This window comes from Hyperolius riggenbachi, chromosome 5 (assembly GCF_040937935.1).
Source record: "Hyperolius riggenbachi isolate aHypRig1 chromosome 5, aHypRig1.pri, whole genome shotgun sequence".
NCBI classification, from domain to species: domain Eukaryota; kingdom Metazoa; phylum Chordata; class Amphibia; order Anura; family Hyperoliidae; genus Hyperolius; species Hyperolius riggenbachi.
In genome coordinates, this window is record NC_090650.1 from 172,493,038 (window position 1) to 172,637,216 (window position 144,179).

Below are 144,179 nucleotides of genomic sequence, written 5' to 3' on the forward strand. Positions count from 1 at the left end.
TAATGGCCCCTAAACTATGTTCTGGGATGAAAAATACAGCTTCAGTGAAATCCGTTTGCAAATCGGAGTGATAGATTAGAATCTAGAGCCAACGGTAAGTTTTTTATGTTAAACCATTACACCATTGAAAAACTGGTTACGTTTGCAATCGAAAGAAAAATGACTATAGTTGAAGAGGTAATGGCCCCTAAACTATGTTCTGGGATGAAAGTTACAGCTTCAGTGAAATCCGTTTGCAAATCGGAGTGATAGATTAGAATCTAGAGCCAACGGTACGTTTTCTATGTTAAACCATTACACCATTGAAAAACTGGTTACGTTTGCAATCGAAAGAAAAATGACTATAGTTGAAGAGGTAATGGCCCCTAAACTATGTTCTGGGATGAAAAATACAGCTTCAGTTAAATCCGTTTGCAAATCGGAGTGATAGATTAGAATCTAGAGCCAACGGTACGTTTTCTATGTTAAACCATTACACCATTGAAAAACTGGTTACGTTTGCAATCGAAAGAAAAATTACTATAGTTGAAGAGGTAATGGCCCCTAAACTATGTTCTGGGATGAAAGTTACAGCTTCAGTGAAATACGTTTGCAAATCGGAGTGATAGATTAGAATCTAGAGCCAACGGTAAGTTTTCTATGGTAAACCAATTCCAATTGTTTTTTATTGAAGATTTTTCAAACATATACAAAAATGAAATACTTATAATAAAACAGTATATTGTATTACAGAGAATTGCATTGTATAAGTAAGATTATACAGAATCTCAAATCAATCCAGCGTATTATATTAATAACAACAACAATAACAGATTCCGCAACTATTGCAACGTCTCAATACACTATTGTTAATTACAAGAGCAAGAGGACCAAGACTAATTCTTGGTGTGTTTGCTTCGAGAGTCTAAGGTTATATATCTAAAGGGGGATATATCTTATGTCTATCTATTAGTTCCACCCTAATATATCTCTAGAAGCTCAGTCCCATTAGTGACTTACATATATTTCTAGAGGAATAGTTATATATTGTTTTAGATTTGGTATACATATACGTACAAATATATACATATATAGAAAGCTTTGTTAAGACCTCTCAACTTGGAGAATGGGGGAATAAAACCACCCTACAGAGACTCCAAGGAGTGGTCTCTATATATATATAGTGCATTTTTCCATTCTATACATATATATATATGTCATCTATTACTGTGTGGGGGTGATTATCTATATCTTAATATCTGGTGGTTGAGTTGATTAATTTGTATATTACTTTCAGAAATTTTCCATATCTGTTGTATCTATGGGTTTTGAGTGTATGGTCTAATCTTAGTTATAGAATCGAAAAAAAAAAAAACTGGAAAGGAGGAAAGAAAACTATTCCAGGCGTGAGCCTAGAAAAAACTAAAACTAAACTATACTATTCTACACTAAACTAAACAGTATGCATCGTTGTCCCAAAAAGGTCAGTGTGCAGATCTTAGTTATAACATGAGCGGTAATCACATTATTCACAACATATGCAGTATTTATAGTATCCAGGAACTGTCTCAGTGAGGGCAGACGGAGTGTATCTTCTGTGAGAGGGCTAGATATCTCAAAATTTTAATAATTTGGAATTTTTGTATACTGTAGGCCAGAGACATGCCTTACCCAGGAAAGACTTCAGACTGTTATTTCTGATTGCCCATGCCTTCTCTGCGAGAAGATTTGACTCCACAATCCTCAATATTTCTCCAAGTGTTGGGATAGTAGTGGATTTCCAATTTAAAGCTATTTGATTTCGAGTGACAATAAAAATATGATTGTATATGAGTCTTTCCTGAGGTGGCAGGTCCCTAACTCCCAGGTGCAAAAGTGCCATACCCGAAGGTATAGACTGTAAGGACATAGGCAATTTTTTCAAAAACCTTAAAATGTTATCTCTGAGTATTTTCAGTTTTGGACAGTCCCAAAGTAAGTGACCAATAGATCCCGTTAGGCTGCACCCTCTCCAACACAATGGGGATGTGTTCATGTCAAATCTAGCTATCTTCTCCGGAGACATGTACCATTGCCAGATGGTTTTAAGTAGGCCTTCTTGGTGGTTTACACAGTGTGATGATTGTTTAACCGATTTCATTGTTAGTTCCCATTCTTCCATGCTTGTATCAACTCCCAAATATTCCTGCCATTGGTTAAGTTGCCATTTTGGAAATTTTTCTTTCAAAGATAAGAGTGTTCTATAGAATATCGATGTTCCTTTTGTATTAATACTTTCTGAAGTAGTTTTTTGATTTGGGGAATTAATGTAATAGGGCTGTATTGGAATTTCCTTACAAATTTACTAACCTTAGAGTATGTAGATTTATCTGTGGGTGGTATGTTATAATTAAGCATTAGGTGTTCAAATGGTTTGATTTCATTATTATCTAGTAAGTCTTGAACATGTTTTATACCCAAATCTACCCAGGCGTCTAAATTTATGTTTCTAATGACAGAATGAAGGGCAGTCAGGGGGGTATCTATCTCTATGGCATATGTTTCTTCCTTACAAAGTTTCAGTATTTCTTTCCATATTTTTGCAGTGTTGGCCGATATAGGGTTAGTGATACTTTGTCTAGTCTTCCAGACCAATCTGGATTCAAGAAATAATTTATAAGAGTTTGTAAAAAGTTGGCTTTCCTCTATAGAGAACCATTGCTTGGTGCGGTCTTCCTGCCATATTGTTCTGGACTGATCTAATATAGTTGATTTATAGTATAATTCTATGTTCGGGACCCCAAGGCCTAAATTTGACACATGGGATGTTAAGATTTTGTTAGAAAATCTAGCTTTCTTGTTTAGTAAGATGAAGTTATTGAGAAGCTTTTGAAGGGTATTGAAGAAGGTCTGGGGTACTCTTATTGGTAAATTCCTGAAGAGGTATAGCAGTTGGGGTAATATTATCATCTTGAAAGCCGCCGCTCTACCCATCCATGAATACTCCACTTTGGCCAGGGCTTCTAGTTTAGTCTTAAATTTTTTCAGCCATGGGTTATAATTCTCTTTGTATAGTTGCTTTATTAATGGGGTTAATTGTATGCCTAAATATTTCACTGATGTATCGTTCCAAGAGTAACTGCAGGATTCTTTAAGAGTATTTATAATTTTTTGGGGAATAAAGCATGGAAGAATTACTGTTTTCTTTTGGTTGAGCTTATAAAAGGAGATATTAGAGAAATCCTTAATTTCTGTGTTGACAGCTGGCAATGATAACAATGGTTTTTGGAGAAATAGTATGATATCATCTGCGTATAAGCTTAATTTGGTGACTGAATGTCCTAATTTAATACCATATATTTGAGAATTATCTCTTATACTTTGTGCTAGGGGCTCCAAAGAAAGATTAAATATTAATGGGGAGAGGGGGCAGCCTTGTCGTGTTCCATTTCTGATATTAAATGCATTCGACAGAGAACCAGAGGTAAGAACTTTAGCCGATGGTTGGGTGTATAAGGCCATTATCGCCTTATGCAGAAAACCAGGAATTCCAAATTTAGTGAGAACCTTTGCTAAATATAACCAGTTGACTCTGTCGAACGCCTTCTCCGCATCAAGAGACACTAGGAGAGTAGGCGTCCGACAGAGCCCAACTTTGTGGATTAAAGCAAGGGCTTTTCGGGTGCCATCACAAGTAGATCTGTTTTTTGTGAATCCCACTTGATCGGGGTGTAAGAGTTGGGGCATCAAGGGAGATAATCTATTTGCAATTACTTTAGAATAAATTTTTAAGTCAGAATTAAGTAATGAAATGGGCCTATAGTTGCTTGGGTCAGAGGGGTCTTTGTCTTCCTTAGGGATGGTTGAGATTAGGGCTGATAAGGATTCCTTAGGGAAGATACCTTTAATCGCTACTTCGTTAATCATATCTGTGAGGGGGCCTACCAGAATGGTTATAAATTTTTTGAAATAGTCATTGATGTACCCATCCGGTCCCGGGGCTTTATCGTTCTTAAGTGAGTTTATGGCCGCAATTACTTCCTGTTGGGTAAAGGGGGTCCCTAAATACTTTTTCTCAAAGTCAGACAAAGAAGGAAGATTGACCTTATCAAGGTATTTATCTATCTCCTGGGTAGTTGGGTTATGAGAATTTGGATCTGATTCCAAATTGTAGAGATTCTCATAGTATTTGGCAAGTGCGTTTACTATCTCTTGTGGATGATGTACTACTTTTTTGGTCTGTGGGTGTATTATTTTTACTATTCTGTGATGCACTCTCTTTCCCTTAATTTTTCTGGCCATTACTCTACCAGCTCTATTATTGTCATAGTACCAGTTTTCTCGGAGGATAGTCTGCCATTTATCGTATTCATAATACATGGTGTCTGCTAGTTCTTGTCTGGTTTCTTCCAGTGTTTTAATCAGCTCAGTTTTCTTGTTAACAAAAATTTCCTTCTCAAGAGACTTAATCTTTTGTAATAAGAGATTGGTATTCTCCTTTCTCTTTTTCTTTTGAATAGCACTCAACTTCATAATAATACCTCTAATGTAGGCCTTGTGTGCATTCCATAACGTTGTTTTTGTGACATCTTTAGTGTCATTTAATTCAAAATACTCAGCAAGTTCCTTTTTGATAATGGGTGAGGTGTGTTCCGAATTTAGAATAAATTTGTTCAATTTCCATATTTGGGGGCGTAGGGTAGAATTTTGTAGAGAAAATTTTATAAGTAAGGGGGAGTGATCCGACCAGATTCTGGGTCCTATCTCAACATCTGTGATCAATGGTAAAGTAAATTTGTCTACCAAACAATAGTCAATGCGTGTGAAGGATTTGTGGATTGGTGAGTGGTAGGTAAATTCTTGGGATGTGGGGTGAAAACATCTCCAGGAATCGTATAGTTCATGATTCAATAAAGCAGGTTGTAGAATGGAGTGTGTTCTCCTACTATTAGATGTACAATCAATTTGGACATCTGCTATGGCATTAAAATCTCCTGACACAAATAGGTGTCCTTTATGGAGTGTAGTAATTTTTTTGAGTGTTTTGTTAATAAATTTTAATTGATGGGTATTTAGAGAATATACGCTTGCGAATGTGTATTCTTGAGAATTAATTGATCCTCTGATCACCACTAGTCTACCATCTTCACTTGTGAAAGTTTCTTCTATCACTAGTCCCAGTGTATCTTTAACAGCAATAAATACCCCCGCTTTCTTTTTGTTACTTTTTAAAGTAGAGTGAAATATATTAGAGAATTGGTATAATTTAAAACGACTTGCTGAGATTTTGGTCAAATGTGTCTCTTGTACGCACACAATGTCTGCATTCTGTTCCTTAATTAATTTTTGTAGGAGATATCGTTTTCTATGTGAATTCAACCCTCTCACATTTATTGACAGAATATTACAGTCTTGCAACATAGTATTGATTACAATTGCATTTATACAGACCATACCATAGCGTCAGCCCATCACGAGACAGTCCTGGAGAATCCAGATATTTTCTGCACATCAATAATCTGAGTATAGGGAAATAAGTTAGAGAGGACAACAGTATGCATACTTTATGAAAACAAAATAACAACAGAAAACCAAGCAAAGGACTGGTAGGCATCCGGTTCTACCCTCCAGAAATTTGCTTATCCTGGAGAATGGGGGTTTAATACCTCCCTACTGAGACTCCAGAAAGTAGCCGTTAAGAAGGCAGAAAACAAAAGAAACAACCAACAGAAGCACTAGGTTAGAACTAGTCTAGTTCCAAAAGTTTCAAGTGTGAACTTGATCGGTGGAAGCAAAGGAACCACAATGTGGATCAGGATCAAGCCGTTTTCCTCTGAGACAGAAATGTTATTCTTCTCTAGGGAAAACGTTTTTAAGGGGAAAAAATAAAGTCTGTGACGAATACCATATGCTAAGGTATCTGAAGAAGCCCCTGCAGTGTTTCCTTTTTCTACTTGGTCAGGCGGGGGTGTAGTGTCCATCTGTGGTGGTGGAGCATTCTTGGGCATCTGTCTTGGTGAGGCTAGTTGCTTTGATAAGGAGACTTGATAAACTGGTTTATCTTTATATATTGGTCTGTCCTTCCTGGGATCTCTTGGTATGAAAATCGGGATATTCCACTTAGCCAGCAAATCAGATGCTTCTCTTGGGGTTCTGGCAACATGGGTTACTCCATTATCAGAGATCAATAGTTTTGGGGGGAAACCCCAGGAATAATCGATTTTCCTGTGACGTAAGGTAGTAGTTACTTCAGAGAATTGTCTCCTTGCATGCAGTGTAGCCTGAGAAAGATCTTGATAGAGGATGAGGTCTTGATATGGGCTAGGTAATTTCTTACCTCCTCTGGTGGCTGACAGCAGTCTTTCCTTGGCATGGAAAAAGTGTACTCTCGTGATAACATCCCGTGGCAGATGTTTGGCTACATGTGCCGGTTTTGGTAGTCGGTGGGCCCTGTCGATAACCAATTCTTGGTCTGGGAGGTCAGGAGCTGTGCTTTTCAGGATGTCTTTGACGTAGTCCTTGAGGTCATTGGAGTTCACTGATTCCGGGACACCTCTAATTTTAACATTATTTCGACGGTTCCTGTCCTCGTTGTCAGCTATTTTCCCCTTCATCCACGTATTCTGTTGAAGAAGCTCCTTATGTGCCCCAACGAGGTGATTGTGGGCAATGGCCATTTTCTCTATTCTTCTTTCCAGTTCAGATATTCTGGAGTCAGTTTCCCCTGCGATTTGCGAGACATGTCCTGCTAATGTCTGAAGGTCTGCTCTGACTTCTCCAATGTCATCTTGAATGACTGCTCTGAAGGAGAGCATGAAGTCCTTTAAGAACTGCTGTGATGTGGGTTGATCTGTTACTGGGAAAGATTCCAGAGGATCCAAAGCTTTGGGCTGTCTTTGTGATCTGTTTTCCCTTTGGAGGCGTTGGGGAAGTGAAAGCACACTTTGCTGTACTGATGCGACCGTTTGGACGCTTGAGGGAGAGTATTGCGGATTTCTTGTGTGGTTTGACGCGTCCGTATGTACGCCTGTAGTAGTGGGATGCGTACTTTGCGGGCCGCCGGACGCGTCAAAATGTACGCTTGGATCAGGGGGATGTACGCGTACCTGCTCCCCGGCGCTGTGGAAGTCCGCATCGGCCAGCGGCGCTACTGTGTGTCCCTGCTTCAGGGGGCTCCGTTCGCGGACTTTTTGGGCCTGCCGCTGCTGCTGGAAGTCCTCCTCATCGCTGTCCTCCTCATACAGCGCTTCATGGCCTCTTGGGTAGGGGGTCTGGAGGGGTGCATACCTGTTTTGTAGTGGGATGGAAGGTGGAGTGCTGAGCATGGATCTATCCAGGGCCTCCCTGCTGTGATAGCGGTGGCCATCTTGGTCTTCTTCACCATAGTAAGGAGACAGCTTTCTCAGGGCTGGGGAGCTGTAATTTCTTCCTGATTTCGATCTCCTGTACTCCCAGTCGTCCCCAGAACGTCCTGCCATCTTTCTGTGTGGTTTTTGGGGCTTTTCAGAGTGCTTTCAGTCGCTTTCTCTGGTATTCAGGCAGAGAGCTCTGGTCTCACACAACCATGCAGCTCAGCAGCCAGCCACGCCCCCCTTTTCTATGGTAAACCATTACACCATTGAAAAACTGGTTACGTTTGCAATCGAAAGAAAAATGACTATAGTTGAAGAGGTAATGGCCCCTAAACTATGTTCTGGGATGAAAAATACAGCTTCAGTGAAATCCGTTTGCAATTCGGAGTGATAGATTAGAATCTAGAGCCAACGGTACGTTTTCTATGTTAAACCATTACACCATTGAAAAACTGGTTACGTTTGCAATCGAAAGAAAAATGACTATAGTTGAAGAGGTAATGGCCCCTAAACTATGTTCTGGGATGAAAGTTACAGCTTCAGTGAAATTCGTTTGCAAATCGGAGTGATAGATTAGAATCTAGAGCCAACGGAACGTTTTCTATGTTAAACCATTACACCATTGAAAAACTGGTTACGTTTGCAATCGAAAGAAAAATGACTATAGTTGAAGAGGTAATGGCCCCTAAACTATGTTCTGGGATGAAAGTTACAGCTTCAGTGAAATCCGTTTGCAAATCGGAGTGATAGATTAGAATCTAGAGCCAACGGTACGTTTTCTATGTTAAACCATTACACCATTGAAAAACTGGTTACGTTTGCAATCGAAAGAAAAATGACTATAGTTGAAGAGGTAATGGCCCCTAAACTATGTTCTGGGATGAAAAATACAGCTTCAGTGAAATCCGTTTGCAAATCGGAGTGATAGATTAGAATCTAGAGCCAACGGTACGTTTTCTATGTTAAACCATTACACCATTGAAAAACTGGTTACGTTTGCAATCGAAAGAAAAATGACTATAGTTGAAGAGGTAATGGCCCCTAAACTATGTTCTGGGATGAAAGTTACAGCTTCAGTGAAATCCGTTTGCAAATCGGAGTGATAGATTAGAATCTAGAGCCAACGGTATGTTTTCTATGTTAAACCATTACACCATTGAAAAACTGGTTACGTTTGCAATCGAAAGAAAAATGACTATAGTTGAAGAGGTAATGGCCCCTAAACTATGTTCTGGGATGAAAGTTACAGCTTCAGTGAAATTCGTTTGCAAATCGGAGTGATAGATTAGAATCTAGAGCCAACGGAACGTTTTCTATGTTAAACCATTACACCATTGAAAAACTGGTTACGTTTGCAATCGAAAGAAAAATGACTATAGTTGAAGAGGTAATGGCCCCTAAACTATGTTCTGGGATGAAAGTTACAGCTTCAGTGAAATCCGTTTGCAAATCGGAGTGATAGATTAGAATCTAGAGCCAACGGTACGTTTTCTATGTTAAACCATTACACCATTGAAAAACTGGTTACGTTTGCAATCGAAAGAAAAATGACTATAGTTGAAGAGGTAATGGCCCCTAAACTATGTTCTGGGATGAAAAATACAGCTTCAGTGAAATCCGTTTGCAAATCGGAGTGATAGATTAGAATCTAGAGCCAACGGTACGTTTTCTATGTTAAACCATTACACCATTGAAAAACTGGTTACGTTTGCAATCGAAAGAAAAATGACTATAGTTGAAGAGGTAATGGCCCCTAAACTATGTTCTGGGATGAAAGTTACAGCTTCAGTGAAATCCGTTTGCAAATCGGAGTGATAGATTAGAATCTAGAGCCAACGGTATGTTTTCTATGTTAAACCATTACACCATTGAAAAACTGGTTACGTTTGCAATCGAAAGAAAAATGACTATAGTTGAAGAGGTAATGGCCCCTAAACTATGTTCTGGGATGAAAGTTACAGCTTCAGTGAAATCCGTTTGCAAATCGGAGTGATAGATTAGAATCTAGAGCCAACGGTACATGTTCTATGTTAAACCATTACACCATTGAAAAACTGGTTACGTTTGCAATCGAAAGAAAAATGACTATAGTTGAAGAGGTAATGGCCCCTAAACTATGTTCTGGGATGAAAGTTACAGCTTCAGTGAAATCCGTTTGCAAATCGGAGTGATAGATTAGAATCTAGAGCCAACGGTAAGTTTTCTATGTTAAACCATTACACCATTGAAAAACTGGTTACGTTTGCAATCGAAAGAAAAATGACTATAGTTGAAGAGGTAATGGTCCCTAAACTATGTTCTGGGATGAAAAATACAGCTTCAGTGAAATCCGTTTGCAAATCGGAGTGATGGATTAGAATCTAGAGCCAACGGTACGTTTTCTATGTTAAACCATTACACCATTGAAAAACTGGTTACGTTTGCAATCGAAAGAAAAATGACTATAGTTGAAGAGGTAATGGCCCCTAAACTATGTTCAGGGATGAAAGTTACAGCTTCAGTGAAATCCGTTTGCAAATCGGAGTGATAGATTAGAATCTAGAGCCAACGGTACGTTTTCTATGTTAAACCATTACACCATTGAAAAACTGGTTACGTTTGCAATCGAAAGAAAAATGACTATAGTTGAAGAGGTAATGGCCCCTAAACTATGTTCTGGGATGAAAGTTACAGCTTCAGTGAAATCCGTTTGCAAATCGGAGTGATAGATTAGAATCTAGAGCCAACGGTACGTTTTCTATGTTAAACCATTACACCATTGAAAAACTGGTTACGTTTGCAATCGAAAGAAAAATGACTATAGTTGAAGAGGTAATGGCCCCTAAACTTTGTTCTGGGATGAAAAATACAGCTTCAGTGAAATCCGTTTGCAAATCGGAGTGATAGATTAGAATCTACAGCCAACGGTACGTTTTCTATGTTAAACCATTACACCATTGAAAAACTGGTTACGTTTGCAATCGAAAGAAAAATGACTATAGTTGAAGAGGTAATGGCCCCTAAACTATGTTCTGGGATGAAAAATACAGCTTCAGTGAAATCTGTTTGCAAATCGGAGTGATAGATTAGAATCTAGAGCCAACGGTACGTTTTCTATGTTAAACCATTACACAATTGAAAAAATGGTTACGTTTGTAATCGAAAGAAAAATGACTATAGTTGAAGAGGTAATGGCCCCTAAACTATGTTCTGGGATGAAAGTTACAGCTTCAGTGAAATCCGTTTGCAAATCGGAGTGATAGATTAGAATCTAGAGCCAACGGTAAGTTTTCTATGTTAAACCATTACACCATTGAAAAACTGGTTACGTTTGCAATCGAAAGAAAAATGACTATAGTTGAAGAGGTAATGGCCCCTAAACTATGTTCTGGGATGAAAAATACAGCTTCAGTGAAATCCGTTTGCAAATCGGAGTGATAGATTAGAATCTAGAGCCAACGGTACATTTTCTATGTTAAACCATTACACCATTGAAAAACTGGTTACGTTTGCAATCGAAAGAAAAATGACTATAGTTGAAGAGGTAATGGCCCCTAAACTATGTTCTGGGATGAAAAATACAGCTTCAGTGAAATCCGTTTGCAAATCGGAGTGATAGATTAGAATCTAGAGCCAACGGTAAGTTTTTTATGTTAAACCATTACACCATTGAAAAACTGGTTACGTTTGCAATCGAAAGAAAAATGACTATAGTTGAAGAGGTAATGGCCCCTAAACTATGTTCTGGGATGAAAGTTACAGCTTCAGTGAAATCCGTTTGCAAATCGGAGTGATAGATTAGAATCTAGAGCCAACGGTACGTTTTCTATGTTAAACCATTACACCATTGAAAAACTGGTTACGTTTGCAATCGAAAGAAAAATGACTATAGTTGAAGAGGTAATGGCCCCTAAACTATGTTCTGGGATGAAAAATACAGCTTCAGTGAAATCCGTTTGCAAATCGGAGTGATAGATTAGAATCTAGAGCCAACGGTACGTTTTCTATGTTAAACCATTACACCATTGAAAAACTGGTTACGTTTGCAATCGAAAGAAAAATTACTATAGTTGACGAGGTAATGGCCCCTAAACTATGTTCTGGGATGAAAGTTACAGCTTCAGTGAAATCCGTTTGCAAATCGGAGTGATAGATTAGAATCTAGAGCCAACGGTACGTTTTCTATGTTAAACCATTACACCATTGAAAAACTGGTTACGTTTGCAATCGAAAGAAAAATGACTATAGTTGAAGAGGTAATGGCCCCTAAACTATGTTCTGGGATGAAAGTTACAGCTTCAGTGAAATCCGTTTGCAAATCGGAGTGATAGATTAGAATCTAGAGCCAACGGTACGTTTTCTATGTTAAACCATTACACCATTGAAAAACTGGTTACGTTTGCAATCGAAAGAAAAATGACTATAGTTGAAGAGGTAATGGCCCCTAAACTATGTTCTGGGATGAAAAATACAGCTTCAGTGAAATCCGTTTGCAAATCGGAGTGATAGATTAGAATCTAGAGCCAACGGTACGTTTTCTATGTTAAACCATTGAAAATCTGGTTACGTTTGCAATCGAAAGAAAAATTACTATAGTTGAAGAGGTAATGGCCCCTAAACTATGTTCTGGGATGAAAAATACAGCTTCAGTGAAATCCGTTTGCAAATCGGAGTGATAGATTAGAATCTAGAGCCAACGGTACGTTTTCTATGTTAAACCATTGAAAAACTGGTTACGTTTGCAATCGAAAGAAAAATGACTATAGTTGAAGAGGTAATGGCCCCTAAACTATGTTCTGGGATGAAAAATACAGCTTCAGTGAAATCCGTTTGCAAATCGGAGTGATAGATTAGAATCTAGAGCCAACGGTACGTTTTCTATGTTAAACCATTACACCATTGAAAAACTGGTTACGTTTGCAATCGAAAGAAAAATGACTATAGTTGAAGAGGTAATGGCCCCTAAACTATGTTCTGGGATGAAAGTTACAGCTTCAGTGAAATCCGTTTGCAAATCGGAGTGATAGATTAGAATCTAGAGCCAACGGTACATTTTCTATGTTAAACCATTACACCATTGAAAAACTGGTTACATTTGCAATCGAAAGAAAAATGACTATAGTTGAAGAGGTAATGGCCCCTAAACTATGTTCTGGGATGAAAGTTACAGCTTCAGTGAAATCCGTTTGCAAATCGGACTGATAGATTAGAATCTAGAGCCAACGGTACGTTTTCTATGTTAAACCATTACACCATTGAAAAACTGGTTACGTTTGCAATCGAAAGAAAAATGACTATAGTTGAAGAGGTAATGGCCCCTAAACTATGTTCTGGGATGAAAAATACAGCTTCAGTGAAATCCGTTTGCAAATCGGAGTGATAGATTAGAATCTAGAGCCAACGGTACGTTTTCTATGTTAAACCATTGAAAAACTGGTTACGTTTGCAATCGAAAGAAAAATGACTATAGTTGAAGAGGTAATGGCCCCTAAACTATGTTCTGGGATGAAAAATACAGCTTCAGTGAAATCCGTTTGCAAATCGGAGTGATAGATTAGAATCTAGAGCCAACGGTACGTTTTCTATGTTAAACCATTGAAAAACTGGTTACGTTTGCAATCGAAAGAAAAATGACTATAGTTGAAGAGGTAATGGCCCCTAAACTATGTTCTGGGATGAAAAATACAGCTTCAGTGAAATCCGTTTGCAAATCGGAGTGATAGATTAGAATCTAGAGCCAACGGTACGTTTTCTATGTTAAACCATTGAAAAACTGGTTACGTTTGCAATCGAAAGAAAAATGACTATAGTTGAAGAGGTAATGGCCCCTAAACTATGTTCTGGGATAAAAAATAAAGCTTCAGTGAAATCCGTTTGCAAATCGGAGTGATAGATTAGAATCTAGAGCCAACGGTACGTTTTCTATGTTAAACCATTACACCATTGAAAAACTGGTTACGTTTGCAATCGAAAGAAAAATGACTATAGTTGAAGAGGTAATGGCCCCTAAACTATGTTCTGGGATGAAAGTTACAGCTTCAGTGAAATCCGTTTGCAAATCGGAGTGATAGATTAGAATCTAGAGCCAACAGTACATTTTCTATGTTAAACCATTACACCATTGAAAAACTGGTTACGTTTGCAATCGAAAGAAAAATGACTATAGTTGAAGAGGTAATGGCCCCTAAACTATGTTCTGGGATGAAAAATACATCTTCAGTGAAATCCGTTTGCAAATCGGAGTGATAGATTAGAATCTAGAGCCAACGGTACGTTTTCTATGTTAAACCATTGAAAAACTGGTTACGTTTGCAATCGAAAGAAAAATGACTATAGTTGAAGAGGTAATGGCCCCTAAACTATGTTCTGGGATGAAAAATACAGCTTCAGTGAAATCCGTTTGCAAATCGGAGTGATAGATTAGAATCTAGAGCCAACGGTACGTTTTCTATGTTAAACCATTACACCATTGAAAAACTGGTTACGTTTGCAATCGAAAGAAAAATGACTATAGTTGAAGAGGTAATGGCCCCTAAACTATGTTCTGGGATGAAAGTTACAGCTTCAGTGAAATCCGTTTGCAAATCGGAGTGATAGATTAGAATCTAGAGCCAACGGTACATTTTCTATGTTAAACCATTACACCATTGAAAAACTGGTTACATTTGCAATCGAAAGAAAAATGACTATAGTTGAATAGGTAATGGCCCCTAAACTATGTTCTGGGATGAAAGTTACAGCTTCAGTGAAATCCGTTTGCAAATCGGACTGATAGATTAGAATCTAGAGCCAACGGTACGTTTTCTATGTTAAACCATTACACCATTGAAAAACTGGTTACGTTTGCAATCGAAAGAAAAATGACTATAGTTGAAGAGGTAATGGCCCCTAAACTATGTTCTGGGATGAAAAATACAGCTTCAGTGAAATCCGTTTGCAAATCGGAGTGATAGATTAGAATCTAGAGCCAACGGTACGTTTTCTATGTTAAACCATTGAAAAACTGGTTACGTTTGCAATCGAAAGAAAAATGACTATAGTTGAAGAGGTAATGGCCCCTAAACTATGTTCTGGGATGAAAAATACAGCTTCAGTGAAATCCGTTTGCAAATCGGAGTGATAGATTAGAATCTAGAGCCAACGGTACGTTTTCTATGTTAAACCATTGAAAAACTGGTTACGTTTCGAATCGAAAGAAAAATGACTATAGTTGAAGAGGTAATGGCCCCTAAACTATGTTCTGGGATGAAAAATACAGCTTCAGTGAAATCCGTTTGCAAATCGGAGTGATAGATTAGAATCTAGAGCCAACGGTACGTTTTCTATGTTAAACCATTGAAAAACTGGTTACGTTTGCAATCGAAAGAAAAATGACTATAGTTGAAGAGGTAATGGCCCCTAAACTATGTTCTGGGATGAAAAATACAGCTTCAGTGAAATCCGTTTGCAAATCGGAGTGATAGATTAGAATCTAGAGCCAACGGTAAGTTTTTTATGTTAAACCATTACACCATTGAAAAACTGGTTACGTTTGCAATCGAAAGAAAAATGACTATAGTTGAAGAGGTAATGGCCCCTAAACTATGTTCTGGGATGAAAGTTACAGCTTCAGTGAAATCCGTTTGCAAATCGGAGTGATAGATTAGAATCTAGAGCAACGGTAAGTTTTCTATGTTAAACCATTACACCATTGAAAAACTGGTTATGTTTGCAATCGAAACAAATATGACTATAGTTGAAGAGGTAATGGCCCCTAAACTATGTTCTGGGATGAAAAATACAGCTTCAGTGAAATCCGTTTGCAAATCGGAGTAATAGATTAGAATCTAGAGCCAACGGTACGTTTTCTATGTTAAACCATTGAAAAACTGGTTACGTTTGCAATCGAAAGAAAAATGACTATAGTTGAAGAGGTAATGGCCCCTAAACTATGTTCTGGGATGAAAAATACAGCTTCAGTGAAATCCGTTTGCAAATCGGAGTGATAGATTAGAATCTAGAGCCAACGGTACGTTTTCTATGTTAAACCATTACACCATTGAAAAACTGGTTACGTTTGCAATCGAAAGAAAAATGACTATAGTTGAAGAGGTAATGGCCCCTAAACTATGTTCTGGGATGAAAGTTACAGCTTCAGTGAAATCCGTTTGCAAATCGGAGTGATAGATTAGAATCTAGAGCCAACGGTACATTTTCTATGTTAAACCATTACACCATTGAAAAACTGGTTACATTTGCAATCGAAAGAAAAATGACTATAGTTGAAGAGGTAATGGCCCCTAAACTATGTTCTGGGATGAAAGTTACAGCTTCAGTGAAATCCGTTTGCAAATCGGACTGATAGATTAGAATCTAGAGCCAACGGTACGTTTTCTATGTTAAACCATTACACCATTGAAAAACTGGTTACGTTTGCAATCGAAAGAAAAATGACTATAGTTGAAGAGGTAATGGCCCCTAAACTATGTTCTGGGATGAAAAATACAGCTTCAGTGAAATCCGTTTGCAAATCGGAGTGATAGATTAGAATCTAGAGCCAACGGTACGTTTTCTATGTTAAACCATTGAAAAACTGGTTATGTTTGCAATCGAAAGAAAAATGACTATAGTTGAAGAGGTAATGGCCCCTAAACTATGTTCTGGGATGAAAAATACAGCTTCAGTGAAATCCGTTTGCAAATCGGAGTGATAGATTAGAATCTAGAGTCAACGGTACGTTTTCTATGTTAAACCATTGAAAAACTGGTTACGTTTGCAATCGAAAGAAAAATGACTATAGTTGAAGAGGTAATGGCCCCTAAACTATGTTCTGGGATGAAAGTTACAGCTTCAGTGAAATCCGTTTGCAAATCGGAGTGATAGATTAGAATCTAGAGCCAACGGTACATTTTCTATGTTAAACCATTACACCATTGAAAAACTGGTTACGTTTGCAATCGAAAGAAAAATGACTATAGTTGAAGAGGTAATGGCCCCTAAACTATGTTCTGGGATGAAAAATACAGCTTCAGTGAAATCCGTTTGCAAATCGGAGTGATAGATTAGAATCTAGAGCCAACGGTACGTTTTCTATGTAAAACCATTGAAAAACTGGTTACGTTTGCAATCGAAAGAAAAATGACTATAGTTGAAGAGGTAATGGCCCCTAAACTATGTTCTGGGATGAAAGTTACAGCTTCAGTGAAATCCGTTTGCAAATCGGAGTGATAGATTAGAATCTAGAGCCAACGGTACGTTTTCGATGTTAAACCATTACACCATTGAAAAACTGGTTACGTTTGCAATCGAAAGAAAAATGACTATAGTTGAAGAGGTAATGGCCCCTAAACTATGTTCTGGGATGAAAGTTACAGCTTCAGTGAAATCCGTTTGCAAATCGGAGTGATAGATTAGAATCTAGAGCCAACGGTACATTTTCTATGTTAAACCATTACACCATTGAAAAACTGGTTACATTTGCAATCGAAAGAAAAATGACTATAGTTGAAGAGGTAATGGCCCCTAAACTATGTTCTGGGATGAAAGTTACAGCTTCAGTGAAATCCGTTTGCAAATCGGACTGATAGATTAGAATCTAGAGCCAACGGTACGTTTTCTATGTTAAACCATTACACCATTGAAAAACTGGTTACGTTTGCAATCGAAAGAAAAATGACTATAGTTGAAGAGGTAATGGCCCCTAAACTATGTTCTGGGATGAAAAATACAGCTTCAGTGAAATCCGTTTGCAAATCGGAGTGATAGATTAGAATCTAGAGCCAACGGTACGTTTTCTATGTTAAACCATTGAAAAACTGGTTACGTTTGCAATCGAAAGAAAAATGACTATAGTTGAAGAGGTAATGGCCCCTAAACTATGTTCTGGGATGAAAAATACAGCTTCAGTGAAATCCGTTTGCAAATCGGAGTGATAGATTAGAATCTAGAGCCAACGGTACGTTTTCTATGTTAAACCATTGAAAAACTGGTTACGTTTGCAATCGAAAGAAAAATGACTATAGTTGAAGAGGTAATGGCCCCTAAACTATGTTCTGGGATGAAAGTTACAGCTTCAGTGAAATCCGTTTGCAAATCGGAGTGATAGATTAGAATCTAGAGCCAACGGTACATTTTCTATGTTAAACCATTACACCATTGAAAAACTGGTTACGTTTGCAATCGAAAGAAAAATGACTATAGTTGAAGAGGTAATGGCCCCTAAACTATGTTCTGGGATGAAAAATACAGCTTCAGTGAAATCCGTTTGCAAATCGGAGTGATAGATTAGAATCTAGAGCCAACGGTACGTTTTCTATGTAAAACCATTGAAAAACTGGTTACGTTTGCAATCGAAAGAAAAATGACTATAGTTGAAGAGGTAATGGCCCCTAAACTATGTTCTGGGATGAAAGTTACAGCTTCAGTGAAATCCATTTGCAAATCGGAGTGATAGATTAGAATCTAGAGCCAACGGTACGTTTTCGATGTTAAACCATTACACCATTGAAAAACTGGTTACGTTTGCAATCGAAAGAAAAATGACTATAGTTGAAGAGGTAATGGCCCCTAAACTATGTTCTGGGATGAAAGTTACAGCTTCAGTGAAATCCGTTTGCAAATCGGAGTGATAGATTAGAATCTAGAGCCAACGGTACATTTTCTATGTTAAACCATTACACCATTGAAAAACTGGTTACGTTTGCAATCGAAAGAAAAATGACTATAGTTGAAGAGGTAATGGCCCCTAAACTATGTTCTGGGATGAAAGTTACAGCTTCAGTGAAATCCGTTTGCAAATCGGACTGATAGATTAGAATCTAGAGCCAACGGTACGTTTTCTATGTTAAACCATTACTCCATTGAAAAACTGGTTACGTTTGCAATCGAAAGAAAAATGACTATAGTTGAAGAGGTAATGGCCCCTAAACTATGTTCTGGGATGAAAAATACAGCTTCAGTGAAATCCGTTTGCAAATCGGAGTGATAGATTAGAATCTAGAGCCAACGGTACGTTTTCTATGTTAAACCATTGAAAAACTGGTTACGTTTGCAATCGAAAGAAAAATGACTATAGTTGAAGAGGTAATGGCCCCTAAACTATGTTCTGGGATGAAAGTTACAGCTTCAGTGAAATCCGTTTGCAAATCGGAGTGATAGATTAGAATCTAGAGCCAACGGTACGTTTTCTATGTTAAACCATTGAAAAACTGGTTACGTTTGCAATCGAAAGAAAAATGACTATAGTTGAAGAGGTAATGGCCCCTAAACTATGTTCTGGGATGAAAAATACAGCTTCAGTGAAATCCGTTTGCAATTCGGAGTGATAGATTAGAATCTAGAGCCAACGGTACGTTTTCTATGTTAAGCCATTGAAAAACTGGTTACGTTTGCAATCGAAAGAAAAATGACTATAGTTGAAGAGGTAATGGCCCCTAAACTATGTTCTGGGATGAAAGTTACAGCTTCAGTGAAATCCGTTTGCAAATCGGAGTGATAGATTAGAATCTAGAGCCAACGGTACATTTTCTATGTTAAACCATTACACCATTGAAAAACTGGTTACGTTTGCAATCGAAAGAAAAATGACTATAGTTGAAGAGGTAATGGCCCCTAAACTATGTTCTGGGATGAAAAATACAGCTTCAGTGAAATCCGTTTGCAAATCGGAGTGATAGATTAGAATCTAGAGCCAACGGTACGTTTTCTATGTTAAACCATTGAAAAACTGGTTACGTTTGCAATCGAAAGAAAAATGACTATAGTTGAAGAGGTAATGGCCCCTAAACTATGTTCTGGGATGAAAAATACAGCTTCAGTGAAATCCGTTTGCAAATCGGAGTGATAGATTAGAATCTAGAGCCAACGGTACGTTTTCTATGTTAAACCATTGAAAAACTGGTTACGTTTGCAATCGAAAGAAAAATGACTATAGTTGAAGAGGTAATGGCCCCTAAACTATGTTCTGGGATGAAAAATACAGCTTCAGTGAAATCCGTTTGCAAATCGGAGTGATAGATTAGAATCTAGAGCCAACGGTACGTTTTCTATGTTAAACCATGACACCATTGAAAAACTGGTTACGTTTGCAATCGAAAGAAAAATGACTATAGTTGAAGAGGTAATGGCCCCTAAACTATGTTCTGGGATGAAAGTTACAGCTTCAGTGAAATCCGTTTGCAAATCGGAGTGATAGATTAGAATCTAGAGCCAACGGTACATTTTCTATGTTAAACCATTACACCATTGAAAAACTGGTTACGTTTGCAATCGAAAGAAAAATGACTATAGTTGAAGAGGTAATGGCCCCTAAACTATGTTCTGGGATGAAAGTTACAGCTTCAGTGAAATCCGTTTGCAAATCGGAGTGATAGATTAGAATCTAGAGCCAACGGTACGTTTTCGATGTTAAACCATTACACCATTGAAAAACTGGTTACGTTTGCAATCGAAAGAAAAATGACTATAGTTGAAGAGGTAATGGCCCCTAAACTATGTTCTGGGATGAAAGTTACAGCTTCAGTGAAATCCGTTTGCAAATCGGAGTGATAGATTAGAATCTAGAGCCAACGGTACATTTTCTATGTTAAACCATTACACCATTGAAAAACTGGTTACGTTTGCAATCGAAAGAAAAATGACTATAGTTGAAGAGGTAATGGCCCCTAAACTATGTTCTGGGATGAAAGTTACAGCTTCAGTGAAATCCGTTTGCAAATCGGACTGATAGATTAGAATCTAGAGCCAACGGTACGTTTTCTATGTTAAACCATTACTCCATTGAAAAACTGGTTACGTTTGCAATCGAAAGAAAAATGACTATAGTTGAAGAGGTAATGGCCCCTAAACTATGTTCTGGGATGAAAAATACAGCTTCAGTGAAATCCGTTTGCAAATCGGAGTGATAGATTAGAATCTAGAGCCAACGGTACGTTTTCTATGTTAACCACCCTGGCGTTCTGATTAAATCGCCAGGGTGGCTGCGGGAGGGTTTTTTTTAAATAAAAAAAAAAACTATTTCATGCAGCCAACTGAAAGTTGGCTGCATGAAAGCCCACTAGAGGGCGCTCCGGAGGCGATCTTCCGATCGCCTCCGGCGCCCAGAATAAACAAGGAAGGCCGCAATGAGCGGCCTTCCTTGTTTTGCTTATATCGTCGCCATAGCGACGAGCGGGGTGACGTCATCGACGTCAGCCGACGTCCTGACGTCAGCCGCCTCCGATCCAGCCCTTAGCGCTGGCCGGAACTTTTTGTTCCGGCTACGCTGGGCTCAGGCGGCTGGGGGGACCCTCTTTCGCCGCTGTTCGCGGCGAATCGCCGCAGAGCGGCGGCGATCAGGCAGCACACGCGGCTGGCAAAGTGCCGGCTGCGTGTGCTGCTTTTTATTTCATTAAAATCGGCCCAGCAGGGCCTGAGCGGCAGCCGCTGGCGGTGTTGGACGAGCTGAGCTCGTCCAGACCGCTCAGCTGGTTAAACCATTGAAAAACTGGTTACGTTTGCAATCGAAAGAAAAATGACTATAGTTGAAGAGGTAATGGCCCCTAAACTATGTTCTGGGATGAAAAATACAGCTTCAGTGAAATCCGTTTGCAAATCGGAGTGATAGATTAGAATCTAGAGCCAACGGTACGTTTTCTATGTTAAACCATTGAAAAACTGGTTACGTTTGCAATCGAAAGAAAAATGACTATAGTTGAAGAGGTAATGGCCCCTAAACTATGTTCTGGGATGAAAAATACAGCTTCAGTGAAATCCGTTTGCAAATCGGAGTGATAGATTAGAATCTAGAGCCAACGGTACGTTTTCTATGTTAAACCATTACACCATTGAAAAACTGGTTACGTTTGCAATCGAAAGAAAAATGACTATAGTTGAAGAGGTAATGGCCCCTAAACTATGTTCTGGGATGAAAGTTACAGCTTCAGTGAAATCCGTTTGCAAATCGGAGTGATAGATTAGAATCTAGAGCCAACGGTACATTTTCTATGTTAAACCATTACACCATTGAAAAACTGGTTACGTTTGCAATCGAAAGAAAAATGACTATAGTTGAAGAGGTAATGGCCCCTAAACTATGTTCTGGGATGAAAGTTACAGCTTCAGTGAAATCCGTTTGCAAATCGGAGTGATAGATTAGAATCTAGAGCCAACGGTACGTTTTCTATGTTAAACCATTACACCATTGAAAAACTGGTTACGTTTGCAATCGAAAGAAAAATGACTATAGTTGAAGAGGTAATGGCCCCTAAACTATGTTCTGGGATGAAAAATACAGCTTCAGTGAAATCCGTTTGCAAATCGGAGTGATAGATTAGAATCTAGAGCCAACGGTACGTTTTCTATGTTAAACCATTGAAAAACTGGTTACGTTTGCAATCGAAAGAAAAATGACTATAGTTGAAGAGGTAATGGCCCCTAAACTATGTTCTGGGATGAAAAATACAGCTTCAGTGAAATCCGTTTGCAAATCGGAGTGATAGATTAGAATCTAGAGCCAACGGTACGTTTTCTATGTTAAACCATTACACCATTGAAAAACTGGTTACGTTTGCAATCGAAAGAAAAATGACTATAGTTGAAGAGGTAATGGCCCCTAAACTATGTTCTGGGATGAAAGTTACAGCTTCAGTGAAATCCGTTTGCAAATCGGAGTGATAGATTAGAATCTAGAGCCAACGGTACATTTTCTATGTTAAACCATTACACCATTGAAAAACTGGTTACGTTTGCAATCGAAAGAAAAATGACTATAGTTGAAGAGGTAATGGCCCCTAAACTATGTTCTGGGATGAAAGTTACAGCTTCAGTGAAATCTGTTTGCAAATCGGAGTGATAGATTAGAATCTAGAGCCAACGGTATGTTTTCTATGTTAAACCATTACACCATTGAAAAACTGGTTACGTTTGCAATCGAAAGAAAAATGACTATAGTTGAAGAGGTAATGGCCCCTAAACTATGTTCTGGGATGAAAAATACAGCTTCAGTGAAATCCGTTTGCAAATCGGAGTGATAGATTAGAATCTAGAGCCAACGGTACGTTTTCTATGTTAAACCATTACACCATTGAAAAACTGGTTACGTTTGCAATCGAAAGAAAAATGACTATAGTTGAAGAGGTAATGGCCCCTAAACTATGTTCTGGGATGAAAGTTACAGCTTCAGTCAAATCCGTTTGCAAATCGGAGTGATAGATTAGAATCTAAAAGCCAACGGTACGTTTTCTATGTTAAACCATAACACCATTGAAAAACTGGTTACGTTTGCAATCGAACGAAAAATGACTATAGTTGAAGAGGTAATGGCCCCTAAACTATGTTCTGGGATGAAAGTTACAGCTTCAGTGAAATCCGTTTGCAAATCGGAGTGATAGATTAGAATCTAGAGCCATCGGTACGTTTTCTATGTTAAACCATTACACCATTGAAAAACTGGTTACGTTTGCAATCGAAAGAAAAATGACTATAGTTGAAGAGGTAATGGCCCCTAAACTATGTTCTGGGATGAAAGTTACAGCTTCAGTGAAATCCGTTTGCAAATCGGACTGATAGATTAGAATCTAGAGCCAACGGTACGTTTTCTATGTTAAACCATTACACCATTGAAAAACTGGTTACGTTTGCAATCGAAAGAAAAATGACTATAGTTGAAGAGGTAATGGCCCCTAAACTATGTTCTGGGATGAAAAATACAGCTTCAGTGAAATCCGTTTGCAAATCGGAGTGATAGATTAGAATCTAGAGCCAACGGTACGTTTTCTATGTTAAACCATTGAAAAACTGGTTACGTTTGCAATCGAAAGAAAAATGACTATAGTTGAAGAGGTAATGGCCCCTAAACTATGTTCTGGGATGAAAAATACAGCTTCAGTGAAATCCGTTTGCAAATCGGAGTGATAGATTAGAATCTAGAGCCAACGGTACGTTTTCTATGTTAAACCATTGAAAAACTGGTTACGTTTGCAATCGAAAGAAAAATGACTATAGTTGAAGAGGTAATGGCCCCTAAACTATGTTCTGGGATGAAAGTTACAGCTTCAGTGAAATCCGTTTGCAAATCGGAGTGATAGATTAGAATCTAGAGCCAACGGTACATTTTCTATGTTAAACCATTACACCATTGAAAAACTGGTTACGTTTGCAATCGAAAGAAAAATGACTATAGTTGAAGAGGTAATGGCCCCTAAACTATGTTCTGGGATGAAAAATACAGCTTCAGTGAAATCCGTTTGCAAATCGGAGTGATAGATTAGAATCTAGAGCCAACGGTACGTTTTCTATGTTAAACCATTGAAAAACTGGTTACGTTTGCAATCGAAAGAAAAATGACTATAGTTGAAGAGGTAATGGCCCCTAAACTATGTTCTGGGATGAAAGTTACAGCTTCAGTGAAATCCGTTTGCAAATCGGAGTGATAGATTAGAATCTAGAGCCAACGGTACGTTTTCGATGTTAAACCATTACACCATTGAAAAACTGGTTACGTTTGCAATCGAAAGAAAAATGACTATAGTTGAAGAGGTAATGGCCCCTAAACTATGTTCTGGGATGAAAGTTACAGCTTCAGTGAAATCCGTTTGCAAATCGGAGTGATAGATTAGAATCTAGAGCCAACGGTACATTTTCTATGTTAAACCATTACACCATTGAAAAACTGGTTACGTTTGCAATCGAAAGAAAAATGACTATAGTTGAAGAGGTAATGGCCCCTAAACTATGTTCTGGGATGAAAGTTACAGCTTCAGTGAAATCCGTTTGCAAATCGGACTGATAGATTAGAATCTAGAGCCAACGGTACGTTTTCTATGTTAAACCATTACTCCATTGAAAAACTGGTTACGTTTGCAATCGAAAGAAAAATGACTATAGTTGAAGAGGTAATGGCCCCTAAACTATGTTCTGGGATGAAAAATACAGCTTCAGTGAAATCCGTTTGCAAATCGGAGTGATAGATTAGAATCTAGAGCCAACGGTACGTTTTCTATGTTAAACCATTGAAAAACTGGTTACGTTTGCAATCGAAAGAAAAATGACTATAGTTGAAGAGGTAATGGCCCCTAAACTATGTTCTGGGATGAAAAATACAGCTTCAGTGAAATCCGTTTGCAAATCGGAGTGATAGATTAGAATCTAGAGCCAACGGTACGTTTTCTATGTTAAACCATTGAAAAACTGGTTACGTTTGCAATCGAAAGAAAAATGACTATAGTTGAAGAGGTAATGGCCCCTAAACTATGTTCTGGGATGAAAAATACAGCTTCAGTGAAATCCGTTTGCAAATCGGAGTGATAGATTAGAATCTAGAGCCAACGGTACGTTTTCTATGTTAAACCATTACACCATTGAAAAACTGGTTACGTTTGCAATCGAAAGAAAAATGACTATAGTTGAAGAGGTAATGGCCCCTAAACTATGTTCTGGGATGAAAGTTACAGCTTCAGTGAAATCCGTTTGCAAATCGGAGTGATAGATTAGAATCTAGAGCCAACGGTACATTTTCTATGTTAAACCATTACACCATTGAAAAACTGGTTACGTTTGCAATCGAAAGAAAAATGACTATAGTTGAAGAGGTAATGGCCCCTAAACTATGTTCTGGGATGAAAGTTACAGCTTCAGTGAAATCCGTTTGCAAATCAGAGTGATAGATTAGAATCTAGAGCCAACGGTACGTTTTCTATGTTAAACCATTACACCATTGAAAAACTGGTTACGTTTGCAATCGAAAGAAAAATGACTATAGTTGAAGAGGTAATGGCCCCTAAACTATGTTCTGGGATGAAAAATACAGCTTCAGTGAAATCCGTTTGCAAATCGGAGTGATAGATTAGAATCTAGAGCCAACGGTACGTTTTCTATGTTAAACCATTGAAAAACTGGTTACGTTTGCAATCGAAAGAAAAATGACTATAGTTGAAGAGGTAATGGCCCCTAAACTATGTTCTGGGATGAAAAATACAGCTTCAGTGAAATCCGTTTGCAAATCGGAGTGATAGATTAGAATCTAGAGCCAACGGTACGTTTTCTATGTTAAACCATTACACCATTGAAAAACTGGTTACGTTTGCAATCGAAAGAAAAATGACTATAGTTGAAGAGGTAATGGCCCCTAAACTATGTTCTGGGATGAAAGTTACAGCTTCAGTGAAATCCGTTTGCAAATCGGAGTGATAGATTAGAATCTAGAGCCAACGGTACATTTTCTATGTTAAACCATTACACCATTGAAAAACTGGTTACGTTTGCAATCAAAAGAAAAATGACTATAGTTGAAGAGGTAATGGCCCCTAAACTATGTTCTGGGATGAAAGTTACAGCTTCAGTGAAATCTGTTTGCAAATCGGAGTGATAGATTAGAATCTAGAGCCAACGGTATGTTTTCTATGTTAAACCATTACACCATTGAAAAACTGGTTACGTTTGCAATCGAAAGAAAAATGACTGTAGTTGAAGAGGTAATGGCCCCTAAACTATGTTCTGGGATGAAAAATACAGCTTCAGTGAAATCCGTTTGCAAATCGGAGTGATAGATTAGAATCTAGAGCCAACGGTACGTTTTCTATGTTAAACCATTACACCATTGAAAAACTGGTTACGTTTGCAATCGAAAGAAAAATGACTATAGTTGAAGAGGTAATGGCCCCTAAACTATGTTCTGGGATGAAAGTTACAGCTTCAGTCAAATCCGTTTGCAAATCGGAGTGATAGATTAGAATCTAGAGCCAACGGTACGTTTTCTATGTTAAACCATAACACCATTGAAAAACTGGTTACGTTTGCAATCGAACGAAAAATGACTATAGTTGAAGAGGTAATGGCCCCTAAACTATGTTCTGGGATGAAAGTTACAGCTTCAGTGAAATCCGTTTGCAAATCGGAGTGATAGATTAGAATCTAGAGCCATCGGTACGTTTTCTATGTTAAACCATTACACCATTGAAAAACTGGTTACGTTTGCAATCGAAAGAAAAATGACTATAGTTGAAGAGGTAATGGCCCCTAAACTATGTTCTGGGATGAAAAATACAGCTTCAGTGAAATCCGTTTGCAAATCGGAGTGATAGATTAGAATCTAGAGCCAACGGTACGTTTTCTATGTTAAACCATTACACCATTGAAAAACTGGTTACGTTTGCAATCGAAAGAAAAATGACTATAGTTGAAGAGGTAATGGCCCCTAAACTATGTTCTGGGATGAAAGTTACAGCTTCAGTGAAATCCGTTTGCAAATCGGACTGATAGATTAGAATCTAGAGCCAACGGTGCGTTTTCTATGTTAAACCATTACACCATTGAAAAACTGGTTACGTTTGCAATCGAAAGAAAAATGACTATAGTTGAAGAGGTAATGGCCCCTAAACTATGTTCTGGGATGAAAAATACAGCTTCAGTGAAATCCGTTTGCAAATCGGAGTGATAGATTAGAATCTAGAGCCAACGGTACGTTTTCTATGTTAAACCATTACACCATTGAAAAACTGGTTACGTTTGCAATCGAAAGAAAAATGACTATAGTTGAAGAGGTAATGGCCTCTAAACTATGTTCTGGGATGAAAGTTACAGCTTCAGTGAAATCCGTTTGCAAATCGGAGTGATAGATTACAATCTAGAGCCAACGGTACGTTTTCTATGTTAAACCATTACACCATTGAAAAACTGGTTACGTTTGCAATCGAAAGAAAAATGACTATAGTTGAAGAGGTAATGGCCCCTAAACTATGTTCTGGGATGAAAAATACAGCTTCAGTGAAATCCGTTTGCAAATCGGAGTGATAGATTAGAATCTAGAGCCAACGGTACGTTTTCTATGTTAAACCATTACACCATTGAAAAACTGGTTACGTTTGCAATCGAAAGAAAAATGACTATAGTTGAAGAGGTAATGGCCCCTAAACTATGTTCTGGGATGAAAAATACAGCTTCAGTGAAATCCGTTTGCAAATCGGAGTGATAGATTAGAATCTAGAGCCAACGGTACGTTTTCTATGTTAAACCATTACACCATTGAAAAACTGGTTACGTTTGCAATCGAAAGAAAAATGACTATAGTTGAAGAGGTAATGGCCCCTAAACTATGTTCTGGGATGAAAGTTACAGCTTCAGTTAAATCCGTTTGCAAATCGGACTGATAGATTAGAATCTAGAGCCAACGGTGCGTTTTCTATGTTAAACATTACACCATTGAAAAACTGGTTACGTTTGCAATCGAAAGAAAAATGACTATAGTTGAAGAGGTAATGGCCCCTAAACTATGTTCTGGGATGAAAAATACAGCTTCAGTGAAATCCGTTTGCAAATCGGAGTGATAGATTAGAATCTAGAGCCAACGGTACGTTTTCTATGTTAAACCATTACACCATTGAAAAACTGGTTACCTTTGCAATCAAAAGAAAAATGACTATAGTTGAAGAGGTAATGGCCTCTAAACTATGTTCTGGGATGAAAGTTACAGCTTCAGTGAAATCCGTTTGCAAATCGGAGTGATAGATTACAATCTAGAGCCAACGGTACGTTTTCTATGTTAAACCATTACACCATTGAAAAACTGGTTACTTTTGCAATCGAAAGAAAAATGACTATAGTTGAAGAGGTAATGGCCCCTAAACTATGTTCTGGGATGAAAAATACAGCTTCAGTGAAATCCGTTTGCAAATCGGAGTGATAGATTAGAATCTAGAGCCAACGGTACGTTTTCTATGTTAAACCATTACACCATTGAAAAACTGGTTACGTTTGCAATCGAAAGAAAAATGACTATAGTTGAAGAGATAATGGCCCCTAAACTATGTTCTGGGATGAAAGTTACAGCTTCAGTGAAATCCGTTTGCAAATCGGAGTGATAGATTAGAATCTAGAGCCATCGGTACGTTTTCTATGTTAAACCATTACACCATTGAAAAACTGGTTACGTTTGCAATCGAAAGAAAAATGACTATAGTTGAAGAGGTAATGGCCCCTAAACTATGTTCTGGGATGAAAAATACAGCTTCATTGAAATCCGTTTGCAAATCGGAGTGATAGATTCGAATCTAGAGCCAACGGTACGTTTTCTATGTTAAACCATTACACCATTGAAAAACTGGTTACGTTTGCAATCGAAAGAAAAATGACTATAGTTGAAGAGGTAATGGCCCCTAAACTATGTTCTGGGATGAAAAATACAGCTTCAGTGAAATCCGTTTGCAAATCGGAGTGATAGATTAGAATCTAGAGCCAACGGTACGTTTTCTATGTTAAACCATTACACCATTGAAAAACTGGTTACGTTTGCAATCGAAAGAAAAATGACTATAGTTGAAGAGGTAATGGCCCCTAAACTATGTTCTGGGATGAAAGTTACAGCTTCAGTGAAATCCGTTTGCAAATCGGACTGATAGATTAGAATCTAGAGCCAACGGTGCGTTTTCTATGTTAAACCATTACACCATTGAAAAACTGGTTACGTTTGCAATCGAAAGAAAAATGACTATAGTTGAAGAGGTAATGGCCCCTAAACTATGTTCTGGGATGAAAAATACAGCTTCAGTGAAATCCGTTTGCAAATCGGAGTGATAGATTAGAATCTAGAGCCAACGGTACGTTTTCTATGTTAAACCATTACACCATTGAAAAACTGGTTACGTTTGCAATCGAAAGAAAAATGACTATAGTTGAAGAGGTAATGGCCTCTAAACTATGTTCTGGGATGAAAGTTACAGCTTCAGTGAAATCCGTTTGCAAATCGGAGTGATAGATTACAATCTAGAGCCAACGGTACGTTTTCTATGTTAAACCATTACACCATTGAAAAACTGGTTACGTTTGCAATCGAAAGAAAAATGACTATAGTTGAAGAGGTAATGGCCCCTAAACTATGTTCTGGGATGAAAAATACAGCTTCAGTGAAATCCGTTTGCAAATCGGAGTGATAGATTAGAATCTAGAGCCAACGGTACGTTTTCTATGTTAAACCATTACACCATTGAAAAACTGGTTACGTTTGCAATCGAAAGAAAAATGACTATAGTTGAAGAGGTAATGGCCCCTAAACTATGTTCTGGGATGAAAAATACAGCTTCAGTGAAATCCGTTTGCAAATCGGAGTGATAGATTAGAATCTAGAGCCAACGGTACGTTTTCTATGTTAAACCATTACACCATTGAAAAACTGGTTACGTTTGCAATCGAAAGAAAAATGACTATAGTTGAAGAGGTAATGGCCCCTAAACTATGTTCTGGGATGAAAGTTACAGCTTCAGTGAAATCCGTTTGCAAATCGGAGTGATAGATTAGAATCTAGAGCCAACGGTACATTTTCTATGTTAAACCATTACACCATTGAAAAACTGGTTACGTTTGCAATCGAAAGAAAAATGACTATAGTTGAAGAGGTAATGGCCCCTAAACTATGTTCTGGGATGAAAAATACAGCTTCAGTGAAATCCGTTTGCAAATCGGAGTGATAGATTAGAATCTAGAGCCAACGGTACATTTTCTATGTTAAACCATTACACCATTGAAAAACTGGTTACGTTTGCAATCGAAAGAAAAATGACTATAGTTGAAGAGGTAATGGCCCCTAAACTATGTTCTGGGATGAAAAATACAGCTTCAGTGAGATCCGTTTGCAAATCGGAGTGATAGATTAGAATCTAGAGCCAACGGTAAGTTTTTTATGTTAAACCATTACACCATTGAAAAACTGGTTACGTTTGCAATCGAAAGAAAAATGACTATAGTTGAAGAGGTAATGGCCCCTAAACTATGTTCTGGGATGAAAGTTACAGCTTCAGTGAAATCCGTTTGCAAATCGGAGTGATAGATTAGAATATAGAGCCAACGGTACGTTTTCTATGTTAAACCATTACACCATTGAAAAACTGGTTACGTTTGCAATCGAAAGAAAAATGACTATAGTTGAAGAGGTAATGGCCCCTAAACTATGTTCTGGGATGAAAAATACAGCTTCAGTGAAATCCGTTTGCAAATCGGAGTGATAGATTAGAATCTAGAGCCAACGGTACGTTTTCTATGTTAAACCATTACACCATTGAAAAACTGGTTACGTTTGCAATCGAAAGAAAAATGACTATAGTTGAAGGGGTAATGGTCCCTAAACTATGTTCTGGGATGAAAAATACAGCTTCAGTGAAATCCGTTTGCAAATCGGAGTGATAGATTAGAATCTAGAGCCAACGGTACGTTTTCTATGTTAAACCATTACACCATTGAAAAACTGGTTACGTTTGCAATCGAAAGAAAAATGACTATAGTTGAAGAGGTAATGGCCCCTAAACTATGTTCTGGGATGAAAAATACAGCTTCAGTGAAATCCGTTTGCAAATCGGAGTGATAGATTAGAATCTAGAGCCAACGGTACGTTTTCTATGTTAAACCATTACACCATTGAAAAACTGGTTACGTTTGCAATCGAAAGAAAAATGACTATAGTTGAAGAGGTAATGGCCCCTAAACTATGTTCTGGTATGAAAAATACAGCTTCAGTGAAATCCGTTTGCAAATCGGAGTGATAGATTAGAATCTAGAGCCAACGGTACGTTTTCTATGTTAAACCATTACACCATTGAAAAACTGGTTACGTTTGCAATCGAAAGAAAAATGACTATAGTTGAAGAGGTAATGGCCCCTAAACTATGTTCTGGGATGAAAGTTACAGCTTCAGTGAAATCCGTTTGCAAATCGGAGTGATAGATTAGAATCTAGAGCCAACGGTACATTTTCTATGTTAAACCATTACACCATTGAAAAACTGGTTACGTTTGCAATCGAAAGAAAAATGACTATAGTTGAAGAGGTAATGGCCCCTAAACTATGTTCTGGGATGAAAAATACAGCTTCAGTGAAATCCGTTTGCAAATCGGAGTGATAGATTAGAATCTAGAGCCAACGGTACGTTTTCTATGTTAAACCATTACACCATTGAAAAACTGGTTACGTTTGCAATCGAAAGAAAAATGACTATAGTTGAAGAGGTAATGGCCCCTAAACTATGTTCTGGGATGAAAAATACAGCTTCAGTGAAATCCGTTTGCAAATCGGAGTGATAGATTAGAATCTAGAGCCAACGGTACATTTTCTATGTTAAACCATTACACCATTGAAAAACTGGTTACGTTTGCAATCGAAAGAAAAATGACTATAGTTGAAGAGGTAATGGCCCCTAAACTATGTTCTGGGATGAAAAATACAGCTTCAGTGAAATCCGTTTGCAAATCGGAGTGATAGATTAGAATCTAGAGCCAACGGTAAGTTTTTTATGTTAAACCATTACACCATTGAAAAACTGGTTACGTTTGCAATCGAAAGAAAAATGACTATAGTTGAAGAGGTAATGGCCCCTAAACTATGTTCTGGGATGAAAGTTACAGCTTCAGTGAAATCCGTTTGCAAATCGGAGTGATAGATTAGAATCTAGAGCCAACGGTACGTTTTCTATGTTAAACCATTACACCATTGAAAAACTGGTTACGTTTGCAATCGAAAGAAAAATGACTATAGTTGAAGAGGTAATGGCCCCTAAACTATGTTCTGGGATGAAAAATACAGCTTCAGTTAAATCCGTTTGCAAATCGGAGTGATAGATTAGAATTTAGAGCCAACGGTACGTTTTCTATGTTAAACCATTACACCATTGAAAAACTGGTTACGTTTGCAATCGAAAGAAAAATGACTATAGTTGAAGAGGTAATGGCCCCTAAACTATGTTCTGGGATGAAAGTTACAGCTTCAGTGAAATCCGTTTGCAAATCGGAGTGATAGATTAGAATCTAGAGCCAACGGTACGTTTTCTATGTTAAACCATTACACCATTGAAAAACTGGTTACGTTTGCAATCGAAAGAAAAATGACTATAGTTGAAGAGGTAATGGCCCCTAAACTATGTTCTGGGATGAAAAATACAGCTTCAGTGAAATCCGTTTGCAAATCGGAGTGATAGATTAGAATCTAGAGCCAACGGTATGTTTTCTATGTTAAACCATTACACCATTGAAAAACTGGTTACGTTTGCAATCGAAAGAAAAATGACTATAGTTGAAGAGGTAATGGCCCCTAAACTATGTTCTGGGATGAAAGTTACAGCTTCAGTGAAATCCGTTTGCAAATCGGAGTGATAGATTATAATCTAGAGCCAACGGTACGTTTTCTATGTTAAACCATTACACCATTGAAAAACTGGTTACGTTTGCAATCGAAAGAAAAATGACTATAGTTGAAGAGGTACAGCTTCAGTGAAATCCGTTTGCAAATCGGAGTGATAGATTAGAATCTAGAGCAACGGTAAGTTTTCTATGTTAAACCATTACACCATTGAAAAACTGGTTATGTTTGCAATCGAAACAAATATGACTATAGTTGAAGAGGTAATGGCCCCTAAACTATGTTTTGAGATGAAAAATACAGCTTCAGTGAAATCCGTTTGCAAATCGGAGTGATAGATTAGAATCTAGAGCCAACGGTACATTTTCTATGTTAAACCATTACACCATTGAAAAACTGGTTACGTTTGCAATCGAAAGAAAAATGACTATAGTTGAAGAGGTAATGGCCCCTAAACTATGTTCTGGGATGAAAAATACAGCTTCAGTGAAATCCGTTTGCAAATCAGAGTGATAGATTAGAATCTAGAGCCAACGGTACGTTTTCTATGTTAAACCATTGAAAAACTGGTTACGTTTGCAATCGAAAGAAAAATGACTATAGTTGAAGAGGTAATGGCCCCTAAACTATGTTCTGGGATGAAAAATACAGCTTCAGTGAAATCCATTTGCAAATCAGAGTGATAGATTAGAATCTAGAGCCAACGGTACGTTTTCTATGTTAAACCATTGAAAAACTGGTTACGTTTGCAATCAAAAGAAAAATGACTATAGTTGAAGAGGTAATGGCCCCTAAACTATGTTCTGGGATGAAAAATACAGCTTCAGTGAAATCCGTTTGCAAATCGGAGTGATAGATTAGAATCTAGAGCCAACGGTACGTTTTCTATGTTAAACCATTACACCATTGAAAAACTGGTTACGTTTGCAATCGAAAGAAAAATGACTATAGTTGAAGAGGTAATGGCCCCTAAACTATGTTCTGGGATGAAAGTTACAGCTTCAGTGAAATCCGTTTGCAAATCGGAGTGATAGATTAGAATCTAGAGCCAACGGTACATTTTCTATGTTAAACCATTACACCATTGAAAAACTGGTTACGTTTGCAATCGAAAGAAAAATGACTATAGTTGAAGAGGTAATGGCCCCTAAACTATGTTCTGGGATGAAAGTTACAGCTTCAGTGAAATCCGTTTGCAAATCGGAGTGATAGATTAGAATCTAGAGCCAACGGTACGTTTTCTATGTTAAACCATTACACCATTGAAAAACTGGTTACGTTTGCAATCGAAAGAAAAATGACTATAGTTGAAGAGGTAATGGCCCCTAAACTATGTTCTGGGATGAAAGTTACAGCTTCAGTGAAATCCGTTTGCAAATCGGAGTGATAGATTACAATCTAGAGCTAACGGTACGTTTTCTATGTTAAACCATTACACCATTGAAAAACTGGTTACGTTTGCAATCAAAAGAAAAATGACTATAGTTGAAGAGGTAATGGCCCCTAAACTATGTTCTGGGATGAAAAATACAGCTTCAGTGAAATCCGTTTGCAAATCGGAGTGATAGATTAGAATCTAGAGCCAACGGTACGTTTTCTATGTTAAACCATTACACCATTGAAAAACTGGTTACGTTTGCAATCGAAAGAAAAATGACTATAGTTGAAGAGGTAATGGCCCCTAAACTATGTTCTGGGATGAAAAATACAGCTTCAGTGAAATCCGTTTGCAAATCGGAGTGATAGATTAGAATCTAGAGCCAACGGTACGTTTTCTATGTTAAACCATTACACCATTGAAAAACTGGTTACGTTTGCAATCGAAAGAAAAATGACTATAGTTGAAGAGATAATGGCCCCTAAACTATGTTCTGGGATGAAAGTTACAGCTTCAGTGAAATCCGTTTGCAAATCGGAGTGATAGATTAGAATCTAGAGCCATCGGTACGTTTTCTATGTTAAACCATTACACCATTGAAAAACTGGTTACGTTTGCAATCGAAAGAAAAATGACTATAGTTGAAGAGGTAATGGCCCCTAAACTATGTTCTGGGATGAAAAATACAGCTTCAGTGAAATCCGTTTGCAAATCGGAGTGATAGATTCGAATCTAGAGCCAACGGTACGTTTTCTATGTTAAACCATTACACCATTGAAAAACTGGTTACGTTTGCAATCGAAAGAAAAATGACTATAGTTGAAGAGGTAATGGCCCCTAAACTATGTTCTGGGATGAAAAATACAGCTTCAGTGAAATCCGTTTGCAAATCGGAGTGATAGATTAGAATCTAGAGCCAACGGTACGTTTTCTATGTTAAACCATTACACCATTGAAAAACTGGTTACGTTTGCAATCGAAAGAAAAATGACTATAGTTGAAGAGGTAATGGCCCCTAAACTATGTTCTGGGATGAAAGTTACAGCTTCAGTGAAATCCGTTTGCAAATCGGACTGATAGATTAGAATCTAGAGCCAACGGTGCGTTTTCTATGTTAAACCATTACACCATTGAAAAACTGGTTACGTTTGCAATCGAAAGAAAAATGACTATAGTTGAAGAGGTAATGGCCCCTAAACTATGTTCTGGGATGAAAAATACAGCTTCAGTGAAATCCGTTTGCAAATCGGAGTGATAGATTAGAATCTAGAGCCAACGGTACGTTTTCTATGTTAAACCATTACACCATTGAAAAACTGGTTACGTTTGCAATCGAAAGAAAAATGACTATAGTTGAAGAGGTAATGGCCCCTAAACTATGTTCTGGGATGAAAGTTACAGCTTCAGTGAAATCCGTTTGCAAATCGGAGTGATAGATTAGAATCTAGAGCCAACGGTACGTTTTCTATGTTAAACCATTACACCATTGAAAAACTGGTTACGTTTGCAATCGAAAGAAAAATGACTATAGTTGAAGAGGTAATGGCCCCTAAACTATGTTCTGGGATGAAAGTTACAGCTTCAGTGAAATCCGTTTGCAAATCGGAGTGATAGATTAGAATCTAGAGCCAACGGTACGTTTTCTATGTTAAACCATTACACCATTGAAAAACTGGTTACGTTTGCAATCGAAAGAAAAATGACTATAGTTGAAGAGGTAATGGCCCCTAAACTATGTTCTGGGATGAAAGTTACAGCTTCAGTGAAATCCGTTTGCAAATCGGAGTGATAGATTACAATCTAGAGCTAACGGTACGTTTTCTATGTTAAACCATTACACCATTGAAAAACTGGTTACGTTTGCAATCAAAAGAAAAATGACTATAGTTGAAGAGGTAATGGCCCCTAAACTATGTTCTGGGATGAAAAATACAGCTTCAGTGAAATCCGTTTGCAAATCGGAGTGATAGATTAGAATCTAGAGCCAACGGTACGTTTTCTATGTTAAACCATTACACCATTGAAAAACTGGTTACGTTTGCAATCGAAAGAAAAATGACTATAGTTGAAGAGGTAATGGCCCCTAAACTATGTTCTGGGATGAAAAATACAGCTTCAGTGAAATCCGTTTGCAAATCGGAGTGATAGATTAGAATCTAGAGCCAACGGTACGTTTTCTATGTTAAACCATTACACCATTGAAAAACTGGTTACGTTTGCAATCGAAAGAAAAATGACTATAGTTGAAGAGATAATGGCCCCTAAACTATGTTCTGGGATGAAAGTTACAGCTTCAGTGAAATCCGTTTGCAAATCGGAGTGATAGATTAGAATCTAGAGCCATCGGTACGTTTTCTATGTTAAACCATTACACCATTGAAAAACTGGTTACGTTTGCAATCGAAAGAAAAATGACTATAGTTGAAGAGGTAATGGCCCCTAAACTATGTTCTGGGATGAAAAATACAGCTTCAGTGAAATCCGTTTGCAAATCGGAGTGATAGATTCGAATCTAGAGCCAACGGTACGTTTTCTATGTTAAACCATTACACCATTGAAAAACTGGTTACGTTTGCAATCGAAAGAAAAATGACTATAGTTGAAGAGGTAATGGCCCCTAAACTATGTTCTGGGATGAAAAATACAGCTTCAGTGAAATCTGTTTGCAAATCGGAGTAATAGATTAGAATCTAGAGCCAACGGTACGTTTTCTATGTTAAACCATTACACCATTGAAAAACTGGTTACGTTTGCAATCGAAAGAAAAATGACTATAGTTGAAGAGGTAATGGCCCCTAAACTATGTTCTGGGATGAAAGTTACAGCTTCAGTGAAATCCGTTTGCAAATCGGACTGATAGATTAGAATCTAGAGCCAACGGTGCGTTTTCTATGTTAAACCATTACACCATTGAAAAACTGGTTACGTTTGCAATCGAAAGAAAAATGACTATAGTTGAAGAGGTAATGGCCCCTAAACTATGTTCTGGGATGAAAAATACAGCTTCAGTGAAATCCGTTTGCAAATCGGAGTGATAGATTAGAATCTAGAGCCAACGGTACGTTTTCTATGTTAAACCATTACACCATTGAAAAACTGGTTACGTTTGCAATCGAAAGAAAAATGACTATAGTTGAAGAGGTAATGGCCTCTAAACTATGTTCTGGGATGAAAGTTACAGCTTCAGTGAAATCCGTTTGCAAATCGGAGTGATAGATTACAATCTAGAGCTAACGGTAAGTTTTCTATGTTAAACCATTACACCATTGAAAAACTGGTTACGTTTGCAATCGAAAGAAAAATGACTATAGTTGAAGAGGTAATGGCCCCTAAACTATGTTCTGGGATGAAAAATACAGCTTCAGTGAAATCCGTTTGCAAATCGGAGTGATAGATTAGAATCTAGAGCCAACGGTACGTTTTCTATGTTAAACCATTACACCATTGAAAAACTGGTTACGTTTGCAATCGAAAGAAAAATGACTATAGTTGAAGAGATAATGGCCCCTAAACTATGTTCTGGGATGAAAGTTACAGCTTCAGTGAAATCCGTTTGCAAATCGGAGTGATAGATTAGAATCTAGAGCCAACGGTACGTTTCTATGTTAAACCATTACACCATTGAAAAACTGGTTACGTTTGCAATCGAAAGAAAAATGACTATAGTTGAAGAGGTAATGGCCCCTAAACTATGTTCTGGGATGAAAGTTACAGCTTCAGTGAAATCCGTTTTCAAATCGGAGTGATAGATTAGAATCTAGAGCCAACGGTACGTTTTCTATGTTAAACCATTACACCATTGAAAAACTGGTTACGTTTGCAATCGAAAGAAAAATGACTATAGTTGAAGAGGTAATGGCCCCTAAACTATGTTCTGGGATGAAAAATACAGCTTCAGTGAAATCCGTTTGCAAATCGGAGTGATAGATTAGAATCTAGAGCCAACGGTATGTTTTCTATGTTAAACCATTACACCATTGAAAAACTGGTTACGTTTGCAATCGAAAGAAAAATGACTATAGTTGAAGAGGTAATGGCCCCTAAACTATGTTCTGGGATGAAAGTTACAGCTTCAGTGAAATCCGTTTGCAAATCGGAGTGATAGATTATAATCTAGAGCCAACGGTACGTTTTCTATGTTAAACCATTACACCATTGAAAAACTGGTTACGTTTGCAATCGAAAGAAAAATGACTATAGTTGAAGAGGTACAGCTTCAGTGAAATCCGTTTGCAAATCGGAGTGATAGATTAGAATCTAGAGCAACGGTAAGTTTTCTATGTTAAACCATTACACCATTGAAAAACTGGTTACGTTTGCAATCGAAAGAAAAATGACTATAGTTGAAGAGGTAATGGCCCCTAAACTATGTTCTGGGATGAAAAATACAGCTTCAGTGAAATCCGTTTGCAAATCGGAGTGATAGATTAGAATCTAGAGCCAACGGTACGTTTTCTATGTTAAACCATTACACCATTGAAAAACTGGTTACGTTTGCAATCGAAAGAAAAATGACTATAGTTGAAGAGGTAATGGCCCCTAAACTATGTTCTGGGATGAAAGTTACAGCTTCAGTGAAATCCGTTTGCAAATCGGACTGATAGATTAGAATCTAGAGCCAACGGTGCGTTTTCTATGTTAAACATTACACCATTGAAAAACTGGTTACGTTTGCAATCGAAAGAAAAATGACTATAGTTGAAGAGGTAATGGCCCCTAAACTATGTTCTGGGATGAAAAATACAGCTTCAGTGAAATCCGTTTGCAAATCGGAGTGATAGATTAGAATCTAGAGCCAACGGTACGTTTTCTATGTTAAACCATTACACCATTGAAAAACTGGTTACGTTTGCAATCGAAAGAAAAATGACTATAGTTGAAGAGGTAATGGCCTCTAAACTATGTTCTGGGATGAAAGTTACAGCTTCAGTGAAATCCGTTTGCAAATCGGAGTGATAGATTACAATCTAGAGCCAACGGTACGTTTTCTATGTTAAACCATTACACCATTGAAAAACTGGTTACGTTTGCAATCGAAAGAAAAATGACTATAGTTGAAGAGGTAATGGCCCCTAAACTATGTTCTGGGATGAAAAATACAGCTTCAGTGAAATCCGTTTGCAAATCGGAGTGATAGATTAGAATCTAGAGCCAACGGTACGTTTTCTATGTTAAACCATTACACCATTGAAAAACTGGTTACGTTTGCAATCGAAAGAAAAATGACTATAGTTGAAGAGATAATGGCCCCTAAACTATGTTCTGGGATGAAAGTTACAGCTTCAGTGAAATCCGTTTGCAAATCGGAGTGATAGATTAGAATCTAGAGCCATCGGTACGTTTTCTATGTTAAACCATTACACCATTGAAAAACTGGTTACGTTTGCAATCGAAAGAAAAATGACTATAGTTGAAGAGGTAATGGCCCCTAAACTATGTTCTGGGATGAAAAATACAGCTTCAGTGAAATCCGTTTGCAAATCGGAGTGATAGATTCGAATCTAGAGCCAATGGTACGTTTTCTATGTTAAACCATTACACCATTGAAAAACTGGTTACGTTTGCAATCGAAAGAAAAATGACTATAGTTGAAGAGGTAATGGCCCCTAAACTATGTTCTGGGATGAAAAATACAGCTTCAGTGAAATCCGTTTGCAAATCGGAGTGATAGATTAGAATCTAGAGCCAACGGTACGTTTTCTATGTTAAACCATTACACCATTGAAAAACTGGTTACGTTTGCAATCGAAAGAAAAATGACTATAGTTGAAGAGGTAATGGCCCCTAAACTATGTTCTGGGATGAAAGTTACAGCTTCAGTGAAATCCGTTTGCAAATCGGACTGATAGATTAGAATCTAGAGCCAACGGTGCGTTTTCTATGTTAAACCATTACACCATTGAAAAACTGGTTACGTTTGCAATCGAAAGAAAAATGACTATAGTTGAAGAGGTAATGGCCCCTAAACTATGTTCTGGGATGAAAAATACAGCTTCAGTGAAATCCGTTTGCAAATCGGAGTGATAGATTAGAATCTAGAGCCAACGGTACGTTTTCTATGTTAAACCATTACACCATTGAAAAACTGGTTACGTTTGCAATCGAAAGAAAAATGACTATAGTTGAAGAGGTAATGGCCCCTAAACTATGTTCTGGGATGAAAAATACAGCTTCAGTGAAATCCGTTTGCAAATCGGAGTGATAGATTAGAATCTAGAGCCAACGGTATGTTTTCTATGTTAAACCATTACACCATTGAAAAACTGGTTACGTTTGCAATCGAAAGAAAAATGACTATAGTTGAAGAGGTAATGGCCCCTAAACTATGTTCTGGGATGAAAGTTACAGCTTCAGTGAAATCCGTTTGCAAATCGGAGTGATAGATTATAATCTAGAGCCAACGGTACGTTTTCTATGTTAAACCATTACACCATTGAAAAACTGGTTACGTTTGCAATCGAAAGAAAAATGACTATAGTTGAAGAGGTACAGCTTCAGTGAAATCCGTTTGCAAATCGGAGTGATAGATTAGAATCTAGAGCAACGGTAAGTTTTCTATGTTAAACCATTACACCATTGAAAAACTGGTTATGTTTGCAATCGAAACAAATATGACTATAGTTGAAGAGGTAATGGCCCCTAAACTATGTTTTGAGATGAAAAATACAGCTTCAGTAAAATCCGTTTGCAAATCGGAGTGATAGATTAGAATCTAGAGCCAACGGTACATTTTCTATGTTAAACCATTACACCATTGAAAAACTGGTTACGTTTGCAATCGAAAGAAAAATGACTATAGTTGAAGAGGTAATGGCCCCTAAACTATGTTCTGGGATGAAAAATACAGCTTCAGTGAAATCCGTTTGCAAATCAGAGTGATAGATTAGAATCTAGAGCCAACGGTACGTTTTCTATGTTAAACCATTGAAAAACTGGTTACGTTTGCAATCGAAAGAAAAATGACTATAGTTGAAGAGGTAATGGCCCCTAAACTATGTTCTGGGATGAAAAATACAGCTTCAGTGAAATCCGTTTGCAAATCAGAGTGATAGATTAGAATCTAGAGCCAACGGTACGTTTTCTATGTTAAACCATTGAAAAACTGGTTACATTTGCAATCGAAAGAAAAATGACTATAGTTGAAGAGGTAATGGCCCCTAAACTATGTTCTGGGATGAAAAATACAGCTTCAGTGAAATCCGTTTGCAAATCGGAGTGATAGATTAGAATCTAGAGCCAACGGTACATTTTCTATGTTAAACCATTACACCATTGAAAAACTGGTTACGTTTGCAATCGAAAGAAAAATGACTATAGTTGAAGAGGTAATGGCCCCTAAACTATGTTCTGGGATGAAAGTTACAGCTTCAGTGAAATCCGTTTGCAAATCGGAGTGATAGATTAGAATCTAGAGCCAACGGTACGTTTTCTATGTTAAACCATTACACCATTGAAAAACTGGTTACGTTTGCAATCGAAAGAAAAATGACTATAGTTGAAGAGGTAATGGCCCCTAAACTATGTTCTGGGATGAAAGTTACAGCTTCAGTGAAATCCGTTTGCAAATCGGAGTGATAGATTACAATCTAGAGCTAACGGTAAGTTTTCTATGTTAAACCATTACACCATTGAAAAACTGGTTACGTTTGCAATCGAAAGAAAAATGACTATAGTTGAAGAGGTAATGGCCCCTAAACTATGTTCTGGGATGAAAAATACAGCTTCAGTGAAATCCGTTTGCAAATCAGAGTGATAGATTAGAATCTAGAGCCAACGGTACGTTTTCTATGTTAAACCATTACACCATTGAAAAACTGGTTACGTTTGCAATCGAAAGAAAAATGACTATAGTTGAAGAGATAATGGCCCCTAAACTATGTTCTGGGATGAAAGTTACAGCTTCAGTGAAATCCGTTTGCAAATCGGAGTGATAGATTAGAATCTAGAGCCAACGGTACGTTTCTATGTTAAACCATTACACCATTGAAAAACTGGTTACGTTTGCAATCGAAAGAAAAATGACTATAGTTGAAGAGGTAATGGCCCCTAAACTATGTTCTGGGATGAAAGTTACAGCTTCAGTGAAATCCGTTTGCAAATCGGAGTGATAGATTAGAATCTAGAGCCAACGGTAAGTTTTCTATGTTAAACCATGACACCATTGAAAAACTGGTTACGTTTGTAATCGAAAGAAAAATGACTATAGTTGAAGAGGTAATGGCCCCTAAACTATGTTCTGAGATAAAAAGTTACAGCTTCAGTGAAATCCGTTTGCAAATCGGAGTGATAGATTAGAATCTAGAGCCAACGGTACGTTTTCTATGTTAAACCATTACACCATTGAAAAACTGGTTACGTTTGCAATCGAAAGAAAAATGACTATAGTTGAAGAGGTAATGGCCCCTAAACTATGTTCTGGGATGAAAAATACAGCTTCAGTGAAATCCGTTTGCAAATCGGAGTGATAGATTAGAATCTAGAGCCAACGGTATGTTTTCTATGTTAAACCATTACACCATTGAAAAACTGGTTACGTTTGCAATCGAAAGAAAAATGACTATAGTTGAAGAGATAATGGCCCCTAAACTATGTTCTGGGATGAAAGTTACAGCTTCAGTGAAATCCGTTTGCAAATCGGAGTGATAGATTATAATCTAGAGCCAACGGTACGTTTTCTATGTTAAACCATTACACCATTGAAAAACTGGTTACGTTTGCAATCGAAAGAAAAATGACTATAGTTGAAGAGGTACAGCTTCAGTGAAATCCGTTTGCAAATCGGAGTGATAGATTAGAATCTAGAGCAACGGTAAGTTTTCTATGTTAAACCATTACACCATTGAAAAACTGGTTATGTTTGCAATCGAAACTAATATGACTATAGTTGAAGAGGTAATGGCCCCTAAACTATGTTCTGAGATGAAAAATACAGCTTCAGTGAAATCCGTTTGCAAATCGGAGTGATAGATTAGAATCTAGAGCCAACGGTACATTTTCTATGTTAAACCATTACACCATTGAAAAACTGGTTACGTTTGCAATCGAAAGAAAAATGACTATAGTTGAAGAGGTAATGGCCCCTAAACTATGTTCTGGGATGAAAAATACAGCTTCAGTGAAATCCGTTTGCAAATCAGAGTGATAGATTAGAATCTAGAGCCAACGGTAAGTTTTCTATGTTAAACCATTGAAAAACTGGTTACGTTTGCAATCGAAAGAAAAATGACTATAGTTGAAGAGGTAATGGCCCCTAAACTATGTTCTGGGATGAAAAATACAGCTTCAGTGAAATCCGTTTGCAAATCAGAGTGATAGATTAGAATCTAGAGCCAACGGTACATTTTCTATGTTAAACCATTGAAAAACTGGTTACGTTTGCAATCGAAAGAAAAATGACTATAGTTGAAGAGGTAATGGCCCCTAAACTATGTTCTGGGATGAAAAATACAGCTTCAGTGAAATCCGTTTGCAAATCGGAAGGGATAGATTAGAATCTAGAGCCAACGGTACGTTTTCTATGTTAAACCATTGAAAAACTGGTTACGTTTGCAAGCGAAAGAAAAATGACTATAGTTGAAGAGGTAATGGCCCCTAAACTATGTTCTGGGATGAAAAATAAAGCTTCAGTGAAATCCGTTTGCAAATCGGAGTGATAGATTAGAATGTAGAGCCAACGGTACGTTTTCTATGTTAAACCATTACACCATTGAAAAACTGGTTACGTTTGCAATCGAAAGAAAAATGACTATAGTTGAAGAGGTAATGGCCCCTAAACTATGTTCTGGGATGAAAGTTACAGCTTCAGTGAAATCCGTTTGCAAATCGGAGTGATAGATTAGAATCTAGAGCCAACGGTACATTTTCTATGTTAAACCATTACACCATTGAAAAACTGGTTACGTTTGCAATCGAAAGAAAAATGACTATAGTTGAAGAGGTAATGGCCCCTAAACTATGTTCTGGGATGAAAGTTACAGCTTCAGTGAAATCCGTTTCCAAATCGGAGTGATAGATTAGAATCTAGAGCCAACGGTACGTTTTCTATGTTAAACCATTACACCATTGAAAAACTGGTTACGTTTGCAATCGAAAGAAAAATGACTATAGTTGAAGAGGTAATGGCCCCTAAACTATGTTCTGGGATGAAAGTTACAGCTTCAGTGAAATCCGTTTGCAAATCGGAGTGATAGATTAGAATCTAGAGCCAACGGTACATTTTCTATGTTAAACCATTACACCATTGAAAAACTGGTTACGTTTGCAATCGAAAGAAAAATGACTATAGTTGAAGAGGTAATGGCCCCTAAACTATGTTCTGGGATGAAAGTTACAGCTTCAGTGAAATCCGTTTGCAAATCGGAGTGATAGATTAGAATCTAGAGCCAACGGTACGTTTTCTATGTTAAACCATTACACCATTGAAAAACTGGTTACGTTTGCAATCGAAAGAAAAATGACTATAGTTGAAGAGGTAATGGCCCCTACACTATGTTCTGGGATGAAAAATACAGCTTCAGTGAAATCCGTTTGCAAATCGGAGTGATAGATTAGAATCTAGAGCCAACGGTACGTTTTCTATGTTAAACCATTGAAAAACTGGTTACGTTTGCAATCGAAAGAAAAATGACTATAGTTGAAGAGGTAATGGCCCCTAAACTATGTTCTGGGATGAAAAATACAGCTTCAGTGAAATCCGTTTGCAAATCGGAGTGATAGATTAGAATCTAGAGCCAACGGTACGTTTTCTATGTTAAACCATTACACCATTGAAAAACTGGTTACGTTTGCAATCGAAAGAAAAATGACTATAGTTGAAGAGGTAATGGCCCCTAAACTATGTTCTGGGATGAAAGTTACAGCTTCAGTGAAATCCGTTTGCAAATCGGAGTGATAGATTAGAATCTAGAGCCAACGGTACATTTTCTATGTTAAACCATTACACCATTGAAAAACTGGTTACGTTTGCAATCGAAAGAAAAATGACTATAGTTGAAGAGGTAATGGCCCCTAAACTATGTTCTGGGATGAAAGTTACAGCTTCAGTGAAATCCGTTTGCAAATCGGAGTGATAGATTAGAATCTAGAGCCAACGGTAAGTTTTCTATGTTAAACTATTACACCATTGAAAAACTGGTTACGTTTGCAATCGAAAGAAAAATGACTATAGTTGAAGAGGTAATGGCCCCTAAACTATGTTCTGGGATGAAAAATACAGCTTCAGTGAAATCCGTTTGCAAATCGGAGTGATAGATTAGAATCTAGAGCCAACGGTACGTTTTCTATGTTAAACCATTGAAAAACTGGTTACGTTTGCAATCGAAAGAAAAATGACTATAGTTGAAGAGGTAATGGCCCCTAAACTATGTTCTGGGATGAAAAATACAGCTTCAGTGAAATCCGTTTGCAAATCGGAGTGATAGATTAAAATCTAGAGCCAACGGTACGTTTTCTATGTTAAACCATTACACCATTGAACAACTGGTTACGTTTGCAATCGAAAGAAAAATGACTATAGTTGAAGAGGTAATGGCCCCTAAACTATGTTCTGGGATGAAAGTTACAGCTTCAGTGAAATCCATTTGCAAATCGGAGTGATAGATTAGAATCTAGAGCCAACGGTACATTTTCTATGTTAAACCATTACTCCATTGAAAAACTGGTTAAGTTTGCAATCGAAAGAAAAATGACGGGGCGCTAGTGAGGCGCTTGCTGAGAAGGATGCATCTCTGCTGAGCTCCTTCTTCTACACCTGATTGCTGCCTATCAAGAGCGAGTACAGAGGCCAAACTGGTATCATCTGAAAGGTGAATACTCCAGGTATGCAAGGATCCCCTAAGCAATACGCTATACGTAGCCATATTGCCTCCAGACCCCTTCTTTCTCCCCTCAGATTTAAGAGGAGGTTTTCAAAGATGGCCACCAAGGCCCAGTCTGAGCAAGAAGCATGCTCCCCATTAAGCAAGGCCCCCGGCCAATCCTCCAGCCCAACCGCCCCAGGACCATCCCGGGAGGGTGCCCAAGCTCCGCCAGCCACTCAGACCCCGAAACGAGCGTTGTGGACCCCAGGAGACCCCAAATCCCGCCATGACGCCACCGCGGACAACGCGTACAAAAATACGCATAGCGAGCATGAATGTACGCATAGGGCCGAAGACTCAGATGCCGGCGATAGTACGCATAGCCGCGATGATCTTACGCATAGCAATGGGAACAATGCGGCCAAAAATACGCATGACCAGCATGATCATACGCATGGGGCACACTCTGAAAATACGCGTTCACAGCATAACAGTCCGCAATACCCCCATGAAAGTACGCATGCGGCAGGCGGCCAAGCGCTCATGCTACCACAGACATTAACATCGGCTGATTTAATGGCTATGATGCGCAATGTTTTTAAAGAAGAACTACGTGAAGCCGTTCACGAGCTGTCGCAACAGATAACGGAGATTGGCCAGAGAGTGGATGTCTTGGAGCAACAGTCTGACAAGATTGTAGAGGCGATCAACGAGGACAGAGCACAGCTAGATGAACATGATGACAGGCTGGAGCAGGCTGAGGCTAAATTGGAGGACCTGGAGAATCGGAGCAGGAGGGCCAACGTGCGTATCCGGGGTCTCCCTGAACCTTTCCTCGACTTGGAGTCTGTTGCCAACAACCTTTTTGGCTCATTGCTGCCGCAGGTGGACCCCTCTATACTGAGGGTGGTGCGTATTCACCGCTCTCTGGCTAAGCCACGCAACCCAGAGCTACCGAGAGACATCATAGCTAAATTGGCATCAGAGGACGCAAGAGACAAGCTTCTTCTTGCAGCACGAGATTTGACCACCCTTCCGGGGGTCCCCACGTCCGTCCAGATCTTTGCCGACTTGGCACCCATCACCATCCTTAAGAGGAGGCAAATGAGACCTTATACACTGGCATTGCAGCAAAAGGCAATCCGCTACAAGTGGGGATTCCCCTTCATGTTGTCTTTTAAAATTAATTCTAAAACATACATTTGTAAACGCCCAGAAGAGGCGGCAAAGGCACTCAGGGAGGTGGCCATCCCTTTTACCATCCCGACTGTTCCTCAACAACAGCCTCCTCAATCTCAACGCACCGGTCAAATGGCAAGAAATTGGTCGACGGTGAGGGGATCCTCCTCTAGGCCACGTGTGTCTGACACGGGCGCTCCTTGATTCTCTTGTACACTATCTATCTGCCAGAGGATTTCCCTCTACATTCATATGGTTTGTTGATGTATGGTCGGCTCCCTCCTTTATGATGTGGGGGATCCGTCCATGAACTTTCCCTTCAGAGCCAAGATGGAGATTACCTCAATTGACACCCAGTTGGACTTTAAAATTTGGTTGTCCCCTTTATGATGTTGGGTCAATGAAGAGAAGTCTCTGTCTATGGAAAAGATTTCCTGGAAACTTTGAAACCCTCTATACTAAGAGTGTAATGTCTGTAGAGATATGGGCCAGCGTTTTTGGCGGGCCAACTTCTGGCCTAGGACTACAACCTGACATGGACAATCCTTACTCTTGGGTAATATGCTATAAATGTTATCTTATGTTCAATTTTGATGTTTTTGCTTTGACTTTCATGTCCAGGTTGGCGTGAAGAGGTTTATTAAGGGTTATACATGTACTATACTGATTATAGGTTTTCCGAGACTTCTAGTCTCAAGACATAGACCTTGGCCTCATGGCTAATAGGTTGATTGGCGGCTCAGGTGTAGTTCACTATTGCTGTCCCCCTACCCAAGATGGCGCTTGGGGCTAGGTCGGCACTGTTAGTGGTGGCCCTGCTTCAATCGTTATCAACGCACGATTGTGCTTTCCCTCCCCCCGTAGCTTTAGCTTACACTGCGTGTTTAATTATTTCCCCCCATAGCCGAGCTGAGAAATATTCTATAGTTGAGATTCTTGAGAGTGGAATGCTCACGCTTTGTTTGCTGGGACTGGTAAGCCCCGTGGCACCCGCTTCAGGTAAAGAATTAGAGCATGTTCTCTTTGTCACTCACCATGACTGGTAAACCCTTTGGTATCGTCTCTCATAATGTGAGAGGATTGAATTCTCCACAGAAGAGGAAGAAAGCAATCACGGAGTTGGCTAGGTCTGGCCCGGACGTGATATGTTTACAAGAAACTCATTTCACAGAAGTATCTCACCCAAAATTTCTACACCAGCGATACAAGAGGGTTTACTACTCTCATTATAAAAAGAAAAAAAGAGGGGTAGCTATTCTCCTATCTGACTCCTTCCCATTTGAGTTAAATAACTCTATACATGACGATGAAGGGACTTATTGTATTATAGTAGGTAGCTACCTTGGTAAGATATTATGCATAGTAAATATGTATGCTCCCCCCGAAACGAACTCTTATACCATTAACAAAGTGTCAGAAGCCATCTTGGCTTTAAAATTTGATATGATCATTTGGGCGGGAGATTTTAATCTCACTCCTAATGATAACTTGGACAGGACGCATCCCCAAAGGCCCTCGTTAGCTAAAAAATCCAAACAAATATTTGATGACCTCTTCAAAACTCACTCACTCATTGATACCTGGAGAGTATATAATGGAAGCAAACGTGGATACACCTACATGTCTGCCCCCCACAACTCCTATTCCAGGATAGACCTTATATTGATCTCAATGTCGTGTGCCTCCTCCTTGGTTTACGCCAGAAATCTGCTCTGCCCCTGGTCGGATCATGACCCTGTGCTTGTCTCCCTGAACTCCTTGGCCCCCAGGACACAAAGAGCGCCGTGGCGCTTGAATGAGTCCCTGTTGCTTAATCCGGAAATATATGAGGCAATAGAATCCCAGATGACTGAGTATTTCCATATTAACGATAATAATGACACTTCCCCGGCAACAATATGGCTGGCGCATAAATCAGTAATTAGAGGAACGATTATACAACTGGCTTCAAAGTTTAAGAGAGAGAGAAATAAAATCATTTCTGATCTAGAATATAAAATACAAAAATTACATTTGGCCAACCAGTTAAAGCCGTCAAGGTTTCTCTTGAAACAAATTCAAGACTTACAACTGCAGATAGATACCTTACTAGACTCTGAAACAGAAAAAGCTCTGCGTTGGTCCACAGCTGTGGCTTATGACCAGATTAATAAACCAAAAAGATGGCTAGCAGCGAAACTTAGAGCACAACAAACAATTAACAGGGTGCTCAGGATCAGGGAGAGAGATGGGAAGGTTACCTCGGATCCTGATAGGATCTATGATATTTTTTCTGAGTATTACAAGACACTATATAGCGATTCTGATCCCAATTCACATTCTGCTCAGAGAAGGGACTTTTTGGAGGGAACGGTAAGGAAGACCCTGACGGCGGACACAGTGGATTCCCTTAATGCTGGGGTGACACAGGAGGAGGTACACGAAGCTATAAAAAAACTTAAGAGATCCAAGGCACCCGGACCTGATGGCTTCACGGCCCTATATTATAAGAAATATGAGGCCATCCTTACTCCTTACCTAATTAAATTCTATAATTACTTACTAAAGGGCAATATTCCCCCGAAGGAGTTCTTATCCTCACTGGTAGTGATCATCCCCAAACCCCAGAGAGACCTATTGCTCCCCAAAAATTACCGACCAATCTCTCTGTTGGGGGTCGATTATAAGCTTTTTACCTCCATATTAGCTGCCAGACTAAATAGGATTTTACCAGCTTTAATACATCGAGACCAGGTGGGATTTGTTCCCAAGAGACAGGCCCCAGACAATATCCGAAAAGTGCTGAACCTGCAGCACCACTGTCGGCGGACCGCCACATGTATGGCCATTCTCTCTTTGGATATGGAAAAGGCTTTTGACCTAATCAAGTGGCCATACATGGAGGCGGTCCTTGTAAAATATGGATTTAAGGGTGAGTTCCTTAAAGCTATATCAGCACTCTATTCGTACCCATCCGCTTCTCTAAAGATGCCTGCATCCACCAGGAAATCGTTTATAATACAAAGGGGTACAAGGCAGGGTTGCCCATTGTCACCGGCAATATTTGCACTGATCATGGAGCCCTTGGCTGAAAGGATCCGCAACATCCCCGAGATCTCTGGAGTTACAATTGCCTCTAGAGAATATAAAATGTCTTTGTTCGCGGATGATATCCTTTTGACTTTGACATCCCCCGATATTTCTATACCCAAATTACTTGCGGAAATTAAACAATTTTCCCCTTTCTCTGGATTCAGGCTTAACTTGGAGAAGTCGGAGGTAATGATATCACACATGGCTAAAGCACAGGCCCAGCGCCTGGCGGAATCTTGTGGCCTCCAACACTCCCCTAAATTTATCCAATACCTAGGAGTAAAACTTACAAACGACCCACTAAATTTGTATGACTATAATTTTCCACCACTTTATAGGAGATTTATCCGAGATCTAGATATCTGGAATAGTTATCCTCTGTCTATGTTAGGCAGAGTCTCGGCGGTTCGGATGACGCTACTCCCTAGACTTCTATATTTGTTCAGGTCACTACCCATAGCTGTCAAGAAAGGCCCAATACAACATTTACAAACCCTCATCCAGAGATTTATTTGGAGGAAGAGGAAGGCCCGGATTAAGTATGTAACGTTAGCTAGACCCAGAGACTTAGGAGGTTTAAATGCTCCCCTCTTGTTTAAGTATTACCAGGCTGCCCAATTATCCCAATTGGCAATTTCAAATGCTGGCCCTGATGTTGTCCCGTTATGGGTTGAGATAGAATCCAAGCTTATGGCTCCCCTGTCACTAGATGGTGCTATGTGGGCTAGGTATCCCCATAGCTAAAATAAGGAAACTATCTCCGGTGTCTGCCCATTCTTTGAGTGTATGGTCCAGATTGCGATTTGTCTACTCTCTACAATCTACTGTTTCCTGTATGACAAGAATACTACGGAACCCAGATTTTCCAGGTGGTCAAAAGGCCCCTCACTTTAAATGGTGGATTCAAAAGGGTTTGCTCACTGTAGGTAAATTTCTTTCTGCCTTCAAAATACAAACCCCGACACATTTTATTAAATCATTTGGTGTCCCTAGAGAGGAATGGGATAGATTAGATATGATTTTTAAATTTCTATCTGCTTTGGACCCTAACAAAGAGGTGCTTACATACTCTCCTTTCGAGGTGAGGTGTAGAAATGGACCAATGGAAAGAGGATTTATTTCGGAAATATACTCAATCCTATCCTACCCTGTGATAGATGGTAAGATCAAGGCCCAGTTAGACTGGGAACGGGATACTGGTCTTGAGCTTTCTGATAGCAAGTGGACACACTGTTGCACTTCCCTGACCAGGGGCTCTCTCTTCTTCTCCTCCATTGAGACTTCATTAAAATTGTTACACAGAGTTTATCAGACCCCGGCCAAATTACATTTATACGATCGTACAAATTCTCCTAATTGTTTTAGGGGTTGCACAACCCGGGGAGACATGTGGCACATTTGGTGGGAGTGTCCGAAGGCCCAGACCTTTTGGATAAATATATGGAATAATACTAAATTAATCCTAAACTTACAGAACGATATTGACCCTTCAGTTATGTTGCTGGGTAATAGGCCATCCCCACTAAAGCATGCCACTCATAAACTCATTCAGTATATTATGGCGCACGCCAGACGACATTTGGCTGCTCAGTGGAGGAAGGAAACTCTTGTATCGGAAGAAGTGTTTCGAAGTCTTAATTCTACCATGTCCTCTGAACACATTAGGGCCAAACTCTTTGATAATTTGGACAATTTCTTTAAGGTATGGGAGCCTTGGATAACGTGGCAGGAAAATGTGGGACTCTCTCACGTATTACATGCTTTCTGAGGGAGTATCCTCTTCAGGATGTTATTGGATGTATGGAAAATCTCCTAAGGTGCCATGGGGCGTCCCTTTTGTACTGTTTAATCTCAAATGTGTGGACATAATTGTTCTCTCAGGACATGAATCAATGTTATTCTATATTGAACTCAGCTCTATGTTTTTCTGGCTATGTGTACACTACCCACTCTTCCCCTACCTTCCCCTCTGCCTTTCCCTGTTCTTCCCACTGGACCTCAACATAGGCATGCTGTGGTATAACCACTCATGGTGACTCCTTTCACCCAATCTACCCCTGTTACCTACCTTGTGCCTACCTTTCCCCCTTATGTCCTTTTCTTAAGGGTCAGACTAGGCCCTGTAAAACAAAAAAGTATGAAGCTTGAGCTATATATGGTCACCTTCTGAGGTTGTTATATGTTTACAATTTGTAACTTCAGACCATATTATTTCTTTTTCAATGTTTAAAGTTTATATGTGATAATCCCCACATGTGGGGAACTTGTGATTTTACCCCAAGTGTTAATGGAAGTTTTATACTCAATAAACACCCTTGAAACGAAAGAAAAATGACTATAGTTGAAGAGGTAATGGCCCCTAAACTATGTTCTGGGATGAAAGTTACAGCTTCAGTGAAATCCGTTTGCAAATCGGAGTGATAGATTAGAATCTAGCGCCAACGGTAAGTTTTCTATGTTAAACTATTACACCATTGAAAAACTGGTTACGTTTGCAATCAAAAGAAAAATGACTATAGTTGAAGAGGTAATGGCCCCTAAACTATGTTCTGGGATGAAAAATACAGCTTCAGTGAAATCCGTTTGCAAATCGGAGTGATAGATTAGAATCTAGAGCCAACGGTACGTTTTCTATGTTAAACCATTGAAAAAATGGTTACGTTTGCAATCGAAAGAAAAATGACTATAGTTGAAGAGGTAATGGCCCCTAAACTATGTTCTGGGATGAAAAATACAGCTTCAGTGAAATCCGTTTGCAAATCGGAGTGATAGATTAAAATCTATAGCCAACGGTACGTTTTCTATGTTAAACCATTACACCATTGAAAAACTGGTTACGTTTGCAATCGAAAGAAAAATGACTATAGTTGAAGAGGTAATGGCCCCTAAACTATGTTCTGGGATGAAAGTTACAGCTTCAGTGAAATCCGTTTGCAAATCGGAGTGATAGATTAGAATCTAGAGCCAACGGTACATTTTCTATGTTAAACCATTACACCATTGAAAAACTGGTTACGTTTGCAATCGAAAGAAAAATGACTATAGTTGAAGAGGTAATGGCCCCTAAACTATGTTCTGGGATGAAAGTTACAGCTTCAGTGAAATCCGTTTGCAAATCGGAGTGATAGATTAGAATCTAGAGCCAACGGTACGTTTTCTATGTTAAACCATTACACCATTGAAAAACTGGTTACGTTTGCAATCGAAAGAAAAATGACTATAGTTGAAGAGGTAATGGCCCCTAAACTATGTTCTGGGATGAAAGTTACAGCTTCAGTGAAATCCGTTTGCAAATCGGAGTGATAGATTAGAATCTAGAGCCAACGGTACGTTTTCTATGTTAAACCATTACACCATTGAAAAACTGGTTACGTTTGCAATCGAAAGAAAAATGACTATAGTTGAAGAGGTAATGGCCCCTAAACTATGTTCTGGGATGAAAGTTACAGCTTCAGTGAAATCCGTTTGCAAATCGGAGTGATAGATTACAATCTAGAGCCAACGGTAAGTTTTCTATGTTAAACCATTACACCATTGAAAAACTGGTTACGTTTGCAATCGAAAGAAAAATGACTATAGTTGAAGAGGTAATGGCCCCTAAACTATGTTCTGGGATGAAAAATACAGCTTTAGTGAAATCCGTTTGCAAATCGGAGTGATAGATTAGAATCTAGAGCCAACGGTACGTTTTCTATGTTAAACCATTACACCATTGAAAAACTGGTTACGTTTGCAATCGAAAGAAAAATGACTATAGTTGAAGAGGTAATGGCCCCTAAACTATGTTCAGGGATGAAAGTTACAGCTTCAGTGAAATCCGTTTGCAAATCGGAGTGATAGATTAGAATCTAGAGTCAACGGTACGTTTTCTATGTTAAACCATTACACCATTGAAAAACTGGTTACGTTTGCAATCGAAAGAAAAATGACTATAGTTGAAGAGGTAATGGCCCCTAAACTATGTTCTGGGATGAAAAATACAGCTTCAGTGAAATCCGTTTGCAAATCGGAGTGATAGATTAGAATCTAGAGTCAACGGTACGTTTTCTATGTTAAACCATTACACCATTGAAAAACTGGTTACGTTTGCAATCGAAAGAAAAATGACTATAGTTGAAGAGGTAATGGCCCCTAAACTATGTTCTGGGATGAAAAATACAGCTTCAGTGAAATCCGTTTGCAAATCGGAGTGATAGATTAGAATCAAGAGCCAACGGTACGTTTTCTATGTTAAACCATTACACCATTGAAAAACTGGTTACGTTTGCAATCGAAAGAAAAATGACTATAGTTGAAGAGGTAATGGCCCCTAAACTATGTTCTGGGATGAAAGTTACAGCTTCAGTGAAATCCGTTTGCAAATCGGAGTGATAGATTAGAATCTAGAGCCAACGGTACGTTTTCTATGTTAAACCATTACACCATTGAAAAACTGGTTACGTTTGCAATCGAAAGAAAAATGACTATAGTTGAAGAGGTAATGGCCCCTAAACTATGTTCTGGGATGAAAGTTACAGCTTCAGTGAAATCCGTTTGCAAATCGGAGTGATAGATTAGAATCTAGAGCCAACGGTACGTTTTCTATGTTAAACCATTACACCATTGAAAAACTGGTTACGTTTGCAATCGAAAGAAAAATGACTATAGTTGAAGAGGTAATGGCCCCTAAACTATGTTCTGGGATGAAAGTTACAGCTTCAGTGAAATCCGTTTGCAAATCGGAGTGATAGATTAGAATCTAGAGCCAACGGTCCGTTTTCTATGTTAAACCATTACACCATTGAAAAACTGGTTACGTTTGCAATCGAAAGAAAAATGACGGGGCGCATGCGCGGCGCTGCACTGTGTGGATGTGCATGGTGTGAGCTCCGTCTTCAAGAGCGGAATTTAGCCCCTTAACCAGCGCGGATCGGGACAGAAGTGACACCGACGGAGAGCATAGGACCCCCGCTATGCTAAGGTCGCCTGACAGCTATCCATTAAGAAGCCGTTCCTCCGCCAGACCTCTACTTTCACCGCTGCGCTTTACCCGGAGGTTCTCCAAGATGGCCGACCAGGCCTCGGATGGAGCCTCCGCCTCGCAGTGCCACTCTACCCCGGAGGCCTCTGACGCTGTGCGGACCTCTCCAGCTGAAACCTCACCACCTCAGGTACCCGCAACCCTCCCGCAAGGAGACCTGTCTAACCAGGAGCTGTTAGCCACCATGACGAGAATCTTCAGATCGGAAATCCGTGACGCCGTCACGGAACTCTCCAGGCAGATCTCCGACATAGGTGAGAGAGTAGATGTATTAGAGAAACAGTCAGATGCAATTATTGTGGCTATTAATGAGGATCGTAAGCAGCTAGACACACAGGACACCCGCTTAGATACAATGGAGGACAAACTAGAGGATCTAGAGAACAGGAGTCGGAGGGGCAATGTCCGCATAAGAGGGCTTCCGGAATCCGTGTCTGATGTGGAAGCTGCTGCAGTTAATCTTTTTGGGGCTCTGTTGTCACAGGTAGATCCCACACTAATACGCATTGTGAGAATACATAGAGCACTGGCCAAACCTAGGAACCCTGACCTCCCCCGCGATGTTATTGCAAAATTGTCATCGGAGGACATAAGGGACAAGATATTGCTGGCCGCCCGGGATCTAACAGCATTACCAGGGGTCCCCAGTTCGGTACAAATATATGCGGATTTGGCCCCTCTAACTATACAGAGAAGACGGAATATGAGGCCCTATACATTGGCCTTACAGAAAGCTGCCATTCGATACCGATGGAACTTTCCCTTTGCGCTAGTGTTCACAATCAATGCCAATCACTACACCTGTAAGACTCCTCAGCAAGCTGCAGCTGCATTGGATGAGGCCGGCGTCCCATACGACCTCCCGAAACCTCCGGGACCCCCACAAGCCCAACTCCCGCAACGAGATCAGAGGTCTCCAAATCTCAGGAGAACCTGGAATACGGCCAGGAACACCCAATTCCGACCCAGAAGACTGAATATGGATGCCCAAGATTAATCAACAGAAGGTATAGTACCAAGTGCCCTTTATGATGTGGCATTAGTGGTTCTTGAACACCAAATGATAACCTGCCCTTTATGATCTGGAACTGACAGATAACTATTCCCATAACGGGTACATGTTGACTCTGCGACATGGGAATTATCTCACCTCTGGTCACTTTGAACAGGCTGCCCTTTATGATGTGGCAATTACTACCTCCCTGGCAATTCTGAACAGGTTGCTCTTTATGATGTGGCAACCACCCCCTCCTTGGCCACTTTGAACAAGCTGCCCTTTATGATGTGGCAACTATCTCCCCCTTGGTAACTTTGAAAAGGCTGTTCTGTATAATGAGGCAACTACCTTCCCCTGGGTCATTTTGATCAGGTAGCCCTTTATGATGTGGCAATTGCTTCCCTTTTGGACACTCTGAACAAGCTGCCCTTCATGATGTGGCAATTGCTTCCCCCTTGGACACTCTGAACAAGCTGCCCTTTATGATGTGGCAATTTCCCCTCCGTGGTCCCTTTCGAACAGGCTACCCCTTATGAGGTGACAATAAGAATCCTGTCTATGTTTCCATCTATATCTCCTTCATCAAGATTTGGCCTAGACGAGACGTACATCAATGGACAGTGACCCTCTCTCTATGTTTTGGTATCACATGTTTTTCTCTGCTACTCTAGATTTTGTAACAACTACTGCTTTTCAACCTATGAGGGCGATCTCGGACAGGTATAAAAGATTAGATTGTCTAGATTGTGTACATTCTAGGACAGATAGCCCCATGATGACGGAGACTAGTCTCTCCTATGCAAGGAATAAGACCACATATATAGGGGAGGTAACTCATCACGGCCTTGAAATTTCCAACATCTAGTCCAGGGTACTTTGGGGGGGGTTTTTTCCCTTCAAGTTACCCTTAGACAAAGCAGTAATCTGCTCCTAATTATCTAAAAGAGAACCATCCCCTTATAACCCGCTCCTCTCCCTCTCAAAAGAGGTAATTAGACTTATTTAGTCCCATTGGGTTCCCCATTATAGAGTCTGAAGTAGTGGCTTAGAATGACGCTCTTGAAAAGTCTTGCTGCCCCCCCACATAGATGCAAGGCGGTGGACCAGTACTAATATGGGTCCCCCCTCTCGCATCTCCACTGCACCATTGTGCAGACAATTTAGGTACTGTTAAGTTTTATTGTTGGTATATTCTTCTGTTGGGTGTGTTCGGTGCTATGCTTTATTGTTTGCCACTGATAGTGGCGCTGTGCGTCCCTGCTGGGTGCTTGCGCACCGCGAGATATTCTTTGAATCTTGTATCACTTACCCATCAATGGCTAATAGGCCATATAACATAATATCACATAATGTAAGGGGGTTCAACTCTCCTCAGAAACGTAACAAAGCTATGAGGGACTATATTAAACACCTGCCTGACATCCTCTGTCTCCAGGAGACCCATTTCTCAAAGAGGTCCTTCCCCAAATTCTTCCACACGAAATACAGCAGGTCATTTCTCTCCAACTTTACGACAAAAAAGAGAGGAGTGGCGATTTTATTACATAATGATTTTCCTTTTGAGCTTACGTCTAAGATAATTGACACCGAAGGAACCTATGCTATCATTTTAGGCACATTTCAAGATAAAACAATGTGTATTGTCAATGTTTACGCACCCCCAGATAAAGCTAAGGAAACAATCACTAAGGTATCAGATCACTTAATTACTCTTTCATTTGACTCACTCATCTGGGCCGGTGACTTCAATTTGGCTCCTAATAACAACATTGATAGGACCCACCCTATTCGCCTATCTGATGCCACTACGATTCAGAAATTTTTTGATAGCCTTTTTAGGGACCACTCCTTGATTGATTCATGGAGAGAGTATAATGGGGCGAAGAGAGGTTATACCTACTTTTCGGCCCCGCATAACTCCTATTCTAGGTTGGATCTTATCTTGATCTCTTCACAGTGTGCCTCTTCCCTGGGGTACTCAAGACACTTACTCTGCCCGTGGTCAGATCATGATCCAGTCCTAACCTCGCTCTTCTCTCTAATTCCTAAATACGCTAGATCCACCTGGCGCCTGAATGAATCTCTACTCTATAATTCAGAGATCTTTGAGAAAATGGAGACATGTCTGAATAACTATTTCAGGGAGAATGATGGAGAAGTGACCTCACCTGGTATCAGATGGATGGCTCACAAAGCGGTTATACGAGGAGAGTTGATCAAACAGGCCTCAAAACACAAAAGGGATAGGTCTACCCTAATTTCTAACCTAGAGCATAAAATCACATCACTTACAATCTTGAATCAATCTCGGCCTTCCCGCTTCCTCCATAAACAAATTCAGGACCTGCATCTCCAACTTGATGCTATATTGAATGCAGATGCGGAAAAGGCTCTTAGGTGGTCAGGTGCTGCAGCCTATGAACAAATGAACAAGCCTCTCAGGTGGCTAGCAAAAAAACTAAGAGCCCAACAAAATATAAATAAAATAATTAGGATACGGGATCCCAAGGGCAATGTTACTACTAGCCCAGAGAATATTCATGATATATTTTCTAATTTCTATAGATCCCTGTATCAAGACAAGGACCCAGAGGCTAATTCCTCTGGTAGGAAATTGTTCTTAGATCAAACCATCAAGAAATCCTTGACTCCTAACACCGCACAAATCCTTAGTCAGGATATATCTTATGAAGAGTTACATTGGGCTATTAAAAAGACCAAAAGATCAAAAGCACCTGGCCCCGACGGCCTGACCGCACTGTATTATAAGAAATTCGAAAGTATTTTGTCCCCGCATATTCTCAAATTTTTTAATACTATCCTTAAGGGTCAAGTCCCCCCACCAGAGTTCCTTGCTTCCTCAATAGTGGTCATCCCTAAACCTCAAAGAGACCATATGCTCCCAAAGAACTACCGCCCAATTTCACTTCTAGGGGTGGATTATAAAATACTGACTTCCATTCTAGCAAAGAGACTAAATTCGGTCCTCCCTGCCCTGGTCCATAAGGATCAGGTCGGGTTCATTCCAACTAGACAAGCCCCGGATAACATCCGAAAAATAGTCAGCATCCAACACCATTGCTTAAACACCTCTACACCATTGGCCTTATTGGCTCTAGACATGGAAAAGGCCTTCGATTTGATCAAGTGGCCCTACATGCTAGAGGTCCTCCAGAAATACGACTTTAGTGGCAACTATATGAATGCAATTAGGGCCCTTTATTCGGTTCCCACAGCTACCCTTAAACTCCCATCAATTAAGCGGACCCCTTTTCCCATCCAGAGGGGTACCAGGCAGGGCTGCCCATTATCTCCGGGCATTTTTGCCCTGGTAATGGAGCCTCTGGCAGTAAAAATTCGAAATTCACTAGAAGTCCCTGGAGTTCAAATTGGAAGCACTAATTATAAATTGTCACTTTTCGCAGATGACATATTTGCTACCTTAACCTCCCCTCATACTTCAATCCCAAATCTCCTCCGCATTATTCACGATTTCTCTGGGTTTTCTGGCTTTAAGATAAACCTTGATAAGTCGGAACTGATGCTCACTCAAATGACCACAGTTGAGGGACAAAATTTAGCATCCTCTTTAGGACTGCAGTACCGACCTAGATATATCAAGTATCTGGGGATAAATCTGACTAAAGACCCTAAAAAGCTTTATGACACTAACTACCCTGCCATGTACAATAGACTGTCACGGGACTTAGATATATGGAATACTTACCCAATATCATTACTGGGAAGAATATTTGCGGTTAAAATGACCCTGTTACCGAGACTTCTATATCTCTTTAGAGTCTTGCCGATTGATATTAAAAAGGGGCCTGTGAAGCATATGCAGAAACTGATTCAGGAGTTTATATGGAGGAAGAGGAAGCCGAGGATCAAGTATTTAACATTGGCCAGATCCAAGGATTCAGGGGGCCTAAATGCCCCTATATTGTGGAATTACTATTTGGCTGCCCAACTAGCACCAATGACTGCCGTGAATGCTAAAAATAGTGCACCATTATGGGTGAGATTAGAATCACATTTGCTGTCACCCCTCTCTTTGCCTGGTACAATGTGGGCCAGGAATATCCCTATTGCTTTAATTAGGAAATCATCTCCTGTAACAGCCCATTTTATGAAGATATGGTCTAAATCAAGATTTTTATATAACTTTCAGTCCCCTATTTCTCGCCTTACAGAGATCTTTGGAAACCCAGACTTTCCTCTAGGCGCAAGAACGCGCTCGTTTCATTGGTGGGAGAACAGGGGACTTACTACCCTCACGCGATTTATGGCAGGATTTAAATTGGCCTCACCTAGAGCATTTAGAGATGAACACAATGTCCCTCCAGAGGAGGAAGTAACAATGCAAGCGATATTTAAATTCTTACAATCATTAGACACGAAACAAGAAATTCTTATGTACACCAATTTCGAAGCAAGATGCAAATCGGCACCTTTAGACAGGGGACTTATCTCTGATATATATAATACACTTTCCCGGGCTAATTCGGAGTCAAAAATAAAATGTATGGAGGACTGGGAAAGGGATTGTAATGTCTCTCTGACCGACGAGAGATGGGCACACTGTTGCACCATACTCACGAAAAATTCCCTCTTCTATTCTTCCATAGAGACCTCCATCAAATTATTACATAGGTCCTATTATACTCCTGCAAAACTTAATATTTTTTGTCCATCCAACTCGGAACTATGTTTTAGAGGGTGCAATGCTAAAGGGAACCTATGGCATATATGGTGGTCTTGCCCGAAAACTCAAGCATTCTGGAAGGCCATTTGGAATAGAATTAAATTGATACTTAATATAGATAAGCCCCTGCACCCATCAGTTATGCTACTAGGCGATAGGCCAACGGGAGTCTCCCGCCCACAACACAGATTTATACAATTTGTAGTAGCACAAGCAAAACGTCATATTGGTGTTCAATGGCAAAATAGTTCCCTACAGGTGGAAACGGTATTTCAAAGCCTTAATGCAACTATGCTATCGGAACACATTAGGGCAAAAATTCTGGATCATATGGAGGCATTTGATAACATCTGGTCACCCTGGATCGACTGGCAGAACAATTTAGGCCTATCCTATGTATTACATGCTTTCTAACCCCCTTTACAAGAATATTGATATTGTATTTTAGCCCTCGCGAGTAGCAGTGAGTGCCTGCGGGAGGCGCTCGGCCTTTTGTCCTTTATTAGTGCACTACACACCCATTTATATGTTGTTCGTCTTCTTTTCCTAACCCTTCTACTATCCTTTCATCCCTTTATCTAATTTCTCCCCTGGACTGGGTCATTGGCATGATGTGGACTTAGTTCCACCCATGGCCCAGCCTAGTACTTATCTCTCTCTTATCCCCCCCCCTTTTTTTTCACCACTTTTTACTTCTCTTTCATTCTCTACATCTTTCTTTAATAAAAATTAAAAATAAGTATGAACGTTTAACTGATATATAAGGGATATATACTATTATAAACATTTAGATTTTCAGTTTTACTCTTATGTTGTTTATGCATGACATGTTTCATTTGAAATATTCCCCATGCGTGGGGTTATGGCTGATCTGTTTGTATATTGTCATGTGCAAAGCTTTAATAAACACCCTTGAAACGAAAGAAAAATGACTATAGTTGAAGAGGTAATGGCCCCTAAACTATGTTCTGGGATGAAAGTTACAGCTTCAGTGAAATCCGTTTGCAAATCGGAGTGATAGATTAGAATCTAGAGCCAACGGTACGTTTTCTATGTTAAACCATTACACCATTGAAAAACTGGTTACGTTTGCAATCGAAAGAAAAATGACTATAGTTGAAGAGGTAATGGCCCCTAAACTATGTTCTGGGATGAAAGTTACAGCTTCAGTGAAATCCGTTTGCAAATCGGAGTGATAGATTAGAATCTAGAGCCAACGGTAAGTTTTCTATGTTAAACCATTACACCATTGAAAAACTGGTTACGTTTGCAATCGAAAGAAAAATGACTATAGTTGAAGAGGTAATGGCCCCTAAACTATGTTCTGGGATGAAAAATACAGCTTCAGTGAAATCCGTTTGCAAATCGGAGTGATAGATTAGAATCTAGAGCCAACGGTACGTTTTCTATGTTAAACCATTACACCATTGAAAAACTGGTTACGTTTGCAATCGAAAGAAAAATTACTATAGTTGAAGAGGTAATGGCCCCTAAACTATGTTCTGGGATGAAAGTTACAGCTTCAGTGAAATCCGTTTGCAAATCGGAGTGATAGATTAGAATCTAGAGCCAACGGTAAGTTTTCTATGTTAAACCATGACACCATTGAAAAACTGGTTACGTTTGTAATCGAAAGAAAAATGACTATAGTTGAAGAGGTAATGGCCCCTAAACTATGTTCTGAGATAAAAAGTTACAGCTTCAGTGAAATCCGTTTGCAAATCGGAGTGATAGATTAGAATCTAGAGCCAACGGTACGTTTTCTATGTTAAACCATTACACCATTGAAAAACTGGTTACGTTTGCAATCGAAAGAAAAATGACTATAGTTGAAGAGGTAATGGCCCCTAAACTATGTTCTGGGATGAAAGTTACAGCTTCAGTGAAATCCGTTTGCAAATCGGAGTGATAGATTAGAATCTAGAGCCAACGGTACATTTTCTATGTTAAACCATTACACCATTGAAAAACTGGTTACGTTTGCAATCGAAAGAAAAATGACTATAGTTGAAGAGGTAATGGCCCCTAAACTATGTTCTGGGATGAAAAATACAGCTTCAGTGAAATCCGTTTGCAAATCGGAGTGATAGATTAGAATCTAGAGCCAACGGTACGTTTTCTATGTTAAACCATTACACCATTGAAAAACTGGTTACGTTTGCAATCGAAAGAAAAATGACTATAGTTGAAGAGGTAATGGCCCCTAAACTATGTTCTGGGATGAAAGTTACAGCTTCAGTGAAATCCGTTTGCAAATCGGAGTGATAGATTAGAATCTAGAGCCAACGGTACGTTTTCTATGTTAAACCATTACACCATTGAAAAACTGGTTACGTTTGCAATCGAAAGAAAAATGACTATAGTTGAAGAGGTAATGGCCCCTAAACTATGTTCTGGGATGAAAGTTACAGCTTCAGTGAAATCCGTTTGCAAATCGGAGTGATAGATTAGAATCTAGAGTCAACGGTACGTTTTCTATGTTAAACCATTACACCATTGAAAAACTGGTTACGTTTGCAATCGAAAGAAAAATGACTATAGTTGAAGAGGTAATGGCCCCTAAACTATGTTCTGGGATGAAAAATACAGCTTCAGTGAAATCCGTTTGCAAATCGGAGTGATAGATTAGAATCTAGAGCCAACGGTACGTTTTCTATGTTAAACCATTACACCATTGAAAAACTGGTTACGTTTGCAATCGAAAGAAAAATGACTATAGTTGAAGAGGTAATGGCCCCTAAACTATGTTCTGGGATGAAAAATACAGCTTCAGTGAAATCCGTTTGCAAATCGGAGTGATAGATTAGAATCTAGAGCCAACGGTACGTTTTCTATGTTAAACCATTACACCATTGAAAAACTGGTTACGTTTGCAACCGAAAGAAAAATGACTATAGTTGAAGAGGTAATGGCCCCTAAACTATGTTCTGGGATGAAAGTTACAGCTTCAGTGAAATCCGTTTGCAAATCGGAGTGATAGATTAGAATCTAGAGCCAACGGTCCGTTTTCTATGTTAAACCATTACACCATTGAAAAAACTGGTTACGTTTGCAATCAAAAGAAAAATGACTATAGTTGAAGAGGTAATGGCCCCTAAACTATGTTCTGGGATGAAAGTTACAGCTTCAGTGAAATCCGTTTGCAAATCGGAGTGATAGATTAGAATCTAGAGCCAACGGTACGTTTTCTATGTTAAACCATTACACCATTGAAAAACTGGTTACGTTTGCAATCGAAAGAAAAATGACTATAGTTGAAGAGGTAATGGCCCCTAAACTATGTTCTGGGATGAAAGTTACAGCTTCAGTGAAATCCGTTTGCAAATCGGAGTGATAGATTAGAATCTAGAGCCAACGGTACGTTTTCTATGTTAAACCATTACACCATTGAAAAACTGGTTACGTTTGCAATCGAAAGAAAAATGACTATAGTTGAAGAGGTAATGGCCCCTAAACTATGTTCTGGGATGAAAAATACAGCTTCAGTGAAATCCGTTTGCAAATCGGAGTGATAGATTAGAATCTAGAGCCAACGGTACGTTTTCTATGTTAAACCATTACACCATTGAAAAACTGGTTACGTTTGCAATCGAAAGAAAAATTACTATAGTTGAAGAGGTAATGGCCCCTAAACTATGTTCTGGGATGAAAGTTACAGCTTCAGTGAAATCCGTTTGCAAATCGGAGTGATAGATTAGAATCTAGAGCCAACGGTAAGTTTTCTATGTTAAACCATGACACCATTGAAAAACTGGTTACGTTTGTAATCGAAAGAAAAATGACTATAGTTGAAGAGGTAATGGCCCCTAAACTATGTTCTGAGATAAAAAGTTACAGCTTCAGTGAAATCCGTTTGCAAATCGGAGTGATAGATTAGAATCTAGAGCCAACGGTACGTTTTCTATGTTAAACCATTACACCATTGAAAAACTGGTTACGTTTGCAATCGAAAGAAAAATTACTATAGTTGAAGAGGTAATGGCCCCTAAACTATGTTCTGGGATGAAAGTTACAGCTTCAGTGAAATCCGTTTGCAAATCGGAGTGATAGATTAGAATCTAGAGCCAACGGTACATTTTCTATGTTAAACCATTACACCATTGAAAAACTGGTTACGTTTGCAATCGAAAGAAAAATGACTATAGTTGAAGAGGTAATGGCCCCTAAACTATGTTCTGGGATGAAAAATACAGCTTCAGTGAAATCCGTTTGCAAATCGGAGTGATAGATTAGAATCTAGAGCCAACGGTACGTTTTCTATGTTAAACCATTACACCATTGAAAAACTGGTTACGTTTGCAATCGAAAGAAAAATGACTATAGTTGAAGAGGTAATGGCCCCTAAACTATGTTCTGGGATGAAAGTTACAGCTTCAGTGAAATCCGTTTGCAAATCGGAGTGATAGATTAGAATCTAGAGCCAACGGTACGTTTTCTATGTTAAACCATTACACCATTGAAAAAATGGTTACGTTTGCAATCGAAAGAAAAATGACTATAGTTGAAGAGGTAATGGCCCCTAAACTATGTTCTGGGATGAAAAATACAGCTTCAGTGAAATCCGTTTGCAAATCGGAGTGATAGATTAAAATCTATAGCCAACGGTACGTTTTCTATGTTAAACCATTACACCATTGAAAAACTGGTTACGTTTGCAATCGAAAGAAAAATGACTATAGTTGAAGAGGTAATGGCCCCTAAACTATGTTCTGGGATGAAAGTTACAGCTTCAGTGAAATCCGTTTGCAAATCGGAGTGATAGATTAGAATCTAGAGCCAACGGTACATTTTCTATGTTAAACCATTACACCATTGAAAAACTGGTTACGTTTGCAATCGAAAGAAAAATGACTATAGTTGAAGAGGTAATGGCCCCTAAACTATGTTCTGGGATGAAAGTTACAGCTTCAGTGAAATCCGTTTGCAAATCGGAGTGATAGATTAGAATCTAGAGCCAACGGTACGTTTTCTATGTTAAACCATTACACCATTGAAAAACTGGTTACGTTTGCAATCGAAAGAAAAATGACTATAGTTGAAGAGGTAATGGCCCCTAAACTATGTTCTGGGATGAAAGTTACAGCTTCAGTGAAATCCGTTTCCAAATCGGAGTGATAGATTAGAATCTAGAGCCAACGGTACGTTTTCTATGTTAAACCATTACACCATTGAAAAACTGGTTACGTTTGCAATCGAAAGAAAAATGACTATAGTTGAAGAGGTAATGGCCCCTAAACTATGTTCTGGGATGAAAGTTACAGCTTCAGTGAAATCCGTTTGCAAATCGGAGTGATAGATTAGAATCTAGAGCCAACGGTAAGTTTTCTATGTTAAACCATTACACCATTGAAAAACTGGTTACGTTTGCAATCGAAAGAAAAATGACTATAGTTGAAGAGGTAATGGCCCCTAAACTATGTTCTGGGATGAAAAATACAGCTTCAGTGAAATCCGTTTGCAAATCGGAGTGATAGATTAGAATCTAGAGCCAACAATACGTTTTCTATGTTAAACCATTACACCATTGAAAAACTGGTTACGTTTGCAATCGAAAGAAAAATGACTATAGTTGAAGAGGTAATGGCCCCTAAACTATGTTCAGGGATGAAAGTTACAGCTTCAGTGAAATCCGTTTGCAAATCGGAGTGATAGATTAGAATCTAGAGCCAACGGTACGTTTTCTATGTTAAACCATAACACCATTAAAAAACTGGTTACGTTTGCAATCGAAAGAAAAATGACTATAGTTGAAGAGGTAATGGCCCCTAAACTATGTTCTGGGATGAAAGTTACAGCTTCAGTGAAATCCGTTTGCAAATCGGAGTGATAGATTAGAATCTAGAGTCAACGGTACGTTTTCTATGTTAAACCATTACACCATTGAAAAACTGGTTACGTTTGCAATCGAAAGAAAAATGACTATAGTTGAAGAGGTAATGGCCCCTAAACTATGTTCTGGGATGAAAAATACAGCTTCAGTGAAATCCGTTTGCAAATCGGAGTGATAGATTAGAATCTAGAGCCAACGGTACGTTTTCTATGTTAAACCATTACACCATTGAAAAACTGGTTACGTTTGCAATCGAAAGAAAAATGACTATAGTTGAAGAGGTAATGGCCCCTAAACTATGTTCTGGGATGAAAAATACAGCTTCAGTGAAATCCGTTTGCAAATCGGAGTGATAGATTAGAATCTAGAGCCAACGGTACGTTTTCTATGTTAAACCATTGAAAAAATGGTTACGTTTGCAATCGAAAGAAAAATGACTATAGTTGAAGAGGTAATGGCCCCTAAACTATGTTCTGGGATGAAAAATACAGCTTCAGTGAAATCCGTTTGCAAATCGGAGTGATAGATTAAAATCTATAGCCAACGGTACGTTTTCTATGTTAAACCATTACACCATTGAAAAACTGGTTACGTTTGCAATCGAAAGAAAAATGACTATAGTTGAAGAGGTAATGGCCCCTAAACTATGTTCTGGGATGAAAGTTACAGCTTCAGTGAAATCCGTTTGCAAATCGGAGTGATAGATTAGAATCTAGAGCCAACGGTACATTTTCTATGTTAAACCATTACACCATTGAAAAACTGGTTACGTTTGCAATCGAAAGAAAAATGACTATAGTTGAAGAGGTAATGGCCCCTAAACTATGTTCTGGGATGAAAGTTACAGCTTCAGTGAAATCCGTTTGCAAATCGGAGTGATAGATTAGAATCTAGAGCCAACGGTACGTTTTCTATGTTAAACCATTACACCATTGAAAAACTGGTTACGTTTGCAATCGAAAGAAAAATGACTATAGTTGAAGAGGTAATGGCCCCTAAACTATGTTCTGGGATGAAAGTTACAGCTTCAGTGAAATCCGTTTCCAAATCGGAGTGATAGATTAGAATCTAGAGCCAACGGTACGTTTTCTATGTTAAACCATTACACCATTGAAAAACTGGTTACGTTTGCAATCGAAAGAAAAATGACTATAGTTGAAGAGGTAATGGCCCCTAAACTATGTTCTGGGATGAAAGTTACAGCTTCAGTGAAATCCGTTTGCAAATCGGAGTGATAGATTAGAATCTAGAGCCAACGGTAAGTTTTCTATGTTAAACCATTACACCATTGAAAAACTGGTTACGTTTGCAATCGAAAGAAAAATGACTATAGTTGAAGAGGTAATGGCCCCTAAACTATGTTCTGGGATGAAAAATACAGCTTCAGTGAAATCCGTTTGCAAATCGGAGTGATAGATTAGAATCTAGAGCCAACGGTACGTTTTCTATGTTAAACCATTACACCATTGAAAAACTGGTTACGATTGCAATCGAAAGAAAAATGACTATAGTTGAAGAGGTAATGGCCCCTAAACTATGTTCAGGGATGAAAGTTACAGCTTCAGTGAAATCCGTTTGCAAATCGGAGTGATAGATTAGAATCTAGAGCCAACGGTACGTTTTCTATGTTAAACCATTACACCATTGAAAAACTGGTTACGTTTGCAATCGAAAGAAAAATGACTATAGTTGAAGAGGTAATGGCCCCTAAACTATGTTCTGGGATGAAAAATACAGCTTCAGTGAAATCCGTTTGCAAATCGGAGTGATAGATTAGAATCTAGAGTCAACGGTACGTTTTCTATGTTAAACCATTACACCATTGAAAAACTGGTTACGTTTGCAATCGAAAGAAAAATGACTATAGTTGAAGAGGTAATGGCCCCTAAACTATGTTCTGGGATGAAAAATACAGCTTCAGTGAAATCCGTTTGCAAATCGGAGTGATAGATTAGAATCAAGAGCCAACGGTACGTTTTCTATGTTAAACCATTACACCATTGAAAAACTGGTTACGTTTGCAATCGAAAGAAAAATGACTATAGTTGAAGAGGTAATGGCCCCTAAACTATGTTCTGGGATGAAAAATACAGCTTCAGTGAAATCCGTTTGCAAATCGGAGTGATAGATTAGAATCTAGAGCCAACGGTACGTTTTCTATGTTAAACCATTACACCATTGAAAAACTGGTTACGTTTGCAATCGAAAGAAAAATGACTATAGTTGAAGAGGTAATGGCCCCTAAACTATGTTCTGGGATGAAAGTTACAGCTTCAGTGAAATCCGTTTGCAAATCGGAGTGATAGATTAGAATCTAGAGCCAACGGTACGTTTTCTATGTTAAACCATTACACCATTGAAAAACTGGTTACGTTTGCAATCGAAAGAAAAATGACTATAGTTGAAGAGGTAATGGCCCCTAAACTATGTTCTGGGATGAAAGTTACAGCTTCAGTGAAATCCGTTTGCAAATCGGAGTGATAGATTAGAATCTAGAGCCAACGGTCCGTTTTCTATGTTAAACCATTACACCATTGAAAAACTGGTTACGTTTGCAATCGAAAGAAAAATGACTATAGTTGAAGAGGTAATGGCCCCTAAACTATGTTCTGGGATGAAAGTTACAGCTTCAGTGAAATCCGTTTGCAAATCGGAGTGATAGATTAGAATCTAGAGCCAACGGTACGTTTTCTATGTTAAACCATTACACCATTGAAAAACTGGTTACGTTTGCAATCGAAAGAAAAATGACTATAGTTGAAGAGGTAATGGCCCCTAAACTATGTTCTGGGATGAAAGTTACAGCTTCAGTGAAATCCGTTTGCAAATCGGAGTGATAGATTAGAATCTAGAGCCAACGGTACGTTTTCTATGTTAAACCATTACACCATTGAAAAACTGGTTACGTTTGCAATCGAAAGAAAAATGACTATAGTTGAAGAGGTAATGGCCCCTAAACTATGTTCTGGGATGAAAAATACAGCTTCAGTGAAATCCGTTTGCAAATCGGAGTGATAGATTAGAATCTAGAGCCAACGGTACGTTTTCTATGTTAAACCATTACACCATTGAAAAACTGGTTACGTTTGCAATCGAAAGAAAAATTACTATAGTTGAAGAGGTAATGGCCCCTAAACTATGTTCTGGGATGAAAGTTACAGCTTCAGTGAAATCCGTTTGCAAATCGGAGTGATAGATTAGAATCTAGAGCCAACGGTAAGTTTTCTATGTTAAACCATGACACCATTGAAAAACTGGTTACGTTTGTAATCGAAAGAAAAATGACTATAGTTGAAGAGGTAATGGCCCCTAAACTATGTTCTGAGATAAAAAGTTACAGCTTCAGTGAAATCCGTTTGCAAATCGGAGTGATAGATTAGAATCTAGAGCCAACGGTACGTTTTCTATGTTAAACCATTACACCATTGAAAAACTGGTTACGTTTGCAATCGAAAGAAAAATGACTATAGTTGAAGAGGTAATGGCCCCTAAACTATGTTCTGGGATGAAAGTTACAGCTTCAGTGAAATCCGTTTGCAAATCGGAGTGATAGATTAGAATCTAGAGCCAACGGTACATTTTCTATGTTAAACCATTACACCATTGAAAAACTGGTTACGTTTGCAATCGAAAGAAAAATGACTATAGTTGAAGAGGTAATGGCCCCTAAACTATGTTCTGGGATGAAAAATACAGCTTCAGTGAAATCCGTTTGCAAATCGGAGTGATAGATTAGAATCTAGAGCCAACGGTACGTTTTCTATGTTAAACCATTACACCATTGAAAAACTGGTTACGTTTGCAATCGAAAGAAAAATGACTATAGTTGAAGAGGTAATGGCCCCTAAACTATGTTCTGGGATGAAAGTTACAGCTTCAGTGAAATCCGTTTGCAAATCGGAGTGATAGATTAGAATCTAGAGCCAACGGTACGTTTTCTATGTTAAACCATTACACCATTGAAAAACTGGTTACGTTTGCAATCGAAAGAAAAATGACTATAGTTGAAGAGGTAATGGCCCCTAAACTATGTTCTGGGATGAAAGTTACAGCTTCAGTGAAATCCGTTTGCAAATCGGAGTGATAGATTAGAATCTAGAGTCAACGGTACGTTTTCTATGTTAAACCATTACACCATTGAAAAACTGGTTACGTTTGCAATCGAAAGAAAAATGACTATAGTTGAAGAGGTAATGGCCCCTAAACTATGTTCTGGGATGAAAAATACAGCTTCAGTGAAATCCGTTTGCAAATCGGAGTGATAGATTAGAATCTAGAGCCAACGGTACGTTTTCTATGTTAAACCATTACACCATTGAAAAACTGGTTACGTTTGCAATCGAAAGAAAAATGACTATAGTTGAAGAGGTAATGGCCCCTAAACTATGTTCTGGGATGAAAAATACAGCTTCAGTGAAATCCGTTTGCAAATCGGAGTGATAGATTAGAATCTAGAGCCAACGGTACGTTTTCTATGTTAAACCATTACACCATTGAAAAACTGGTTACGTTTGCAATCGAAAGAAAAATGACTATAGTTGAAGAGGTAATGGCCCCTAAACTATGTTCTGGGATGAAAGTTACAGCTTCAGTGAAATCCGTTTGCAAATCGGAGTGATAGATTAGAATCTAGAGCCAACGGTATGTTTTCTATGTTAAACCATTACACCATTGAAAAACTGGTTACGTTTGCAATCGAAAGAAAAATGACTATAGTTGAAGAGGTAATGGCCCCTAAACTATGTTCTGGGATGAAAGTTACAGCTTCAGTGAAATCCGTTTGCAAATCGGAGTGATAGATTAGAATCTAGAGCCAACGGTCCGTTTTCTATGTTAAACCATTACACCATTGAAAAACTGGTTACGTTTGCAATCGAAAGAAAAATGACTATAGTTGAAGAGGTAATGGCCCCTAAACTATGTTCTGGGATGAAAGTTACAGCTTCAGTGAAATCCGTTTGCAAATCGGAGTGATAGATTAGAATCTAGAGCCAACGGTACGTTTTCTATGTTAAACCATTACACCATTGAAAAACTGGTTACGTTTGCAATCGAAAGAAAAATGACTATAGTTGAAGAGGTAATGGCCCCTAAACTATGTTCTGGGATGAAAGTTACAGCTTCAGTGAAATCCGTTTGCAAATCGGAGTGATAGATTAGAATCTAGAGCCAACGGTACGTTTTCTATGTTAAACCATTACACCATTGAAAAACTGGTTACGTTTGCAATCGAAAGAAAAATGACTATAGTTGAAGAGGTAATGGCCCCTAAACTATGTTCTGGGATGAAAAATACAGCTTCAGTGAAATCCGTTTGCAAATCGGAGTGATAGATTAGAATCTAGAGCCAACGGTACGTTTTCTATGTTAAACCATTACACCATTGAAAAACTGGTTACGTTTGCAATCGAAAGAAAAATTACTATAGTTGAAGAGGTAATGGCCCCTAAACTATGTTCTGGGATGAAAGTTACAGCTTCAGTGAAATCCGTTTGCAAATCGGAGTGATAGATTAGAATCTAGAGCCAACGGTAAGTTTTCTATGTTAAACCATGACACCATTGAAAAACTGGTTACGTTTGTAATCGAAAGAAAAATGACTATAGTTGAAGAGGTAATGGCCCCTAAACTATGTTCTGAGATAAAAAGTTACAGCTTCAGTGAAATCCGTTTGCAAATCGGAGTGATAGATTAGAATCTAGAGCCAACGGTACGTTTTCTATGTTAAACCATTACACCATTGAAAAACTGGTTACGTTTGCAATCGAAAGAAAAATTACTATAGTTGAAGAGGTAATGGCCCCTAAACTATGTTCTGGGATGAAAGTTACAGCTTCAGTGAAATCCGTTTGCAAATCGGAGTGATAGATTAGAATCTAGAGCCAACGGTACATTTTCTATGTTAAACCATTACACCATTGAAAAACTGGTTACGTTTGCAATCGAAAGAAAAATGACTATAGTTGAAGAGGTAATGGCCCCTAAACTATGTTCTGGGATGAAAAATACAGCTTCAGTGAAATCCGTTTGCAAATCGGAGTGATAGATTAGAATCTAGAGCCAACGGTACGTTTTCTATGTTAAACCATTACACCATTGAAAAACTGGTTACGTTTGCAATCGAAAGAAAAATGACTATAGTTGAAGAGGTAATGGCCCCTAAACTATGTTCTGGGATGAAAGTTACAGCTTCAGTGAAATCCGTTTGCAAATCGGAGTGATAGATTAGAATCTAGAGCCAACGGTACGTTTTCTATGTTAAACCATTACACCATTGAAAAACTGGTTACGTTTGCAATCGAAAGAAAAATGACTATAGTTGAAGAGGTAATGGCCCCTAAACTATGTTCTGGGATGAAAGTTACAGCTTCAGTGAAATCCGTTTGCAAATCGGAGTGATAGATTAGAATCTAGAGCCAACGGTACGTTTTCTATGTTAAACCATTACACCACTGAAAAACTGGTTACGTTTGCAATCGAAAGAAAAATGACTATAGTTGAAGAGGTAATGGCCCCTAAACTATGTTCTGGGATGAAAGTTACAGCTTCAGTGAAATCCGTTTGCAAATCGGAGTGATAGATTAGAATCTAGAGCCAACGGTACGTTTTCTATGTTAAACCATTACACCATTGAAAAACTGGTTACGTTTGCAATCGAAAGAAAAATGACTATAGTTGAAGAGGTAATGGCCCCTAAACTATGTTCTGGGTTGAAAAATACAGCTTCAGTGAAATCCGTTTGCAAATCGGAGTGATAGATTAGAATCTAGAGCCAACGGTACGTTTTCTATGTTAAACCATTGAAAAACTGGTTACGTTTGCAATCGAAAGAAAAATGACTATAGTTGAAGAGGTAATGGCCCCTAAACTATGTTCTGGGATGAAAAATACAGCTTCAGTGAAATCCGTTTGCAAATCGGAGTGATAGATTAGAATCTAGAGCCAACGGTACGTTTTCTATGTTAAACCATTACACCATTGAAAAACTGGTTACGTTTGCAATCGAAAGAAAAATGACTATAGTTGAAGAGGTAATGGCCCCTAAACTATGTTCTGGGATGAAAAATACAGCTTCAGTGAAATCCGTTTGCAAATCGGAGTGATAGATTAGAATCTAGATCCAACGGTACGTTTTCTATGTTAAACCATTACACCATTGAAAAACTGGTTACGTTTGCAATCGAAAGAAAAATGACTATAGTTGAAGAGGTAATGGCCCCTAAACTATGTTCTGGGATGAAAGTTACAGCTTCAGTGAAATCCGTTTGCAAATCGGAGTGATAGATTAGAATCTAGAGCCAACGGTACGTTTTCTATGTTAAACCATTACACCATTGAAAAACTGGTTACGTTTGCAATCGAAAGAAAAATGACTATAGTTGAAGAGGTAATGGCCCCTAAACTATGTTCTGGGATGAAAGTTACAGCTTCAGTGAAATCCGTTTGCAAATCGGAGTGATAGATTAGAATCTAGAGCCAACGGTACGTTTTCTATGTTAAACCATTTCACCATTGAAAAACTGGTTACGTTTGCAATCGAAAGAAAAATGACTATAGTTGAAGAGGTAATGGCCCCTAAACTATGTTCTGGGATGAAAAATACAGCTTCAGTGAAATCCGTTTGCAAATCGGAGTGATAGATTAGAATCTAGAGCCAACGGTACGTTTTCTATGTTAAACCATTGAAAAACTGGTTACGTTTGCAATCGAAAGAAAAATGACTATAGTTGAAGAGGTAATGGCCCCTAAACTATGTTCTGGGATGAAAAATACAGCTTCAGTGAAATCCGTTTGCAAATCGGAGTGATAGATTAGAATCTAGAGCCAACGGTACGTTTTCTATGTTAAACCATTACACCATTGAATAACTGGTTACGTTTGCAATCGAAAGAAAAATGACTATAGTTGAAGAGGTAATGGCCCCTAAACTATGTTCTGGGATGAAAGTTACAGCTTCAGTGAAATCCGTTTGCAAATCGGAGTGATAGATTAGAATCTAGAGCCAACGGTACGTTTTCTATGTTAAACCATTACACCACTGAAAAACTGGTTACGTTTGCAATCGAAAGAAAAATGACTATAGTTGAAGAGGTAATGGCCCCTAAACTATGTTCTGGGATGAAAGTTACAGCTTCAGTGAAATCCGTTTGCAAATCGGAGTGATAGATTAGAATCTAGAGCCAACGGTACGTTTTCTATGTTAAACCATTACACCATTGAAAAACTGGTTACGTTTGCAATCGAAAGAAAAATGACTATAGTTGAAGAGGTAATGGCCCCTAAACTATGTTCTGGGATGAAAGTTACAGCTTCAGTGAAATCCGTTTGCAAATCGGAGTGATAGATTAGAATCTAGAGCCAACGGTACGTTTTCTATGTTAAACCATTACACCATTGAAAAACTGGTTACGTTTGCAATCGAAAGAAAAATTACTATAGTTGAAGAGGTAATGGCCCATAAACTATGTTCTGGGATGAAAGTTACAGCTTCAGTGAAATCCGTTTGCAAATCGGAGTGATAGATTAGAATCTAGAGCCAACGGTAAGTTTTCTATGTTAAACCATGACACCATTGAAAAACTGGTTACGTTTGTAATCGAAAGAAAAATGACTATAGTTGAAGAGGTAATGGCCCCTAAACTATTTTCTGAGATAAAAAGTTACAGCTTCAGTGAAATCCGTTTGCAAATCGGAGTGATAGATTAGAATCTAGAGCCAACGGTACGTTTTCTATGTTAAACCATTATACCATTGAAAAACTGGTTACGTTTGCAATCGAAAGAAAAATGACTATAGTTGAAGAGGTAATGGCCCCTAAACTATGTTCTGGGATGAAAGTTACAGCTTCAGTGAAATCCGTTTGCAAATCGGAGTGATAGATTAGAATCTAGAGCCAACGGTACATTTTCTATGTTAAACCATTACACCATTGAAAAACTGGTTACGTTTGCAATCGAAAGAAAAATGACTATAGTTGAAGAGGTAATGGCCCCTAAACTATGTTCTGGGATGAAAAATACAGCTTCAGTGAAATCCGTTTGCAAATCGGAGTGATAGATTAGAATCTAGAGCCAACGGTACGTTTTCTATGTTAAACCATTACACCATTGAAAAACTGGTTACGTTTGCAATCGAAAGAAAAATGACTATAGTTGAAGAGGTAATGGCCCCTAAACTATGTTCTGGGATGAAAGTTACAGCTTCAGTGAAATCCGTTTGCAAATCGGAGTGATAGATTAGAATCTAGAGCCAACGGTACGTTTTCTAAGTTAAACCATTACACCATTGAAAAACTGGTTACGTTTGCAATCGAAAGAAAAATGACTATAGTTGAAGAGGTAATGGCCCCTAAACTATGTTCTGGGATGAAAGTTACAGCTTCAGTGAAATCCGTTTGCAAATCGGAGTGATAGATTAGAATCTAGAGCCAACGGTACGTTTTCTATGTTAAACCATTACACCACTGAAAAACTGGTTACGTTTGCAATCGAAAGAAAAATGACTATAGTTGAAGAGGTAATGGCCCCTAAACTATGTTCTGGGATGAAAGTTACAGCTTCAGTGAAATCCGTTTGCAAATCGGAGTGATAGATTAGAATCTAGAGCCAACGGTACGTTTTCTATGTTAAACCATTACACCATTGAAAAACTGGTTACGTTTGCAATCGAAAGAAAAATGACTATAGTTGAAGAGGTAATGGCCCCTAAACTATGTTCTGGGTTGAAAAATACAGCTTCAGTGAAATCCGTTTGCAAATCGGAGTGATAGATTAGAATCTAGAGCCAACGGTACGTTTTCTATGTTAAACCATTGAAAAACTGGTTACGTTTGCAATCGAAAGAAAAATGACTATAGTTGAAGAGGTAATGGCCCCTAAACTATGTTCTGGGATGAAAAATACAGCTTCAGTGAAATCCGTTTGCAAATCGGAGTGATAGATTAGAATCTAGAGCCAACGGTACGTTTTCTATGTTAAACCATTACACCATTGAAAAACTGGTTACGTTTGCAATCGAAAGAAAAATGACTATAGTTGAAGAGGTAATGGCCCCTAAACTATGTTCTGGGATGAAAAATACAGCTTCAGTGAAATCCGTTTGCAAATCGGAGTGATAGATTAGAATCTAGATCCAACGGTACGTTTTCTATGTTAAACCATTACACCATTGAAAAACTGGTTACGTTTGCAATCGAAAGAAAAATGACTATAGTTGAAGAGGTAATGGCCCCTAAACTATGTTCTGGGATGAAAGTTACAGCTTCAGTGAAATCCGTTTGCAAATCGGAGTGATAGATTAGAATCTAGAGCCAACGGTACGTTTTCTATGTTAAACCATTACACCATTGAAAAACTGGTTACGTTTGCAATCGAAAGAAAAATGACTATAGTTGAAGAGGTAATGGCCCCTAAACTATGTTCTGGGATGAAAGTTACAGCTTCAGTGAAATCCGTTTGCAAATCGGAGTGATAGATTAGAATCTAGAGCCAACGGTACGTTTTCTATGTTAAACCATTTCACCATTGAAAAACTGGTTACGTTTGCAATCGAAAGAAAAATGACTATAGTTGAAGAGGTAATGGCCCCTAAACTATGTTCTGGGATGAAAAATACAGCTTCAGTGAAATCCGTTTGCAAATCGGAGTGATAGATTAGAATCTAGAGCCAACGGTACGTTTTCTATGTTAAACCATTGAAAAACTGGTTACGTTTGCAATCGAAAGAAAAATGACTATAGTTGAAGAGGTAATGGCCCCTAAACTATGTTCTGGGATGAAAAATACAGCTTCAGTGAAATCCGTTTGCAAATCGGAGTGATAGATTAGAATCTAGAGCCAACGGTACGTTTTCTATGTTAAACCATTACACCATTGAATAACTGGTAACGTTTGCAATCGAAAGAAAAATGACTATAGTTGAAGAGGTAATGGCCCCTAAACTATGTTCTGGGATGAAAGTTACAGCTTCAGTGAAATCCGTTTGCAAATCGGAGTGATAGATTAGAATCTAGAGCCAACGGTAAGTTTTCTATGTTAAACCATTACACCACTGAAAAACTGGTTACGTTTGCAATCGAAAGAAAAATGACTATAGTTGAAGAGGTAATGGCCCCTAAACTATGTTCTGGGATGAAAGTTACAGCTTCAGTGAAATCCGTTTGCAAATCGGAGTGATAGATTAGAATCTAGAGCCAACGGTACGTTTTCTATGTTAAACCATTACACCATTGAAAAACTGGTTACGTTTGCAATCAAAAGAAAAATGACTATAGTTGAAGAGGTAATGGCCCCTAAACTATGTTCTGGGATGAAAGTTACAGCTTCAGTGAAATCCGTTTGCAAATCGGAGTGATAGATTAGAATCTAGAGCCAACGGTACGTTTTCTATGTTAAACCATTACACCATTGAAAAACTGGTTACGTTTGCAATCGAAAGAAAAATGACTATAGTTGAAGAGGTAATGGCCCCTAAACTATGTTCTGGGATGAAAGTTACAGCTTCAGTGAAATCCGTTTGCAAATCGGAGTGATAGATTAGAATCTAGAGCCAACGGTACGTTTTCTATGTTAAACCATTACACCATTGAAAAACTGGTTACGTTTGCAATCGAAAGAAAAATGACTATAGTTGAAGAGGTAATGGCCCCTAAACTATGTTCTGGGATGAAAGTTACAGCTTCAGTGAAATCCGTTTGCAAATCGGAGTGATAGATTAGAATCTAGAGCCAACGGTACGTTTTCTATGTTAAACCATTACACCATTGAAAAACTGGTTACGTTTGCAATCGAAAGAAAAATTACTATAGTTGAAGAGGTAATGGCCCATAAACTATGTTCTGGGATGAAAGTTACAGCTTCAGTGAAATCCGTTTGCAAATCGGAGTGATAGATTAGAATCTAGAGCCAACGGTAAGTTTTCTATGTTAAACCATGACACCATTGAAAAACTGGTTACGTTTGTAATCGAAAGAAAAATGACTATAGTTGAAGAGGTAATGGCCCCTAAACTATTTTCTGAGATAAAAAGTTACAGCTTCAGTGAAATCCGTTTGCAAATCGGAGTGATAGATTAGAATCTAGAGCCAACGGTACGTTTTCTATGTTAAACCATTACACCATTGAAAAACTGGTTACGTTTGCAATCGAAAGAAAAATGACTATAGTTGAAGAGGTAATGGCCCCTAAACTATGTTCTGGGATGAAAGTTACAGCTTCAGTGAAATCCGTTTGCAAATCGGAGTGATAGATTAGAATCTAGAGCCAACGGTACGTTTTCTATGTTAAACCATTACACCATTGAAAAACTGGTTACGTTTGCAATCGAAAGAAAAATGACTATAGTTGAAGAGGTAATGGCCCCTAAACTATGTTCTGGGATGAAAGTTACAGCTTCAGTGAAATCCGTTTGCAAATCGGAGTGATAGATTACAATCTAGAGCTAACGGTAAGTTTTCTATGTTAAACCATTACACCATTGAAAAACTGGTTACGTTTGCAATCGAAAGAAAAATGACTATAGTTGAAGAGGTAATGGCCCCTAAACTATGTTCTGGGATGAAAAATACAGCTTCAGTGAAATCCGTTTGCAAATCGGAGTGATAGATTAGAATCTAGAGCCAACGGTACGTTTTCTATGTTAAACCATTACACCATTGAAAAACTGGTTACGTTTGCAATCGAAAGAAAAATGACTATAGTTGAAGAGATAATGGCCCCTAAACTATGTTCTGGGATGAAAGTTACAGCTTCAGTGAAATCCGTTTGCAAATCGGAGTGATAGATTAGAATCTAGAGCCAACGGTACGTTTCTATGTTAAACCATTACACCATTGAAAAACTGGTTACGTTTGCAATCAAAAGAAAAATGACTATAGTTGAAGAGGTAATGGCCCCTAAACTATTTTCTGAGATAAAAAGTTACAGCTTCAGTGAAATCCGTTTGCAAATCGGAGTGATAGATTAGAATCTAGAGCCAACGGTACGTTTTCTATGTTAAACCATTACACCATTGAAAAACTGGTTACGTTTGCAATCGAAAGAAAAATGACTATAGTTGAAGAGGTAATGGCCCCTAAACTATGTTCTGGGATGAAAGTTACAGCTTCAGTGAAATCCGTTTGCAAATCGGAGTGATAGATTAGAATCTAGAGCCAACGGTACGTTTTCTATGTTAAACCATTACACCATTGAAAAACTGGTTACGTTTGCAATCGAAAGAAAAATGACTATAGTTGAAGAGGTAATGGCCCCTAAACTATGTTCTGGGATGAAAGTTACAGCTTCAGTGAAATCCGTTTGCAAATCGGAGTGATAGATTACAATCTAGAGCTAACGGTAAGTTTTCTATGTTAAACCATTACACCATTGAAAAACTGGTTACGTTTGCAATCGAAAGAAAAATGACTATAGTTGAAGAGGTAATGGCCCCTAAACTATGTTCTGGGATGAAAAATACAGCTTCAGTGAAATCCGTTTGCAAATCGGAGTGATAGATTAGAATCTAGAGCCAACGGTACGTTTTCTATGTTAAACCATTACACCATTGAAAAACTGGTTACGTTTGCAATCGAAAGAAAAATGACTATAGTTGAAGAGATAATGGCCCCTAAACTATGTTCTGGGATGAAAGTTACAGCTTCAGTGAAATCCGTTTGCAAATCGGAGTGATAGATTAGAATCTAGAGCCAACGGTACGTTTCTATGTTAAACCATTACACCATTGAAAAACTGGTTACGTTTGCAATCGAAAGAAAAATGACTATAGTTGAAGAGGTAATGGCCCCTAAACTATGTTCTGGGATGAAAGTTACAGCTTCAGTGAAATCCGTTTGCAAATCGGAGTGATAGATTAGAATCTAGAGCCAACGGTACGTTTTCTATGTTAAACCATTACACCATTGAAAAACTGGTTACGTTTGCAATCGAAAGAAAAATGACTATAGTTGAAGAGGTAATGGCCCCTAAACTATGTTCTGGGTTGAAAAATACAGCTTCAGTGAAATCCGTTTGCAAATCGGAGTGATAGATTAGAATCTAGAGCCAACGGTACGTTTTCTATGTTAAACCATTGAAAAACTGGTTACGTTTGCAATCGAAAGAAAAATGACTATAGTTGAAGAGGTAATGGCCCCTAAACTATGTTCTGGGATGAAAAATACAGCTTCAGTGAAATCCGTTTGCAAATCGGAGTGATAGATTAGAATCTAGAGCCAACGGTACGTTTTCTATGTTAAACCATTACACCATTGAAAAACTGGTTACGTTTGCAATCGAAAGAAAAATGACTATAGTTGAAGAGGTAATGGCCCCTAAACTATGTTCTGGGATGAAAAATACAGCTTCAGTGAAATCCGTTTGCAAATCGGAGTGATAGATTAGAATCTAGATCCAACGGTACGTTTTCTATGTTAAACCATTACACCATTGAAAAACTGGTTACGTTTGCAATCGAAAGAAAAATGACTATAGTTGAAGAGGTAATGGCCCCTAAACTATGTTCTGGGATGAAAGTTACAGCTTCAGTGAAATCCGTTTGCAAATCGGAGTGATAGATTAGAATCTAGAGCCAACGGTACGTTTTCTATGTTAAACCATTACACCATTGAAAAACTGGTTACGTTTGCAATCGAAAGAAAAATGACTATAGTTGAAGAGGTAATGGCCCCTAAACTATGTTCTGGGATGAAAGTTACAGCTTCAGTGAAATCCGTTTGCAAATCGGAGTGATAGATTAGAATCTAGAGCCAACGGTACGTTTTCTATGTTAAACCATTTCACCATTGAAAAACTGGTTACGTTTGCAATCGAAAGAAAAATGACTATAGTTGAAGAGGTAATGGCCCCTAAACTATGTTCTGGGATGAAAAATACAGCTTCAGTGAAATCCGTTTGCAAATCGGAGTGATAGATTAGAATCTAGAGCCAACGGTACGTTTTCTATGTTAAACCATTGAAAAACTGGTTACGTTTGCAATCGAAAGAAAAATGACTATAGTTGAAGAGGTAATGGCCCCTAAACTATGTTCTGGGATGAAAAATACAGCTTCAGTGAAATCCGTTTGCAAATCGGAGTGATAGATTAGAATCTAGAGCCAACGGTACGTTTTCTATGTTAAACCAATACACCATTGAAAAACTGGTTACGTTTGCAATCGAAAGAAAAATTACTATAGTTGAAGAGGTAATGGCCCCTAAACTATGTTCTGGGATGAAAGTTACAGCTTCAGTGAAATCCGTTTGCAAATCGGAGTGATAGATTAGAATCTAGAGCCAACGGTACGTTTTCTATGTTAAACCATTGAAAAACTGGTTACGTTTGCAATCGAAAGAAAAATGACTATAGTTGAAGAGGTAATGGCCCCTAAACTATGTTCTGGGATGAAAAATACAGCTTCAGTGAAATCCGTTTGCAAATCGGAGTGATAGATTAGAATCTAGAGCCAACGGTACGTTTTCTATGTTAAACCATTACACCATTGAAAAACTGGTTACGTTTGCAATCGAAAGAAAAATGACTATAGTTGAAGAGGTAATGGCCCCTAAACTATGTTCTGGGATGAAAAATACAGCTTCAGTGAAATCCGTTTGCAAATCGGAGTGATAGATTAGAATCTAGATCCAACGGTACGTTTTCTATGTTAAACCATTACACCATTGAAAAACTGGTTACGTTTGCAATCGAAAGAAAAATGACTATAGTTGAAGAGGTAATGGCCCCTAAACTATGTTCTGGGATGAAAGTTACAGCTTCAGTGAAATCCGTTTGCAAATCGGAGTGATAGATTAGAATCTAGAGCCAACGGTACGTTTTCTATGTTAAACCATTACACCATTGAAAAACTGGTTACGTTTGCAATCGAAAGAAAAATGACTATAGTTGAAGAGGTAATGGCCCCTAAACTATGTTCTGGGATGAAAGTTACAGCTTCAGTGAAATCCGTTTGCAAATCGGAGTGATAGATTAGAATCTAGAGCCAACGGTACGTTTTCTATGTTAAACCATTTCACCATTGAAAAACTGGTTACGTTTGCAATCGAAAGAAAAATGACTATAGTTGAAGAGGTAATGGCCCCTAAACTATGTTCTGGGATGAAAAATACAGCTTCAGTGAAATCCGTTTGCAAATCGGAGTGATAGATTAGAATCTAGAGCCAACGGTACGTTTTCTATGTTAAACCATTGAAAAACTGGTTACGTTTGCAATCGAAAGAAAAATGACTATAGTTGAAGAGGTAATGGCCCCTAAACTATGTTCTGGGATGAAAAATACAGCTTCAGTGAAATCCGTTTGCAAATCGGAGTGATAGATTAGAATCTAGAGCCAACGGTACGTTTTCTATGTTAAACCATTACACCATTGAAAAACTGGTTACGTTTGCAATCGAAAGAAAAATTACTATAGTTGAAGAGGTAATGGCCCCTAAACTATGTTCTGGGATGAAAGTTACAGCTTCAGTGAAATCCGTTTGCAAATCGGAGTGATAGATTAGAATCTAGAGCCAACGGTAAGTTTTCTATGTTAAACCATGACACCATTGAAAAACTGGTTACGTTTGTAATCGAAAGAAAAATGACTATAGTTGAAGAGGTAATGGCCCCTAAACTATGTTCTGAGATAAAAAGTTACAGCTTCAGTGAAATCCGTTTGCAAATCGGAGTGATAGATTAGAATCTAGAGCCAACGGTACGTTTTCTATGTTAAACCATTACACCATTGAAAAACTGGTTACGTTTGCAATCGAAAGAAAAATTACTATAGTTGAAGAGGTAATGGCCCCTAAACTATGTTCTGGGATGAAAGTTACAGCTTCAGTGAAATCCGTTTGCAAATCGGAGTGATAGATTAGAATCTAGAGCCAACGGTACATTTTCTATGTTAAACCATTACACCATTGAAAAACTGGTTACGTTTGCAATCGAAAGAAAAATGACTATAGTTGAAGAGGTAATGGCCCCTAAACTATGTTCTGGGATGAAAAATACAGCTTCAGTGAAATCCGTTTGCAAATCGGAGTGATAGATTAGAATCTAGAGCCAACGGTACGTTTTCTATGTTAAACCATTACACCATTGAAAAACTGGTTACGTTTGCAATCGAAAGAAAAATGACTATAGTTGAAGAGGTAATGGCCCCTAAACTATGTTCTGGGATGAAAGTTACAGCTTCAGTGAAATCCGTTTGCAAATCGGAGTGATAGATTAGAATCTAGAGCCAACGGTACGTTTTCTATGTTAAACCATTACACCATTGAAAAACTGGTTACGTTTGCAATCGAAAGAAAAATGACTATAGTTGAAGAGGTAATGGCCCTAAACTATGTTCTGGGATGAAAGTTACAGCTTCAGTGAAATCCGTTTGCAAATCGGAGTGATAGATTAGAATCTAGAGCCAACGGTACGTTTTCTATGTTAAACCATTACACCACTGAAAAACTGGTTACGTTTGCAATCGAAAGAAAAATGACTATAGTTGAAGAGGTAATGGCCCCTAAACTATGTTCTGGGATGAAAGTTACAGCTTCAGTGAAATCCGTTTGCAAATCGGAGTGATAGATTAGAATCTAGAGCCAACGGTACGTTTTCTATGTTAAACCATTACACCATTGAAAAACTGGTTACGTTTGCAATCGAAAGAAAAATGACTATAGTTGAAGAGGTAATGGCCCCTAAACTATGTTCTGGGTTGAAAAATACAGCTTCAGTGAAATCCGTTTGCAAATCGGAGTGATAGATTAGAATCTAGAGCCAACGGTACGTTTTCTATGTTAAACCATTGAAAAACTGGTTACGTTTGCAATCGAAAGAAAAATGACTATAGTTGAAGAGGTAATGGCCCCTAAACTATGTTCTGGGATGAAAAATACAGCTTCAGTGAAATCCGTTTGCAAATCGGAGTGATAGATTAGAATCTAGAGCCAACGGTACGTTTTCTATGTTAAACCATTACACCATTGAAAAACTGGTTACGTTTGCAATCGAAAGAAAAATGACTATAGTTGAAGAGGTAATGGCCCCTAAACTATGTTCTGGGATGAAAAATACAGCTTCAGTGAAATCCGTTTGCAAATCGGAGTGATAGATTAGAATCTAGATCCAACGGTACGTTTTCTATGTTAAACCATTACACCATTGAAAAACTGGTTACGTTTGCAATCGAAAGAAAAATGACTATAGTTGAAGAGGTAATGGCCCCTAAACTATGTTCTGGGATGAAAGTTACAGCTTCAGTGAAATCCGTTTGCAAATCGGAGTGATAGATTAGAATCTAGAGCCAACGGTACGTTTTCTATGTTAAACCATTACACCATTGAAAAACTGGTTACGTTTGCAATCGAAAGAAAAATGACTATAGTTGAAGAGGTAATGGCCCCTAAACTATGTTCTGGGATGAAAGTTACAGCTTCAGTGAAATCCGTTTGCAAATCGGAGTGATAGATTAGAATCTAGAGCCAACGGTACGTTTTCTATGTTAAACCATTTCACCATTGAAAAACTGGTTACGTTTGCAATCGAAAGAAAAATGACTATAGTTGAAGAGGTAATGGCCCCTAAACTATGTTCTGGGATGAAAAATACAGCTTCAGTGAAATCCGTTTGCAAATCGGAGTGATAGATTAGAATCTAGAGCCAACGGTACGTTTTCTATGTTAAACCATTGAAAAACTGGTTACGTTTGCAATCGAAAGAAAAATGACTATAGTTGAAGAGGTAATGGCCCCTAAACTATGTTCTGGGATGAAAAATACAGCTTCAGTGAAATCCGTTTGCAAATCGGAGTGATAGATTAGAATCTAGAGCCAACGGTACGTTTTCTATGTTAAACCATTACACCATTGAATAACTGGTTACGTTTGCAATCGAAAGAAAAATGACTATAGTTGAAGAGGTAATGGCCCCTAAACTATGTTCTGGGATGAAAGTTACAGCTTCAGTGAAATCCGTTTGCAAATCGGAGTGATAGATTAGAATCTAGAGCCAACGGTAAGTTTTCTATGTTAAACCATTACACCACTGAAAAACTGGTTACGTTTGCAATCGAAAGAAAAATGACTATAGTTGAAGAGGTAATGGCCCCTAAACTATGTTCTGGGATGAAAGTTACAGCTTCAGTGAAATCCGTTTGCAAATCGGAGTGATAGATTAGAATCTAGAGCCAACGGTACGTTTTCTATGTTAAACCATTACACCATTGAAAAACTGGTTACGTTTGCAATCGAAAGAAAAATGACTATAGTTGAAGAGGTAATGGCCCCTAAACTATGTTCTGGGATGAAAGTTACAGCTTCAGTGAAATCCGTTTGCAAATCGGAGTGATAGATTAGAATCTAGAGCCAACGGTACGTTTTCTATGTTAAACCATTACACCATTGAAAAACTGGTTACGTTTGCAATCGAAAGAAAAATTACTATAGTTGAAGAGGTAATGGCCCATAAACTATGTTCTGGGATGAAAGTTACAGCTTCAGTGAAATCCGTTTGCAAATCGGAGTGATAGATTAGAATCTAGAGCCAACGGTAAGTTTTCTATGTTAAACCATGACACCATTGAAAAACTGGTTACGTTTGTAATCGAAAGAAAAATGACTATAGTTGAAGAGGTAATGGCCCCTAAACTATTTTCTGAGATAAAAAGTTACAGCTTCAGTGAAATCCGTTTGCAAATCGGAGTGATAGATTAGAATCTAGAGCCAACGGTACGTTTTCTATGTTAAACCATTATACCATTGAAAAACTGGTTACGTTTGCAATCGAAAGAAAAATGACTATAGTTGAAGAGGTAATGGCCCCTAAACTATGTTCTGGGATGAAAAATACAGCTTCAGTGAAATCCGTTTGCAAATCGGAGTGATAGATTAGAATCTAGAGCCAACGGTACGTTTTCTATGTTAAACCATTACACCATTGAAAAACTGGTTACGTTTGCAATCGAAAGAAAAATGACTATAGTTGAAGAGGTAATGGCCCCTAAACTATGTTCTGGGATGAAAGTTACAGCTTCAGTGAAATCCGTTTGCAAATCGGAGTGATAGATTAGAATCTAGAGCCAACGGTACGTTTTCTAAGTTAAACCATTACACCATTGAAAAACTGGTTACGTTTGCAATCGAAAGAAAAATGACTATAGTTGAAGAGGTAATGGCCCCTAAACTATGTTCTGGGATGAAAGTTACAGCTTCAGTGAAATCCGTTTGCAAATCGGAGTGATAGATTAGAATCTAGAGCCAACGGTACGTTTTCTATGTTAAACCATTACACCATTGAAAAACTGGTTACGTTTGCAATCGAAAGAAAAATGACTATAGTTGAAGAGGTAATGGCCCCTAAACTATGTTCTGGGATGAAAGTTACAGCTTCAGTGAAATCCGTTTGCAAATCGGAGTGATAGATTAGAATCTAGAGCCAACGGTACGTTTTCTATGTTAAACCATTACACCATTGAAAAACTGGTTACGTTTGCAATCGAAAGAAAAATGACTATAGTTGAAGAGGTAATGGCCCCTAAACTATGTTCTGGGTTGAAAAATACAGCTTCAGTGAAATCCGTTTGCAAATCGGAGTGATAGATTAGAATCTAGAGCCAACGGTACGTTTTCTATGTTAAACCATTGAAAAACTGGTTACGTTTGCAATCGAAAGAAAAATGACTATAGTTGAAGAGGTAATGGCCCCTAAACTATGTTCTGGGATGAAAAATACAGCTTCAGTGAAATCCGTTTGCAAATCGGAGTGATAGATTAGAATCTAGAGCCAACGGTACGTTTTCTATGTTAAACCATTACACCATTGAAAAACTGGTTACGTTTGCAATCGAAAGAAAAATGACTATAGTTGAAGAGGTAATGGCCCCTAAACTATGTTCTGGGATGAAAAATACAGCTTCAGTGAAATCCGTTTGCAAATCGGAGTGATAGATTAGAATCTAGATCCAACGGTACGTTTTCTATGTTAAACCATTACACCATTGAAAAACTGGTTACGTTTGCAATCGAAAGAAAAATGACTATAGTTGAAGAGGTAATGGCCCCTAAACTATGTTCTGGGATGAAAGTTACAGCTTCAGTGAAATCCGTTTGCAAATCGGAGTGATAGATTAGAATCTAGAGCCAACGGTACGTTTTCTATGTTAAACCATTACACCATTGAAAAACTGGTTACGTTTGCAATCGAAAGAAAAATGACTATAGTTGAAGAGGTAATGGCCCCTAAACTATGTTCTGGGATGAAAGTTACAGCTTCAGTGAAATCCGTTTGCAAATCGGAGTGATAGATTAGAATCTAGAGCCAACGGTACGTTTTCTATGTTAAACCATTTCACCATTGAAAAACTGGTTACGTTTGCAATCGAAAGAAAAATGACTATAGTTGAAGAGGTAATGGCCCCTAAACTATGTTCTGGGATGAAAAATACAGCTTCAGTGAAATCCGTTTGCAAATCGGAGTGATAGATTAGAATCTAGAGCCAACGGTACGTTTTCTATGTTAAACCATTGAAAAACTGGTTACGTTTGCAATCGAAAGAAAAATGACTATAGTTGAAGAGGTAATGGCCCCTAAACTATGTTCTGGGATGAAAAATACAGCTTCAGTGAAATCCGTTTGCAAATCGGAGTGATAGATTAGAATCTAGAGCCAACGGTACGTTTTCTATGTTAAACCATTACACCATTGAATAACTGGTAACGTTTGCAATCGAAAGAAAAATGACTATAGTTGAAGAGGTAATGGCCCCTAAACTATGTTCTGGGATGAAAGTTACAGCTTCAGTGAAATCCGTTTGCAAATCGGAGTGATAGATTAGAATCTAGAGCCAACGGTAAGTTTTCTATGTTAAACCATTACACCACTGAAAAACTGGTTACGTTTGCAATCGAAAGAAAAATGACTATAGTTGAAGAGGTAATGGCCCCTAAACTATGTTCTGGGATGAAAGTTACAGCTTCAGTGAAATCCGTTTGCAAATCGGAGTGATAGATTAGAATCTAGAGCCAACGGTACGTTTTCTATGTTAAACCATTACACCATTGAAAAACTGGTTACGTTTGCAATCAAAAGAAAAATGACTATAGTTGAAGAGGTAATGGCCCCTAAACTATGTTCTGGGATGAAAGTTACAGCTTCAGTGAAATCCGTTTGCAAATCGGAGTGATAGATTAGAATCTAGAGCCAACGGTACGTTTTCTATGTTAAACCATTACACCATTGAAAAACTGGTTACGTTTGCAATCGAAAGAAAAATGACTATAGTTGAAGAGGTAATGGCCCCTAAACTATGTTCTGGGATGAAAGTTACAGCTTCAGTGAAATCCGTTTGCAAATCGGAGTGATAGATTAGAATCTAGAGCCAACGGTACGTTTTCTATGTTAAACCATTACACCATTGAAAAACTGGTTACGTTTGCAATCGAAAGAAAAATGACTATAGTTGAAGAGGTAATGGCCCCTAAACTATGTTCTGGGATGAAAGTTACAGCTTCAGTGAAATCCGTTTGCAAATCGGAGTGATAGATTAGAATCTAGAGCCAACGGTACGTTTTCTATGTTAAACCATTACACCATTGAAAAACTGGTTACGTTTGCAATCGAAAGAAAAATTACTATAGTTGAAGAGGTAATGGCCCATAAACTATGTTCTGGGATGAAAGTTACAGCTTCAGTGAAATCCGTTTGCAAATCGGAGTGATAGATTAGAATCTAGAGCCAACGGTAAGTTTTCTATGTTAAACCATGACACCATTGAAAAACTGGTTACGTTTGTAATCGAAAGAAAAATGACTATAGTTGAAGAGGTAATGGCCCCTAAACTATTTTCTGAGATAAAAAGTTACAGCTTCAGTGAAATCCGTTTGCAAATCGGAGTGATAGATTAGAATCTAGAGCCAACGGTACGTTTTCTATGTTAAACCATTACACCATTGAAAAACTGGTTACGTTTGCAATCGAAAGAAAAATGACTATAGTTGAAGAGGTAATGGCCCCTAAACTATGTTCTGGGATGAAAGTTACAGCTTCAGTGAAATCCGTTTGCAAATCGGAGTGATAGATTAGAATCTAGAGCCAACGGTACGTTTTCTATGTTAAACCATTACACCATTGAAAAACTGGTTACGTTTGCAATCGAAAGAAAAATGACTATAGTTGAAGAGGTAATGGCCCCTAAACTATGTTCTGGGATGAAAGTTACAGCTTCAGTGAAATCCGTTTGCAAATCGGAGTGATAGATTACAATCTAGAGCTAACGGTAAGTTTTCTATGTTAAACCATTACACCATTGAAAAACTGGTTACGTTTGCAATCGAAAGAAAAATGACTATAGTTGAAGAGGTAATGGCCCCTAAACTATGTTCTGGGATGAAAAATACAGCTTCAGTGAAATCCGTTTGCAAATCGGAGTGATAGATTAGAATCTAGAGCCAACGGTACGTTTTCTATGTTAAACCATTACACCATTGAAAAACTGGTTACGTTTGCAATCGAAAGAAAAATGACTATAGTTGAAGAGATAATGGCCCCTAAACTATGTTCTGGGATGAAAGTTACAGCTTCAGTGAAATCCGTTTGCAAATCGGAGTGATAGATTAGAATCTAGAGCCAACGGTACGTTTCTATGTTAAACCATTACACCATTGAAAAACTGGTTACGTTTGCAATCGAAAGAAAAATGACTATAGTTGAAGAGGTAATGGCCCCTAAACTATGTTCTGGGATGAAAGTTACAGCTTCAGTGAAATCCGTTTGCAAATCGGAGTGATAGATTAGAATCTAGAGCCAACGGTACGTTTTCTATGTTAAACCATTACACCATTGAAAAACTGGTTACGTTTGCAATCGAAAGAAAAATGACTATAGTTGAAGAGGTAATGGCCCCTAAACTATGTTCTGGGTTGAAAAATACAGCTTCAGTGAAATCCGTTTGCAAATCGGAGTGATAGATTAGAATCTAGAGCCAACGGTACGTTTTCTATGTTAAACCATTGAAAAACTGGTTACGTTTGCAATCGAAAGAAAAATGACTATAGTTGAAGAGGTAATGGCCCCTAAACTATGTTCTGGGATGAAAAATACAGCTTCAGTGAAATCCGTTTGCAAATCGGAGTGATAGATTAGAATCTAGAGCCAACGGTACGTTTTCTATGTTAAACCATTACACCATTGAAAAACTGGTTACGTTTGCAATCGAAAGAAAAATGACTATAGTTGAAGAGGTAATGGCCCCTAAACTATGTTCTGGGATGAAAAATACAGCTTCAGTGAAATCCGTTTGCAAATCGGAGTGATAGATTAGAATCTAGATCCAACGGTACGTTTTCTATGTTAAACCATTACACCATTGAAAAACTGGTTACGTTTGCAATCGAAAGAAAAATGACTATAGTTGAAGAGGTAATGGCCCCTAAACTATGTTCTGGGATGAAAGTTACAGCTTCAGTGAAATCCGTTTGCAAATCGGAGTGATAGATTAGAATCTAGAGCCAACGGTACGTTTTCTATGTTAAACCATTACACCATTGAAAAACTGGTTACGTTTGCAATCGAAAGAAAAATGACTATAGTTGAAGAGGTAATGGCCCCTAAACTATGTTCTGGGATGAAAGTTACAGCTTCAGTGAAATCCGTTTGCAAATCGGAGTGATAGATTAGAATCTAGAGCCAACGGTACGTTTTCTATGTTAAACCATTTCACCATTGAAAAACTGGTTACGTTTGCAATCGAAAGAAAAATGACTATAGTTGAAGAGGTAATGGCCCCTAAACTATGTTCTGGGATGAAAAATACAGCTTCAGTGAAATCCGTTTGCAAATCGGAGTGATAGATTAGAATCTAGAGCCAACGGTACGTTTTCTATGTTAAACCATTGAAAAACTGGTTACGTTTGCAATCGAAAGAAAAATGACTATAGTTGAAGAGGTAATGGCCCCTAAACTATGTTCTGGGATGAAAAATACAGCTTCAGTGAAATCCGTTTGCAAATCGGAGTGATAGATTAGAATCTAGAGCCAACGGTACGTTTTCTATGTTAAACCATTACACCATTGAATAACTGGTAACGTTTGCAATCGAAAGAAAAATGACTATAGTTGAAGAGGTAATGGCCCCTAAACTATGTTCTGGGATGAAAGTTACAGCTTCAGTGAAATCCGTTTGCAAATCGGAGTGATAGATTAGAATCTAGAGCCAACGGTAAGTTTTCTATGTTAAACCATTACACCACTGAAAAACTGGTTACGTTTGCAATCGAAAGAAAAATGACTATAGTTGAAGAGGTAATGGCCCCTAAACTATGTTCTGGGATGAAAGTTACAGCTTCAGTGAAATCCGTTTGCAAATCGGAGTGATAGATTAGAATCTAGAGCCAACGGTACGTTTTCTATGTTAAACCATTACACCATTGAAAAACTGGTTACGTTTGCAATCAAAAGAAAAATGACTATAGTTGAAGAGGTAATGGCCCCTAAACTATGTTCTGGGATGAAAGTTACAGCTTCAGTGAAATCCGTTTGCAAATCGGAGTGATAGATTAGAATCTAGAGCCAACGGTACGTTTTCTATGTTAAACCATTACACCATTGAAAAACTGGTTACGTTTGCAATCGAAAGAAAAATGACTATAGTTGAAGAGGTAATGGCCCCTAAACTATGTTCTGGGATGAAAGTTACAGCTTCAGTGAAATCCGTTTGCAAATCGGAGTGATAGATTAGAATCTAGAGCCAACGGTACATTTTCTATGTTAAACCATTACACCATTGAAAAACTGGTTACGTTTGCAATCGAAAGAAAAATGACTATAGTTGAAGAGGTAATGGCCCCTAAACTATGTTCTGGGATGAAAAATACAGCTTCAGTGAAATCCGTTTGCAAATCGGAGTGATAGATTAGAATCTAGAGCCAACGGTACGTTTTCTATGTTAAACCATTACACCATTGAAAAACTGGTTACGTTTGCAATCGAAAGAAAAATGACTATAGTTGAAGAGGTAATGGCCCCTAAACTATGTTCTGGGATGAAAGTTACAGCTTCAGTGAAATCCGTTTGCAAATCGGAGTGATAGATTAGAATCTAGAGCCAACGGTACGTTTTCTAAGTTAAACCATTACACCATTGAAAAACTGGTTACGTTTGCAATCGAAAGAAAAATGACTATAGTTGAAGAGGTAATGGCCCCTAAACTATGTTCTGGGATGAAAGTTACAGCTTCAGTGAAATCCGTTTGCAAATCGGAGTGATAGATTAGAATCTAGAGCCAACGGTACGTTTTCTATGTTAAACCATTACACCACTGAAAAACTGGTTACGTTTGCAATCGAAAGAAAAATGACTATAGTTGAAGAGGTAATGGCCCCTAAACTATGTTCTGGGATGAAAGTTACAGCTTCAGTGAAATCCGTTTGCAAATCGGAGTGATAGATTAGAATCTAGAGCCAACGGTACGTTTTCTATGTTAAACCATTACACCATTGAAAAACTGGTTACGTTTGCAATCGAAAGAAAAATGACTATAGTTGAAGAGGTAATGGCCCCTAAACTATGTTCTGGGTTGAAAAATACAGCTTCAGTGAAATCCGTTTGCAAATCGGAGTGATAGATTAGAATCTAGAGCCAACGGTACGTTTTCTATGTTAAACCATTGAAAAACTGGTTACGTTTGCAATCGAAAGAAAAATGACTATAGTTGAAGAGGTAATGGCCCCTAAACTATGTTCTGGGATGAAAAATACAGCTTCAGTGAAATCCGTTTGCAAATCGGAGTGATAGATTAGAATCTAGAGCCAACGGTACGTTTTCTATGTTAAACCATTACACCATTGAAAAACTGGTTACGTTTGCAATCGAAAGAAAAATGACTATAGTTGAAGAGGTAATGGCCCCTAAACTATGTTCTGGGATGAAAAATACAGCTTCAGTGAAATCCGTTTGCAAATCGGAGTGATAGATTAGAATCTAGATCCAACGGTACGTTTTCTATGTTAAACCATTACACCATTGAAAAACTGGTTACGTTTGCAATCGAAAGAAAAATGACTATAGTTGAAGAGGTAATGGCCCCTAAACTATGTTCTGGGATGAAAGTTACAGCTTCAGTGAAATCCGTTTGCAAATCGGAGTGATAGATTAGAATCTAGAGCCAACGGTACGTTTTCTATGTTAAACCATTACACCATTGAAAAACTGGTTACGTTTGCAATCGAAAGAAAAATGACTATAGTTGAAGAGGTAATGGCCCCTAAACTATGTTCTGGGATGAAAGTTACAGCTTCAGTGAAATCCGTTTGCAAATCGGAGTGATAGATTAGAATCTAGAGCCAACGGTACGTTTTCTATGTTAAACCATTTCACCATTGAAAAACTGGTTACGTTTGCAATCGAAAGAAAAATGACTATAGTTGAAGAGGTAATGGCCCCTAAACTATGTTCTGGGATGAAAAATACAGCTTCAGTGAAATCCGTTTGCAAATCGGAGTGATAGATTAGAATCTAGAGCCAACGGTACGTTTTCTATGTTAAACCATTGAAAAACTGGTTACGTTTGCAATCGAAAGAAAAATGACTATAGTTGAAGAGGTAATGGCCCCTAAACTATGTTCTGGGATGAAAAATACAGCTTCAGTGAAATCCGTTTGCAAATCGGAGTGATAGATTAGAATCTAGAGCCAACGGTACGTTTTCTATGTTAAACCATTACACCATTGAATAACTGGTAACGTTTGCAATCGAAAGAAAAATGACTATAGTTGAAGAGGTAATGGCCCCTAAACTATGTTCTGGGATGAAAGTTACAGCTTCAGTGAAATCCGTTTGCAAATCGGAGTGATAGATTAGAATCTAGAGCCAACGGTAAGTTTTCTATGTTAAACCATTACACCACTGAAAAACTGGTTACGTTTGCAATCGAAAGAAAAATGACTATAGTTGAAGAGGTAATGGCCCCTAAACTATGTTCTGGGATGAAAGTTACAGCTTCAGTGAAATCCGTTTGCAAATCGGAGTGATAGATTAGAATCTAGAGCCAACGGTACGTTTTCTATGTTAAACCATTACACCATTGAAAAACTGGTTACGTTTGCAATCAAAAGAAAAATGACTATAGTTGAAGAGGTAATGGCCCCTAAACTATGTTCTGGGATGAAAGTTACAGCTTCAGTGAAATCCGTTTGCAAATCGGAGTGATAGATTAGAATCTAGAGCCAACGGTACGTTTTCTATGTTAAACCATTACACCATTGAAAAACTGGTTACGTTTGCAATCGAAAGAAAAATGACTATAGTTGAAGAGGTAATGGCCCCTAAACTATGTTCTGGGATGAAAGTTACAGCTTCAGTGAAATCCGTTTGCAAATCGGAGTGATAGATTAGAATCTAGAGCCAACGGTACGTTTTCTATGTTAAACCATTACACCATTGAAAAACTGGTTACGTTTGCAATCGAAAGAAAAATGACTATAGTTGAAGAGGTAATGGCCCCTAAACTATGTTCTGGGATGAAAGTTACAGCTTCAGTGAAATCCGTTTGCAAATCGGAGTGATAGATTAGAATCTAGAGCCAACGGTACGTTTTCTATGTTAAACCATTACACCATTGAAAAACTGGTTACGTTTGCAATCGAAAGAAAAATGACTATAGTTGAAGAGGTAATGGCCCCTAAACTATGTTTTGGGATGAAAGTTACAGCTTCAGTGAAATCCGTTTGCAAATCGGAGTGATAGATTAGAATCTAGAGCCAACGGTACGTTTTCTATGTTAAACCATTACACCATTGAAAAACTGGTTACGTTTGCAATCGAAAGAAAAATGACTATAGTTGAAGAGGTAATGGCCCCTAAACTATGTTCTGGGATGAAAAATACAGCTTCAGTGAAATCCGTTTGCAAATCGGAGTGATAGATTAGAATCTAGAGCCAACGGTACGTTTTCTATGTTAAACCATTACACCATTGAAAAACTGGTTACGTTTGCAATCGAAAGAAAAATGACTATAGTTGAAGAGGTAATGGCCCCTAAACTATGTTCTGGGATGAAAGTTACAGCTTCAGTGAAATCCGTTTGCAAATCGGAGTGATAGATTAGAATCTAGAGCCAACGGTACGTTTTCTATGTTAAACCATTACACCATTGAAAAACTGGTTACGTTTGCAATCGAAAGAAAAATGACTATAGTTGAAGAGGTAATGGCCCCTAAACTATGTTCTGGGATGAAAGTTACAGCTTCAGTGAAATCCGTTTGCAAATCGGAGTGATAGATTACAATCTAGAGCTAACGGTAAGTTTTCTATGTTAAACCATTACACCATTGAAAAACTGGTTACGTTTGCAATCGAAAGAAAAATGACTATAGTTGAAGAGGTAATGGCCCCTAAACTATGTTCTGGGATGAAAAATACAGCTTCAGTGAAATCCGTTTGCAAATCGGAGTGATAGATTAGAATCTAGAGCCAACGGTATGTTTTCTATGTTAAACCATTACACCATTGAAAAACTGGTTACGTTTGCAATCGAAAGAAAAATGACTATAGTTGAAGAGATAATGGCCCCTAAACTATGTTCTGGGATGAAAGTTACAGCTTCAGTGAAATCCGTTTGCAAATCGGAGTGATAGATTAGAATCTAGAGCCAACGGTACGTTTCTATGTTAAACCATTACACCATTGAAAAACTGGTTACGTTTGCAATCGAAAGAAAAATGACTATAGTTGAAGAGGTAATGGCCCCTAAACTATGTTCTGGGATGAAAGTTACAGCTTCAGTGAAATCCGTTTGCAAATCGGAGTGATAGATTAGAATCTAGAGCCAACGGTAAGTTTTCTATGTTAAACCATGACACCATTGAAAAACTGGTTACGTTTGTAATCGAAAGAAAAATGACTATAGTTGAAGAGGTAATGGCCCCTAAACTATGTTCTGAGATAAAAAGTTACAGCTTCAGTGAAATCCGTTTGCAAATCGGAGTGATAGATTAGAATCTAGAGCCAACGGTACGTTTTCTATGTTAAACCATTACACCATTGAAAAACTGGTTACGTTTGCAATCGAAAGAAAAATGACTATAGTTGAAGAGGTAATGGCCCCTAAACTATGTTCTGGGATGAAAAATACAGCTTCAGTGAAATCCGTTTGCAAATCGGAGTGATAGATTAGAATCTAGAGCCAACGGTATGTTTTCTATGTTAAACCATTACACCATTGAAAAACTGGTTACGTTTGCAATCGAAAGAAAAATGACTATAGTTGAAGAGGTAATGGCCCCTAAACTATGTTCTGGGATGAAAAATACAGCTTCAGTGAAATCCGTTTGCAAATCGGAGTGATAGATTAGAATCTAGAGCCAACGGTATGTTTTCTATGTTAAACCATTACACCATTGAAAAACTGGTTACGTTTGCAATCGAAAGAAAAATGACTATAGTTGAAGAGGTAATGGCCCCTAAACTATGTTCTGGGATGAAAAATACAGCTTCAGTGAAATCCGTTTGCAAATCGGAGTGATAGATTATAATCTAGAGCCAACGGTACGTTTTCTATGTTAAACCATTACACCATTGAAAAACTGGTTACGTTTGCAATCGAAAGAAAAATGACTATAGTTGAAGAGGTACAGCTTCAGTGAAATCCGTTTGCAAATCGGAGTGATAGATTAGAATCTAGAGCAACGGTAAGTTTTCTATGTTAAACCATTACACCATTGAAAAACTGGTTATGTTTGCAATCGAAACAAATATGACTATAGTTGAAGAGGTAATGGCCCCTAAACTATGTTCTGAGATGAAAAATACAGCTTCAGTGAAATCCGTTTGCAAATCGGAGTGATAGATTAGAATCTAGAGCCAACGGTACATTTTCTATGTTAAACCATTACACCATTGAAAAACTGGTTACGTTTGCAATCGAAAGAAAAATGACTATAGTTGAAGAGGTAATGGCCCCTAAACTATGTTCTGGGATGAAAAATACAGCTTCAGTGAAATCCGTTTGCAAATCAGAGTGATAGATTAGAATCTAGAGCCAACGGTAAGTTTTCTATTTTAAACCATTGAAAAACTGGTTACGTTTGCAATCGAAAGAAAAATGACTATAGTTGAAGAGGTAATGGCCCCTAAACTATGTTCTGGGATGAAAAATACAGCTTCAGTGAAATCCGTTTGCAAATCAGAGTGATAGATTAGAATCTAGAGCCAACGGTACGTTTTCTATGTTAAACCATTGAAAAACTGGTTACCTTTGCAATCGAAAGAAAAATGACTATAGTTGAAGAGGTAATGGCCCCTAAACTATGTTCTGGGATGAAAAATACAGCTTCAGTGAAATCCGTTTGCAAATCGGAGTGATAGATTATAATCTAGAGCCAACGGTACGTTTTCTATGTTAAACCATTACACCATTGAAAAACTGGTTACGTTTGCAATCGAAAGAAAAATGACTATAGTTGAAGAGGTACAGCTTCAGTGAAATCCGTTTGCAAATCGGAGTGATAGATTAGAATCTAGAGCAACGGTAAGTTTTCTATGTTAAACCATTACACCATTGAAAAACTGGTTATGTTTGCAATCGAAACAAATATGACTATAGTTGAAGAGGTAATGGCCCCTAAACTATGTTCTGAGATGAAAAATACAGCTTCAGTGAAATCCGTTTGCAAATCGGAGTGATAGATTAGAATCTAGAGCCAACGGTACATTTTCTATGTTAAACCATTACACCATTGAAAAACTGGTTACGTTTGCAATCGAAAGAAAAATGACTATAGTTGAAGAGGTAATGGCCCCTAAACTATGTTCTGGGATGAAAAATACAGCTTCAGTGAAATCCGTTTGCAAATCAGAGTGATAGATTAGAATCTAGAGCCAACGGTAAGTTTTCTATGTTAAACCATTGAAAAACTGGTTACGTTTGCAATCGAAAGAAAAATGACTATAGTTGAAGAGGTAATGGCCCCTAAACTATGTTCTGGGATGAAAAATACAGCTTCAGTGAAATCCGTTTGCAAATCAGAGTGATAGATTAGAATCTAGAGCCAACGGTACGTTTTCTATGTTAAACCATTGAAAAACTGGTTACGTTTGCAATCGAAAGAAAAATGACTATAGTTGAAGAGGTAATGGCCCCTAAACTATGTTCTGGGATGAAAAATACAGCTTCAGTGAAATCCGTTTGCAAATCGGAAGGGATAGATTAGAATCTAGAGCCAACGGTACGTTTTCTATGTTAAACCATTGAAAAACTGGTTACGTTTGCAAGCGAAAGAAAAATGACTATAGTTGAAGAGGTAATGGCCCCTAAACTATGTTCTGGGATGAAAAATACAGCTTCAGTGAAATCCGTTTGCAAATCGGAGTGATAGATTAGAATGTAGAGCCAACGGTACGTTTTCTATGTTAAACCATTACACCATTGAAAAACTGGCTACGTTTGCAATCGAAAGAAAAATGACTATAGTTGAAGAGGTAATGGCCCCTAAACTATGTTCTGGGATGAAAGTTACAGCTTCAGTGAAATCCGTTTGCAAATCGGAGTGATAGATTAGAAACTAGAGCCAACGGTACATTTTCTATGTTAAACCATTACACCATTGAAAAACTGGTTACGTTTGCAATCGAAAGAAAAATGACTATAGTTGAAGAGGTAATGGCCCCTAAACTATGTTCTGGGATGAAAGTTACAGCTTCAGTGAAATCCGTTTCCAAATCGGAGTGATAGATTAGAATCTAGAGCCAACGGTACGTTTTCTATGTTAAACCATTACACCATTGAAAAACTGGTTACGTTTGCAATCGAAAGAAAAATGACTATAGTTGAAGAGGTAATGGCCCCTAAACTATGTTCTGGGATGAAAGTTACAGCTTCAGTGAAATCCGTTTGCAAATCGGAGTGATAGATTAGAATCTAGAGCCAACGGTACATTTTCTATGTTAAACCATTACACCATTGAAAAACTGGTTACGTTTGCAATCGAAAGAAAAATGACTATAGTTGAAGAGGTAATGGCCCCTAAACTATGTTCTGGGATGAAAGTTACAGCTTCAGTGAAATCCGTTTGCAAATCGGAGTGATAGATTAGAATCTAGAGCCAACGGTACGTTTTCTATGTTAAACCATTACACCATTGAAAAACTGGTTACGTTTGCAATCGAAAGAAAAATGACTATAGTTGAAGAGGTAATGGCCCCTACACTATGTTCTGGGATGAAAAATACAGCTTCAGTGAAATCCGTTTGCAAATCGGAGTGATAGATTAGAATCTAGAGCCAACGGTACGTTTTCTATGTTAAACCATTGAAAAACAGGTTACGTTTGCAATCGAAAGAAAAATGACTATAGTTGAAGAGGTAATGGCCCCTAAACTATGTTCTGGGATGAAAGTTACAGCTTCAGTGAAATCCGTTTGCAAATCGGAGTGATAGATTAGAAACTAGAGCCAACGGTACATTTTCTATGTTAAACCATTACACCATTGAAAAACTGGTTACGTTTGCAATCGAAAGAAAAATGACTATAGTTGAAGAGGTAATGGCCCCTAAACTATGTTCTGGGATGAAAGTTACAGCTTCAGTGAAATCCGTTTCCAAATCGGAGTGATAGATTAGAATCTAGAGCCAACGGTACGTTTTCTATGTTAAACCATTACACCATTGAAAAACTGGTTACGTTTGCAATCGAAAGAAAAATGACTATAGTTGAAGAGGTAATGGCCCCTAAACTATGTTCTGGGATGAAAGTTACAGCTTCAGTGAAATCCGTTTGCAAATCGGAGTGATAGATTAGAATCTAGAGCCAACGGTACATTTTCTATGTTAAACCATTACACCATTGAAAAACTGGTTACGTTTGCAATCGAAAGAAAAATGACTATAGTTGAAGAGGTAATGGCCCCTAAACTATGTTCTGGGATGAAAGTTACAGCTTCAGTGAAATCCGTTTGCAAATCGGAGTGATAGATTAGAATCTAGAGCCAACGGTACGTTTTCTATGTTAAACCATTACACCATTGAAAAACTGGTTACGTTTGCAATCGAAAGAAAAATGACTATAGTTGAAGAGGTAATGGCCCCTACACTATGTTCTGGGATGAAAAATACAGCTTCAGTGAAATCCGTTTGCAAATCGGAGTGATAGATTAGAATCTAGAGCCAACGGTACGTTTTCTATGTTAAACCATTACACCATTGAAAAACTGGTTACGTTTGCAATCGAAAGAAAAATGACTATAGTTGAAGAGGTAATGGCCCCTAAACTATGTTCTGGGATGAAAGTTACAGCTTCAGTGAAATCCGTTTGCAAATCGGAGTGATAGATTAGAATCTAGAGCCAACGGTACATTTTCTATGTTAAACCATTACACCATTGAAAAACTGGTTACGTTTGCAATCGAAAGAAAAATGACTATAGTTGAAGAGGTAATGGCTCCTAAACTATGTTCTGGGATGAAAGTTACAGCTTCAGTGAAATCCGTTTGCAAATCGGAGTGATAGATTAGAATCTAGAGCCAACGGTAAGTTTTCTATGTTAAACTATTACACCATTGAAAAACTGGTTACGTTTGCAATCGAAAGAAAAATGACTATAGTTGAAGAGGTAATGGCCCCTAAACTATGTTCTGGGATGAAAAATACAGCTTCAGTGAAATCCGTTTGCAAATCGGAGTGATAGATTAGAATCTAGAGCCAACGGTACGTTTTCTATGTTAAACCATTGAAAAACTGGTTACGTTTGCAATCGAAAGAAAAATGACTATAGTTGAAGAGGTAATGGCCCCTAAACTATGTTCTGGGATGAAAGTTACAGCTTCAGTGAAATCCATTTGCAAATCGGAGTGATAGATTAGAATCTAAAGCCAACGGTACATTTTCTATGTTAAACCATTACTCCATTGAAAAACTGGTTAAGTTTGCAATCGAAAGAAAAATGACTATAGTTGAAGAGGTAATGGCCCCTAAACTATGTTCTGGGATGAAAGTTACAGCTTCAGTGAAATCCGTTTGCAAATCGGAGTGATAGATTAGAATCTAGAGCCAACGGTAAGTTTTCTATGTTAAACTATTACACCATTGAAAAACTGGTTACGTTTGCAATGGAAAGAAAAATGACTATAGTTGAAGAGGTAATGGCCCCTAAACTATGTTCTGGGATGAAAAATACAGCTTCAGTGAAATCCGTTTGCAAATCGGAGTGATAGATTAGAATCTAGAGCCAACGGTACGTTTTCTATGTTAAACCATTGAAAAAATGGTTACGTTTGCAATCGAAAGAAAAATGACTATAGTTGAAGAGGTAATGGCCCCTAAACTATGTTCTGGGATGAAAAATACAGCTTCAGTGAAATCCGTTTGCAAATCGGAGTGATAGATTAAAATCTATAGCCAACGGTACGTTTTCTATGTTAAACCATTACACCATTGAAAAACTGGTTACGTTTGCAATCGAAAGAAAAATGACTATAGTTGAAGAGGTAATGGCCCCTAAACTATGTTCTGGGATGAAAGTTACAGCTTCAGTGAAATCCGTTTGCAAATCGGAGTGATAGATTAGAATCTAGAGCCAACGGTACATTTTCTATGTTAAACCATTACACCATTGAAAAACTGGTTACGTTTGCAATCGAAAGAAAAATGACTATAGTTGAAGAGGTAATGGCCCCAAAACTATGTTCTGGGATGAAAGTTACAGCTTCAGTGAAATCCGTTTGCAAATCGGAGTGATAGATTAGAATCTAGAGCCAACGGTACGTTTTCTATGTTAAACCATTACACCATTGAAAAACTGGTTACGTTTGCAATCGAAAGAAAAATGACTATAGTTGAAGAGGTAATGGCCCCTAAACTATGTTCTGGGATGAAAGTTACAGCTTCAGTGAAATCCGTTTGCAAATCGGAGTGATAGATTAGAATCTAGAGCCAACGGTACGTTTTCTATGTTAAACCATTACACCATTGAAAAACTGGTTACGTTTGCAATCGAAAGAAAAATGACTATAGTTGAAGAGGTAATGGCCCCTAAACTATGTTCTGGGATGAAAGTTACAGCTTCAGTGAAATCCGTTTGCAAATCGGAGTGATAGATTAGAATCTAGAGCCAACGGTACGTTTTCTATGTTAAACCATTACACCATTGAAAAACTGGTTACGTTTGCAATCGAAAGAAAAATGACTATAGTTGAAGAGGTAATGGCCCCTAAACTATGTTCTGGGATGAAAAATACAGCTTCAGTGAAATCCGTTTGCAAATCGGAGTGATAGATTAGAATCTAGAGCCAACGGTACGTTTTCTATGTTAAACCATTACACCATTGAAAAACTGGTTACGTTTGCAATCGAAAGAAAAATTACTATAGTTGAAGAGGTAATGGCCCCTAAACTATGTTCTGGGATGAAAGTTACAGCTTCAGTGAAATCCGTTTGCAAATCGGAGTGATAGATTAGAATCTAGAGCCAACGGTAAGTTTTCTATGTTAAACCATGACACCATTGAAAAACTGGTTACGTTTGTAATCGAAAGAAAAATGACTATAGTTGAAGAGGTAATGGCCCCTAAACTATGTTCTGAGATAAAAAGTTACAGCTTCAGTGAAATCCGTTTGCAAATCGGAGTGATAGATTAGAATCTAGAGCCAACGGTACGTTTTCTATGTTAAACCATTACACCATTGAAAAACTGGTTACGTTTGCAATCGAAAGAAAAATGACTATAGTTGAAGAGGTAATGGCCCCTAAACTATGTTCTGGGATGAAAGTTACAGCTTCAGTGACATCCGTTTGCAAATCGGAGTGATAGATTAGAATCTAGAGCCAACGGTACATTTTCTATGTTAAACCATTACACCATTGAAAAACTGGTTACGTTTGCAATCGAAAGAAAAATGACTATAGTTGAAGAGGTAATGGCCCCTAAACTATGTTCTGGGATGAAAAATACAGCTTCAGTGAAATCCGTTTGCAAATCGGAGTGATAGTTTAGAATCTAGAGCCAACGGTACGTTTTCTATGTTAAACCATTACACCATTGAAAAACTGGTTACGTTTGCAATCGAAAGAAAAATGACTATAGTTGAAGAGGTAATGGCCCCTAAACTATGTTCTGGGATGAAAGTTACAGCTTCAGTGAAATCCGTTTGCAAATCGGAGTGATAGATTAGAATCTAGAGCCAACGGTACGTTTTCTATGTTAAACCATTACACCATTGAAAAACTGGTTACGTTTGCAATCGAAAGAAAAATGACTATAGTTGAAGAGGTAATGGCCCCTAAACTATGTTCTGGGATGAAAGTTACAGCTTCAGTGAAATCCGTTTGCAAATCGGAGTGATAGATTAGAATCTAGAGCCAACGGTACGTTTTCTATGTTAAACCATTACACCACTGAAAAACTGGTTACGTTTGCAATCGAAAGAAAAATGACTATAGTTGAAGAGGTAATGGCCCCTAAACTATGTTCTGGGATGAAAGTTACAGCTTCAGTGAAATCCGTTTGCAAATCGGAGTGATAGATTAGAATCTAGAGCCAACGGTACGTTTTCTATGTTAAACCATTACACCATTGAAAAACTGGTTACGTTTGCAATCGAAAGAAAAATGACTATAGTTGAAGAGGTAATGGCCCCTAAACTATGTTCTGGGTTGAAAAATACAGCTTCAGTGAAATCCGTTTGCAAATCGGAGTGATAGATTAGAATCTAGAGCCAACGGTACGTTTTCTATGTTAAACCATTGAAAAACTGGTTACGTTTGCAATCGAAAGAAAAATGACTATAGTTGAAGAGGTAATGGCCCCTAAACTATGTTCTGGGATGAAAAATACAGCTTCAGTGAAATCCGTTTGCAAATCGGAGTGATAGATTAGAATCTAGAGCCAACGGTACGTTTTCTATGTTAAACCATTACACCATTGAAAAACTGGTTACGTTTGCAATCGAAAGAAAAATGACTATAGTTGAAGAGGTAATGGCCCCTAAACTATGTTCTGGGATGAAAGTTACAGCTTCAGTGAAATCCGTTTGCAAATCGGAGTGATAGATTAGAATCTAGAGCCAACGGTAAGTTTTCTATGTTAAACCATTACACCATTGAAAAACTGGTTACGTTTGCAATTGAAAGAAAAATGACTATAGTTGAAGAGGTAATGGCCCCTAAACTATGTTCTGGGATGAAAGTTACAGCTTCAGTGAAATCCGTTTGCAAATCGGAGTGATAGATTAGAATCTAGAGCCAACGGTACGTTTTCTATGTTAAACCATTACACCATTGAAAAACTGGTTACGTTTGCAATCGAAAGAAAAATGACTATAGTTGAAGAGGTAATGGCCCCTAAACTATGTTCTGGGATGAAAGTTACAGCTTCAGTGAAATCCGTTTGCAAATCGGAGTGATAGATTAGAATCTAGAGCCAACGGTACGTTTTCTATGTTAAACCATTACACCATTGAAAAACTGGTTACGTTTGCAATCGAAAGAAAAATGACTATAGTTGAAGAGGTAATGGCCCCTAAACTATGTTCTGGGATGAAAGTTACAGCTTCAGTGAAATCCGTTTGCAAATCGGAGTGATAGATTAGAATCTAGAGCCAACGGTACGTTTTCTATGTTAAACCATTACACCATTGAAAAACTGGTTACGTTTGCAATCGAAAGAAAAATGACTATAGTTGAAGAGGTAATGGCCCCTAAACTATGTTCTGGGATGAAAGTTACAGCTTCAGTGAAATCCGTTTGCAAATCGGAGTGATAGATTAGAATCTAGAGCCAACGGTACGTTTTCTATGTTAAACCATTACACCATTGAAAAACTGGTTACGTTTGCAATCGAAAGAAAAATGACTATAGTTGAAGAGGTAATGGCCCCTAAACTATGTTCTGGGATGAAAGTTACAGCTTCAGTGAAATCCGTTTGCAAATCGGAGTGATAGATTAGAATCTAGAGCCAACGGTACGTTTTCTATGGTAAACCATTACACCATTGAAAAACTGGTTACGTTTGCAATCGAAAGAAAAATGACTATAGTTGAAGAGGTAATGGCCCCTAAACTATGTTCTGGGATGAAAAATACAGCTTCAGTGAAATCCGTTTGCAAATCGGAGTGATAGATTAGAATCTAGAGCCAACGGTACGTTTTCTATGTTAAACCATTACACCATTGAAAAACTGGTTACGTTTGCAATCGAAAGAAAAATGACTATAGTTGAAGAGGTAATGGCCCCTAAACTATGTTCTGGGATGAAAGTTACAGCTTCAGTGAAATCCGTTTGCAAATCGGAGTGATAGATTAGAATCTAGAGCCAACGGTACGTTTTCTATGTTAAACCATTGAAAAACTGGTTACGTTTGCAATCGAAAGAAAAATGACTATAGTTGAATAGGTAATGGCCCCTAAACTATGTTCTGGGATAAAAGTTACAGCTTCAGTGAAATCCGTTTGCAAATCGGAGTGATAGATTAGAATCTAGAGCCAACGGTACGTTTTCTATGTTAAACCATTACACCATTGAAAAACTGGTTACGTTTGCAATTGAAAGAAAAATGACTATAGTTGAAGAGGTAATGGCCCCTAAACTATGTTCTGGGATGAAAAATACAGCTTCAGTGAAATCCGTTTGCAAATCGGAGTGATAGATTAGAATCTAGAGCCAACGGTACATTTTCTATGTTAAACCATTACACCATTGAAAAACTGGTTACGTTTGCAATCGAAAGAAAAATGACTATAGTTGAAGAGGTAATGGCCCCTAAACTATGTTCTGGGATGAAAGTTACAGCTTCAGTGAAATCCGTTTGCAAATCGGAGTGATAGATTAGAATCTAGAGCCAACGGTACGTTTTCTATGTCAAACCATTACACCATTGAAAAACTGGTTACGTTTGCAATCGAAAGAAAAATGACTATAGTTGAAGAGGTAATGGCCCCTAAACTATGTTCTGGGATGAAAAATACAGCTTCAATGAAATCCGTTTGCAAATCGGAGTGATAGATTAGAATCTAGAGCCAACGGTACGTTTTCTATGTTAAACCATTACACCATTGAAAAACTGGTTACGTTTGCAATCGAAAGAAAAATGACTATAGTTGAAGAGGTAATGGCCCCTAAACTATGTTCTGGGATGAAAGTTACAGCTTCAGTGAAATCCGTTTGCAAATCGGAGTGATAGATTAGAATCTAGAGCCAACGGTACATTTTCTATGTTAAACCATTTCACCATTGAAAAACTGGTTACGTTTGCAATCGAAAGAAAAATGACTATAGTTGAAGAGGTAATGGCCCCTAAACTATGTTCTGGGATGAAAAATACAGCTTCAGTGAAATCCGTTTGCAAATCGGAGTGATAGATTAGAATCTAGAGCCAACGGTAAGTTTTCTATGTTAAACCATTACACCATTGAAAAACTGGTTACGTTTGCAATTGAAAGAAAAATGACTATAGTTGAAGAGGTAATGGCCCCTAAACTATGTTCTGGGATGAAAGTTACAGCTTCAGTGAAATCCGTTTGCAAATCGGAGTGATAGATTAGAATCTAGAGCCAACGGTACGTTTTCTATGTTAAACCATTACACCATTGAAAAACTGGTTACGTTTGCAATCGAAAGAAAAATGACTATAGTTGAATAGGTAATGGCCCCTAAACTATGTTCTGGGATGAAAGTTACAGCTTCAGTGAAATCCGTTTGCAAATCGGAGTGATAGATTAGAATCTAGAGCCAACGGTACGTTTTCTATGTTAAACCATTACACCATTGAAAAACTGGTTACGTTTGCAATTGAAAGAAAAATGACTATAGTTGAAGAGGTAATGGCCCCTAAACTATGTTCTGGGATGAAAAATACAGCTTCAGTGAAATCCGTTTGCAAATCGGAGTGATAGATTAGAATCTAGAGCCAACGGTACATTTTCTATGTTAAACCATTACACCATTGAAAAACTGGTTACGTTTGCAATCGAAAGAAAAATGACTATAGTTGAAGAGGTAATGGCCCCTAAACTATGTTCTGGGATGAAAGTTACAGCTTCAGTGAAATCCGTTTGCAAATCGGAGTGATAGATTAGAATCTAGAGCCAACGGTACGTTTTCTATGTCAAACCATTACACCATTGAAAAACTGGTTACGTTTGCAATCGAAAGAAAAATGACTATAGTTGAAGAGGTAATGGCCCCTAAACTATGTTCTGGGATGAAAAATACAGCTTCAATGAAATCCGTTTGCAAATCGGAGTGATAGATTAGAATCTAGAGCCAACGGTACGTTTTCTATGTTAAACCATTACACCATTGAAAAACTGGTTACGTTTGCAATCGAAAGAAAAATGACTATAGTTGAAGAGGTAATGGCCCCTAAACTATGTTCTGGGATGAAAGTTACAGCTTCAGTGAAATCCGTTTGCAAATCGGAGTGATAGATTAGAATCTAGAGCCAACGGTACGTTTTCTATGTTAAACCATTTCACCATTGAAAAACTGGTTACGTTTGCAATCGAAAGAAAAATGACTATAGTTGAAGAGGTAATGGCCCCTAAACTATGTTCTGGGATGAAAAATACAGCTTCAGTGAAATCCGTTTGCAAATCGGAGTGATAGATTAGAATCTAGAGCCAACGGTAAGTTTTCTATGTTAAACCATTACACCATTGAAAAACTGGTTACGTTTGCAATCGAAAGAAAAATGACTATAGTTGAAGAGGTAATGGCCCCTAAACTATGTTCTGGGATGAAAGTTACAGCTTCAGTGAAATCCGTTTCCAAATCGGAGTGATAGATTAGAATCTAGAGCCAACGGTACGTTTTCTATGTTAAACCATTACACCATTGAAAAACTGGTTACGTTTGCAATCGAAAGAAAAATGACTATAGTTGAAGAGGTAATGGCCCCTAAACTATGTTCTGGGATGAAAGTTACAGCTTCAGTGAAATCCGTTTGCAAATCGGAGTGATAGATTAGAATCTAGAGCCAACGGTACGTTTTCTATGTTAAACCATTACACCATTGAAAAACTGGTTACGTTTGCAATCGAAAGAAAAATGACTATAGTTGAAGAGGTAATGGCCCCTAAACTATGTTCTGGGATGAAAGTTACAGCTTCAGTGAAATCCGTTTGCAAATCGGAGTGATAGATTAGAATCTAGAGCCAACGGTACGTTTTCTATGTTAAACCATTACACCATTGAAAAACTGGTTACGTTTGCAATCGAAAGAAAAATGACTATAGTTGAAGAGGTAATGGCCCCTAAACTATGTTCTGGGATGAAAGTTACAGCTTCAGTGAAATCCGTTTGCAAATCGGAGTGATAGATTAGAATCTAGAGCCAACGGTACGTTTTCTATGTTAAACCATTACACCATTGAAAAACTGGTTACGTTTGCAATCGAAAGAAAAATGACTATAGTTGAAGAGGTAATGGCCCCTAAACTATGTTCTGGGATGAAAGTTACAGCTTCAGTGAAATCCGTTTGCAAATCGGAGTGATAGATTAGAATCTAGAGCCAACGGTACGTTTTCTATGTTAAACCATTACACCATTGAAAAACTGGTTACGTTTGCAATCGAAAGAAAAATGACTATAGTTGAAGAGGTAACGGCCCCTAAACTATGTTCTGGGATGAAAGTTACAGCTTCAGTGAAATCCGTTTGCAAATCGGAGTGATAGATTAGAATCTAGAGCCAACGGTACGTTTTCTATGTTAAACCATTACACCATTGAAAAACTGGTTACGTTTGCAATCAAAAGAAAAATGACTATAGTTGAAGAGGTAATGGCCCCTAAACTATGTTCTGGGATGAAAAATACAGCTTCAGTGAAATCCGTTTGCAAATCGGAGTGATAGATTAGAATCTAGAGCCAACGGTACGTTTTCTATGTTAAACCATTACACCATTGAAAAACTGGTTACGTTTGCAATCGAAAGAAAAATGACTATAGTTGAAGAGGTAATGGCCCCTAAACTATGTTCTGGGATGAAAGTTACAGCTTCAGTGAAATCCGTTTGCAAATCGGAGTGATAGATTAGAATCTAGAGCCAACGGTACGTTTTCTATGTTAAACCATTGAAAAACTGGTTACGTTTGCAATCGAAAGAAAAATGACTATAGTTGAATAGGTAATGGCCCCTAAACTATGTTCTGGGATGAAAGTTACAGCTTCAGTAAAATCCGTTTGCAAATCGGAGTGATAGATTAGAATCTAGAGCCAACGGTACGTTTTCTATGTTAAACCATTACACCATTGAAAAACTGGTTACGTTTGCAATCGAAAGAAAAATGACTATAGTTGAAGAGGTAATGGCCCCTAAACTATGTTCTGGGATGAAAAATACAGCTTCAGTAAAATCCGTTTGCAAATCGGAGTGATAGATTAGAATCTAGAGCCAACGGTACATTTTCTATGTTAAACCATTACACCATTGAAAAACTGGTTACGTTTGCAATCGAAAGAAAAATGACTATAGTTGAAGAGGTAATGGCCCCTAAACTATGTTCTGGGATGAAAGTTACAGCTTCAGTGAAATCCGTTTGCAAATCGGAGTGATAGATTAGAATCTAGAGCCAACGGTACGTTTTCTATGTTAAACCATTACACCATTGAAAAACTGGTTACGTTTGCAATCGAAAGAAAAATGACTATAGTTGAAGAGGTAATGGCCCCTAAACTATGTTCTGGGATGAAAGTTACAGCTTCAGTGAAATCCGTTTGCAAATCGGAGTGATAGATTAGAATCTAGAGCCAACGGTACGTTTTCTATGTTAAACCATTACACCATTGAAAAACTGGTTACGTTTGCAATCGAAAGAAAAATGACTATAGTTGAAGAGGTAATGGCCCCTAAACTATGTTCTGGGATGAAAGTTACAGCTTCAGTGAAATCCGTTTGCAAATCGGAGTGATAGATTAGAATCTAGAGCCAACGGTACGTTTTCTATGTTAAACCATTACACCATTGAAAAACTGGTTACGTTTGCAATCGAAAGAAAAATGACTATAGTTGAAGAGGTAATGGCCCCTAAACTATGTTCTGGGATGAAAGTTACAGCTTCAGTGAAATCCGTTTGCAAATCGGAGTGATAGATTAGAATCTAGAGCCAACGGTACGTTTTCTATGTTAAACCATTACACCATTGAAAAACTGGTTACGTTTGCAATCGAAAGAAAAATGACTATAGTTGAAGAGGTAACGGCCCCTAAACTATGTTCTGGGATGAAAGTTACAGCTTCAGTGAAATCCGTTTGCAAATCGGAGTGATAGATTAGAATCTAGAGCCAACGGTACGTTTTCTATGTTAAACCATTACACCATTGAAAAACTGGTTACGTTTGCAATCAAAAGAAAAATGACTATAGTTGAAGAGGTAATGGCCCCTAAACTATGTTCTGGGATGAAAAATACAGCTTCAGTGAAATCCGTTTGCAAATCGGAGTGATAGATTAGAATCTAGAGCCAACGGTACGTTTTCTATGTTAAACCATTACACCATTGAAAAACTGGTTACGTTTGCAATCGAAAGAAAAATGACTATAGTTGAAGAGGTAATGGCCCCTAAACTATGTTCTGGGATGAAAGTTACAGCTTCAGTGAAATCCGTTTGCAAATCGGAGTGATAGATTAGAATCTAGAGCCAACGGTACGTTTTCTATGTTAAACCATTGAAAAACTGGTTACGTTTGCAATCGAAAGAAAAATGACTATAGTTGAATAGGTAATGGCCCCTAAACTATGTTCTGGGATGAAAGTTACAGCTTCAGTGAAATCCGTTTGCAAATCGGAGTGATAGATTAGAATCTAGAGCCAACGGTACGTTTTCTATGTTAAACCATTACACCATTGAAAAACTGGTTACGTTTGCAATCGAAAGAAAAATGACTATAGTTGAAGAGGTAATGGCCCCTAAACTATGTTCTGGGATGAAAAATACAGCTTCAGTAAAATCCGTTTGCAAATCGGAGTGATAGATTAGAATCTAGAGCCAACGGTACATTTTCTATGTTAAACCATTACACCATTGAAAAACTGGTTACGTTTGCAATCGAAAGAAAAATGACTATAGTTGAAGAGGTAATGGCCCCTAAACTATGTTCTGGGATGAAAGTTACAGCTTCAGTGAAATCCGTTTGCAAATCGGAGTGATAGATTAGAATCTAGAGCCAACGGTACGTTTTCTATGTTAAACCATTACACCATTGAAAAACTGGTTACGTTTGCAATCGAAAGAAAAATGACTATAGTTGAAGAGGTAATGGCCCCTAAACTATGTTCTGGGATGAAAAATACAGCTTCAGTGAAATCCATTTGCAAATCGGAGTGATAGATTAGAATCTAGAGCCAACGGTACGTTTTCTATGTTAAACCATTGAAAAACTGGTTACGTTTGCAATCGAAAGAAAAATGACTATAGTTGAAGAGGTAATGGCCCCTAAACTATGTTCTGGGATGAAAAATACAGCTTCAGTGAAATCCGTTTGCAAATCGGAGTGATAGATTAGAATCTAGAGCCAACGGTACGTTTTCTATGTTAAACCATTACACCATTGAAAAACTGGTTACGTTTGCAATCGAAAGAAAAATGACTATAGTTGAAGAGGTAATGGCCCCTAAACTATGTTCTGGGATGAAAGTTACAGCTTCAGTGAAATCCGTTTGCAAATCGGAGTGATAGATTAGAATCTAGAGCCAACGGTACGTTTTCTATGTTAAACCATTGAAAAACTGGTTACGTTTGCAATCGAAAGAAAAATGACTATAGTTGAAGAGGTAATGGCCTCTAAACTATGTTCTGGGATGAAAGTTACAGCTTCAGTGAAATCCGTTTGCAAATCGGAGTGATAGATTACAATCTAGAGCTAACGGTAAGTTTTCTATGTTAAACCATTACACCATTGAAAAACTGGTTACGTTTGCAATCGAAAGAAAAATGACTATAGTTGAAGAGGTAATGGCCCCTAAACTATGTTCTGGGATGAAAAATACAGCTTCAGTGAAATCCGTTTGCAAATCGGAGTGATAGATTAGAATCTAGAGCCAACGGTACGTTTTCTATGTTAAACCATTACACCATTGAAAAACTGGTTACGTTTGCAATCGAAAGAAAAATGACTATAGTTGAAGAGATAATGGCCCCTAAACTATGTTCTGGGATGAAAGTTACAGCTTCAGTGAAATCCGTTTGCAAATCGGAGTGATAGATTAGAATCTAGAGCCAACGGTACGTTTTCTATGTTAAACCATTACACCATTGAAAAACTGGTTACGTTTGCAATCGAAAGAAAAATGACTGGGGCGCTAGAGAGGCGCTTTCTGGAGCAGATGCTGTGTCTGTGAGCTCCTCACTGAAAGCCGGACTGCCAAAGCTACACGGAACGGATTTGGACATGCTATATAACATCTGAAAGGTGAGACATCAGGCAATGCAGAGATCCCCTAAGATCTACCCAACGAGGAGTAGATCAAGCTATATCCCCCTCCGTTCGCCGCTCAGATTTACACGGAGATTCTCTAAGATGGCCGCCGCTTCTTCTTCCTGTGCGTCAGATGCGTCAGCCGCGGACGCGTACAAAAATACGCATGCGCCGCCATCGCCCATACTGGCCCAGCAACTTGACGTGGAAAAACGTACGCGTACATCGCCAATAGACTTCAATGGGAACGCGGAAAAAGATACGCGTACAACAGCTCCGCAATGCACTATTTCCCCATGCGTTCATGCGACAAAAAGTACGCATCCCACCCATACGCCATCAATAGATATCCAGGCTGATGCGGAAAAAGATACGCTTCCTCCCACCAGGATGGTAGCAAACACGTATACAGATGCGGATAACCATGCGAACTCTCCCCATTCACCAACACTACTATCTACATCCAACCAATCATCACCAAACTTGGAAAGGGCCACAATACCATCTCAGAAAGCCCATCAAACCCCGCCAAGTCTTGGCTCGCAACCGCTGGCCCACCTACCAGAACCACAAATTGCTGGCATGTCGGCACATGACCTAATCAATACCATCACAAATATATTTCGCACTGAGTTGCGGAATGAACTAAAGGCTGCGGTAACAGAATTATCGACCCAGATTGGAGAAATAGGAGAGAGGGTCTCTTTTCTAGAAAAACAAGCAGACGATATTGTATTGGTAACAAATGCGAACACTGCAAACATCGAAGCTCATGAGAACCGATTTGACTTCATGGAAAGCAAGCTGGAGGACCTCGAAAATAGGAGCAGAAGGGCCAACATCAGGATTAGAGGGATGCCGGAGTCCGTAGTCGATCTAGAACCAACGGCGATCAACCTCTTTAGTGCACTACTTCCTCAATCTGATCAAGCACTCTTCAAGCCGGTAAGAATCCACAGAGCCCTGGCAAGACCTCGGAACCCAGCTCTCTCACGCGATATCATCGCGAAACTCAGCTCTGAGGACACTCGAGATAGGATCCTTGTGGCTGCAAGAGATCTACGAGTCATACCTGGCTTCCCTCAGTCTGTCCAGATCTTCGCAGACCTGGCCCCAATTACGATCCAAAAACGTAGAGCTATGAGACCGTTCACGCTGGCTCTTCAAAAAGCCTCTATCCGATACAAATGGGGCTTTCCTTTTGCCCTCATTTTTCGCTACAACAACAAACAGTTTGTTTGCAGAACTATGGGAGAGGCCGAGGAAGCCTTAACAGAAGCAAAAATCCATTTTGTGATCCCCGACCCACAGGATCCGGCTCAAGATACTCAATCTCCGAGAGAACAACGTGAGCCGAGGTTGAGACGAGTCGGGCAAACCTCAAATACCACTACTCCAACTCTCCCACTTAATGACCAGGACATGGATGACATCTAGTCTTGGAGGTCCTGGATCTCTACATCCAATCCATATCAGTGGCTGAGTATTTTGTTCAACTAGGGTGGGGTCCACTTTATGATGATGGACCCCACCTGAGTCCTAGATCTACATTATCAGTTGAGCAATCTTTCTTCTGAATCCGACCTATAAGAGGTCCACACTCATATTTAGAACTTCACCTGATACTCCTACTTATAGCCTTCTTCTTTTGGAGACTCCTACTCACGTGACCGGGGTCCACTTTATGATGTTGGACCCCGACTGACGTCGAATGCCACCTATTACTCTCCCAAGATAACTCTGCTTATCAGTCATGGGACCACTTTATGATGATGGTACCCACATGACTATTCCATACTCCTACTTAGAACTTCACCTGATACTCCTACTTATAGCCTTCTTCTTTTGGAAACTCCTACTCACTTGTCCGGGGTCCACTTTATGATGTTGGACCCCGATTGACGTTGAAGGCCACCTATTACTTTTCCAAGATAACTCTGCTTATCAGCCATGGGACCACTTTATGATGATGGTACCCACATGACTACTACTCCATATGTTTCTAACCTCCTTTTTTCTGTGAGGCCCTCCTGGTTTGAAGAGTACTCTTTGTTATTGTTGCCACTAATACGGTTTACTTGAGAATTTATAGCTGTTTAAGCCTGTCTTTATCTGTTTTAGTTATACCTTGAGTTAATACTAAGATAACATTGGCGGTCCGGCAGACAGGTTCTTGCTGCCCCCCCTTGGATGAGAGGTGTTTGGTGGACAGTCGCTATTTTATTGACGTCTACCCGCCTGCTCTCATCATTGGCACTTTTAGTGCCACAACTTTTTCTAAATTACTGTCTATTATTACTTTGTGCCACTCATCTGTCCTCTTCCCCATATGCTGAAAACTACAAACTAAATTTCTTGGTCCGCAGATCTTCCCCCTCAGTTGTCTTTCTTTATAGTTATGTGATCGTTACCATTCAAGTCCATTAATGTGTTGACACACAACGCCAGAGGCCTGAACTCCCCGGCCAAAAGAAATAAGGCCTTTAAGGCCTACGCTAAACATTTCCCGGACATCTTATGCATACAAGAGTCACATTTTTCAACAAAAAACCCACCCAAACATTTCCACAAGAATTATAACAGACACTTTGTCTCCTCATATAAAAAAAGAAGTAGAGGATTAATTACTTTATTCTCAGACAATTTTCCCATTGAAGTTTTCTCTACACTGACAGATCCTTCGGGTACGTTCCTTATTACTCTGGACAAATATGAATCTAAAATTATTTGTATTGTCAACTGTTACGCCCCACCTGACATTGCGAGTTCTGTTATCTCCGGGATTTCTGAAAGGCTAATAACATTACAATATGATAGTTTGATTTGGGCAGGTGATTTCAACCTGACCCCCAATGACAACATTGATAGGACTCACCCACCTAGACCTTCTATAATTAAAAGAAATCAAAAACTTTTTCAAGAAATTTTTAAGTTACATTCCTTGATAGACTCCTGGAGAGAACATAACAAAGCAAAAAGAGGCTACTCATGTTTTTCAGCCCCACACAACTCATACTCCAGGATTGACTTGATTCTGATCTCCTCCCTTTGTGCATCCTCGATAGCCTACTCTCGACATATATTATGCCCGTGGTCAGACCATGATATGGTCCTGACTGCAATGACCTCCCCAATACCTAAAACCTTCCGCTCACAATGGAGACTAAATGAAGCACTATTAACTAATACCAGCATTTGTAACGATATAGAGGAATGCCTTGATAATTATTTCAAAGAGAATACTACTCCAGACGTGAATGATGGTGTGTGTTGGGTGGCTCATAAGGCGGTGGTAAGGGGAGAACTTATTAAGAAAGCATCGAAAGTCAAAAGAGATAAGGGGATCATTGTATCTAATTTAGAGTATAAAATCAACACTCTGCACCTACTGAATCAATCTAACCCCTCTCGATATCTACAAAAGCAGATATTCGACCTTCAGCTACAATTAGACGCGATTTTAGGTGCGGAGATCGAGAAGGCTATGAGATGGACGGGGGCTATGGCCTACGAACAGCTAAACAAACCTAACAAATGGTTGGCCAAAAAACTAAGGTTAAAACAGACCACCAATAAAATTACCAAAATTCGTGACACCCAAGGGAACGTTACCTCCAACCCAGACAAAATATACCAAACATTCCTCGACTACTATTCAAAACTTTATAGTGATGATACCCCTGATTTAGACTCAGATAAGAGAGACCAGTTCCTACAAGATACCATTGGAATTAAACTTAATCAAGAAACTGTGAAATCCCTTAACGCCCCGATTAGTGAGGAAGAGTTACATGAAGCCATAAAAAAGATAAAAAGATCAAAAGCCCCTGGTCCGGACGGCTTTTCGTCCTCATATTATAAAAAGTTTGAATACACACTAACTCCCCATCTATTATGATTTTTTAACTTTCTAATGAAAGGAAAGTCCCCCCCACAAGAATTTTTAGCCCCAGCAATATGTGTAATACATAAACCCCCAAGAGACCCACTCCTGACTAAAAATTATAGGCCCATTTCCTTGCTTGGAGTGGACTATAAACTTTTCACTTCAATATTGGCTACTAGGCTTAACAGAGTCTTGCCAGCACTGGTCCACAAGGATCAGGTGGGGTTCATCCCACAGAGACAAGCATCTGATAATATACGAAAAGTCTTAGATTTGCAGCACTATTGTATGAGAACGTCTCAGAATCTAGCCTTAAAATCTTTAGACATGGAAAAGGCCTTCGATAGGATAAAATGGCCATACCTATTTTCCGTATTAACCAAATTTGGCTTTTCGGGTGACTTCCTTAGTGCCATCAAAACTTTGTACTCATCTCCGTCAGCCTATATCAAACTTCCATCTTACTCCCAAACTAGGTTCCCCATATGTAGAGGTACGAGACAGGGATGTCCGCTATCCCCCGGCATCTTCGCCTTAATTATTGAACCACTTGCCATAAAAATTCGTAGATCTAAAGAGGTCCTAGGAGTCTCGCTTGGGGACAAACAATACAAATTAAACCTTTTCGCAGACGACATTCTTCTAACATTATCTTCCCCCCATACGTCCATACCCAATTTACTCAAAATTATTGACGATTTCTCGACATTTTCAGGTTTTAAGCTAAATGTTGATAAATCCGAACTGATGATCTCTAAAATGCCCCCTAAACATGCTAAATCCTTGGCTGAGTCATTGGGTTTCCAATATCAGCCCAACTACATCAAATACTTAGGAATAAATCTCCCCCTAGATCCAAATAAATTATATGACGTAAATTACCCCACAATGTACAGGAAGCTCTCATCTGATCTAGATCAATGGTCGAAATTTCCCCTGTCCCTATTAGGCAAAATTCACTCAATCAAAATGACCCTTTTCCCACGAATACTTTACCTTTTTAGAGTCCTTCCAATCCCGATTAAGATCTCACATCTGATGCTACTACAAAAACAAATTCACACCTTCATTTGGTCCAAAAAAAGAGCAAGACTAAAATATACGACGCTCGCTAGGCCTAAGGAAAGAGGTGGCCTCAACCTCCCCATTCTCCTATCCTATTTCCGGGCTGCCAGACTCTCTCAATTGGTAGCCGTTAATTCGGGTAACTCGGCACCCCTGTGGGTTGATATTGAGACCAAATTAATACACCCCCTTACTCCGGCAGGACTCATGTGGGCCTCTAAAATCCCTGTGAAAAAGACCATGACCTTAGCCCCAATACTAGCCTTCTCCTTAAAATTATGGATTAGATGTAGGTTTGTTTATAAATTGCAATCTAGGATAAGCTTAATGTCTGCTCTGCTTGGGAACCCCGATTTTCCTCCTGGTCTAGCACCTCAATCTTTTCATTGGTGGAGGTCTAGAGACTTAACTCGAATAGGCAAGTTTACCTCGGCCTTTAGACTCATGAAACTAGGAGAATTCTATGCTAAGAGAGATGTGCCCCCTTCTGAATACTCTAGGACCCTACAAATATTTAAATTTTTAGACAAAATTGATAAAAACAAAGATATTCTAGTTTATACAACTTTTGAGACGAGATGCAGACAGGGCCCGCTGGAAAAGGGCCTTATCTCTGATATTTATGGTCTGTTACTGAGAGAGACAGATGAGGAAAAATATAAATTTCAGCTGGATTGGGAAGCAGAATGCGGAACTTCAATGTCAATGGCAAAATGGGCACATTGCTGCTCCACTCTATTGAAAAACAGTCTTTTCTATTCTTCGATAGAAACATCACTCAAACTGTTACATAGAGTCTACTTCACTCCAGCCAGGGTTCATGCATTCTGCCCATCACAATCAGAATTATGCCCCAGAGGATGTGGACAAAAAGGGACCCTCTGGCATATGTGGTGGCAGTGTCCTGTGGTCCGGACCTTCTGGAGAACAGTCTGGAGGCGCACTTCTCTCTTACTTACTATTCACTCTCCCTTAAATCCCACAATAGCCCTACTAGGCAACAGACCTAGTAACCTATCATCACCTGGCAATAAATTACTACACCACATTATGGCCCTGGCTAGAAGACATATTGCCTATAACTGGAAGTCTAGAATCCTTAACGCCGAACAGGTCTTTCAGAAATTAAATGAGGCCCTACTTTCAGAACACATCCTGGCCAAGGTCCATGATAAAATGGACGCCTTCCTGAAGGTCTGGTCCCCTTGGATAGATACTCAGGCCAATGAAGGCTTAGACTACACCCTGCGCTCTTTTTAACACCTACTGCTCCCTTTTGGAATGTCTCCCGGCATTGTGTACTACTAACACCCTAGATCACATAGAGTTTCAAATATTCTGAGGACGTGGAACTCAGCGGATAACCTTAAGATATATATAGAGATTCCTTTATCTCTGTTTAATGTTTTTACGAGGACATGCTTGCGTGGCACTAAATCTTTCTTTATCCCTTTTCCTCCTATTCCCCTTCTTTCCCCCTCCACCTGGAAGAATCCCAGTGGCATGTCGTGGCACCCCCACTCCTGGGACTTCCTTGTAACCCCACCCTAATACCCCCCCCTTCCCCCCATCCCTCCCCCCTTCCCTCGCTTTTCCCTCCCCCCTCCATGTTAAAAACCGAAAATTCGGGTTGATATATTCATGTATTGTAAGTATAAAATAGTGTAGGAATATAAGTTCCCCTGACTACTTTTTGATGTTTAATGAACCATAGAAAATTCCCTGTACTGTGTTAATTATCTTGACTCCCCCATGGGGGATTTTACTTTTGATTTCCTGTATTGTGAACTTGATTTCTGCACAATAAACACCCTTGAAACGAAAGAAAAATGACTATAGTTGAAGAGGTAATGGCCCCTAAACTATGTTCTGGGATGAAAGTTACAGCTTCAGTGAAATCCGTTTGCAAATCGGAGTGATAGATTAGAATCTAGAGCCAACGGTACGTTTTCTATGTTAAACCATTACACCATTGAAAAACTGGTTACGTTTGCAATCGAAATAAAAATGACTATAGTTGAAGAGGTAATGGCCCCTAAACTATGTTCTGGGATGAAAGTTACAGCTTCAGTGAAATCCGTTTGCAAATCGGAGTGATAGATTAGAATCTAGAGCCAACGGTACGTTTTCTATGTTAAACCATTACACCATTGAAAAACTGGTTACGTTTGCAATCGAAAGAAAAATGACTATAGTTGAAGAGGTAATGGCCCCTAAACTATGTTCTGGGATGAAAGTTACAGCTTCAGTGAAATCCGTTTGCAAATCGGAGTGATAGATTAGAATCTAGAGCCAACGGTACATTTTCTATGTTAAACCATTACACCATTGAAAAACTGGTTACGTTTGCAATCGAAAGAAAAATGACTATAGTTGAAGAGGTAATGGCCCCTAAACTATGTTCTGGGATGAAAGTTACAGCTTCAGTGAAATCCGTTTGCAAATCGGAGTGATAGATTAGAATCTAGAGCCAACGGTACATTTTCTATGTTAAACCATTACACCATTGAAAAACTGGTTACGTTTGCAATCGAAAGAAAAATGACTATAGTTGAAGAGGTAATGGCCCCTAAACTATGTTCTGGGATGAAAAATACAGCTTCAGTGAAATCCGTTTGCAAATCGGAGTGATAGATTAGAATCTAGAGCCAACAGTACGTTTTCTATGTTAAACCATTACACCATTGAAAAACTGGTTACGTTTGCAATCGAAAGAAAAATGACTATAGTTGAAGAGGTAATGGCCCCTAAACTATGTTCTGGGATGAAAAATACAGCTTCAGTGAAATCCGTTTGCAAATCGGAGTGATAGATTAGAATCTAGAGCCAACGGTACGTTTTCTATGTTAAACCATTACACCATTGAAAAACTGGTTACGTTTGCAATCGAAAGAAAAATGACTATAGTTGAAGAGGTAATGGCCCCTAAACTATGTTCTGGGATGAAAGTTACAGCTTCAGTGAAATCCGTTTGCAAATCGGAGTGATAGATTAGAATCTAGAGCCAACGGTACGTTTTCTATGTTAAACCATTACACCATTGAAAAACTGGTTACGTTTGCAATTGAAAGAAAAATGACTATAGTTGAAGAGGTAATGGCCCCTAAACTATGTTCTGGGATGAAAGTTACAGCTTCAGTGAAATCCGTTTGCAAATCGGAGTGATAGATTAGAATCTAGAGCCAACGGTACGTTTTCTATGTTAAACCATTACACCATTGAAAAACTGGTTACGTTTGCAATCGAAAGAAAAATGACTATAGTTGAAGAGGTAATGGCCCCTAAACTATGTTCTGGGATGAAAAATACAGCTTCAGTGAAATCCGTTTGCAAATCGGAGTGATAGATTAGAATCTAGAGCCAACGGTACGTTTTCTATGTTAAACCATTACACCATTGAAAAACTGGTTACGTTTGCAATCGAAAGAAAAATGACTATAGTTGAAGAGGTAATGGCCTCTAAACTATGTTCTGGGATGAAAGTTACAGCTTCAGTGAAATCCGTTTGCAAATCGGAGTGATAGATTACAATCTAGAGCTAACGGTAAGTTTTCTATGTTAAACCATTACACCATTGAAAAACTGGTTACGTTTGCAATCGAAAGAAAAATGACTATAGTTGAAGAGATAATGGCCCCTAAACTATGGTCTGGGATGAAAGTTACAGCTTCAGTGAAATCCGTTTGCAAATCGGAGTGATAGATTAGAATCTAGAGCCAACAGTACGTTTTCTATGTTAAACCATTACACCATTGAAAAACTGGTTACGTTTGCAATCGAAAGAAAAATGACTATAGTTGAAGAGGTAATGGCCCCTAAACTATGTTCTGGGATGAAAAATACAGCTTCAGTGAAATCGGTTTGCAAATCGGAGTGATAGATTAGAATCTAGAGCCAACGGTACGTTTTCTATGTTAAACCATTACACCATTGAAAAACTGGTTACGTTTGCAATCGAAAGAAAAATGACTATAGTTGAAGAGGTAATGGCCCCTAAACTATGTTCTGGGATGAAAGTTACAGCTTCAGTGAAATCCGTTTGCAAATCGGAGTGATAGATTAGAATCTAGAGCCAACGGTACGTTTTCTATGTTAAACCATTACACCATTGAAAAACTGGTTACGTTTGCAATCGAAAGAAAAATGACTATAGTTGAAGAGGTAATGGCCCCTAAACTATGTTCTGGGATGAAAGTTACAGCTTCAGTGAAATCCGTTTGCAAATCGGAGTGATAGATTAGAATCTAGAGCCAACGGTACGTTTTCTATGTTAAACCATTACACCATTGAAAAACTGGTTACGTTTGCAATCGAAAGAAAAATGACTATAGTTGAAGAGGTAATGGCCCCTAAACTATGTTCTGGGATGAAAAATACAGCTTCAGTGAAATCCGTTTGCAAATCGGAGTGATAGATTAGAATCTAGAGCCAACGGTACGTTTTCTATGTTAAACCATTACACCATTGAAAAACTGGTTACGTTTGCAATCGAAAGAAAAATGACTATAGTTGAAGAGGTAATGGCCTCTAAACTATGTTCTGGGATGAAAGTTACAGCTTCAGTGAAATCCGTTTGCAAATCGGAGTGATAGATTACAATCTAGAGCTAACGGTAAGTTTTCTATGTTAAACCATTACACCATTGAAAAACTGGTTACGTTTGCAATCGAAAGAAAAATGACTATAGTTGAAGAGATAATGGCCCCTAAACTATGGTCTGGGATGAAAGTTACAGCTTCAGTGAAATCCGTTTGCAAATCGGAGTGATAGATTAGAATCTAGAGCCAACGGTACGTTTTCTATGTTAAACCATTACACCATTGAAAAACTGGTTACGTTTGCAATCGAAAGAAAAATGACTATAGTTGAAGAGGTAATTGCCCCTAAACTATGTTCTGGGATGAAAGTTACAGCTTCAGTGAAATCCGTTTGCAAATCGGAGTGATAGATTAGAATCTAGAGCCAACGGTAAGTTTTCTATGTTAAACCATTACACCATTGAAAAACTGGTTACGTTTGCAATCGAAAGAAAAATGACTATAGTTGAAGAGGTAATGGCCCCTAAACTATGTTCTGGGATGAAAGTTACAGCTTCAGTGAAATCCGTTTGCAAATCGGAGTGATAGATTAGAATCTAGAGCCAACGGTACGTTTTTTATGTTAAACCATTACACCATTGAAAAACTGGTTACGTTTGCAATCGAAAGAAAAATGACTATATTTGAAGAGGTAATGGCCCCTAAACTATGTTCTGGGATGAAAGTTACAGCTTCAGTGAAATCCGTTTGCAAATCGGAGTGATAGATTAGAATCTAGAGCCAACGGTACATTTTCTATGTTAAACCATTACACCATTGAAAAAATGGTTACGTTTGCAATCGAAAGAAAAATGACTATAGTTGAAGAGGTATTGGCCCCTAAACTATGTTCTGGGATGAAAGTTACAGCTTCAGTGAAATCCGTTTGCAAATCGGAGTGATAGATTAGAATCTAGAGCCAACGGTACGTTTTCTATGTTAAACCATTACACCATTGAAAAACTGGTTACGTTTGCAATCGAAAGAAAAATGACTATAGTTGAAGAGGTAATGGCCCCTAAACTATGTTCTGGGATGAAAAATACAGCTTCAGTGAAATCCGTTTGCAAATCGGAGTGATAGATTAGAATCTAGAGCCAACAGTACGTTTTCGATGTTAAACCATTACACCATTGAAAAACTGGTTACGTTTGCAATCGAAAGAAAAATGACTATAGTTGAAGAGGTAATGGCCCCTAAACTATGTTCAGGGATGAAAGTTACAGCTTCAGTGAAATCCGTTTGCAAATCGGAGTGATAGATTAGAATCTAGAGCCAACGGTACGTTTTCTATGTTAAACCATAACACCATTAAAAAACTGGTTACGTTTGCAATCGAAAGAAAAATGACTATAGTTGAAGAGGTAATGGCCCCTAAACTATGTTCTGGGATGAAAGTTACAGCTTCAGTGAAATCCGTTTGCAAATCGGAGTGATAGATTAGAATCTAGAGCCAACGGTACGTTTTCTATGTTGAACCATAACACCATTAAAAAACTGGTTACGTTTGCAATCGAAAGAAAAATGACTATAGTTGAAGAGGTAATGGCCCCTAAACTATGTTCTGGGATGGAAGTTACAGCTTCAGTGAAATCCGTTTGCAAATCGGAGTGATAGATTAGAATTTAGAGCCAACGGTACGTTTTCTATGTTAAACCATTACACCATTGAAAAACTGGTTACGTTTGCAATCGAAAGAAAAATTACTATAGTTGAAGAGGTAATGGCCCCTAAACTATGTTCTGGGATGAAAGTTACAGCTTCAGTGAAATCCGTTTGCAAATCGGAGTGATAGATTAGAATCTAGAGCCAACGGTACGTTTTCTATGTTAAACCATTACACCATTGAAAAACTGGTTACGTTTGCAATCGAAAGAAAAATGACTATAGTTGAAGAGGTAATGGCCCCTAAACTATGTTCTGGGATGAAAAATACAGCTTCAGTGAAATCCGTTTGCAAATCGGAGTGATAGATTAGAATCTAGAGCCAACGGTACGTTTTCTATGTTAAACCATTACACCATTGAAAAACTGGTTACGTTTGCAATCGAAAGAAAAATTACTATAGTTGAAGAGGTAATGGCCCCTAAACTATGTTCTGGGATGAAAGTTACAGCTTCAGTGAAATCCGTTTGCAAATCGGAGTGATAGATTAGAATCTAGAGCCAACGGTACGTTTTCTATGTTAAACCATTACACCATTGAAAAACTGGTTACGTTTGCAATCGAAAGAAAAATGACTATAGTTGAAGAGGTAATGGCCCCTAAAGTATGTTCTGGGATGAAAAATACAGCTTCAGTGAAATCCGTTTGCAAATCGGAGTGATAGATTAGAATCTAGAGCCAACGGTATGTTTTCTATGTTAAACCATTACACCATTGAAAAACTGGTTACGTTTGCAATCGAAAGAAAAATGACTATAGTTGAAGAGGTAATGGCCCCTAAACTATGTTCTGGGATGAAAGTTACAGCTTCAGTGAAATCCGTTTGCAAATCGGAGTGATAGATTAGAATCTAGAGCCAACGGTAAGTTTTCTATGTTAAACCATTACACCATTGAAAAACTGGTTACGTTTGCAATCGAAAGAAAAATGACTATAGTTGAAGAGGTAATGGCCCCTAAACTATGTTCTGGGATGAAAGTTACAGCTTCAGTGAAATCCGTTTGCAAATCGGAGTGATAGATTAGAATCTAGAGCCAACGGTACGTTTTCTATGATAAACCATTACACCATTGAAAAACTGGTTACGTTTGCAATCGAAAGAAAAATGACTATAGTTGAAGAGGTAATGGCCCCTAAACTATGTTCTGGGATGAAAGTTACAGCTTCAGTGAAATCCGTTTGCAAATCGGAGTGATAGATTAGAATCTAGAGCCAACGGTACGTTTTCTATGTTAAACCATTACACCATTGAAAAACTGGTTACGTTTGCAATCGAAAGAAAAATTACTATAGTTGAAGAGGTAATGGCCCCTAAACTATGTTCTGGGATGAAAGTTACAGCTTCAGTGAAATCCGTTTGCAAATCGGAGTGATAGATTAGAATCTAGAGCCAACGGTACGTTTTCTATGTTAAACCATTACACCATTGAAAAACTGGTTACGTTTGCAATCGAAAGAAAAATGACTATAGTTGAAGAGGTAATGGCCCCTAAACTATGTTCTGGGATGAAAAATACAGCTTCAGTGAAATCCGTTTGCAAATCGGAGTGATAGATTAGAATCTAGAGCCAACGGTACGTTTTCTATGTTAAACCATTACACCATTGAAAAACTGGTTACGTTTGCAATCGAAAGAAAAATGACTATAGTTGAAGAGGTAATGGCCCCTAAACTATGTTCTGGGATGAAAGTTATAGCTTCAGTGAAATCCGTTTGCAAATCGGAGTGATAGATTAGAATCTAGAGCCAACGGTAAGTTTTCTATGTTAAACCATTACACCATTGAAAAACTGGTTACGTTTGCAATCGAAAGAAAAATGACTATAGTTGAAGAGGTAATGGCCCCTAAACTATGTTCTGGGATGAAAAATACAGCTTCAGTGAAATCCGTTTGCAAATCGGAGTGATAGATTAGAATCTAGAGCCAACGGTACGTTTTCTATGTTAAACCATTACACCATTGAAAAACTGGTTACGTTTGCAATCAAAAGAAAAATGACTATAGTTGAAGAGGTAATGGCCCCTAAACTATGTTCTGGGATGAAAGTTACAGCTTCAGTGAAATCCGTTTGCAAATCGGAGTGATAGATTAGAATCTAGAGCCAACGGTAAGTTTTCTATGTTAAACCATTACACCATTGAAAAACTGGTTACGTTTGCAATCGAAAGAAAAATGACTATAGTTGAAGAGGTAATGGCCCCTAAACTATGTTCTGGGATGAAAGTTACAGCTTCAGTGAAATCCGTTTGCAAATCGGAGTGATAGATTAGAATCTAGAGCCAACGGTACGTTTTCTATGTTAAACCATTACACCATTGAAAAACTGGTTACGTTTGCAATCGAAAGAAAAATGACTATAGTTGAAGAGGTAATGGCCCCTAAACTATGTTCTGGGATGAAAGTTACAGCTTCAGTGAAATCCGTTTGCAAATCGGAGTGATAGATTAGAATCTAGAGCCAACGGTACATTTTCTATGTTAAACCATTACACCATTGAAAAAATGGTTACGTTTGCAATCGAAAGAAAAATGACTATAGTTGAAGAGGTAATGGCCCCTAAACTATGTTCTGGGATGAAAGTTACAGCTTCAGTGAAATCCGTTTGCAAATCGGAGTGATAGATTAGAATCTAGAGCCAACGGTACGTTTTCTATGTTAAACCATTACACCATTGAAAAACTGGTTACGTTTGCAATCGAAAGAAAAATGACTATAGTTGAAGAGGTAATGGCCCCTAAACTATGTTCTGGGATGAAAAATACAGCTTCAGTGAAATCCGTTTGCAAATCGGAGTGATAGATTAGAATTTAGAGCCAACAGTACGTTTTCGATGTTAAACCATTACACCATTGAAAAACTGGTTACGTTTGCAATCGAAAGAAAAATGACTATAGTTGAAGAGGTAATGGCCCCTAAACTATGTTCTGGGATGAAAAATACAGCTTCAGTGAAATCCGTTTGCAAATCGGAGTAATAGATTAGAATCTAGAGCCAACAGTACGTTTTCTATGTTAAACCATAACACCATTAAAAAACTGGTTACGTTTGCAATCGAAAGAAAAATGACTATAGTTGAAGAGGTAATGGCCCCTAAACTATGTTCTGGGATGAAAGTTACAGCTTCAGTGAAATCCGTTTGCAAATCGGAGTGATAGATTAGAATCTAGAGCCAACGGTACGTTTTCTATGTTAAACCATAACACCATTAAAAAACTGGTTACGTTTGCAATCGAAAGAAAAATGACTATAGTTGAAGAGGTAATGGCCCCTAAACTATGTTCTGGGATGAAAGTTACAGCTTCAGTGAAATCCGTTTGCAAATCGGAGTGATAGATTAGAATCTAGAGCCAACGGTACGTTTTCTATGTTAAACCATTACACCATTGAAAAACTGGTTACGTTTGCAATCGAAAGAAAAATTACTATAGTTGAAGAGGTAATGGCCCCTAAACTATGTTCTGGGATGAAAGTTACAGCTTCAGTGAAATCCGTTTGCAAATCGGAGTGATAGATTAGAATCTAGAGCCAACGGTACGTTTTCTATGTTAAACCATTACACCATTGAAAAACTGGTTACGTTTGCAATCGAAAGAAAAATGACTATAGTTGAAGAGGTAATGGCCCCTAAACTATGTTCTGGGATGAAAAATACAGCTTCAGTGAAATCCGTTTGCAAATTGGAGTGATAGATTAGAATCTAGAGCCAACGGTACGTTTTCTATGTTAAACCATTACACCATTGAAAAACTGGTTACGTTTGCAATCGAAAGAAAAATTACTATAGTTGAAGAGGTAATGGCCCCTAAACTATGTTCTGGGATGAAAGTTACAGCTTCAGTGAAATCCGTTTGCAAATCGGAGTGATAGATTAGAATCTAGAGCCAACGGTAAGTTTTCTATGTTAAACCATTACACCATTGAAAAACTGGTTACGTTTGCAATCGAAAGAAAAATGACTATAGTTGAAGAGGTAATGGCCCCTAAACTATGTTCTGGGATGAAAAATACAGCTTCAGTGAAATCCGTTTGCAAATCGGAGTGATAGATTAGAATCTAGAGCCAACGGTACGTTTTCTAAGTTAAACCATTACACCATTGAAAAACTGGTTACGTTTGCAATCGAAAGAAAAATGACTATAGTTGAAGAGGTAATGGCCCCTAAACTATGTTCTGGGATGAAAGTTACAGCTTCAGTGAAATCCGTTTGCAAATCGGAGTGATAGATTAGAATCTAGAGCCAACGGTAAGTTTTCTATGTTAAACCATTACACCATTGAAAAACTGGTTACGTTTGCAATCGAAAGAAAAATGACTATAGTTGAAGAGGTAATGGCCCCTAAACTATGTTCTGGGATGAACGTTACAGCTTCAGTGAAATCCGTTTGCAAATCGGAGTGATAGATTAGAATCTAGAGCCAACGGTACGTTTTCTATGTTAAACCATTACACCATTGAAAAACTGGTTACGTTTGCAATCGAAAGAAAAATGACTATAGTTGAAGAGGTAATGGCCCCTAAACTATGTTCTGGGATGAAAAATACAGCTTCAGTGAAATCCGTTTGCAAATCGGAGTGATAGATTAGAATTTAGAGCCAACAGTACGTTTTCGATGTTAAACCATTACACCATTGAAAAACTGGTTACGTTTGCAATCGAAAGAAAAATGACTATAGTTGAAAAGGTAATGGCCCCTAAACTATGTTCTGGGATGAAAAATACAGCTTCAGTGAAATCCGTTTGCAAATCGGAGTGATAGATTAGAATCTAGAGCCAACAGTACGTTTTCGATGTTAAACCATTACACCATTGAAAAACTGGTTACGTTTGCAATCGAAAGAAAAATGACTATAGTTGAAGAGGTAATGGCCCCTAAACTATGTTCAGGGATGAAAGTTACAGCTTCAGTAAAATCCGTTTGCAAATCGGAGTGATAGATTAGAATCTAGAGCCAACGGTACGTTTTCTATGTTAAACCATAACACCATTAAAAAACTGGTTACGTTTGCAATCGAAAGAAAAATGACTATAGTTGAAGAGGTAATGGCCCCTAAACTATGTTCTGGGATGAAAGTTACAGCTTCAGTGAAATCCGTTTGCAAATCGGAGTGATAGATTAGAATCTAGAGCCAACGGTACGTTTTCTATGTTAAACCATAACACCATTAAAAAACTGGTTACGTTTGCAATCGAAAGAAAAATGACTATAGTTGAAGAGGTAATGGCCCCTAAACTATGTTCTGGGATGAAAGTTACAGCTTCAGTGAAATCCGTTTGCAAATCGGAGTGATAGATTAGAATCTAGAGCCAACGGTACGTTTTCTATGTTAAACCATTACACCATTGAAAAACTTTTTACGTTTGCAATCGAAAGAAAAATTACTATAGTTGAAGAGGTAATGGCCCCTAAACTATGTTCTGGGATGAAAGTTACAGCTTCAGTGAAATCCGTTTGCAAATCGGAGTGATAGATTAGAATCTAGAGCCAACGGTACGTTTTCTATGTTAAACCATTACACCATTGAAAAACTGGTTACGTTTGCAATCGAAAGAAAAATGACTATAGTTGAAGAGGTAATGGCCCCTAAACTATGTTCTGGGATGAAAAATACAGCTTCAGTGAAATCCGTTTGCAAATCGGAGTGATAGATTAGAATCTAGAGCCAACGGTACGTTTTCTATGTTAAACCATTACACCATTGAAAAACTGGTTACGTTTGCAATCGAAAGAAAAATTACTATAGTTGAAGAGGTAATGGCCCCTAAACTATGTTCTGGGATGAAAGTTACAGCTTCAGTGAAATCCGTTTGCAAATCGGAGTGATAGATTAGAATCTAGAGCCAACGGTACGTTTTCTATGTTAAACCATTACACCATTGAAAAACTGGTTACGTTTGCAATCGAAAGAAAAATGACTATAGTTGAAGAGGTAATGGCCCCTAAACTATGTTCTGGGATGAAAAATACAGCTTCAGTGAAATCCGTTTGCAAATCGGAGTGATAGATTAGAATCTAGAGCCAACGGTACGTTTTCTATGTTACACCATTACACCATTGAAAAACTGGTTACGTTTGCAATCGAAAGAAAAATGACTATAGTTGAAGAGGTAATGGCCCCTAAACTATGTTCTGGGATGAAAGTTACAGCTTCAGTGAAATCCGTTTGCAAATCGGAGTGATAGATTAGAATCTAGAGCCAACGGTACGTTTTCTATGTTAAACCATTACACCATTGAAAAACTGGTTACGTTTGCAATCGAAAGAAAAATGACTATAGTTGAAGAGGTAATGGCCCCTAAACTATGTTCTGGGATGAAAGTTACAGCTTCAGTGAAATCCGTTTGCAAATCGGAGTGATAGATTAGAATCTAGAGCCAACGGTACGTTTTCTATGTTAAACCATTACACCATTGAAAAACTGGTTACGTTTGCAATCGAAAGAAAAATGACTATAGTTGAAGAGGTAATGGCCCCTAAACTATGTTCTGGGATGAAAGTTACAACTTCAGTGAAATCCGTTTGCAAATCGGAGTGATAGATTAGAATCTAGAGCCAACGGTACGTTTTCTATGTTAAACCATTACACCATTGAAAAACTGGTTACGTTTGCAATCGAAAGAAAAATGACTATAGTTGAAGAGGTAATGGCCCCTAAACTATGTTCTGGGATGAAAAATACAGCTTCAGTGAAATCCGTTTGCAAATCGGAGTGATAGATTAGAATCTAGAGCCAACAGTACGTTTTCGATGTTAAACCATTACACCATTGAAAAACTGGTTACGTTTGCAATCGAAAGAAAAATGACTATAGTTGAAGAGGTAATGGCCCCTAAACTATGTTCAGGGATGAAAGTTACAGCTTCAGTGAAATCCGTTTGCAAATCGGAGTGATAGATTAGAATCTAGAGCCAACGGTACGTTTTCTATGTTAAACCATAACACCATTAAAAAACTGGTTACGTTTGCAATCGAAAGAAAAATGACTATAGTTGAAGAGGTAATGGCCCTTAAACTATGTTCTGGGATGAAAGTTACAGCTTCAGTGAAATCCGTTTGCAAATCGGAGTGATAGATTAGAATCTAGAGCCAACGGTACATTTTCTATGTTAAACCATTACACCATTGAAAAACTGGTTACGTTTGCAATCAAAAGAAAAACTACTATAGTTGAAGAGGTAATGGCCCCTAAACTATGTTCTGGGATGAAAGTTACAGCTTCAGTAAAATCCGTTTGCAAATCGGAGTGATAGATTAGAATCTAGAGCCAACGGTACGTTTTCTATGTTAAACCATTACACCATTGAAAAACTGGTTACGTTTGCAATCGAAAGAAAAATGACTATAGTTGAAGAGGTAATGGCCCCTAAACTATGTTCTGGGATGAAAGTTACAGCTTCAGTGAAATCCGTTTGCAAATCGGAGTGATAGATTAGAATCTAGAGCCAACGGTACGTTTTCTATGTTAAACCATTACACCATTGAAAAACTGGTTACGTTTGCAATCGAAAGAAAAATGACTATAGTTGAAGAGGTAATGGCCCCTAAACTATGTTCTGGGATGAAAGTTACAGCTTCAGTGAAATCCGTTTGCAAATCGGAGTGATAGATTAGAATCTAGAGCCAACGGTACGTTTTCTATGTTAAACCATTACACCATTGAAAAACTGGTTACGTTTGCAATCGAAAGAAAAATGACTATAGTTGAAGAGGTAATGGCCCCTAAACTATGTTCTGGGATGAAAAATACAGCTTCAGTGAAATCCGTTTGCAAATCGGAGTGATAGATTAGAATCTAGAGCCAACGGTACGTTTTCTATGTTAAACCATTACACCATTGAAAAACTGGTTACGTTTGCAATCGAAAGAAAAATGACTATAGTTGAAGAGGTAATGGCCCCTAAACTATGTTCTGGGATGAAAGTTACAGCTTCAGTGAAATCCGTTTGCAAATCGGAGTGATAGATTAGAATCTAGAGCCAACGGTACGTTTTCTATGTTAAACCATTACACCATTGAAAAACTGGTTACGTTTGCAATCGAAAGAAAAATGACTATAGTTGAAGAGGTAATGGCCCCTAAACTATGTTCTGGGATGAAAGTTACAGCTTCAGTGAAATCCGTTTGCAAAGCGGAGTGATAGATTAGAATCTAGGAGGAGGGGCGTGGCTACAGGGCTGCATGGACGCATAGACTTGCAGCTCTGTGTTCTATCACTGAATACAGCGGCTAACAGCATTTTTTACTGACAGAAACCTGGCGTTTTTGCTCTGAACTACTTCCAGAAGCCATGGAATACAGAAGAGTAAAGAACAAACGCAGCAGAGAGAGTCCCAGACCGAAGAAACTCTCAGAATGGTTCTGCTCTGAGATCCAAGATGGTGCCCGTCATGGGGAAGAGGAAGATCAGCGCTACACATCTCCGCAAGTGTCCGGACAGCGGAACCCGCTACTGACACCCACATCCACCGCTCAGACCCCGCAGGACACCAGAGCACAAGCAGCGGAGAGCGGCAATACTTCGCCAGACACTCCTACATCCAGGAGCCCAGCGAAATCCAGAGCGCGCACGGAGCAGCCACAAAACAAGGTAGGCCAGACCTCAAACTCCCTAAACACGGAGGAGGACATAGATGATCCCCTGGCACAATTCCCTGCCTCAGACCAACCAATATCCCAAGCATTCTTTAAAGAGTTCATGCTCTCGTTTAGAAGCTCAATGCAAGAGGATATTAAATTACTATCAGCACATATGTCACAGTTTGCCATTTCAACTAATGACAGAGTCACCAGAATTGAGAAAAAGCTAATTGATGTGGCACTGGCCCATAATGAGGTAGTAGACTCTCAAGACGAGATTATTGATGATGTAAAATGGCTGAAGGAGAAAATGGTGGACTCGGAAGACCGCAATAGAAGAAACAACATTAAAATCAGGGGAATTGCGGAAAACGTCTCGGCTGATGATCTTAGGGTATATGTTAAAGGCATTGTGAAAGCCACTTTACCTGATATTCCTGAATACGAATTGGTGGTCGATAGAGCACATAGACTGCCTAAACCAAACTTTTTACCTGAAAAAATCCCTAGAGACGTAATTGCAAGAATACACTTTTACCATGTCAAAGAGGCCTTCATTAATACTACCAGAAAAGGCCAAAAGCTTCCAGCACCATATGAAAATCTTACTTTATTTTCAGATTTATCTCAGATAACTTTGCAAATGAGGCGAGAATTTGCCACAGTTACAGCTTCTTTACGAAACCAGAAGATACCGTACAGGTGGGGGTTTCCTACAAAATTACTTATATACAGAATGGGATCCTTGCATATTCTTAAAACTCCTAAGGAAGGACTGGAACTCTTAAAGCAATGGAACATTACAATCTCCAACCCAAAAGATGGAAGATCCTCTTCATTTCCTGCAAAATCACAAAACATGGACTGGAACGAGAGTACAGATGAACAGAATAAGTCCTCTGTGGCTTCAGGAGGTACATAAACTGAATGATCTACGATCAGGAAAAGCTCAGTGATATTTCACAAACTTTCCCTCCAATAGGCTTTCCCTTTCAGGAATGACTTCGCTGGAAGAGGATAGACCACACTCTGGCCCACGACCGTGGACCAAGGATATACCAGGTCTAGACCTGTGGTTAGTAGTTACTGTTTATACCTTTGCTGTATTAGTTGTTGAAATGTTTACTAATGCAGCTATAGACATTAGTCTTTGTTTTTCTTCTTTTTTTTCTATTATTATTATTTCTTTATTTTTTTCAATTTTTTCAATCTTTATCTTTCTTTTAAATGTTTGCTTACTTTTTATTCTCACTTATAGCTATAAGAGAAAGAGAGAAAGGAATATCGGTATTATAATAATTACTTATGACAAGCTGTATGGTTTAAAGGTCATTGATAATGTCAGAAATACTTGGTTTTACAGCATAATACATAAGGATGTCTCAAAAACTTAAGATATTATCACTAAACGTGAGAGGTCTGAATTCAAATAGAAAGAGGTATTTGTTACAAAAGATGATTAAAGAGGAGAAAATTGATATAGCTTGTTTACAAGAGACACACTTGAATATTGAAGGTGCTTCTAAATTCAAACTTTATCAATTTTCTAACATACACCACTCAATATTACAAAAAAAGAAAAAACATGGAGTGTGTATAGCTATCAGAGATTCTTCAGGATTTGATATCACAGATGTATATACCTATAATGATGGAAGAGCAATAATTTTATCAGGAAAATTAAATAATGAAGCTCTCACAATAGTTAATATATACGCCCCTAATAAAAACCAGATACAGTTTCTGAATAAAAAACTAAAAAAAATTGCTAAATTACAAAAAGGGAAACTAATTATAGTGGGCGACCTTAATGCTATAGTGGATCCGGAAATGGATTCTACCTCAACAAGGAAAACCCCCCAAGCTTCAATTCAAACCAGTTTACTCTCATATGAGCTCTATGATTCATGGAGGTGTTTACACCCTACTGAAAAAGACTTTACCCATTATTCCCCGACATTTAAAACCTTTTCGAGAATAGACTATTGTCTAGTAGACAGATATACATTACCATTGATTTCAGACACTCAAATTGGAACAAGATCATGGTCCGATCATAATCCTATTTTTATTGAATTTAATCCTCCTGATTCTCTTATATTACCACATCCATGGAAAATGAATAAATATGTTTTATATTCAGAGCACACTGCCCCTCAAATACAAAAAAATCTAGTTGAATATTTTTTAATTAATGATAATAAGGAAGTCAATAACACTACACTTTGGAACGCTCATAAAGCGTATATTAGGGGAGTGTTTATTAAACAAAGTTCAATCCTTAAAAAGAAAAAGAAGGAAAAAATAAACTCATTATTAAAAAGCATTAAAACATTAGAACAACAAATATTCAATAAAAAAGAAATAGACAAAATCCCTGAATTAGAAAGTCTCAGACAAGAATTGACTCATAGCTTATACGACCAATATGATAGATGGCATACTATGCTAAAAGAAAATTGGTTCACGGACAGGAATAAAGCCGGTAGATTTATGGCTAATAAAATCAAAGGCCAGAGAATTTCCAGAAGGATTATCAAACTGAAACATCATATAACACAAAAAATGGTACACCATCCTCTAGATATAACAAATGCTTTAGCAAGCTACTATGAAAACCTTTACAATTTGGGTAATCAAGAAAAAATACACATACCTACCATTGAAGAAATATCTAAGTACTTACAAGGTGTAAATTTACCATCCTTAGATGAATACGAACAAAAACAACTGAATGTACCGTTTCAGTGTCATGAGGTTGAAAAGGCGATTAGACTACTAAAAAAGGATAAAACCCCTGGAGATGACGGGTTCCTAAATGAATATTATATAAAGTTTAAAGATCTTTTAAGTAAACCCCTCACTCAATTTTTTAATGAATCTGCTGTCACTGGAAAATTCCCTAAAGAATCTCTTAAAGCTCTGATTTCAACCATACCTAAAGAGGGGAAAGACCATACAGATCCTAGTAACTACAGGCCGATCTCTTTATTAAATACAGATTTAAAAATTTACGCAAAAATCATTGCGAATAGGCTTTCCCCACTAATCCCTCAATTAATACATCAGGATCAAGTTGGCTTTGTAAGGAATAGACAGGCCTGTGATGCTACACGGAAGCTCCTAACTCTTCTTCATGACATTGAACGCTGTCGAACGCCTTCTCTGCTGGTCTCCTTGGACGCAGAGAAGGCGTTCGACAGAGTAAATTGGAGTTACATATCTCAAGTGTTACAAAAATTCGGATGCATAGGTTTTTTGTATAACGCAATCATGGCTTTATATACCTGTCCTTCCGCTTCTGTCACTTCCTCAGGTATTACATCATTGCCCTTTGAAATTACAAACGGAACAAGACAGGGATGTCCCCTATCCCCCTTAATATTTATTTTAGCTATAGAGCCTCTAGCCCAAAAAATAAGATCCAATCAAAACATTAAAGGAATCGAAATTGGTGAATTGGAATTAAAACTCGGACTTTACGCCGACGATATTCTGCTATATCTAAAAGATCCCCTGACATCTTTACCAAATCTGAAGAATGAACTCGATGCATTCTCCAAAGTTTCGTATTATAAACTTAATGAGAGTAAATCTGTTATTTTACCTTGTAATCTAGATATGGAGACAACCTCAACCCTTCAAAAATCCACCGCATACACATGGACTGACAAAACCTTTAAATATCTGGGTATAAATATTACTTCTTCATTATCCCTGATGTTTAAAGAAAACTATGAACCCTGGCTCTCCAAACTAAATACTCATCTACAAAGACTATCCAAATTTGAATTCTCATGGCTGGGAAGAACAGCAGCCTTTAAAATGCAAATATTGCCACAATTAATATATCTATTTCGTACCTTACCTATTAAAGTACCAAAAAAATATTTTACGGCTCTCCAGAAAATGTTAAATAAATTCGTACTAATCAATAAAAATTCCAGATTTTCTACAAAAATTTTGACATTACACCAATCGGAAATTGGCTTCGGTGTTCCAGAAATAGAACTGTACTATAAGGCCTCATTATTAGAGCTATCCAGGACCATATGGAATGAAGATAGCTCGAAACAATGGTTTGCCATAGAACAACAACAAATTATGCACACCTCCTATAGAAACTTTTTAGAAACCAATCTAGTTTGGAAGCCTAGAAAACAAACTCCCAACCCAATTTTTAATCAAACATTGAAAGTATGGAAAGAATTGAATAAATTATCCAAAGATAATGTATTAGCTACTCCAATACAGATCCCTTTAAACAATCTTTCCAATGTTATTAAAAAAGTATCATTTCATAATTGGATAGAAGCAGGAATAGACACATTAGACAAACTGTTTGGAGAACAAGGTTTGCATACCTTTGAATTTCTGAATGATAGATACAATATACCTAAAGAAGACAACCATAAATATATAATTCTAAAAAAATTCTTCAATTATCATTACCCTACCAAAGTAGCTTTCACACCTCAAATAAAAAAATTGATATCTCAGACAAGTACTCCTACAAAAGGAACAGCAATATTTTATAGATCACTTTTGAATATTAAAGACGACACCCCGAAATGGCAACTAAAAAGTTGGCAAACTTTTTTTGAAATAGATTTGGCACAAGAGGACTGGGAGATTGCATTAAGAACACTCAAAAAAGCATCTCACTCAATATCTCATCAAGAAAACTTAATTAAATTAATATGGAGATGGTATCTCACTCCCGAAAAAATTTCCAAATTTGATGCTGATGTCTCACCTCTCTGTTGGAGAGAATGCGGTCAGGTTGGCTCATTGGAACATATCTTTTGGCTTTGTCCAAAAATTAAATCGGTTTGGTACGAAATTGAAACTTTTCTTAAGAAATTACCTGTTAAGTTCAGTAATATACCACCATATATGGCATTATTACACATCAAAACTGTTGAACTTCCTTTAAAAGAAAGATATATATTTAATCATATATGCATGGCAACAAAAACTCATATTGTAGATAATTGGACATCTAGATATGCTCCCACACTGGAGGAAATCCTAAACACAATGGATTTCAATCTACGTGCTGAGAAATCTTGGGCGATAAGATCAGGAAATATGGAGACCTTCATGAAAAAATCATCTTTGTGGCCTAAAATATATCCTCAATCCAAACTACTGGAATTATGATATGTTTATAACTAAAACTCTGACCTCTCACGACCTTATCTCATATAATACAATGACCTAATAAATAGACTATCTATAGACATACACCAACCTTCTCTCAGGTAGCAAATTATTTTATTTCCTGTACAAGGTTTTTTCAAGCTCTAATCTATATGTTATAAGCTTACTTATATCTACATATAATTGTTTAAGAATACTAATATCAAAATATCAGAATACAAAGAAAATATTAAAATACTACATCAATAGTAAAGCTTTATACTATGATATTTGAAAAACAGAAATAGATGGATGCGACTCTCTGGTGACTTAGTTGGAGGACTGAGAGCCCCCAGTTACCAGGGAAGTGCTGCTCCCTGACAATTATTCCTTGCAATAATATCATAGTGAAAATTAATATATCAATATAATACTTTAAAAACAACAGCTAATAACTTAGCGTTTCTACTGTTTTGCATGACAATATAAACCGTTGATGTATTAAAACTAAGTTGTAATACTAGATCTGTTGTAATTGGTCTGCTTTGCATTTCATTTGAATGTAAAATGTTAATATGATGTAAAATGTTTTCTTTTTGGGGCCTTTTTTATGAAAATTGGCCATAAAAATGTATTTGAAAAAACCAAATAAAAATTATTGAAACCTAGATTAGAATCTAGAGCCAACGGTAAGTTTTCTATGTTAAACCATTACACCATTGAAAAACTGGTTACGTTTGCAATCGAAAGAAAAATGACTATAGTTGAAGAGGTAATGGCCCCTAAACTATGTTCTGGGATGAAAAATACAGCTTCAGTGAAATCCGTTTGCAAATCGGAGTGATAGATTAGAATCTAGAGCCAACGGTACGTTTTCTATGTTAAACCATTACACCATTGAAAAACTGGTTACGTTTGCAATCGAAAGAAAAATGACTATAGTTGAAGAGGTAATGGCCCCTAAACTATGTTCTGGGATGAAAGTTACAGCTTCAGTGAAATCCGTTTGCAAATCGGAGTGATAGATTAGAATCTAGAGCCAACGGTACGTTTTCTATGTTAAACCATTACACCATTGAAAAACTGGTTACGTTTGCAATCGAAAGAAAAATGACTATAGTTGAAGAGGTAATGGCCCCTAAACTATGTTCTGGGATGAAAGTTACAGCTTCAGTGAAATCCGTTTGCAAATCGGAGTGATAGATTAGAATCTAGAGCCAACGGTACGTTTTCTATGTTAAACCATTACACCATTGAAAAACTGGTTACGTTTGCAATCGAAAGAAAAATGACTATAGTTGAAGAGGTAATGGCCCCTAAACTATGTTCTGGGATGAAAGTTACAGCTTCAGTGAAATCCGTTTGCAAATCGGAGTGATAGATTAGAATCTAGAGCCAACGGTACGTTTTCTATGTTAAACCATTACACCATTGAAAAACTGGTTACGTTTGCAATCGAAAGAAAAATGACTATAGTTGAAGAGGTAATGGCCCCTAAACTATGTTCTGGGATGAAAGTTACAGCTTCAGTGAAATCCGTTTGCAAATCGGAGTGATAGATTAGAATCTAGAGCCAACGGTACGTTTTCTATGTTAAACCATTGAAAAACTGGTTACGTTTGCAATCGAAAGAAAAATGACTATAGTTGAAGAGGTAATGGCCCCTAAACTATGTTCTGGGATGAAAGTTACAGCTTCAGTGAAATCCGTTTGCAAATCGGAGTGATAGATTAGAATCTAGAGCCAACGGTATGTTTTCTATGTTAAACCAATATCAATAATTTTTATTGGAATTTTTCAAATTATAACATTACAGTCAACAAACAGTTATAAAGAAATATTGGGCATGTTGTACAAATACTTTGTGTACAAATAATATAAAAATGATAGATATAAATGTATAATTATGAATATTACAATTGTACAGGAATGAAATTATAACAGTTGTATTAAATCAAATAAATGAGATAGTTAATATAAGTGGGTCACCTATATAACGATTTTCTATGAGTATAGAGTCAAAATAAAGGAAGATTAAATTAACAGTTTGAAGCTTTAACTATAAAGTGTTTGCGTAAAGGACGCGCAAATTTTTCTTGTTAGTTGTTCTTTTGAGTAGCACGCTATACGCATCAAATTAGTGCATATCTGATACCCAAATGCGTATCCTATACGCGTCCCATGCGCATTAAATACGCATAGGACGCGTACAACACGTCCGCCATGCGTACAATCATGTTTCCATGCGTATATGCGTATTTTTTAGTAGCGTTTTAGTAGCGGTCAAAAACCGCGTTTGCCGCTAAACAAACGTCAAGAGCCGCGAATAAGCGTTTTTTGCGCGTTTTTTGCGCGTTTTACCGCAAACCTGCAGATTTTTGCGAATTTCCGCATTTTTCTGCAGAAATGATGCAACAAACTCAAGTTAAGTAAATTATTTGTCAAGATAACTGTATAATATAAAAATAAGTAGGGATAAATATAAATACAGTAGTTTTACATGGGACCGTAGTTTAGAATGGGGAAATTGTTAATTGTAGTTTAATCGAATTATGTATCAATCTGTTTGTGTAACTGTTTGGTTACTACATATTATATGTCAAATGATATCATTTGACACAAAAACGTGTCTATGTCAGCAGAAAGATATAAATCAAATGAAGGAAGTGAGTCCTATCAATGATGTGTATGACACAGTGGTTGGTTCGAGGTTGATTTGTGTAGGTCTCTCTCAACCTGGGAAATGGGGGAATATACCCCCTACTGAGATCCCAGGGAGTGATGACCGTGCTAAAGTTACCATCGTGACTCAGGTTACACATCATAATAGTTAATGGCAGTGGTCTTCGTGCTGAAGTATAGACTTAATGTTGCTATTCCAACTATATTATGTTTATGTTTATGGTTATAGTTATATGATTAAATTATTATCTAAACTAAGTTAACCTAAACTAATCTAACCTAACCTACTATGCACACCTTCAATGTCCAGAGGTTCAAACCTATATTCCATACCTATGTTATATTCACAGAGCTAGATACAGGATGCATCAGACTAAGGTCACAGTGCAGATTCAGTATAATCAAAGGAACAAATCTAGGACAAATCAAGAACATGAGAGGGTTGAGACAGGATAAAGCTAGAACTCTAATAGCTTAGAATTTACATATACTGTAGGCCACAGGGCAGCCTTTTTGAGGAAGGAGTTGAGGTTACCACAGCGAATAGACCATGCCTTCTCGGCCAAAAGATTTGACTCCACCCTTCGCAGAATCTCCTCCAGGTTTGGAACATATGGAGTTTTCCAATTCAAGGCTAACATACCTCTTATGGCTATGAAAACATGAATCATGATCAATTTTTCCTGGGGGGGAAATATACTTACACCTAGATTGAGAATAGCCAACCCAGGTGGGATTGACTGTAGAGACGTCGGGAGTAATTTAAGGAAACCTCCAACATCCCTCCAGAAGTTCTGAAGTGCCGGGCACTCCCACATGATATGTTCAATGGTACCCGTCAGGCCGCAACCTCTCCAGCACAGGGGTGAAGTTTTAGGGTCGAATTTGATGATTTTTTCCGGGGTCATGAACCACCGCCAAACGCATTTTATCAAGTTCTCATGATGGCCTACACAATGAGAGACCTTTTTAAGTGCTTTAACGGTCATCTCCCATTCCTCCACACCAATTTCATCTCCAAGCCAGTCCTGCCATTTAGATAGTTGCCAATTAGGAAGGGGTTCTTTTAGGTTTTCTATGTTAAACCATTACACCATTGAAAAACTGGTTACGTTTGCAATCGAAAGAAAAATGACTATAGTTGAAGAGGTAATGGCCCCTAAACTATGTTCTGGGATGAAAGTTACAGCTTCAGTGAAATCCGTTTGCAAATCGGAGTGATAGATTAGAATCTAGAGCCAACGGTACGTTTTCTATGTTAAACCATTACACCATTGAAAAACTGGTTACGTTTGCAATCGAAAGAAAAATGACTATAGTTGAAGAGGTAATGGCCCCTAAACTATGTTCTGGGATGAAAGTTACAGCTTCAGTGAAATCCGTTTGCAAATCGGAGTGATAGATTAGAATCTAGAGCCAACGGTACGTTTTCTATGTTAAACCATTACACCATTGAAAAACTGGTTACGTTTGCAATCGAAAGAAAAATGACTATAGTTGAAGAGGTAATGGCCCCTAAACTATGTTCTGGGATGAAAGTTACAGCTTCAGTGAAATCCGTTTGCAAATCGGAGTGATAGATTAGAATCTAGAGCCAACGGTACGTTTTCTATGTTAAACCATTACACCATTGAAAAACTGGTTACGTTTGCAATCGAAAGAAAAATGACTATAGTTGAAGAGGTAATGGCCCCTAAACTATGTTCTGGGATGAAAGTTACAGCTTCAGTGAAATCCGTTTGCAAATCGGAGTGATAGATTAGAATCTAGAGCCAAAGGTACGTTTTCTATGTTAAACCATTACACCATTGAAAAACTGGTTACGTTTGCAATCGAAAGAAAAATGACTATAGTTGAAGAGGTAATGGCCCCTAAACTATGTTCTGGGATGAAAAATACAGCTTCAGTGAAATCCGTTTGCAAATCGGAGTGATAGATTAGAATCTAGAGTCAACGGTACGTTTTCTATGTTAAACCATTACACCATTGAAAAACTGGTTACGTTTGCAATCGAAAGAAAAATGACTATAGTTAAAGAGGTAATGGCCCCTAAACTATGTTCTGGGATGAAAGTTACAGCTTCAGTGAAATCCGTTTGCAAATCGGAGTGATAGATTAGAATCTAGAGCCAACGGTACGTTTTCTATGTTAAACCATTACACCATTGAAAAACTGGTTACGTTTGCAATCGAAAGAAAAATGACTATAGTTGAAGAGGTAATGGCCCCTAAACTATGTTCTGGGATGAAAGTTACAGCTTCAGTGAAATCCGTTTGCAAATCGGAGTGATAGATTAGAATCTAGAGCCAACGGTACGTTTTCTATGTTAAACCATTACACCATTGAAAAACTGGTTACGTTTGCAATCGAAAGAAAAATGACTATAGTTGAAGAGGTAATGGCCCCTAAACTATGTTCTGGGATGAAAAATACAGCTTCAGTGAAATCCGTTTGCAAATCGGAGTGATAGATTAGAATCTAGAGCCAACGGTACGTTTTCTATGTTAAACCATTACACCATTGAAAAACTGGTTACGTTTGCAATCGAAAGAAAAATGACTATAGTTGAAGAGGTAATGGCCCCTAAACTATGTTCTGGGATGAAAAATACAGCTTCAGTGAAATCCGTTTGCAAATCAGAGTGATAGATTACAATCTAGAGCCAACGGTGCGTTTTCTATGTTAAACCATTGAAAAACTGGTTACGTTTGCAATCGAATGAAAAATGACTTTAGTTGAAGAGGTAATGGCCCCTAAACTATGTTCTGGGATGAAAGTTACAGCTTCAGTGAAATCCGTTTGCAAATCGGAGTGATAGATTAGAATCTAGAGCCAACGGTAAGTTTTCTATGTTAAACCATTACACCATTGAAAAACTGGTTACGTTTGCAATCGAAAGAAAAATGACTATAGTTGAAGAGGTAATGGCCCCTAAACTATGTTCTGGGATGAAAGTTACAGCTTCAGTGAAATCCGTTTGCAAATCGGAGTGATAGATTAGAATCTAGAGCCAACGGTACGTTTTCAATGTTAAACCATTACACCATTGAAAAACTGGTTACGTTTGCAATCGAAAGAAAAATGACTATAGTTGAAGAGGTAATGGCCCCTAAACTATGTTCTGGGATGAAAGTTACAGCTTCAGTGAAATCCGTTTGCAAATCGGAGTGATAGATTAGAATCTAGAGCCAACGGTACGTTTTCTATGTTAAACCATTACACCATTGAAAAACTGGTTACGTTTGCAATCGAAAGAAAAATGACTATAGTTGAAGAGGTAATGGCCCCTAAACTATGTTCTAGGATGAAAGTTACAGCTTCAGTGAAATCCGTTTGCAAATCGGAGTGATAGATTAGAATCTAGAGCCAACGGTAAGTTTTCTATGTTAAACCATTACACCATTGAAAAACTGGTTATGTTTGCAATCGAAATAAAAATGACTATAGTTGAAGAGGTAATGGCCCCTAAACTATGTTCTGGGATGAAAGTTACAGCTTCAGTGAAATCCGTTTGCAAATCGGAGTGATAGATTAGAATCTAGAGCCAACGGTACGTTTTCTATGTAAAACCATTACACCATTGAAAAACTGGTTACGTTTGCAATCGAAAGAAAAATGACTATAGTTGAAGAGGTAATGGCCCCTAAATTATGTTCTGGGATGAAAGTTACAGCTTCAGTGAAATCTGTTTGCAAATCGGAGTGATAGATTAGAATCTAGAGCCAACGGTACGTTTTCTATGTTAAACCATTACACCATTGAAAAACTGGTTACGTTTGCAATCGAAAGAAAAATGACTATAGTTGAAGAGGTAATGGCCCCTAAACTATGTTCTGGGATGAAAAATACAGCTTCAGTGAAATCCGTTTGCAAATCGGAGTGATAGA